The sequence below is a fragment of the Lycium barbarum genome, chromosome 11 (assembly GCF_019175385.1).
Source record: "Lycium barbarum isolate Lr01 chromosome 11, ASM1917538v2, whole genome shotgun sequence".
In the NCBI taxonomy this organism is placed as follows: domain Eukaryota; kingdom Viridiplantae; phylum Streptophyta; class Magnoliopsida; order Solanales; family Solanaceae; genus Lycium; species Lycium barbarum.
The window spans coordinates 121,977,612-122,089,570 of NC_083347.1; the positions used below are offsets into that span (position 1 = coordinate 121,977,612).

The following is a 111,959-nucleotide window of genomic DNA, read 5'->3' on the forward strand; positions in this document are numbered from 1 at the left end:
AAGTAGCTATAATATGTAAGAAAATTTCAAAATATGGTGGTTTATGTAAGTTTCCCTTTCATTGTTTTGTGCGGATTGTTCTTCTTTTGGGGTGGTCTTTAATTTTTGTCCCTCAAATTGGTGGTCTTTAATATTTGCCCTTTACTTAACACCCAGAAGACTTGGGTTTGAACTCAGGTTCAATTAAAAAAAAAAAAATCGCAAGTCATAAGTTGAGATTCGCAGGGCAAAGTTAGGCTTTAAGGCAGAAGTTTGCAAAATTCCAACAATTTTTTTTTCCTTAAGGCAGAGTATGAAACTTAAGGCTCATGCCCTGCGAATCCCAATTTATGCTTTGTAAATTTTTTTAAAATTTTTAACTGAGCGGGGATTGAAATCTGAAACCAAAAGACTTGTAGCAGAGGCCAAAAATTAAAGACCACCCGCAGCGAAGGACAGTCCCGCAAACTGCCCAATCCTTTTTACATAAGGGCCTTTCTTCAAATGATAACCCAACCCAGCGCTAACAGGGCAGTGGGTAGGATGGGTCAGCCCATTAATTAATTATTCTATTTCACAAATAACATTCTTTGAATAATTTTTGGTACGTTCAATCTGAACCTGGAAATTTTTGCATTTTGAAATAAAATTCTCTATCACATCATTCTTGCAAGAACTCATATTACAAAAATAAAATCAATTCAAGAATAAATATATATTACTACTATCTTTATTCACTGATCAAAGTCAAGTCCAAAAGATATTTAAGATAATATAATTTTTAAGACTAAAAAGTAAATTTTTAGTTTCTAATTTATTGCTTAGTAGTTAGTAAATCATTTTTCATTCATTTTTTGTCTTATGGTTTAATTTGCTTTTAAGTTTTTAAAATTAATTAATTTATAATTTTGTTTCCTGGCCTCGGTCCAACCTTTTAGGTTGGCGGACCAAGAGAGGCTAGGTTTGGCAGAAGAAATCATAGCCCAACCATATTTAAATAAGGGAAAAGGACACGGACAATTTGCAAGAATGGCCTTCGCTAGGGTGGTCTTTAATTTTTGTCTCTCAAATTGGTGGTCTTTAATTTATAGCCTTCGCTTAATACCTCGAGGTCCTGAGTTTGAACCCAGGCTCAATAAAAAAAAAAATCGCAAGGCATAAGTTTAAGGAAGAGGTTTACCTTAAGGCAAACTTTTACCAAATTAGGCCTTAAGACAGAGGTTTGCAAAATTCTAGCAAGGTAATTTTTTTTTCCGAACCTTAAGGTAGAGTTTGAACTCAACTTATGCCTTGTGATTTTTTTTTTAATTTTTGACTGAGCGAAGATTTGAACCCGGAACTAAGGGGCTTTCAGCAAAGAGAAAAAATTAAATACCACCAATTTGAGGGGGAAAAATTAAAGACCAGTCCTTTCGAAGGGCATTCTGCAAAAAAAAAAAAAAAAGATATAAATGGTCATCTGGCCCAAACTATTAACAACTGGATGACCCCAGAAGCTTAAAAGACATTTTTTTAGGGCAATTCGCAGTAACGCCCTTATTTTGGAGTGGTCTTTAATTTTTGTCCATCAAAATGAAAGTGTTTAGCTTTTGTCCTTCGCCTAAAACCTCAGGATTCCGGGTTCGAACCCCCTGCTCAGGCGAAATTTTTTTAAAAAAAATCGGTAGGCAAAGGTTGCCTACAAACACTGCATCGGGCATAGTTTACCTGCAAAACTCTACCTTAAGGCAGAGTTTGCAGGCAAATTACACCTGATGGGGCAGAGTTTGCAGGCAAACTATGCGTTAAGGTAGAATTTTGAAGGTAATAGTTTGCCTTAGCAAACTCTACCTTGGCTTTCTATTTTGCGAATCCAAACCTCTGTCTTGCGAATCCAAATCTCTGTCTTGCGAAATTCCTTCTTTCTTTTTTTATTTTTTTATTTTTTTACTGAGCTGGGGTTCGAACCCAGAATCTCGGGGTATTAGGCAAAAGGCAAAAATTAAAAACCACCAATTTGAGGGGGGAAATTAAAGACCACCCCAAAAGAAGGCCAATCTGAGCCAAAAAAAATGCATTTTTTAGCTTTCTTAAAATACTAGTTGCCGAAGGCCAGTGCTGAGGCCCTAATTCAAAATATAAAATAATGATAAGTTTTATAAGGTAAGTATAATTTGTGGCACTTTTTGGTACATAATTAATTTAATGTAATTGCAGGTTAATCATATTTTATTTATAAATTTTCACAATTATTAAAGTTTGTTCGTCATACAATTGGATAGTTCTTTTAAAAAACATATATATGAGGGTAGGAAAATTAGCAACTAACAGAAGAGAGCAAGTAATTTGATATTCTATAAACTATAACATGATAAAATATGATTACTACAACTCAGCCAAGATCATAAATTGAAAATTTATTTGTATTTTTATGAATTTGTGAGCAACCTATTTTTATTTATGGATAGAAATAAATTTCTTTTGATATTTATTAATTCTTCACTCGTTGTTCTATGTGTCAAGACTTTATGCTAGTCAAATGTGTTTTTTAACCTTAGTTTTAGATGAATTCGTCAATAACCTAAATTGATAAAATGAACTTCATGTATCAATTTAGTTCTTCATATGCGTTGTATGCTTTAAAATAACTGATTTTAACCGGAGATCTTGGTTGATAACTATTTCTCCCATGTCTGCATTATCATGAAAACTACAAGCACCCAATAACGCTCTCCAAATCACAGCATTAGACATAGTATTAGGTATCTCCAACGCTATCTTTTCTGCTTCTTCTAACCTACCTTCCCTCCCTAACATGTCTATCATCAAGCAGCCATAATGCTTAATGTCTGGTTGAATCCCAAACTCATCAACCATTCTTCTAAGAAACTCGAGCTCCTCATCCACTAAACCTCCGTGACTACAAGCATTGAGCACGCTCTAAAACTTTAAGCGATTCGGTTCAAGTGGGAAAATATCAAGTGCATAATGTCTAATTAAAGAGTTCCAAAGAGTTAAAATTATGGGTAATGAACTTGGGTTGTTTAAGGTGTTTACTGCAGTGGTAAATATTAGCTGAGTATGAATTTGTTTAACCGCTTTGCGGTAATTTTGGTGTTTTTTTAATGAGGTTAAGAAGGTGATTAACATCTCTGCTCATTAATAGTAGCAAAGTTTCATGATTTATTTAAGTCATGGTAAGTGCTAATTGTAATCTGTTCAAACAAATATAACAACAAATCCTTTTATGAAAAAACTAATTAAAAAAATGAAAATGCTTCTATAGGTCACTTAGCCAATGTTTTGAGGAAAATGACAAAAATGGTCCTTAGGTTTGAGAGTAGGTTCAAAATAATCAATAAATAAGTGTGTTGTTAACAGTTTTGATCATTTAAGTTTTTCAAAAGTTAACATTTTTAGTCTAACATAAAATATTTACCGAAATCTGCCTTTTATATTTGACGGAAATAGTGAAAAACAGAAGATTTAACTATAAACACCAAGAAAGTCCATCAAATCCTAAAATATGTAACATAAAAAACACGCTAGATGCTAATAAAGATATAGAAAAAATAGTCATAGCAAATATCAACCTTAAAAAGTTACACTACATTCTTGAAATCGGTTCAAACAAATATAACAACAAAATGCTTTTATGAAAAAACTTTAAAAAGAAAAAAAAAAAAGTTTTTGTAGGTCGCTAGCTGTGACTGCTGCATAGCTTAGTCAAGTTTGACAAAAATTGACAAATATGGTCCCTTAAGTTTGAGATTAGGTTTAAAATAATCACTTAAGAATGTAATTAACGGATTTGATCCTTTAGATTTGCTGAAAGTTAACCCTTTTAGTCTTCATAAGATATTTAGTGTCTCTATCCCAATTTATGTGATGTTTTCGCTTCCCGAAATTTAAACTGCATGAACTTTGACAAATATCGTAAGATGTATTTCTTTACCAAATTGATATGAAAGAAATTGCAAGTATAGTATTTTTCATGTTGTTTTCAAATATATAAATTTTAATCTTAAAATATTGAGTTAATCTGATCCAATTTAGCTTTAAAATTTAGTTAAATTAACTCTGAAAAAGCGAAAAGTATCACATAATAAGTAAAAGTGCTACTTGTAATTGGTTCAAACAAATATAACAACAAAATCCTTTTATGAAAAAACTATTTTTTTTTTTTAAAAAAAATGCTTCTATAGGTCGGTAGCTGCATAGATTGTTTAGTCAAGTTTGAGAAAAATTGACAAATATGGTCCTTTAAGTTTGAGATTAGGTTTAAAATAATCACTTAAGTATGTAATTAACGGATATGATCCTTTAGATTTGCTGAAAGTTAACTCTTTTAGTCTTCATAAGATATTTAGTCTTTCTATCCCAATTTATCTGATATTTTTCCCTTTCTGAAATTCAAATTGCGTGAACTTTGACAAATATCGTAAGATGTATTTCTTTACCAAATTGATATGAGAAAAATTGCAAGTATAGTACTTTTCATGTTGTTTTCAAATATATAAATTTTAATCTTAAAATATTGAGTTAATCTGATCCAATTTAGCTTTAAAATTTAATCAAATTAACTCTGAAAAAGCGAAAAGTATCACATAATAAGTCGTGAAAAGTGCTACTTGTAATCGGTTCAAACAAATATAACAACAAATTCCTTTTATGAAAAAACTATTTTTTTCCAAAAAATATGGTCCCTTATGTTTGAGATTAGGTTTAAAATAATCACTTAAGTATGTAATTAACGAATTTGATCCTTTAGATTTGCTGAAAGTTAACAGTTTTAGTCTTCATAAGATATTTAGTCTTTCTATTTCAATTTATGTGATACTTTTCGTTTCCCGAAATTCAAACTGCGTGAACTTTGACAAATATCGTAAGATGTATTTCTTTACCAAATTGATATGAGAAAAATTGTTAGTATAATACTTTTCATGTAGTTTTCAAATATATAAATTTTTAAAATCTTAAAATATTGAGTTAATTTGATCCAATTTAGCTTTTAAATTTAGTCAAATTTACTCTTAAAAAGCGAAAAGTATCGCATAAATTGGGACGGAAGGAGTACTAAGGTCTACCTATTAGATTTGACGGAAATAGAGGAAAAAGAAAGTCACATCAAATCTTAAAATCTGCAACACAAAAAACTATACTAGACACTAAAAAATTTTTTTTTTTTAAATAATGGTGTATCTGCATAGATCATTCTCTAGAAATAAATTAAAAACAACAAAAAATACAAAAATTGTACATTTGAATGTGACCAATTCTCGCTTCTGTGTCAAGGTGATTCAACATTTAATATATATATATTAGAAATTTTTTAACCCATGCTCGTATCTCGCAATTAAGCATTAATATTTTAAACTAAGGGTAAATTTGAACCCTTAGCATAGCTTTTCTCCTTAATTTTGATTTTTTTTTTCTTTCTTTTTGCTACTCTGCCAATCACCCTTCCTTACCTCCTTTAACCTCTATACGGTTAGTCCAAAAAAGTTAGTAAAATCTCAAACATGTTTTAATTGAGAATGATGTGTATAATTAAAGGAGGTGACATATTTCAAGTGGTTAAATTATCTAGATAATGAACATTTGAAATAACACACAAGAAAAAGTTGCAATATGCACCAAAGTGTCTAATATAAACACTTTATCATGTGTTTAGATACTTAATTGGGAACTAGTAGTTCGAGTGTCTAAATTTGCTAGCAAATTTGAGGAAAGTAAGCCTTAAAATATAAAATATTGCACAAACATTACCCTTGGGTGCCCCTCAAGTATAACATGTACTCTATTATTATCCTCTTTTCTTTTTATCTATCTATCTATCTATAAAGTCCATTTTGTAGCCTTTTTTCAATTAATTTCAGCATGTGTATAGAAATTGTATCATTGTTGTAGAAAATTTATCATATGTATAAAAATTGTGTCATTATTGTGTAGAATATGTATCATTAGTGTATAATTTATGTTTAATAAATGTATAATTAATGTATACTTGCTAATTATACACATATTATACATGTTTTGAATATTTTTTCATCGATCTTTAGTGGCGACTTTTTGATTTTTTGTGGCATAGTCCTTTTTTTTTTTTTTTGTAGTGAACTTTTTAGTGATGACTTTTCAATATTTTGTGTCGACTAGTGCATGGGCTGTTGGGCTAGCATTAAGCCCAACTGTGGGTCTAACAAATTTCTAGTGGCTATTGTGTCTCCTTTTTCCTTTGAAAAATAAAGGGTTGGATTGGGCCGGCCTCACGGGCCAAGCTTATTTTGATGGCTCTATCCATAAGAAGCATTCCAATTGTCCTTCCCAATCCCCATTCCCCTTCCTTAACAATAACACCCAAACCTCGACCGGCCCAACGCAACCACCCATGACCCCCATTTCCCTGCTACCCCATCTTTCTAGTGTTTTGCTAAATCACATATAGACCCTTTTAGATTTTTCTTCTTACTTATCAAACACTAAAAAATAAATAATAAATCATTATTTTTCAAGAAAATATATTCCTGAAAAAAATCATATCAAACGCCCCTAAATTGCATAATTATTTCGTATCCGAATATTACTAGCTCGATTAATTTAGATTTGCATGGTGTATAACCATTTTCTATTACTCTCTCACACACATTAAAACTAAGACATTATTTGTACCTACCTTGAATATATGTCGATATCAGCAGGTGGCCTGGCCGCTTGTAAGGTTACCACCATTAGCCTCATTACCCACATGATCAGCACATGGCACAACTACAATCTATCAACTTTGGCCTACTACCAGAGGCGTATGTAGCCTATAAGGTTGGGTATAAGGTTGGGGTTTAACTGAACCTCAAATTTTGGACGCGGAATCTAAATTTATGTGTAAACAATTATTAAAATTGTAATAAATAGTAGATATGAACCCCTAACTTTAAAAATATAATGAGTTCAATGCTAAAAATCTATAGATTGAACCCATAAAATTTAAATTCTGAATCCGCCTCTGCCTACTACACCTATTACCTTTACCTCTACCTATGTATCCTCCTTAATGTTGTACTATATAATAGTGAAAACTTTGACTTTTCATTAGATTTGCATAAGATAATAAGCCTCTATCACTATCTATAATAAGTTCAAGAAAATAACAGGCAATTCTTGAAAGGAAAACTGAAAGACTCCTGCAGATTAGCTTTGCACCAAAGTCTAGAATATCAGTTTTGTTGCAGAATATCAGTAGTTAACTATCACACAATCATATATATATACAAAATAAATATAAACGGCGAAATAATATAAGCATCTAAAGAGATTCGACCAAGATTACGCTCTAACCGCGCTAGCCTCAAACATCCCACCTTTTTCTCCAATTTTAGGTCGCACCGTGAGCTTTTCGAGATCAGATAACAAATCAAATCCATGAAAATTCAAGACATAAAATCAATAGATGTTTTTGCTACCTCATGGACATTGAAGGATACAAGGGAACTTGTAACAATTATTTTAGTGTTAATTTGTAAGGTTTTGGGAGCTCGTAGGTTTATTTTATTTTTATTTTGAAAAAAAGGTGGTTCAAGATGAGAATATTACTAGGATTTAAAACAAAAAAGAATCTTGAGGTGTAAGGATGTGATCTAATAGTGAGATTAGAGCCACAGAGTGGCATGTAAGTTCGAAGAGTACTAATGAGAAGTTAGTTCTTCCATTTTATATTCAGTAGATTGTATCCTTTCAATTAAAGCTCAACTAATTAAAACTTGCTTGAAGAATGATGTCCTTAAATTGATCAATTAAGGTAACATGCAGGCTTTCATTTTGTTCTTTTTAAATTATCATAGCATGGGTGAAGGTTTCACCAAAGATTGTGATGGAATGATACGTGTTCTATCCTTAGTTAAAAATCTCAGATTCGAACTTTGTGAATGAAGTTGCTTTTAGTAGATGGTTTTGTTCTCCAAATTAGTCAAGTTCCAAGACGGACCAGACACCAAATTGGAAAGAAAAAAAAATCTAGTGGAGGTGCTCACTTATTACTACAAGCTCCATTAATAGAATGGGGTCCAAAATCAAGAAGAAGAAAAAATGTGAGAAGAGCCAATAATGGATGAGTGTCAAGTGGTAGAGATTATTTCTTCCATAGAGGAACTTATTTATAGTGAATTTATCAAGTGTAGTTATTCTCTATAACTATTATTCCTAATGTAAGTGAATTTAATAAGAGAATAGACAACTTAATAGCTACCATGAATTGTAGTTCAAATAGAACCTATTAACAGATATGGTTTAATATAAATAGTAGGTGCGAATAAGTTTTTACGTGGTATAAAGTATATTGATATGATTTAATATAAAAAGTAGGTACGAATAAGTTCCTATTCTTGGTTCAGACTATAATCTTTTATTTATATTTTATTAAATTTTGTATCTCATCAAATACTGGTACCTAACAGAGGGAATAATAAAATTAACCATAGTAGCAAAGAAATTAGGAAAATACAATACTCCCACTATTCCAATTTATGTGAAGGTGTGTTATTGTTTAGGGATCCGTTTTTTTCTTCCTATTTAGAAGCATTAACTATGCTAACTTGTAATACATTTCATATAGTTTTCAAATATGTATTCCTCTGTCTCAATTTATGTGGCGTTTTTCATTTTTCGAGATCCAAACTGTATAAACTTTGAGGCACATTTCAAAATGTTTATTTTCGTCTTATTCACATGAGAAATTATGAGAGAGAAGGAAGAATGTGTTATTTTAGGACATGGGTCGGGGCGGGTAAAATAGGAGAATGAGTTATAAAATCGGGTTATTTGAATCAATTTGGAGATTTCCGTCAAATGAAGGGTATATTTATTAACTTTCATAACGGCAGGGGCATAAATAACCTAAACTTAGTTCGGATGATATTTTTAGCCATCAAAACAAAGTAGAGGGATACTTTTGACCCTTTTCCCTAGTTAAAAAATATGCAACATAAAATAGCTTGTGTTTGTCATCATTTATGAATCAATCCAATATTAACAAACAAAAAAAAAATCTAATTCAAAGGAACTAAGATGAAATTAGAAAGTGAAATCGTCAAAAACATGAAAAACAAGAGTACATAAAGCAAGAAAAATTAGAATTGATGAGAAAGCAGAAAAAACTATTTAATTTAATGAGGGAAAAATTTATTGTTATATACTCGTTCAACCATGCAACCTCGACTCAATTAAAAAATATCAAAATTTGAAATTTCTTATTAATAACAAATATATAAAATCATATATATAATAATATAGTAATTTTAATTTTTTGGGGCCCTTAATAATTGGGGGCCTAAGGCAAAAGCCTTAGTTTTTTGACCGAAGTAAGCCATTATAAAAATCAATTTACCAAAATAATACATTTTCTTGAAAAGTTACAGAACTAGAATAAACGTATTCCGTAGTAACGTATTAGTCATTATTTTATTTCAAAAATCTAATGGGCAAAAAAGTTAGTGGTTGACGGTGCTAAAGGATAATACGTACTTGTGAGTAACGTTTTATCCTTAATACGTAACTGAGAGTAACGACTCTAAGAATCCAGGCGCGAACAACTTTTGTACGAAATCTTACATTGATTGATTTTAAAGTCGTAACCCAGAGTAATGATATCAGGCTAAAACGTAACTGACAGTAACGTTTCTACAATGATCCAGTGAGCGAGTTTAATCATTTGGTTTCGAAAGAATGAGATAGATCACTTTTATTATAGCTATTTTAATTGCAGACCAATTAGTAAAACGAGCTGTCCATTTGATGATGAGTTCATAACGTCGAAATTTTAAATCATAGCTCCACCTATATTTAGAACATATTATGTATATGGTGTTTGAGAGTGTTCCTTTGTTTGGGAAGTTTATACACTTTAGAAAAAAAATTACAGTTAATTTGGTCTTAGCTATAGATATTTAAGAAAATTTGTCCAATCAATTATAGATGTAGACAAAAAACTCAAGTGTTTGCATAAGAATTTTTATTGATTTTATACGTATGATATCTAGCTTATATACGTCACAGAAAATTGCATGTACATTAACAGTACATATTTTATCATTAAATTTTAATTCACTTTAAAATTATGATGACAATTGATATGTCATGTTTAAGCCATGAAACACAGCTAATCTGTACTTATGAACATTATAATGTAGGTCTTTTAAGATTCACTCCGATTCAATTTATGTATTTTCTTTAAATTCACTTTTTATATTTAATACTATTTTTTTTATTTCAACATATAACATAATAGTATAAAGTTATATAAGATATATTATAATATATTTATAAAAACTACAAAATTTAAAGTTTTTTTATTTTCTTAAAATTTCGTATCTAAATAATACAAATAAAATAAAATTTGACGAATTTATCTTTTTTATAACTTTTAGCCTGCATTGTCATAAGTTCACTAGATGACAATGATCTATCTCATTCTTTTGAAATCAAAGTATTAAACTCAACTCACTGGATCATTGTAGAAACGTTACTGTCAGTTACGTTTTAGCCTGAATTCATAACCACGACTTTAGAATCAATTATTGTCAGATTTCACACAAAAGTTATTCGTGCATGAATTCTTAGAGTCGTAATTCTCAGTTACATATTAAGGGTAAAATGTTACACAAATACGCATTATCCTTTAACACCGTCAACCACTAACATTTTTGCCCGTTAAATTTTTTGAATAAAATATTACCTAATACGTTACTGCGGAATACGTTTATTCTAATTCTATAAATTTTCAAAAAAAAAAATTATTTTGGTGAATTGATTTAAATAATGGCTTACTTGGGTCATAAATTCCCTTACCTTAGAGCCGCCCCCGCCATTAGCCTCTTTACCCACATGATGAGCACATGTACAACTGCAATCGATCAACTTTGGCCTATTACACTATTTACCTCTATACCTAATTACCTATATATGTATCCTCCTTGATATTGTACTACTATATAAATATAATAATAGTGAAAACTTTTGACTTTTCATTAGATTTGGATAAGATATAAGCCCCCATCACCATCTATAATAATAAGTTGAAGAAAAAAGGCAATTCCACTGAAAGACTCCTACAGATTAGACCATGCATCGATTGCATGCGCTTTAACCGCGTTAGCCTCAAATTTCCACTTTTTCCTTCCAATTTTGGGTCGCACCACAAGCAACACTCAAATCCATTCGGATTCAAGACACAAATCAGGAAATCTTTCTGTGGGATTACGTATATTTTATACTTATACGTTACGGATATGTCAACTTTTGGTCATTGTCATGGAGATTCGTAGATCTTATTGCTACCTCTTGGACATTGAAGGATATAGGGGAACTTCTAACAATTATTTTACTGTTATTTTAAAGATTTTGGGAGCTAGTAGGCTTCAATTTTCTTTTCAAAGGTGGTCCACGATGAGAATATTAGTATTTATAGCCTGTTTGGCCAAACTTATTTTTCCCCTAAAAATACTTATTTTTTCAATAAGTGCTTATTTTAAAAAAAGTGAGGTGTTTGGTCAAGCTTTTGGGAGAAAATAAGTGCTTTTGAGGAGTAGCAGAAACAGTTTTTCAGAAGCTAAAAAAAATAGCTTTTGCCCAAAAACATTTTTTTGAAAAGTACTTTTGAGAAAAATACACATAGAAGTAATTTTTAAAAGCTTGGTCAAACACTAATTGCTGCTCAAAAGTACTTTTTAAATTAATTGACTAAATACAAACTGCTTTTAACCAAAAATACTTTTTTGAAAAGTACTTTTTAAAATAAGATATTTTTAGAAGCTTGGCCAATCAGGCCATTAAAACAAAAAATAATCTTGAGGTGAAGGATGTGATCCAATAGTGAGAGTAGGGCCAAAGAGTGGCATGTGAGTTTGAAGAGTAATGAGAAGTAGTGACTTGAGATGGCTTGCAATTGCAAACCGTGAGAGTTAGTTTTTCAATTTTATGTTTTGTAGATTTAATCCTTTCAATTGATTAAAAGTTGCTTGAAGAATAATGGTGTCCTTAAATTGATCAATTAATGTAGCATATATGCTTTCTTCGTCTTCTTGTTTAAAATTATCATAGCATGAGTGGAGGTTCCATCAAAGGTTGTGATGGAGTGATACATACCCTATCATCCTTGATTAAAGTTCTTACTTTGAAATCTAGTTATTCTCTAACTATTATTCCTAATGTAAGTGAATTTAATAAGAGAATAGACAACTTAATAGCTACCATGAGCTGTAGTTCAAATAGAACCTATTAACAAATATGCTTTAATATAAATAGTAGGTGCCAATAAGTTTTTACGTGGTATAAAGTATCTTGATATGATTTAATATAAATAGTAGGTACGAATAAGTTCCTATTCTTTCTTGGTTCAGACTATAATATATTATTTATTTTTTATTAAATTTTGTATCTTATCAAATACTGTTACCTAACAGAGGGAAAATTAACCATATAGTACCAAACAAAATAGGAAAATACAATACTCCCTCTATCCCAATTTTTGTGAAGGTGTGTTACTGTTTAGGGATCCAATCATTTTTTATTTTTTTTGGTCTATCTTGAAGTATTAACTAGGCTGACTTGTAGTACATTTCATATGGATTTCAAATATGTACTTCTCTGTTCCAATTTATATGATGTTTTTTATTTTTCGAAATTCAAATTATATAAAATTTGATGCACATTTCAAGATGTTTATTTTCTTCTTATTCACATGAGAAGAACGGCAATTTATAGTCTTTTCTATAGTTTTTGAATATTTTAATTTTAAAATATTGGATTAATCTAATTTAATTTAACTTCAAAGATTAGTTAAATTGACAAGTGTCACATAACTTAAGGACGAAGGGAGTAATTTAGTTTTTTTTTTTAAATGAAGAATAACACTCAAATTCATAGTCAAATTTAAATATTTTAGCTCTCGTCTTCTGAATCCCTTCACATAAATTGGGACGGAGGGTGTGTGTGGGTGGGGGGCTGGGGAGGCGTGCGTGGGGGGTGGTTTATTATTTCATCAGAATTCAATAATTAAAAAAAAGTCCAAAATCCAAATCATTGTACTCCCTCCGTTCACTTTTACTTGTTCACTGTGGACTTTACATACTCCTTGAGAAATAATAAATGAAGTGCATATTTTACTATGATACCCCTATTAATTGGTGTATAATTGTATTGAATTTGAAAAATGATTTAGAATGAGTAATAAATGCCGAGAATAAAACTGGAAAAATAAATTATTTTTCTTTTGAAATGCAAAAATAAATAAATAAAAGTAAAATTTTATTTCTAAAATAGTATCAAGCAACTATAAGTGGAAAGATAAGGACCTTCTTTAGAAACTATCCTTCAAATCCCAAAAGTGTCAAATAAGTATATTTTGAGTTGTAATCATTGTGGACTCTCTTCTTTTTTTCCTTCCACAAATATTCCTCCTTCTTCTCTCTACAAAAAATAAAAAAAGAACCTTCTATTTTCACCAAATTTCTAGTTTAAAAAAAAAAAATACATTTTGAAAAGTTTATTATGCAAATAAAGTGTATATATTGTGTATACCTATCTGTCACTGAGAGTGGTGAACACGCAAAACACTCCTCAAAAGAATCACTAACCAACTCAAAAATCCTATTTTGTTTTTCTCTCTTTATACATACAAAAATATATAAACTTTCACACACATAAATTTATTTAAATAATTCATTTTCAACCCTCAATTTGTGTCTTAATATAGTTTCTTGGTGATTCTTGAAAATGGGTTGTGCGGGATCCAAAGAAAATGGTACTTTTCTTGCTTTTATTTTTTGTTATGCTTGATGAAATTATTTGTTGTACTAATTTTTAGTTATACCCAAGTGGTTGTAAAGTTATATGGTGTGTTTTTTTTTTTTTTTTTGGTTCTGTTTGTTAAGGGATTTTGCATTTGTTGTAAAGTTGGTTGCTTTTCCTTTTTTGTTATTCTTGATGAAATTATTTATTTTACTAATTTTTAGTTATACCCAAGTGGTTATAGAGTTATTTGGTTTAAGCTTTATTGTTAATTCACATTTCGGATTAAGAACCATGAGGTCTCAGGTTCAAATCCGTTAGCTGAGTGATTGGGTATAAAGTTTAAGAATGAAAGAAAGTCTTTTGAAACTTGTAGTCTAAAATAAGTCAAATATGTTTGTGTGGCTAAAAAATCTCATTAAGGGTAAAATAGAAAGTTTAAAGTTAAAATGTTACTAAATATAGAAAGGTGTCATTTGTTTTGGGACTGACTAAAAAAGAAAGAGTCACATAAATTGGGACGGAGGGAGTAGGTGATTTTTTCCTATCTGTCCAAGTTTTGTGGACAATGTTACTCAGTACTTGTGCTCGTGGAGAAGATAATAGGTACCCTTTGGAATTAGTCGATTTTACTGTTATCTTGTCATACCACTATTTAAAAGACATTATGAAACAGGGAGCAGGATAGATATTAAGGATTCATATCCCAACTAGTCAGTGATGTTTGAGAACTAGCTTTTTGATGAATTAGGTGTTGGGAGGTATTAGTACTATTTAATTGATACTACCTCAATGGGTTAGCCATGTCACAAGTTCGAGAACGAATTAGGTCCAGTATTTAACTGGAGAAGCGGGGGGGGCTTGCAATTGTTCCCGAGTTTGTGGTTGGCCAAACGGATTTCTTGGTTATAAAAAAGTTTGTCATTAGTAAATAGTTTGACTATGTTATGTTGATAGGTTAGGTTATAGTTGTAGAGATGATAGTGGTGATTGGTTGCTTATTTAACTAAAGAATCAATAGATCAATTATGTCCCAGTCTAAAACTAGTTGGTTTTCAGCTCTATGAATCGTCCATATTCACTAAAGAAATGAGTATAAAATTTAATCTGGAAAAGCCATTGTGAGAAACAAAAGTCGGATTTGCCAGAGTTCAGACTGGTTTTTGAACCGTAATATGATTTCTGGAACCGTAGTTTGGTTCTGAATGTTCGATGGTACTTTTTAGAAATGTGATGAGAGAGCAGATCCAAATACTCAGTATCTTGTACTTGTTATCTGTTCGGGCAGGCTGTGGAAAGTACCAGTTTCTTATCACTGGCTTTTAACAACGGATTGTCTTGACATATGCTTTTTTCAGTTAATAGTTATGTCTGAAGTAAGTAGATATACAATATAAGTGGACTGTTATAGTTGATCAAATTATTTATTTTACCAATTTTTGGTTATACCCAATTGGTTATAGAGTTATATGGTGTAAGTTTTTCTGTTTGTTCACATTTTTGTTTATTAATGGATTTTGCATTTGTTGTAAAATTGGTTGCTTTTATTGTTTTTTCCTCTTTTATTTTGCTTTTCTAGGAATTTCCCTCCTTAGAGCTTTTAACCCTTAGGGTAACCACTAGGTCAGGTTCAAATCCGCCGGCGGAGACAAAAAGAGGTGATTTTATTCCTATATGTCCAAATTTTGTGGATAGAGTTACTCAGTACTTGTGCTGGTGGGAGGTAGCAAGTACCCCTTGGAATTAATCGATATGCGTGCAAGCTGGCCCGTAAAACCACAGTTATAAGACAATACCACTATTTAAAAGACATTATGAAACAGGCCCATATGGAGCGGGATGGATATTAAAGGATTCATATCCCAACTAGTCAGTGATGTTTGAGGACTAGCTTTTTGATGAATTAGGTGTTGGGAGGTCTTAGTAGTATTTCATTGAAATTTCCCCCACGGGTTAGCTCAATTGGCAAAGGTCGAGAGACTTGTGTCTTATGTCACAAGTTGGAGCCTTCGCCCCAAACAAATTAAGTCTAGTATCTAAGTTGAGAAGGGGGAGGGGGGTAATCATTCCCGAGTTTTGAAGGATGCCGTTGGCGAAAGAGTTGGCTTCAGACGGATTTTTCGGTTATAAAAAAAGTGAAATTTTGTCTTTAGTAAATAATGTGACTGTTTTATGCTGATGGGTTAGGTTTTAGTTGTAGAGATGATGGTGGGTTGCTTATTTGACTAAAGAATCAATAAATCAATGATGTCCCAATCCGAAGCTAGTTGGTGTCAGCTCTATGAATCCTGCCTATTAAAGAAATGAGTGTTAAAATTAAGCTGGAGAAACCATTGTAGGAAATAAAAGTTAGCTTTGCCAGACTTGTGCACGTTTTGATCCGTAATATGATTTCTAGCACTGTATTTTGGTTCTGAACGTTTGATGGTACTTCTTAAATGTGGGGAGAGAGCAGATATAAGCTTTTATCAACAGTTTGTCTTGTCATATCGCTTTTTCTTCAGTTTAGAGTTAAGTCTGAAGTAAGTAGATATAAGTGGACTGATATAAGAAGTAAAAACCAAATCCATGGATTGTGTTGACTGAAAGTCAAGAAATACCTAAAAGAAACAAGTTCAGGTGCTTCTCAGAATTGTTTGTAAAGATGCGGAAAAGGTGACAATGGTTATGCATAGAAAATAGGTTGACTAGGTGGCAGAATAGTTTGTAGTTTTACATAAATAGATGTATGTATCCTACATAATAGAATTTGGTTATGCTATGTACCTGAAAAGTTTAGGCAACTAAGAAGCAACACCTAAAACAAGAGTCAAACAATACAAAAAATGTTTTGAGTTTGGATACTGTTTTACTGACATTTGTCAACATAGGCTTTTGTCTTCTTAATCAGAGTCCATGAGAAAATGTAAAATATTTTTTTTAATTTTGGTTTTGTCAGGCATCATATTCAAGGTGCCAAATGATCCTCGTTATTAGATGAATGCTTGATTTCTCCGCTAAAAGCAATCTTGTCAAATAGGAGTGAAATTTCTCTTAATTTGTTCATAATAAAAATTCAAAGAAAAAGACATCGTCTCCAGTAGATCTTCTTGATGGTAGTCTGATAAAATGAATTGCTGGCGCCTGGCTGTCAGACTCGAGTTATCAGAGCAATTTGAGTGTATGAGTTCATATTATACTCCTCCAGTCTCATTTTATGTGGCACACTGTCCTTTTAGTTGTCCAATTATAAGTTTCTATACTGAGAAACGACTTAACTTCAAACTTCCCATTTTACCCTTAACAGGGGCGGAGCTAGAGTGTCCACTACAGGTTCGGCCGCACCCAGTAACTTTGGTTCAAACCTTATTTGTCTTAAAAATTCATTGAATATGTACAAATTATTAATTTAGAAGCCAGGAACTCAAAAAGATTAGAATTCATCTTCATCCAAAAAAAAGATTAGAATTCATAACCCATAAGCTTCAAGTCCTAGTTCCACCTTTGACCCTGATTTATAGCCAGACAAATGTCTAAAACTTGTTATAGACCATGACTTTCAAGTGTCATTGTTTTTCTCTTAAACTTGATGCCCAATTAAAGACCGTCATATAAAATAGGACAGAGGGAATAACTAGTTTGCCCTGGCCAGGGCGGTTTAATGGTCAGCTGGTTTCAGTCAGACATCCAGTTGCTAGTGCTTAATTTGTGAAACTTTCTAGCAAATCTTGCTTCCATTGCTTCATCAACCTATAATTCCAACTTCCTGCATTAACCTTTCTGTTATGGACTTATACAATGTCTCTATTTCCTTTTCATTTTGAGTAATAGTTGTTCCTTGTCTTTTTACAGTAGAAGCTCTTGGTATCCTATATGTTTTGTGGTTCCTAGACTTTCCTCTTGATTCTCTGTATTGTTCTGATGTTATTGTTATGATGAGTGGATCATTTCTTACAGTGACGATCTTCGCACTTCGTTTTGTAATGACTTTGAATTATTTTCATCTGAGTGAATGATCTAAACAACCTTCAATTACCCTGCTTGTTTGTTTTCCCTTAAAGATGATATTCTAATACCCAAGTGTGTGGCCTAGTGGTCAGGGTTGAGAACCATGATATCTCAGGTTCAAATCCCAGCAGAGACAAAACACTAGGTGATGTGTTCTCATATGTCCTAGCCTTGGTGGATAGAATTACCTGGTACCTGATGTTGGTGGGAGGTAGTAGGTATCCCGTGGAATTAGTCGAGGTGGGCACAAGCTGACCCCAACGCCATGGTTATTAAAAAAAAAAAAATGATACTTTATCTACTATCTAGCATATGTCATACATCTCTGCCATGTGTGATTACAGTTTACAGGTGAAGTGAGATTGCACTGTCTCTGTTTATTTTATTGCTAATAGTAATTTACTTATGTTTTTTAGCAAATTCATTGTTTTTGTTCTTATCAGCGGTATCTAGTATTGGATCTTTTACAGTGGCATTCTATTAAAGGTTATATTCTTAGGCAGATGAATATTTGATCTAATACTTAGGTCACTTATTCATGTCTGTATTATACCCGTCATACTCACCTGTTATAACAAGTTTATAGTCTGTATTTGTTCTTGTTAAGTCCCACAATGGTGGAGAGAATGGGTTGTGTTTTCCTTATATGGTTTTGGGGAATCCTCCCCTCATGAGCTAGCTTTTGAGGTTGAGTCAAACCCGAGGTCCATATTTATCAATTCCTCACATTATTGACTTATTTAAAAAACAAGGCTAAATGAACTACGGACTATGCACCCAAAGGCGTGGCATAGTAATCAACGAAGTGGGTTGAGAACCATGAGGTCTTAGGTTCAATTCTCAATGACAAAAGCACTAGGTGCTTTCTTCTTATCTACCCAAGCCTTGGTAGACAGAGTTACCCGATACCTGTACTAGTAGGATGTAAACTACCCCTGGAATTAGTCGAGGTGCGGTGCGGGCACCAATTAAAGAAAATATGGGCTATAGTGTGGTAAGGAATTCCTTTTAGAAGGAAATAGAGGTACTTTTAAGCTTTATTTCTAAAGTGAAGATTCTGGTACTAAAGGAGGATTGCCTGCTTAATTAATTATAAGCTGCTTAAACAATGAGAAAATGTTGAGCAGAAGTTCTCCCAACTCTTCCTAATATAATAAATTTCTGAGTGATTATCAGGTAGCATAAGAATCTTGACTCCGAACACCAAAAAAGAGTTCTATAATTACAAGAATCCTAGAATACATGGGGTGTGTGCAAAAGAAGGGTGACTTCGCACCCATGACCACTCAACCTGCTCCATTTCTACTATTTTGATCCTACTCTTAGTTCTATTAAAAGTAATTTGACACATTAAAACCAGTTGTGGTTTCATTCTTCACGAAATCTATCCCATAATGTTCACACAATGTTGTTACTTTCTTTAACTACTTGAGCTAAATGTTGTTGTGCCGTGCATTGCTTCTTTGAATGGAAACTTTAGGCCATTAAGACTGGAATTATTAGTTCTCTTTTTATTTACTTTTAGAACATTAGGGAAGCGTCACAATTTCCCGTAGTTCATCATTCAGTTGGTTGAGGATCCAATACGGATAGATCATGACCATTTCTTTTGACTTCTTATATGATATATTTGCTTTAATAGCACTCCCAAACATCACGGAATTCTGAGCTTGCTGTACTTGATTGCAGAAGCAGCTAAACAGATACGAAAACCAAAGACTTGGAAGCATTCAGAACCTATTACGAGGGCTCAGCTCGTACAGATGCGTGATGAATTCTGGGACACAGCACCGCATTATGGAGGTCGAAAAGGTAATCTCCATAGAATCCGAGAAGTTGTGCTGTATGTACTTGTTTCCTGTTTTCTGGAGAGCCAGAGCTTGGTTAAATTCATCAACTTTACAAATTGAAATATACTTTTGAATTTTGCATCTATGTAAGCCTAAAGATACATCGCTTGGACTCTCCAAAAATGTCGCCGCACCCGTGTCGGATCCTCCAAAAATGCACTACTTTTGGAGGATCCGGCACGCATCCATCAACATTTTTGAAGAGTCCGAGGTGCATTAGTCTGCCACTCTGCCTAACCATGGAGTTGACCCCTTCACAGTTATTGCTAATTCAACGCTAAAATCTGGAATGTATAGTTCATGATGTTTGACAATATCTTTTTTATAAATAGAAGGTGTCTGATGACATGTATAAAGTGTTTGGGTGGAATAGCATTGATCCAATATGGCAAGTAAAAAATGCTTTAGTACAAGTAAAAGGGATCTTCATTCATTGATTATATAGTGTCGTTTCCCAGCGGAACAAAAACACTAGGTGATTTCGTCCCATCTGCCTAAGCTTTGGAAAACAGAGTTACCGGGTACCTGTTCTGGTGGGAGGTAGTAGGTACCCTGTGATATTACTGAGTTGCTATTCACTTCAAGACAAGCTCATTAGCTTCTCATTTTACCAGTTGTAACTTCAAGAATTGCATTTAGTTTGTTCTCAGTCCATGCATTTGATATATTATTCACATTCTGCTCCTGCGTCTTTTCTGTTACACATCACTCTCTGATAATTCATGGGACATCAAATGTATGAGAACTGTTTCGCTTTGGCAATAGCTAGAATTTTTTAGTTAAAATGACGCTGTTGATTGTGAAGCCGGAAAACACAATATGTGTTCGTAACTCCAAATACCATATTCGTTACACTCCCCTGTGATACTCCAACCACCCAATGGATTGTTTATTCCTAAACAAGTCATGAAGGGTACTAGCCAACATACCTGTCTCCACATTGGATCAAGAACTGGATCAATATGATCAAAAACCGACATATACCTATGTGTACTTACAAGGTAAGTTAATTCATATAACAGCATAGCAGATCCAAATATCCTTACCAGTGGCTGATCTAGAGCACAACCTACAAGTTCATGGGAACCTAGTAGTTTTTGCCCAGACCCGATATATATTTAGAAATTCACTGAATATCTATAAATCTTTGACTGTGAACCTAGTTATTATTGTATATTAACTTGACTCGCTGGAGAAACTCATAAACCTCAAATCCCTAACTATAGTTTTTCCCTCTTCAGAGATTTGGGATGCACTCCGAGCTGCAGCAGAATCGGATATAAGCCTCGCACAAGCAATCGTGGACAGTGCCGGGGTAATTGTGCAAGCCCCTGATTTAACAGTATGCTATGATGAGAGAGGTTTGTACTAAGTAGTACTTTTAACCAAGCATTTTCGACTTCCTTTCTCTATAATCTCATCGTATCAACTATTGTTCTATCGTGCAGGCGCCAAGTATGAGTTGCCCAAGTACGTTCTAAGCGAGCCAACTAATTTGATTCGTGAAAACTGAAAATTGGAAAAGACAAGTCCTTCCCGTACCATGCTTCATTGAGACTTGTAAATTGTTGTAAATTACTGTCACAAGTTATTTCTTTCAACAATTGATATTGTTTTCTGCATGACGGTCCTACTTCAAGATATCGAAAAAGCCATTTCCCGGAAATAGAGCACCAGGTTATCATTTTGGACACAATGTAAAATTGGTGGTTGTAGCATAAGGTTCTATTTTTGCAGTACCTTTACTAAATTTGATCTCTTACTGAGCTCTCTCAACTCACTTGGCAAAGAAATGAGTCAAAGTTTTGCAGAAATCAAACGTTGTATTAGTTATGCAGAAGTTATATAATGACACAAAGCTTATGTTGCAAACTAAACGTTATATTAATTATGCGTAATTTTCTTTGAGATTAGTTTTGGTTATGCTCGAAACAGAACTACAATCAAAAGTTGCGGCAAGATAGCAAGTACTTCTTCATATCTCACTTAACTACTTAGTGGTAAGGCGGTTTTATATTCAATGATATATTTGCCTAACTGTTTTTAGCAATTGACAGAGTATATTAGCTTAATACTCCATTAATTTTATTTTGTGTCTTAGTTTTATTGAACACGAAATTTAAGAATGTTAAGAAGATTTCTGAATCTTGGTCTTAGTTAAAGGTGTGCATTGACATACCAAAGTACTCTTTGAATTTTATAGTCTTAAACAAGTCATGTCATTTCTATAAGGGAGTATCATTAAGGGTAAAATGATAATGGTGAAACTAAAAACACATAAAATATAGAAAAAGATGTTCTTTTGAACGAATTTAATTAAAAAGATAGTAAGATACACAAACTGAAACGGAGGGAGTAATATCTTTTAAACTAATATGAAAAAGCTATAATATAGTATGTTGAGTTACGAAGTCAAGCTTGATTTGGTACTTTATTGGTGGATAGTGGTTGATTTATATCTTTGAATTCTGTGGAATCTTTTAGATCATCTAACTAATAATTTAAAAATCAAATTTCTAGTACATTTGACTGCTTGATAGTTGTTATTGCCGACATCTCCCCAAATTCGCAACTTGTTAGTTGGTAGAGTGTTTGGTTCAACCACTTTCAAAAATTGTTCAAATCAATTATATTCAAACTCTTCAAAAATGTCGATAGATGCATATCAGATTCACCAAAATATTTTAAGCAATGCAATTTTTAAGGATTCGACGTGAGTATGACAATATTTTTGGAGAGTTCAAGCAACGTAACAAATCAGTAATTCAAATAACAAGTTTCAAGAAAGAAAATCCATGGGAAGCTTCTTCTATTTCTCAATTGCAAGTACACAACTTGGAACAATTTTTTTTTTATTTTTTAAAAAAACACCCATAGGGGAAAAATTATGGTCTTTCTTCAGACCACATAGAATCTTCCCAAAATTTGTAAAATAATCAGATGAAGAAGAAAAAAAACTTTTCTCTTTTCTACATCTACTACTTTTTCTTAGGTACAAAAATGTCAAAATCACTAACTGTCCACTCTGCCACTTGATTTGGGTCCTTATAAATCTCAGTTCCCAAGTCAATTGAAGTCCATTTCCTCCTTGCTGGTGCAGTCCCTGGATCCTGCAAGAAAACATGTTCCATCATTAATTTTCATTATTAAATATTATCCAATACAGATCAATTTGGCAACCTAACTATACCTAGGAAATGTTTTTCAAATGATTGACAAGAGTAGGTTTTGAAAGGATTTAAGTTATATACACTGATGGAGTACAGATTTTTGACATTATCGATGTACATTACGTAGTATAACATGCGATAGCAGATAAGTTACCGTTTTTCCTACCTTACCAATTAACACTTTTCAAAGAGATTTACCTACAATTACCTTACAAGCGACTTGAATGTGTACATTTTTTTTGTAGTGTTAATAAAAATCAAATGCTCTTTGTAGTAGTAGAAGCTGGGAAAAAACTTTGTTTTTCCCGTAATCAATTTTGAAATATTGACCAAGCACAAATTGTTGTTCTAATATCAACGAAAGTATTTTACAAATTGATTAGTCAAACACAAACTGATGACTCTACAAAAGTACTTTTTCGAAAAGCGATTCTGACAAACAACACTTTTCAAAATAAGTAGATCAAGTTCGATCGAACAGCCTGATAAACTCATTTTGAAATCCAAGAAAAGGGAAAAATTGATTCAAACCTGGTAAAAATAAAGTGAATGTGACAACCTCCCAACATCAAGCTCCCATGTTCTTGGATCACCAATCCAACCATCTCCTTTCCTAGTAGGATAACCATAATCCCCCCAAACAGGATGTGGCAAAATCTGCAAAATCTCCTGAGGCTGAGGATTACTATAAGGATCACAATGAACATTAGGCTTCTCAATAAACTTTCCATTTCCAGGTGCACAATACATATGATAAGCCTCGTAAGGGAAACGAGTCCTATCGTTTCGATGAATTTTCGTTCCATTTGGGAAAATGTGGTATGGTGGACATAGTTTTGGGCTGTCTGGTTTGCACCAGGATGGTGTTTCTTGATTCAGGATCATCTCGCTGTATCGTGTAACGTCGGTTGCGACATTGCCATCACATGGTTTGCCATTGTTCTTCCAGCAGCTTCCCATGTCCATTAAGTAAAATTGGCTGTTTCGACCTCCTCCTTTTATCACATTCAAGGTGAATCTCACCTTAAAATTTGGTGATTCTGGTATCTGCAGAACACAAAAGTAGCAAGTAGTTTCTCAAAATCCATAAAGGGTAATCACAAAACTAAAAGAAATCTTGATAAGTTCATATTTGGTGATTCTGGTATCTACAAATCACATTAGTATCAATAGTTTCTCAATGATTCATAACATGGAGACTTTAAAAAGAAGGAAAAGGTCCAATTTGTACATTTGCTTTAGAGCATATTTTATTGTTACCGTCCTTTATACTTTCCGGTCATTCATGTCCATATCATTACCAAACTGTCTCGTATTTCCCTTAATTTAACCGAGCTCCAACATGGATTTGGTGGTTCACGAAGCAAGATACTTCAACAAAAAGATGCAAATTTACCCCTTTACTTTTCACTATGGTCTAAAATTACCCTCTTTTATACTTCAAGTTGGAGCCCTGGTAGGGTAGGAGGATATACAAGACGATTTGCTAGTGTTAAAGGTATGAATGACGCTAAAGTTATAATGGAGGGTAGTATTAAGATAATATGTAGAGTAGAGATGTACTTTTGACCCTTTTCCCACATATGAAGAAAAGATTTAGAGCATTTAAGTATGTAGATACTCACAATTTTTAACATGCCCCTTGTTGGATAATGATATCCACCAGAAAGACCAAATGTGGCATCTGATCTGAGGTAAAGCATAAGCCAAGGATACTTAGTTGATGTCCTCAACACATGATGAAAAATCCAACTTCCTTTTCCCAATTCTTTCTTCCATTTCACAGAATAAAAAGAACTATTCTCTGTTCTTGTTTTACTCAATCTACTATTCAAATCCCATGTACCATAAAAACTCCCTTTAAGTGTATTCCTATTAACACCTTGTAAAGTAGTGTACTTGTGAAAAATCAATGGTTGGTTCATGCACCCTTTGCCGAAACATGGAAACCTGCTATCAGGTCCATACGGGCTTGATTTGTGCCCATTTTTCGGGCACTTAGCAGCGTAAGTATCCATGTTTCCGTTCTTCAGCATGATCATCCAGAATTGCCAAGGTCTTGGCTGGTCTTCAACTTGACATTTTGATCCCAAGTAGAGTTCTTTTTGTGCTGCATATTGATCAACATCAAGAATGGCCTTTTTGTTCAGTCCAAGAAATGATTTTCCAACCCCTAACTTGTTTTCTTCCTCTGTCACTTTGTGTACCAACGTGTATGGTATTGCATTGCAGATAGAACAATTGTTTTCCCCTGTAAAGCATAGCCATTAAATCTTTAAGACAACCTAGGAAAAAAAAACAATTACAATGCCTCAATCTCAAGTAAGTCACGTCAGCTAAATGAATCCTCACGGATCATGTCGCTCAGTTTAATTTAATTCTACAATTATGTAGTGTATCTGTTGAATCTTTAAGACAGCCTAGATAAGCAACAATAACAATGTCTCAATCTCAAGCACGGCAGGTTGACTATATGAATCCTTACTGACCTTATCATGTAACTCCATTTAAGCTATTTCTTCGGGAGATATGTTCTGTATTGTAAGGATTCATCATAACCCTCCCCCTTTATTCAGTTTTGTCACTAATAATGTGAGAAAGCTCACACAGGCACGGATAGGAAAAACCTAAAACAACAATGTCTCAATCCTAAGCGAATCACGTCAGTTATATGATTCCTCACTGACCATATCGCTCCATTATACATTTTGTATTATGAGGATTCATCATAACCATCCTAACATCTTCCTTTATTCAATTTTATGACCGACAAATGTGAGCAAGATCACACAAAGGCGTCGTAGAAATTTAAAGAGTAGAAAAGAAAAAGGCTTAAAACATGAAGTTCAACTGACCTTGTGACTGAGGAGAAGATTTTAAGACATCAAAGCAATCAGCAGCTCTTGGACTGCCCATTTTAGGCACTTCTTCTCCAACTTCATTGCATTGATTCCATGCTTCTATGGCTACTCTTAGCCCATCCCTTCTCATCCCTGAATCTCCAACCGCGGATATGTAGTTATTTCCATCAACATTTAAACAAGTAACACCAGAAAGGGATACTTTGATTGCAAGAAGAGAAAGAAAAATAAACCAAGAAGAAGTTTCATGTTGAGCCATTGTTAAGTTTTTTAGCCTATGTAACACTTGCTATATATGCTAAAACCATGGGGAAGGAATAACAAAAGGACATGATGATATTATAATGTGTAATGCTTTGCTAATAAAATTAGTAACGAATTTTTGTTGTTTAGCTATAAAATTTATGGTACCTAATTTCTTTTTTCTCTTTTGTTGTAGTGTTTTTCCTTTGTTTCACAATTACACGAAACCACGGAGAAGGACCAAGAACAGGGACATAGTGACTTTATGTAGTTGTGTGCTGTATTTTAGATTGTAATAAACATCCTAAGATATGTTTTTGTGAAAGTGACAACTACTCACTTTATTGCTTCATTTACTTTACTCAGCTAACTTCTTTGGACATTATTGTCCTTTCCCTAGGGAGTAAAAAAAAAAAAAAAAAGCAGCAACAACCACAGGAATAATTAGCTACAGCTTTTTTGCTATCTATCGGCAAATAGGCGGCAGCTAATTGAATTATCGGAAAAGGATTAAATATATCATCAATTATTGAAAATGACTCATTTATATCACTCATCAATAGTTTGGCTTATTTATGTCATCGTCGTTATAAAATGGCTCATCCATGCCATCGTTGTTATCAAAATAGCTCATTCATGACATTCTTCATTAACGTCGCTTTTACAATATCAGATATGATATGCTGCCTCCAATTAGGGGTCAACATTATTTAATTAAACCAACCCAATTTCTAATCCCAAATTAATTAAAAAATACAACACATACATGGAAAAACGGCATGGATGAGCCATTTTATAACGGCGATGGCATAAATGAGCCAAATTATTAACGAGTGACATAAATGAGTCATTTCCGATAATTCCATGACATATTTGACCCTTTTCCGTTAAATTATTGATAACTTGTCACTAAATAGAATTAGCGACAACTTTTGTTCAGCGATGGGATCAATTTGAAATTGACAACTATTCCCTTTATTGATTCATTAGCTTCACTCAGCTAGCTTCTTTATTCATATTTGTCCTTTCATCACCAAAGAAAAAAAAGGAGTTAGCTACAAATTTTTTTCTGCTGTATTGTTTGACACCTATACAAGTGATTGGTAAATTATGCCATGCAGCTGGTTTATTGTTGACACTTGCTCCTCTTTTCTCATGATTGATTAGGTTCCAACTTGATTTTGAAATCAATGGTCCAAAGGATTTTTTGACCAAAACCTCTGAAAAAGAGATGGCTATTTGTCAGCACTCAGCAACATCCACCTACCCGAAAAGTTTTATGATGAGTGACGCACAAGTATGACTTATCGTGTGAGGGTGATTTTTTATTGAAATAATAGTCTGTGGGTTTCATTTCTACTACCTCTTTCATACTTATTCGTTAGGTTTTTTTTTTTTTTTGTCATGAAAGATTATTGGTGCTATTTGTCGGCCCCTTCTCTACTTTTGCAAATGAACCGAAATGAAAAAAAAATAAAAAAAGAAAGAAACACTGCATAGTACTTCTTCCGTTTAGTACTTTTTCCGTTCACTTTTAACTTTTTACGTTGTTTAAAAAATAATAAATAAAGTGTGTATTTTATCATGATATTTTACTATAATATTCATATTAATTGGTATATAATGGTATTGATTTTGGAAAATGATTTGAAATAAGTAATTAATATTAAATGTAAACCAGGAAAAAAAATTACCTTATCTTGATATGTAAAAAATGACAAGTAAAAATGAAAATCTATTTTAAGAATAATGAATAAATAAAAGTGAACTGAGGGAGTACGTACAATAGAAATTGAGGGAACAAGATACCATTTTCCCTCCTTTTATTTGGGATCTTTACATATCACATCTAAGTAAAGTAAATTTCACTCAAAAAAAAAAAATACATCATTACTGATCAGTGCACTCTCAAAGAGATACCCAAAAGTCAAGTAAAGTTACAGGAAACTCTCTTCTAAATGTATAAATCTATGAACTTATTTATTCTCTTTTTTTCTCTTCAAATAATTGAGCTAGATTTAGACAAAAAAAAATCAAGATTTGGAACTAATTTTTTATTCTTTTTTTAGCATCAGATGTCGGCTTTTTATTTAGTATCAGCAAGGATGACAACCAAAATTGAACACCAATCTTCAAAGAAATTGCATGTTTAATTTACCATAGCTGGACATGTAGTTTTAATTTTTGAAAAAATTGGTTGGAACAAAATTTGTCATTGTTTATTTTTTTTTATTTTTTTTTTATTTGTCATTGTTTAGTTCAAAAGGAAGAAGATGGAACATTCAGATGAAGAAGAAAAGTCATTTACTTTTCTCTTTGGAATGAACCAGCGTTAAAGAGTATGTAGACCCCTCATTTTAATAATCCATCAGTCCCATAATATGTCACATCAGCAAAAAATATGTATATTAAAAAATTAATAATAAAATGTGAAATTTATTAAACTATCCTTATAAAAAACCAATAATGCAATTATTTTTCCCTCTTGATTAGACCATGCATGAGCAATACTTTTCAAATTAGAAATCCAACAATACCAAATTATAATACGTGGTTTTTTGTCTTGAATACATAAAGTTGTCACTTTTTGTCTAAGAATAGAGTTGAAAAAAATTAATCAATTTATATCTTTATTTCTTAGACACTTATTATGGGATAAAAAGTTTTTAGCTAAAGATGACATTTATTATGAGATGGAAAGAGTATATTTTTATTCCACACAATTTTGCTGGGACCATGTCACTTTTATACGGATTAATATTTTTTTGTCTTCTTGATTCTATTCTTAGCCTTCAAGTAGAGAAGAGGTCACAGTCCACTTGTCACTTAATGAGCCCTTCACACAAGTATTACATGACATATCTCACACATAATAAAACTTTTCCTACCTAACCAAGTTGTTCACTGCCTTATCTTTCTGTGAATTCATGTTCACTTAACTCTTTTGTGGACTTGGAATTTCATTGATCCAACTCAAAAGTAATACTCCTTCCGTCTCAAAAAAATTATCCTCCTTTAACTTGACAAAAAAACTAAAAAATAAAAAATATTTTTAAAATATGTGCTCCAAAATAAGCTTTAAATATTTATATGGATGTAAATTATCTCATAAAATTAAATTGTTTCTAAATATAGAAAGGTGATAATGTTTTTTGGGACAGACTAAAAAAAAAAGAAGGACAATCTTTTTGGGACAGAAGGAGTAACACTACTAGAAAAAAACTCAAATTATATGGAGATTTTCCTGAGTATTATTTACTAAAATTCGCAAGTAACTTACTTCCTACGGATTTTCCTGCAAAATATTCAATGAAAAAACTTTCATGAGTAATTATTACCTGCGGATTTTAAAATTCCCATATAACTTACATCCACATGTAAGTTGGTTCTCCATTCGTTTTTATCCCATTTGTCTGCTAACTTCTGATCTTGGAGTGCTAGGTGCAATGCATGACATTCAATATAAAGGACAAAACTGTTATCCTTTCTCCCCAATTTTTCCATCCACTAAATCAAAATGTGAACTTATTTATTTTCCATATTTTTTTTTTTTGGTTTGAAAATGATGCATGACATTAATTACTATCAATAAATTCTTGTATAATATTTTAATTTTTAACTTAGGTATTTACCTATCGTTTAAATAATTCTATATCTAACAGAGATTTTTATTTAAGTCCGTTAATTAACATTGTAAAATGAATCATGCTTTTATGAATTTGTTACAAAATCTAACGCTATTTTTTATGATTGTTATTTTGATATTACATGCACTAATTATGTATGTATATAGGTGTGTGTACATGTGTGTGTATTTAAGTTTCACTTCGCTCATATTCTCTATTGTCTATGCAGATATATAAACGAGTTCTGATTGTTACTAATGTACTATTTTCTAAATCATAATTTAAAATTAATTTACAATATAAATAGATAATAATTTTGGAATTTATTATAACACATACTTCTATTTTTATTAATTACGTTTTGTATTATCTGTATTGAAATGTTTTATAAAGTTATCACTCTTCATTAGTATTTTCACTTGTGTAAATAGATATTAGAGTTTTGATTAATTAATAAAATTCAATTTTCTTATTTTGCTAATTTGCTTAATTATAGAACATCCTTAACTTATATACTCCATTAATATTTCTCTCTTTTTTCCTTCTTGAGAATGATATTCTTTTAGAGGCAAACTTATTACATAGATTAAAATAATAAAAAAGCATGATTTAAAAAAATTAAAATAAAAGATAAAGATTGGTAATGTAAGAGTAAAATATGAATTAAAAATTAATTTGGCATATGAGGGAAAGAGTGTCCATTGCTCAAAGTCGAAGGGAGGGGTTTTGACTTTTAAAGCAAAGCAGAGTGTAAATAATTTTCACCCTAAATAGATTAACTAAATATAATTTTATTAAATATTATGTCAAATTGTTGCTTTAAATATTTTCGTTTTAAGATCTTATTAGAGTGATATTATTGCATAATAAAACTTTGTGCTCTATTTCACAGGTAGATTAAATGCATGTCTTTCTTTAATTAAAAAAAAACTTGCATATGTTTGAAAAAGTTTGAAGTCCTAACTACGTTGTTTGAACTCTTCAAGAATTTCATGGGGTGTGTCAGATCTTTCAGAATACTACATTTTTTAAGGATCTGATACGGGCGTGGCAATATTTTTTGTTTGCCTAAGCATGGATGTAGCTTTATAATTACGAGTTCAAAGGAACACATATTTTTCACACGAAACACGAATTAGGTGTAAAAACATGGACATACATGTGAGAAAGATGAAAATAGATTAACAAATACTCTCTCTGTTTCAATTTGTTTGAACCTATTTCCTTTTTAGTCCGTGTCAAAATAAATGACCTCTTTCCTAATTTAGAAACAAATTCACTTTATGAATGATTTACAACCACACAAATTTTCAAGACTTATTTTGAACTATAAGTTTTAAAAGTCTTCTCTCTTTCTTAAATGTCGTGTCCAGTCAAATGGATTCATATAAATTGAAACGGAGGGAGTATTATGTTTTGAACTCGTAATTGGGGGGGGGGGCGGGGGTGGGGGGGGGTATATGTGGAAGGGGAGAAAAAATAAAAACTTTGTGATAGAAAAATGGGGTATTCTTGAACTCAAAGCTATGCTTTTAATCATGTCTAAGGAAACAGAAAGTACAAGTATTGTGTTTTTTTGATGACTTAAGATGCAAATATTCTTTTTCAAGAAAACTACTAAACTTTTTAGAATTTCTGTTGTTTTTGTGAACTTTAATAGTACCAAACATATGACCCCCCAACAAGGAAGGTAGGGTAGATGGAGCACTAGTATTGGTCATAAATCAACTAGAGGAAGTTTTTAACAACTCCATTTTGCTATAGGCTACAAAAAGCTAACTTTGAGGGGTGAGGGAAAATGACTTTAGGAAAATATTTCTCATCAGAAAATCATTTTTTGATTTAATATTTGTTCTGACAAGTATTCGTTTTCGTGTAAAAGCAAAATTTCTAAATTTATGACTTACTTTTTCTTAAGTAATCTTATAACGAGTAGGAGTTTTTTCATTATAAATTCGTATGGAGCAATCAATAAACTTCAGAAGAGGAGAAGATCTACGTAACCAAATTTCTTGTTTGAAAAAAATCTTTTTGATTGATATGATGGAAGTCATTTTTCAAGAAAATATTTTTTATTGAGAGAAGGAAAATAACTTTTACAACTATTTAACTTTTAGTTTCATATTACTCATTTCAACATTATTATTGATCTATATTACTTCAAAGTTTCATCAAAACACTCTTTTACTAGTCAATATTATTATTAATCTTTAATAAGTATTTTTTTTGAAAAATATTTTCATGCACCAACCAAATATCGGAAAACATTCTTATGATAAATACTTTTCATGAAAAATGAATTTTGTCATACCAAACACCCCATAGATTTTAGGCACTTTTCGTAGACTAAATCACCATTTATTTATCCAGATTAGATTCTGAATTTTATTTGTAACTATTATTTATTAACATCAGATTTTGTGTAGACCAAATATGATAAATTTCTAGATGTGGCTGAACAGAATCCTAGTACTAAACTTCACTACTTTTATTGTTGCCGTTCAAATGTCAAATAACGCCGTATGAGTTGTACTTATATTTTGACAACCAATGACAATTTGCGACTAAAAAAAAAACTACTATTAAATAATCATGACGGTGGCCTTCTTCTTTTTAATCATTATTTAGTTAATAAAATATTACAGCAATAACAATTATCTCTCGGTCCCAAACCAATTGATTTGCTTATGTATCAATCTCTATTTAAGTTTTTTTTTTTTTTAAATTCCGGGAAAACCCGCAGCCGCAATTCTACGGGTGCGCACTGAGTAAACCCCCACCGTGAAATAGCCTGCAAACCTCACAGAGAATGTAAACCGTACTAGGCAAGCCTTGTGCGACAGGCTCGACTGAGAAAGCATTGGGGGGGGGGGAGAGTGGGGGAGGGGGGGGGGGGGTTTGAACCCGTGACCTCCCTTAGGGAGGCTTCCCCTCAAACCAACTCAGCCCCACCCCAAGGTGCCTCTATTTAAGTTTGTTTCATTAGAAAACTCAATAATTTATCATTTGACCCAAATATAAAGTTCCTTAAACCTTAATCAAAATTAGTCAAAATTCCTTTGAACGTTGCTTGAACATTAGTAAAATATGATTAGTCTCTTTTGTAGTCCATTGATTTGGTCGATCTTTTGTAATATATCCACATTAACCTTTTTCATCTTAGTTTTCTCTTTCTTGTTATACCATGGCGGTTGTCACTCTCTTTTTAAATTAATAATAACAATAATGATGGTATCGGAACCAAATTAAGCTCACCCTGTTATTTTATGGGGTACTCACTATCTCCTACATGCATAGGTTTTGCACAAACTTCAATTATTTCATCAGATATCTGCTATCTCATATCAGTATAGATCTCGCGCACACCTCAAATATTTTATCTGCTATCTCATAAACTTATACCGATGTAGATCTTAAACGCACCTACTATATTATCGGGTATCTGCTACCTTATATCAGCACATCACTTGCGCATACTTCTTGCTATCTCGCACCAGCACAAATATCGGGCAACTCTGCCATAACCAAATACAAAGACACCACCACCTAATGTTCCTTCCGTCAGCTGGAATTTGTACCTCCACTATCAACTATTGTTGCTTTATGCTAAATCAATTGACAACTATGCACAATTTTCTAGACAACTAGTAACAAATCAATCACTTTGTTTAGATGTTTTTTGGCCTTTTTTATTTCTCAAAGGCCAAAAGACATAAGAACTTTCACTGCTATTATTTCCTGTTGATAGGAAAGATAGTGATTTCAGTCAGACAAAGGCCACATACTTGGTAGGCGTTTGGCCACTAAAACCAAATATTTTTCACGTTACTTGGAATTTTAAAATTGGAGTTAGAAGACAAAATTGTGTGGTTATAATTTGTGCAAAGAATATATGATTTTTTGAATGAATTGAAAGTGAAAAAAAATAAAAATAAAATTTTAGGTGGTAACAAAACATTGATTTCTAAATAAAGTAAAATAATTTTTCGAAAAAAAATGAAAGATTCTCGTAGCCAAAAGGGTCCTAATAGTTTGAAGAGCCCACCTTTGAAGACTAGCAGCTCCCAACACATGGCCGTACCACATTCATTTGTCTTTGGGTATACAAACTTCTCCACTAGAAAAAAGTGATAAAGTAATGGATGAATGAATATAGCTGGTCTGATTTCCTATGTTGCTCGAATTCTTTAAAAAAATTCACCAGATGCATATCGAATGTTTGAATTCTTCAAACATGTTATATTTTTGGAGCATCCGATATGAGTGTGGCCACACTTTTGAAGAGTTCAAACTATATTGTTGATTTTAGTATCTAAAGGCACTCCCAAGATTTTGACATAGCAGATTCCTAAAAGTTTTATCAAGTGTTGTGATCAGGTCAACTTGATCGCACCTTGATTATGACACTGGGTACTCCCTATATCTTTCACCGCTACATGTACCTAGTAACTCTATCCACCAAGTGCCCTCCAAGTCTAAAGTATATGAGAGGACATCACCTAACACTATTTGTCTCTAATGGAATTTAGAACCTGGACTGTCATGGTTTTCAATATATAATATCAACTACAAGGAATTTGTGTCCCTAAACAACATATAAAATCCAATCGGGCACTGAGGTGTTAACTGGCTGAGCATCTAACAGCAACAAAAATAAAAAATTTACAACATATAAAATCCAAGGAACTTTTGTTATTTGCAGAAAACAAAAAAGAATCTGACAGCAAGATCAGAATAAGCTAATGTAAGTATCAAACATGTTACATAAGGAAAAAGTATTCAAGCAAATCAATGTAAACCTTTTTATTTAGATGACACATTTCGGCTAGCCACATACGCTGCTTGGATTCACCAAAAATGCTGCCATACACGTCTGATCATCCGGGAGGATCTGATACGCACTCGATGGCATCTTTGAAGAGTCCAAGCAACATGGCAGTAACCGCACTCATCAGTAGACAACATACTATATCAAGTATAAAAGAAAAAGCGAATGATATGTGAGAAACCAAAGAATAAAGATGTACCATATCAACTGTAAAAGAATAGATGGATCATGGGAAATCACAAGAACATATTGAGCACTGAAAGGTGAATCATAACAGCATAAGTAGTAGAGCAAAACTGTTGGTAGAAAATACCGAACCTAAGTAAACATCATCGGAAGCCTATGTTGCTCGAACTATTCAAAAAATGCCACCGAGTGCATACCAGATCCTCCAAGAGTAATGTATTTTTGAAGGACTGGAAACGAGCGCGGCAACATTTTTAGAGAGTCAGAGCAATATAGTCAAGCGTTTCATGAGCATCCTCAAACTATTTCAGAACTCAGAAGCAAGTCAAACTAGATGCATTTAACCTAAAGTTTCGCGGAAGCAGCTCTTCAGATAATTGTAACATAAGCCACTAAAATTCTCACCATAAGAGCCTAAATCCAGACCAACAATATGGTGCAACCACAATTCTATTTAGATCAACAAAATCTATACTTTTCAACTTTGATGACATAGAAGAGATTCCTGTGCATTGTTTCATAGGCTATTTCAGACCTAAGTTATATACTAGTCAAATGTGCAAAACTGGAAACAAGAATCGTCAACCAGAATGACGAAAGGGATTAACATTAGTGCACACTTTCCATCAATGCTGATTGCTATCGGCTGTCTAATGAAGAAAATGTTACACATATATAGGTGTGTGTAGTCAACAAACATTTTAACGAAGAAATGTGTGAGCTACTGAATACGTTGACCTTGAACTATTTCCTCGCAGCAATTAGTTTAAATGCCAAGCCATCGCCAAAATGCCAGAATTCATAAGCTCAGCATATGAATTCGTTCCAGTTAACTAAAGTTAACTAAATTGTTTTATGAATTCGTATTCGTTCCTGAATACGTTCTTCTCTCATTTAATAAAGTTAACTAAAACGAAGAAAAAAAATTGCATGCGCATTGTAAATCATACAAGTAAAATAACAATACATATCTAAATGTATATATCAACAATCAATATAGACAGAGTTACGCAGGTCGTGTTTTTCTACAAGAAGCATAAAACAACCCAACACCCTGATGTCAAGGGAATACCTAGAATATTACCTGGCAATATTTAATGTACAAATTTACTTACTATAAATGTATGTGAAGAGAAGAAAGAGGTCACCTATCATTCACTTTATCATGTCATGTCCATTAAGGTAAAAACAAAAATGGAGTTTAATATACCCAAATTCTATCTACTCGGACAAATCACTTTCTATATATTTACAACAAGCCAGAGGCAAAAAAACATTTACTATAAAAAATAGTACATAACCTGCCGCGCTACGTTCTCTCCGCTGGAGTAAGATGTCCCAACTGTTCTGTAAGGCTATTTACAGTCTTCACGTTCCACCAAAATTTCCCTTGCTCCACTGTCTTCGATTCACTTATTTTGCTATCCGTATCTTCCATTTCCGGCTTTACATCAGTAGAACCAGGGTTCTCAGTTAGGAATTGTTCCCAGAATACATCATTTACTCCTGTTGGCACATTATTAGCAATTGCTACTCGGTCTTCTGGTAGAGTAACATCAGGAGTAGCGTTTCCGGTAGGCTCAGAATTCATGTCAATACCTGAAATTAGGGGTGGAAAAATTAGCCCATGAAAACATGATCCACCCAACACGTTCAAAAATAACCCGCCCATTCATTAGCTCAGCCCATTTTAGCCCAATCCATTTCAGCCATCTAAAATTTGGGTTGATTTGTAGCCCAAATTAATCTATTGAAACCTTGTCAAAATATTTCAAAAAGACATTTTTTTATTTGATATATATTATGTATAACAATAATAAGGGAAAAAATAGTTGTATCAGGTACTGCCAAAATTGTAAAAAGAACAAATAAGGAAATTAAAACTTAGCAAGAATTCGGTGGGTTGGGTTATGACCCACTTTTTAGCCCATTTTGACCTCTGCCCATTTAACGCCAGTACCTGAAATCTTAGACCCAACATCATCATTTAGTTGTCGGTAAGATATAGCAGGGCTGTCGGCACAACTTATAGATTCATCCAAGTCCAATGAATAGCTCCGTCTCATTGCAGCTTGATCAATATCACACAGTATATACTCCCAAAAGGTCAAAGAGGATTCCAACTGATCTAGCAGTTCCTTGGTGACGGTCAAAAGATAAGTGGGGTCCACATTTTCCCTAGTCGAATCTTCAGAAGAACTCGCTTTCTTTCTCTTTCTTTCATTCATTTCCAGCTGCGGCATGAGACTCAAAGCTAATCCTGGTTTATTTATGGTTCGAGCTAAAGTAGATAACACGTTCTTTTGTCGGTTTTTCGTTTGTTGGACACATTCAGCAAAGACCTTCATTTGCATTTCAAGTCCTTGATGATCTTGTTTATGTCCTTGTAGTTCTAATTGAAGCAATTCATTCTCATGTTTCAACTTTTCAATATCTTCCTTATACCCTTGTCTTTCCGATTCGGTCAATGCAGATGACAGGTTTTGAATATTCTGTGCAGAATGACTGTGAACAGGTTTCCGTCTATATATATTCTTCAGAAGATGTGGCTGACCTCTAAGGAAATCCTCGTTTGCGAATTCCCATTGTTCAGGATCTATTTTCCTGAATCCCTGGTTTGACAAGAGAACAAAAGATAGAGAATAAGAATAAAAACACTAAGGGGTCATTTGATTGTTGGTTAGAGTTATGCAGGTTAGTTATGCGGAATTCTAAATTGCTAACCAAACACTGAATTTGGAGGGTTGAAGTTTATACATAGCAAAAAAAAAGTGCTACCAAACATGGTGCAAGTTATGCAGTATTTAATAAATGAATAAATCACCTCCTAACCAGTTATTTAGTTGTTGGTTAGAGTTATGCAGGGATTAGTTATTCCTTCTTTTACCTGCATAAAATAATATATAAATTCCTCATAAATTATACATGTATTAGTTATGCAGGATTGTAAACGGGTAACCAAAAACCATACTTGGTCTACTGAATTTTATACACAACAACTAAAATGCTGCCAAACATGGTACTAGTTATGCTGGTTTTAATACATGAATAATTCACTTCCTAACCAGCAACCAAACGCCCCTAAAAGATTGAAATTCAATTTAGAAACGATACCAATGCAAATAAATCAAGTGAAATGAATTTCTTACGTAAGTGTTTAGCTGCCGGATAAAACTGGAAAAATTATTGTGCTTGAAGTATCTAGGCAACAAATCTCTTGCAAAATCAGGAGGATTCCAAACAATGAAGCTTTTATTAGTTGAACTCCAAGAGACTATTGGATCTGTGGAGGGATCATCCACCATTTCATATGTCTTCACAATAAACGGAGGCAGCGCATTGCCGCTACAAGGAGCTTCATCCATAGTAAATTCCAAGTCCAAATCACAACCCCTTGAAATTAAAATCACAATCCGAAACTCCACTAGATGTTGACAAATCAAATTTCCAGCATGCGCGTGCAAGCATACGAAATTGTTATGACATTGATTTCTTTCGATAGATTCAACCAAAGCAACATGACCTGATCATAGAAATTCATTCCAAACATCACATTTCCATTCAATTCCAGCTCATACTTCACACTAATCCAAGATTCTTCACCGGTTTTTTACTTATTACTCAATGAAACTTCAATGACAGATCAAAAATCTCAATCTTTCCTACAACAACATACCTAGTGTGATCCTACAAGTGGGGTTTGAGGAGGATGGGGTGTACGCAGACCTTACCCCCACGTTTGGGAGGAGGTTAGATAGGCTGTTTCCAGTAGACTCTCGGCTCAAGAAAACCAGAAATATCCTAAAACTTCTTTCATTATCCGAAATTTTAACAAGTCAACTCAAAGGTAACTCTAAATCTCAAAACTCAAAGCCTTTCTAGAACAACAATAACAACAACACGTACTATGTCTCGATCCAAAAGCTAGTTGGGGTCAGTTCTATGAATCCTCCAAAACCACCCTTCTCCAATTGGACCCGTTTCATTCAGATACTCAATAACTTGTCTTAAAAAAAAACCAAGATTTGTGCTCAAACAAGTGCAATCTACTTGACTTCCAAAAACACAGCCTTTCTTCACACAATAACTCACAAATTTTGCAAATCCAATTTCCCCTGCATTTCCAGCCAAAATTAGAAAGCATAAGAAGATGAGAAAAGTTAATCCCTTTCAAGAATTACATCAAAGTCGTTAAAAACATTCATTATTACTTCCAAAGCTTCAAGCAATAGCTCAAACCACATATAAAATACAAAGACCCATAAAAGATATAGTCATATTCAGAAAGTGCAAGAAGATGAGAAAAGTTAATCACTTTACAGATTAAAACCCATTATATCAAAATCATTATTACTTACAAAACTTCAAGCAAAAGCTTTAATCACTCACAAATACAAAGACCCATAAAAGATATACCAAAAATATACAGTCATAATCAGAAAGTTCAAGAAGATGAGAAAAGTTTATCACTTATAAGAATACCTATTACATCAAAGTCATTAGAAACAATCATAAAACTTCAATTAAAAGCTCAAATCACATACAAAATACAAAGACCCATAAAAGATATACAACAGATATACAGTCATATTCAGAAAGCTCAAGAAGATAAGAAAAGTTAATCACTTTTACAGATTACCTAGTACATCAAAGTCAATAGAAACAATCATAAAACTTCAATTAAAAGCTCAAAATCACATACAAAATACAAAGACCCATAAAAGATATACAACACATATACGAAAGGTATACAGTCATATTCAGAAAGTTCAAGAAGATGAGAAAAGTTAATCACTTATACGAATACCTATTACATCAAAGTAGTTAAAAACAATCATAAAACTTCATTTTAAAAGCTCAAAATCACACATAAATACAAAGACAAGCAAAAAATATACAATCAGATATACAAAAGAAATTCCTTGTTAGAAAATTACCTGAAACAGAAAATCAAGAATCAGCTTTGAAAAGGCAAACAGAGAGAAAGAAAAACACAGTTTACAAAAGATATACAACAGATATACAATCATATTCAGAAAGTTCAAGAAGATGAGAAAAAGTTAATCACTTATAAAAATACCCATTACATCAAAATAGTTAAAAACAATCATAAAACTTCAATTAAAAGCTCAAATATCACACATAAATACAAAGACAAAAAAAAAATATACCATCAAATATACATAAGAAATTACTTGTTATAAAAAATAAAAATAAAAATAAAAATAAAAAGAAAGATTACCTTGTAATAGAAAATGAAGAATTGTATTGATGAAAGACAGACAAAGAGAAGAAAAAAGTTTACTTTGACTTTACTTCCTAGAAAGACTTGTTCGTTGGTACGTCCGCTTTTGCCGTTTTAGATGTTTAGTCAATTATGGTGGCTCTTTTTAAGTTGAGCTGCATTTTGGTGACTCAAAAGAAATTGAGTAATTAATATATATGTCTTAATGCATATGCACCCACTTAACTTATCCTTTTTTATTTATTTATTTATTTATTTATTTTGGCATCTTAACTAAATATTGTTCCTATTAAATCCCGGAGTTCATCTTCAAATGTATATATCAAACATAATCTTATTTACAGAGTATTTTATTTTCAATGTAGCAACATGCTAATATATATTTTAATTTAATTATACCATCTTTTAGCTAATATTAACAGCAATTGAGAAGGAAAAAAGAGTAAGCTCTTAATTAAGCTGGCAGTGGAAGAGCAGAACCAGTAGAAACCGACACATCCATGACCTAAAGAATAGCTTACCACATGTCTAAAATATTACTTCACCTTCATTATCACAATTTAACTTTTGCTTCTAATAAAAATTAGATTTAGAGGGTTTGATAGACACACTTGAGAACGGGTTCAGGGGTTCAATAGGATCAACACTTAGTTGAGGTGCCAATATGGAAAAAAAGGCCAAGTTTAGGGGGTTGCATGTGCATTAAGCCTTAATATATTATAAAAATTATTTCCCCGTTTCAATTAATGTGAACCGATTTATATTGGGGACTCTACAAGGTAGTACTTTGACCACGTTTTTCTTAAATTATTTTTAATATTTGAATTATAAATTATCATGACTTATGGTATTTTTTTATGTAATTTCTAAATATATGAAAATTGGTTTTACAAAATTGAAAAATCTATGTCAAAATTAAAAGTCAAAGTTATAAAGTTTAACCCTCGTATTCCAAAAATGTTCACATAAATTAAAACAAAGGGAGTATATTATAAAAATTATGAACTTAAAATGTTCATTTTTTAACTACACTTACTTTCAGTTCCTTGAACTGGCTACTACCGCGCAACGTGTCCTTGCTTGATGACTCGTTAATGAATCAATTTTCAAAGAAGGGATGAATTTCGACCTTGTTTTGAGTCGTCGGATTAGTAAAGCGCTACTTCTAAAACGATTAGTTAGATAGATGGGAGTAAACTAATGAGCTCAAATATTAATGAACTCGGTAGAAGAGTTATCTATCGGTAAGATCTTCTTATACTCTACCTCATACTCCATCTGTAAAATAACATTAGGTATGTTATTGTTATTGTTGTCGTTGTGCAATATTTAGCAATTGGTTGAAATATTATTAAGAAATAATTATTTTTAATACGAAAACAATTTAAATGCAGTCCAAACTCCTGGAAAAAAAATACTAGATTCCAAAATATTTTTCTCGAGTTTTGATTTTTACAAGTGAAACTTTAAATTTGTGTGCTAGCAATTCCAGAGTTGAAACAAGCATTGCTATAAAGATGCCTATCTTATAAAACTATGGAACAACTTCAGTACAAAGTGGTAGAATTTGAAACTTTGACAAGTGAAAACTCCCACACAATTGGAATTTAAAAAATTTCTCGAGTTTTAAATGTGCAGTTTAAATTTTCGAATTTACGGATTAAACGAATCCTATTCTTATGGGCTACTTTTATTATTTACACCCTTTATTCATTTAAGGCCAAAGTCATAGATGGACCCCTGAACTTGTCCTGATTTTCCATTTAGACCCTCCAACTGAAACGTTAACTATCTGAACCCCCGAACATAAAATAAACTGTGTCATTTGAACCCCTCGTGCCAGCTGGGCACACGCATGAAGCTCACTGCTTTAAATAGAGCGTGAGAGACCAAATTTTTTCTTTTTTTATTTTTTTTTATTTTTAATCATTAAAAATTAATTATTATTTTTTTGATGAAAAAACTAACAAAAACTCTATTTAAAAATCTATTTAAATAATTTAAAAAAATTGAAAAACCCAATCCATCCTCTCTGATATCTCACTTCATCGCCGACACTGCCGCCGCTGCCTCCGCCGCTTCCTTTTTTAAAATTTTTAATCATTAAAAATCAATTTTAACAAAAACTCTATTTAAATAATTGAAAAACCAAACCCATCCTCTCCGATAGCCCACTTTACCGCTGCCGTTGCCGCCGCTGCCTCCTCCACTTCCGCCGCCGCTTTCGTTTTTAAAATTTTTAATCATAAAAAATTAATTTTAACAAAAACTCTATTTTAAAATCTATTTAAATAATTAAAAAAAATTGAAAAACCCAATCCATCCTCTCCGATAGCCCACTTCACCGGCGCCACTGCCGCCGCTGCTCCACTTCAAAATCTATTTAAATAAATCTCCGAGAAAAAACGACATCATTTTTTTAATTATTTAAATAGATTTTGAAGCGGCGGCAGCGGGAGCAGCAACGGTAGTGGCGGCGGTGAAGTGAGCTATCAGAGAGGATGGGTTGGGTTTTTCAATTTTTTTAATTATTTAAATATATTTTAAAATAGAGTTTTTGTTAAAATTATTTTTTTTTGTTGACATGGCTTATTTTTTTTATAACAGGTAACATGACATGACTTATTTTTATTGGTCTATTTTTCCATGTCATAACAAGTGAGCTTCACGCGTGTGCCCAGCTGGCATGAGGGGTTCAAATGACACAGTTTATCTTATGTTCAAGAGTTCAGATGATCAACATTTCAGTTGAGGAGTCTAAATAAAAAATCAGGACAAGTTCAGGGTCCATCTATGACTTTTACCTTCATTTAATAGACCTGTAAAACTGTACTCATATCAATGTTTACATGAAGTCAGTAGATGCATGGTCAGTGTTTGCATACATAAATTTCTATCACATGATTATTATTTATTAAATATATATTTTCATCTCATTTAATCAATTAATCACAATAAGTTAATATAATTTAGTGTGAATATCGGGTATAACGAATATTTATCTTATACTTTACGAGTAAGAAGTTATTTGTATTTTATTTTAAAATGTTGTATTATATTCAATTTTTTGTTTTAATTATTTTACTTCAATTGAATTTATTTTTGCTAATTATTGATGCAACCCTAGTATTTCAAAACCAAGTACATATATAGATCTGCATATAATTGAAATCTTAACAATATTTAGAATTTTCATTATACGGAATTTAAGTGATGGTTTTGAAATGTAAGGTCATTTTTATATTGTATAGGATTTCATTATTATTGTGATTTTCTTGAATTGGATGAATAAAGCAAATATTTGTACATTTATGTATTTTTCTGCCGTATGGGTGACGCCACTGCTTGTGTAAGCTATGTAGAATAAAATATTATGGGAATCAAGTGAAGATTTTTTTTACTTTTACTTATAATCTTTTATCCTACAATTAACAATCTAGAAAGGTTTCTGCATGTGATAAAATGTCTTCCTTAATGAATAATGACCATTGAATCAGCTGAAATCACAGAATTTTGTCAAGAATATTTAAAATTTAATATATATTTGAGTTTTATATTACTAATACCCTAAAAAGATGTAAATATAAATACATACATACAAGTGGTGGAATCAAGAATATATGTAAATAAAAAGTTAAGAAATTATTAGAATCTAAAGCAATTCTAGAACTCCTTTTGCCACTATAATATGATAAATATTTTATTAAAAGAAATGTGGAAAAAATATCATGACGAAGACGTGTTAACAACTCAAGTATCCCATTTAGTCTAGGTAGATAATCAAGATTAGCTGTATCACGAATTACAAGTCAACCCAATAAGATTATTCTATTTTTATAAAATTTTCTTATTTTTATCAAATTGGTGCTGTCGACGTAAACTTTAAAAAAGGGGGAAAAATTGAATGGACCAAAAGAATTTGAGTTCTCTATGCATGCACGTCGAACTAGTTCTCTTTGATGTTTTTGTTTTTATTTTTTATGATTTTAGGAACAATTGTTACACTGTCATAGATGTACAATATGTCCATTTTTTTTATTTGTCGAAATGCTTTCACTATCTTATTAATTTCATAAAAGGCGGCCATTTTCTAGTTTTCTTCATCTTTTTTTTTTTTTTTTTTAACTAACATGATTTTATTAACCACCAAAGTAATCAGTACGTAGCCACAGCCCAGAAAAACACATCCAGCTGTCTTGAAATAAAAGATCAAATAAGACTCCTAAACCTGCATGTAGTGAAGGGATCTAGACACGCCACTTATGGGGGTTATAGAGTTCCTTCACAACAGGTAGTAAGCAAATAATACTAATACATCAGGTTCAACCTCAACTCAATAAGGCAGGCTCTGAACCACCTTCCTAATACCAGCTGAAGCTCTGATATTACAGATAAAAGCCACTTCCTTTGTAATTGTCTCCACTGTTCTATCTTTGTGCTAAAAAATTCTCTGATTCCTTTCTATCCAAATGGCATGAATTACTTCAGCATATACCAGCTTGAAAATAGAAGCAGCTTGGGATCTGCCTTTAGCCTGTTTGATTACCCACTCTAGATGTTGTTCCCAACTGGTTGCATAATAGGATTGTCTTTGGAGCCATCGCAACAATCTGTCCCATAAGCTTTTAGCGAATAGACAATACACAAATAGATGATCATTGGTCTCTAAGGGTGCATGACAAAACACACACTCGGCATCAACTTGAAAACCCCATTTCATCAATCGATCATTTGTAAGCAGTCTTCCCTGGAGGTGAAGCCACATGGTGACAACAGCTTTAGATCTAGCATCAGTTTTAAACATTAAGCATTTCCAAGGGACTCTCAAAGTGGGTTCAAGCAGCTGTAGATATACTTGTCTGATAAATCTCTTGTCAATTACAATAGGCTGTTGAGTATCCATTAAAGTTTTCCTAGCACCAAAGATCTTCTTCAGTAACTAGCTAGCCTGAGTAGGGATAGGAATTTGATCAATTGGCTGTCCCTTTATATAGTATATATGCACCCATTTAATCCATAGTTTGTCCTCCTTGTGGGCAAGATCCCAATAGGACTTAGTTAGTGTAGCTCTATTCCATATTTTCAGGTTGATTAAGTTTAGCCCACCAATACTTTTAGGAGAACATAGTTTATCCCACGAGACCAGTGCTTTTTTTGTTATGGAGTTTGTGCCAGACCAGATATAGCTTCTACAATGAGCTTCAATTAACTTCATTACTTTAGAAGGGATCTGGAAGAGTTGTGACTAGTAAGCTTGTATACCAAAGAGAACAGACTGGACTAGCTGTATTCTACCCGCATATGACTACTGCTTAGCTGTCCAAGAAGAGATCCTGGCTACCATTTTATCAATCAGGGGTTGCCACTGGATGGTGGACAGTTTCTTGGTGGCCAAAGGAACACCTAAATGTTTGAAAGACAACTCTCCTTGTCCATAACCCAACTGTTGTAACATCTCCTCTCTAGTCTCCAATGAAACCCTCTAAAATAGACTGAACTTTTCTCCATGTTAGCTTGCAGTCCAGAGGCATTAGAAAAATGAAGGAATCAGGTTTGAAGACAAGACAATGATATCCGATCACCTCTAGCAAACAATAGCAGATCATCCGCAAAGCTGAGGTGAGTTATGCCAAGTTTAGCACATTTAGGGTGATATTTGAACTCTTTCCTCTCTTTTAGAAAATTCAATCCCCTACTTAAGTATTTCATGGCCACTGCAAACAAGAAAGGAGAAATAAGATCTCTTTGTCTAAGATCTTTAGCTGCATCAAATGGCTCTGTTGGCTCACCATTAGCAATTACTGAATAGTTAACTGTTTTAACACAAGCCATGATCCAGTTGATGAACTTAGTTGGAAAACCAATACCCTCCATAACTTGTTCAAGAAACACCCACTCAACAGAATCATAAGCTTTTTGCAAATCCACTTTGATCATACATCTAGGAGAGATATGTTTTCTGGTGTAACCCTTGACTAATTCATGAGCCAATATCACATTGTCTGCTATCTTCCTACCAGGGATAAAACCAGCTTGAGTATCACAAATGATTGTAGGAATAACAGTTTGCAGCCTCACTGCCAGGATCTTGGATATAACCTTATATAAAACCGAACAGCAAGAAATAGGTCTGAACTCCCTAATGGTAGTAGGATTAGCAGTTTTCGGTATCAAAGTAATGGCTGTGCAGTTGACAGCTTTATATAGCTTGCCAGTGTGAAAGAAATCTTTGTCAGCCTTAATAATATCATTCTTGATGATGGGCCAAGCTTTCTTAAAGAAGCAGGAATTGTACCCATCGACCCAAGGAGCCTTATCCTCCCCTATAGCCCATAAACCATCCTTAATGTCTTGTTCTGTTATCTCAGCACACAGAGCCACTTTTTGATCATATGATAGTTGAGGTCCCTGTAACATTACCATTCTATTAACTACAGGGAGTGATATAGCAGCAGTACCCATCAGACCCTTATGAAACTTGATAATTTCATCTTTGATATCACTAGGATCTGTAAGCTTTCTACCATCAATAGCATTGACTTCTTGAATGAGTTTTTTGTGGCTTTTTTCCTTCATTACAGCTGTGAAATACTTGGTATTAGAGTCCCCTAATTTCATCTATTTCGCCCTGGATTTCTATTTCACAATACTCTCTTCAATGAGTGACCATCTCTCAAGTTGCATAATAGTACTCTTCTCCTGGTCTAGCAACTGATCAGAATATTAAGCTGATATAGTTTCTTGAATCACCTTAAGTTCATATCTAGCCTTTTCCATCTTCTGATTCACTCCTTTAAATTCTTCTGTATTCAATTTTTTAAACAGTGGCTTGAGCCCCTTTAGCTTAGCCCAAATAGATCTCATAGGACTATCCTCGTGCCTCTGCTTCCAAATAGACTCCACAAGAGGGGCAAAACTTTCATGCTCAGCCCATACATTGAAAAACCTACATAGGAGACCATCTAGATCTTTTAATCTTGAATAACATAGGGGAGTGATCAGATATAGCAAGAAGGTCATATTCAGTGCATACATGTCCCCATTGCAGCATCCACAAATCATTAGCAAAGGCCCTATCTAGTCTGCTACAGATCCTATCTATTCCATGTTGTCTGTCTAGGTATAGTAGTCACCCTTCCAAGCAAGTTCATTAAGTAGTAAAGTGCGGATACAATCAGCAAAAAGTCCTTAATATCACCAACAGTTAAGAGATTACCAAATAGCTTATCTTGAGGGTATAACATTGCATTAAAATCCCCAGAGACTAGCCAAGGTATGTTAGCATTCTGAGCTAGGACAGCCATATCATCCCATAGGGATTTTCTTTGAGCAACAGTGTTGTACCTATAGACTATAGTTAATAAGCATTCAAAGTTTTGGCCTATCTGCTGGACTTTAGCATGAATAAGTTAAGTGTTATACCTCGAAAAATTTCCCGTTGATGCACAGTGAATAGACTAACAAAGGGCACAAAGTATACGATGTTTCGATAAGTAAGAAATAACATTTGATGATCCTAATTGAGATTTCGAAGGCATTCAAGGTAATAGAAGAAAGTTTGCCAAGAAAGGCTAGGCATACGTTATGTATCGGAAAGGATTTATGAGTAACGAATTAATGATGACTTAATAATGTTTTGGATAAGATCTATAATGTCCCTTATATTGTTAATGAGGTGTTAAACAAGTGTTAAGAAGGTTCCATAAGGATTGGAGATCAAACGAGTCGACGAGAACGAAATCAGAATAGCTGGGCATTATACGGCCCAACATACTGGCCGTATAAATTATACTGGCCGTATGTTAGGCCGTATATTTAGCCCAGATTGGCAGCATTCACTGGACCAAATATACGGCCAGACATACGGTCAGTATAATTTATACGGACCGTATGTTGGTCCGTAGAAACAAGACGGGGCAGATTGTGTATTATTAATAAGGGGATCAAGTTCATTTCATTTCATTTCCCCTTCACTCCCCTTCTCTCTAGAACTCTCTAGAACATTTCTCCACACTTCACCTACAAGAATCGAAGAGAGAGTAAGGATCAACTTCATCAAATCAAGAAAATCAAGTGTAAGAAACTCATTAGAGTTCATCCAAGTCAAGAAATCCCATTGGAAGTGAACTAGGGTTTTGGCTCAAGTGAAGTATTTCCACTCAAGGCTCATTCCCACACTATCTAAGGTAAGTTTTATGATCATTCCATATTGTTTAAGGTATTGAAAGGTGGAAATACTTGTCACACCCCATTTTAACCTGGGTTAGAGCGGAGTACAACATATTGGAGATTCTTTGTTGCTTTTTTTTAAAGAGTCGCCACCTAATTGATTTTTACAGTGAATTAGGACACCTAATTATTAACTAAGATAAAGTTAAAACTAAACCTTTGTTAATGGTCTGCTTAACCAGTGTGATTCTAGGTAAGGGTTCTATATCATCCTAAAGGGAAGGGGTTAGGCATCCTTTAGAATCCGTTAAACACGGTTATCCGGCTAAACTTAGGTTAATCATTCAATGTTGGATATAGTATTTAAATTTTAAGAAAAAATAGCTTGTGCAGATGAGACTTGTAGAATATAACAATTTATGTCATCTTATAAAAAGGACTTCAAATAATAAGGTTGTTTAAAATGGAACTAGTAATTTGCACAAGAAGGGATTTTAGAATGCTATTTGAAATAAAAGTTTATAAATGTCGTTAAAGTTCTTAAAATAAAATACTAATAAAACCTATAGGAAAGAATATAATTTGTATAAAGGGAGACTTCGAATGCCATAAAATTTATAAATATTATTAAGCTTTAAATGGAAAGTGTTATTTAGAATGAAATTTGTAGAAAATATAATAATTCGCATAAAAAAATGTGAATGACATTTAAAAATAAACTTATAACTATTGCAAAGATTTTTAAATAATGATGCTATTTAAAATAAAATTCGCATGAAATGTGTAAGCAAAAGAAAACGCGAATTTGCGTTAAAACAAACTAAACGATGATGTATTGATTGACTTTTGCGTTTTGGAAGTTCAAAATGTTCTTTAATTTCTGTTTGCGTGTTAATGATGTTTCGAAATTCTCAAGATAAGAATATGTGAATCCTTTAATTTAGAACATATATATGGCCATGTCATTTATTTTGCAAATTGATCATTTTAAATAAAAAAAACGTAAAGAGAAGGAAATGGTTTGTGAAATTAATTGTTAGTTCTTTCTTAAGTTAACTACCCATAGCTAAGATCAATCCGCTAATTCGTTTAAAGTTTATCTAAATCAGCAAGGATAAAATAAAACGTTGGTCACATAATACACAATCGAACGATAATGACAATAAAAAGAATGAATCAAATAGGCCCAGCCATTTTGAGGCTGTTGGGCCTTGTTCACTGTTGGGCATCGGCCCAGCAGCCCTATTTCCGCTGGGCCGCTGCTGCTGCTGCTGCTGCTCTGGGTCACTGCTGGGCTTCAGCCCAGCAGCCTCCCCTTTTTTTTTTAACTGCTGTTGGGCTAACACGGAGAGGATATTTACGTCGGGCCTTAGCCCAAACCGAATGCGGAGTAGAACGAGTCCTCCGGACTCGTATGCGAGGTTCATGCGGAAAGAATGAAAGAAGGATTAGTATACGATCAATGGGTTAAACATAAAAAATATGAATTCAAACAACTTCATAAATTATGTATATATCGCATATACTTAAGGATAACCCATGCCTACACAGATTAGCCACCACACACATACAAATAGGCAATCCTCAAACATGGACAGAAACTCAAACAGCTGCACATCGTGTGTTTTAATCAACGTAAGGACAACTGCCAGTTTATATCTCAGTTTCGCTACTTACATAGGCAAACAAACAGAACTCACAGCATTTTATGTCATAAATAGGAAGATAGCAGGCAGTGATAGATAGTCCAGTCCAAACATTCATAATATAATTCAACGTATAGTCTAGCAAACATGTTATTTAGGCAGGTATTTCAAAGAATTAGTCTAGGACATATATACTTAAGATGGGCATTAATAGATTTGATAATTTCAAGTCGCAAAGGGCCAACAATCTCAGCAGAACTGAGCAGAATCACAGCTATGCATATAACAACAAGAAGTTAATGGCAAAGCGACAAATGGTCAGGATAAATTCAGAATCATCTTTTGGAATCTTTGCATATATTAGATATAGGCAGGACCATGTTCAGGAATGATATGAAGGTAGTAAGTATGTTAGCTTACATGAGGGTCACAATAGAATGGATCTGGACTAAATCATGTTTATCAAAAAAAGATCCACAATTTGAGTTTCAGGCAAAGCAACAATCACAATATGGTGGAACAACACCTAAACTTCTTATTAGTAATATTATTAGTTCATAAGTTGCATCACTTAATGATTCATACACATTGATTTAGAAAGCACCAGTTAAACAGTTCCAGTTTTAGTTTCAGGAAAATGAACATTCACACAAAACTCAGACCAAACATTGCCACTGTAATCACATACTTACCATCTATCCAGAGAAGTGAATTTCTAAACACTGTTACCACATCAACAACTATCCCCATAGACAAGATTCAAACCCCTTAGAGATTTGAGAGAGACTAGAGGATATGCAAATGATATAAGGGAATTGAATTAGCATGTGAATAGGCATGGGGAATACTGGTTTCACAAAGAAGGCAAACTATAGACTAGCAATGATAGTATAAAGGCATATAAGATTCCTGTTTAATTTAGGCAAGGACAAATACTCAAATCACAGGTATGGGTAAACCAGAAGGATACAGGAAATGTCATCACATATGGTCTTATTCAATGTATTTTGGATCTGTTTCATGCAAAGTGTCAAAGGAAGAAAATATTTCAGTTTTAGAGGGGACCTACTATCACCTGCAATTCCTCATGCAAATTCAAACAAAACAGATTTAATTTTCACATAAGGAAAAGGGACAGGGTCAACTGTGGACTCCCAAGTTCACCCACACAGATTAACACAAGTAAGAGAGGGGAGAAACATAATTAATTATTTCCAATTTACTTTAACACATGGAGGATCTGGAGATCAGATGAGACTGGTATCCTAATCCATTGGACTCTGGTTAATAAATGAACCAACAGGAGACTGATCTCTTACACTTAGAGTATGCTTTGCATTGACAGAAGACATTCAACAGGAAAAGTTCGAAGCTAGGCAAAGATTAAGGCTCAAGTACTTATGTAACCAGTTAAACTTCAGTTTAAATCCTTAACATGATCATGCTGAACTATTTAATGATGACAGAGACAAACTAAAACATAACAGGGGTGTTGCCAAGTCCAGAACAGCCTAAAGCTTGGCACTAACCTGATCATGCATTTTGGCAGCAAAGAAGGACTTAACAGATTACAGAATGACCTATACCACTAACTAATTATAGAGGAATTAGTCTCAAACAATATGTGTAGCAAGTATGCATACTGTTTCAGGATTAGACAGACACAATTCTTAAGATGAAATGGAAGTTCAAAGCCCAAGCATTCATGTAATCACCCCCAACATGTGATAACTCTTATACATCAGTAAAGCAGGTGTTTGGACATTTTAGACAATCAGATCCTCAAGAAAATAGATAGACATGGCTATATTCAGACACCAAGGACATACCAGGCCAACTCTGACTCTACTCAGTGTTCTGTGGAGACAAAAGGCATATAAGGGTAAGCCAGACGACTCTGCAGAACCCTTTTATATGACCTAGACTAGCATTAATACATTCATGAATCACATAGAGACATCAAACTGAAACAACATTCAATGTTATATTGAACCACTGAGATCTCCAAATAAGCATACATGCTTGTATCAACAGGATTTATATGAAATTAATATGGGGTATAGTCATAAACCTAACCAGCATATGATATCACATAAAGACGTAGTCCAGCAAAACCACAGGTTAACTTAAGCAATTCAACTATTCTGTGATCAATCATCATTTGAGCAGACAAACCATGCTTAAGCTGCCATAAGCTAAATAACCTATGGCTAACCAAAAACAAGACATGAAATGAGCCACTGCAGCACAACTAAAAAGGGCAAGCACATACACATAATTAGCAGACTACAAACTAAAATATAGAACCAATCAAATTAGCAGACTACAAACTAAATATATACCATTTTACTAGATCGAATTCTCAGCGTGCAAACCAATGACATTCAGACTAAGCCGAATATCTTAAACTAAATAACAACAGCAACATCCGACAAGATTTCAACTAAGCCAAAACACAATAACGACTCATTTAATCACAATAACTAAGCTAACATCAAACCCAACCATATCAGCACACAAACATATCAAACTGAAATACGAGGAAGCAAATGGGATTTAACTGACCTTTTGCAGGTGCAGCGAAATGGGATTTTGAATCTTCGATCTACGCTCGAATTCGCAAGATACTAGGATCCCTTTTGAGTGCGATTTTCGTCTATAATGAAGTCGAACCTTTGTTTCTAAGGCTACGGCTCACTCAAACAGAAATGAAAACGGAACAGAGAAATTAAGATCCAAAAAAAAGATGGATTCGATAGAAGTTCTATGGCTGAAAACTTCTTAGTTTTGGGGTTTCGATGTTTGAAAACTTCTTCTATCTAATTTTGGCTATCAAACAAAAGAAAAAAGCTCCCCTTCAACTTCTGATTCCTCTTCCTCTTTATAGGTTTTTATTTTCGTCGTTTTGTACTGAAAAAAGGGGGAAGGAGGAGCGGGAGAGAGATAAAAGTGGGGGACAAGGGTGAGTGGGGAGCGGAGAAGAAGGAGGGAACAATGGAGAGTGGGAGCGGCGCGAGAGAGAAAAGAGAAAGGGGAAAAGGAAAGAGATGAAGCGGCGGAAGAAAAAATGTGAAGGGAAACCCTAAGGGTTTCCCTTATTTTGCTGAGGAATGAATTGGACCCGGTCTATTTGTGGACCGGGTCAAATTTTAGACTGCGTATTTAAAGAATGGGCTATTAAATTAAACCTGGACTGATCTAAAATTGAGATAAAAAACATGGTCTAGTCTGAAAATATTAGGAGCCAATTGGACTTTGATTTGGGGTCCGGTAAGTGAAAATACGAACTGAGTGCAAGAAATAGTTTGACTTCTAAATTTGAAATAAGAGACACATTTTGATTAATGATGTACTAAGGGTGCCAAAATATCACCTAATACGGAAATATGTAATTATAAAAAGACCCCGGGTAAAAATTATATGATGTCGCAAGTGACCGTGCTATAATATTTAATAACAAAATGCTATCATCAGAAATGTGCGAAATAAATGCGATGCGTGTGCTGAAGTTGGTAGAACCTCGAGAAATGCAAGTTTCAATAATACTAAATAATAGCAATAAATAAATAGCGGTAGTGATACTGTTAATAACAATAATGATAATGGTAATGGTGACAAAAACAATAATAGATATAATAATAATAATAGTAAATAACAAATGTTGATAGCTAAAAATGATAATAATTAATAAAGCTAATAAAGATGATAGTAATTAACAATAAATAACAATTATTGAAAAATAATAAAATGATAATAAATTAATAATAATAACGATAATAGGGGTAATAATAAAATAATAATGATGATAATAATAAGAGAAATAATGATTTTAATAATAATAATAAATAAAAATTATTGATAAAAATAATGATAATAATTAATAATGAAAATAACGATGATAAAGATGATTAATAAATTGATAACAAATAACGTTGATAATAATGATTAGTAATAATAATAATAATAATAATAATAATGAAAATTGAAATAACAAGAATAATAATAATTAATGACAATTAGTAATAATGGTAATTTAATAATAATAATAATAATAATAATGATAATAATAATAGTTGTAACAGAATAATGAAACGCCGTTATTGATAGGGACTAATAACTATAGTAAACATAATATATATTATTATTTATTTTTTATTTTATTTTATTTTATTTTATTAAAATATTAGAAGCGCAAATATATATTTTGGAGGAGAGGCGGGACAAAATTGGGTGTCAACAATACTTAGATTATGAAAGAAGATAGAAAATGGGTTACAAAGATGAGAATAATGAGATTTTGGGTAGTAGCTTGGGATGAGTCATGATTCTTCATATGTTGTGATTATAATTATGTTATAAATGATATCAAGGACATGGGATAAGCATTATACGTGAGTAAATGTAATAGTGGACCATGACCATGATTATGGAGGGATTGAAGTGAAATTGTGAAATGTGGATAATGTAGAGTGAATGAAGATTGTTGCTTATGATGTTGTGAATGTTATTGTAGATGCTTGGGAGTTGATATATGATATGAGGAAAGTTGTATAAACAAAGAAAATGCTACCCAATTTTCCCTAGCTTTAGTTAAGCATGTTCATGTGGTCGATTAGCTAATGTTAATGCGAACTCTCTTGAAGGTAACAACGTGAGCGTTGAAGGAGAACAAGCAAGCGATAGAATAGCTAAACGAAAAGGTATGTGAGGCTAGTCCTTTCCTTCTAAGGCATGACTCGTATGGCATGAATCTTCCTATTTTTCATGACTTTCCTATGTAACGGAAATTATGAGTCCATGACTATAAAGAGCTATATATGTATAAGATAAAGTAAAAAATATGATATGAGCATGATAATGATGATGATGAGTTTAAGTCTAAAGAATCCTAAAGTAAGATATGATGCCCGTGAAGTTAATGATTCTAAGTATGGTTCCATTGACGCTTTTTCTTGTGTACACTCACCTTAAAATGTTAGTCCGTTCAAGGTGAGATATGATGATTATGATCACTCCATAATGTAATCAGGGGTCCACGACCTCATGTCACCCCGACATCGCCATAGTTTCCTTCAAGTTCTAATGTATGCTTTAATGATAAATGTATGATGATGTTGATTTCATTTATGTATTTTTATGTATATATATGTATGTATGCATAGCACTCCCACTGATCAGTTGGGGATCGCATCGAGTCCCGCAAGGGCCGAGTACGGATAGCATCGAGTCCCGAAAGGGCCGAGTACGGATAGCATCGAGTCCCGCAAGGGCCGAGTTCGGATGATATCGAGTCCCGGAAGGGCCGAGTACGGATACTATCGAGCCTCGAAAGGGCCGGGTACGGATAATACCGAGCCTATATGGCCGGGTACGGGGCTGTACTGCATTGTAAGTTATTGCATATGTAAGCATGGGGATGCAACAAGTGTATCTCTAGAAAAATAAAGGGGTAAGTACGTATGACGAATGCTTAAAAATGTATTATGAGAAATGAACGGTTCTTTTATCTTATGCTATTCCTCATGCTCTTATCATGTTATTATCCACGCCTTACATACTCAGTACAATGTTCGTACTGACGTCCGTTTTCTTTGGACGCTATGTTCATGCCCACAGGTAAACAGGGAGGAGATCCAGACTCGCAGGAGCTGTTAGCAGGTCTTGAGAGCACTCCATTATTCCGGAGGTGCCATTGCTTATTGTTTTGTGTATATGTATTTTGGGCACGGAGGGGTCCTGTCCCGTACCTATGTCTAGCACTCTAGTAGAGGCTCGTAGATACATATGTGTGGGTAGTATGGTCTCACGATGTCCTTATTGTGTGTATATTATTTTTGATAGCCGAAGGGCTTATGTATATAAAGGTAATTATGTTCAAAGTGAAAAATGGTTTTCCTATGATTTGAGTACAAGATTAATGAATGAACTCTTGATGTGTACGATGGGTAATGGTACGAGCGGTGCTCAGTGGTTAGCCCCGGGTACCTGTCAGGGCCCCTAGTCGGGTCGTGACATTAAGCTTCAACTTGAATTACATCAATATTAAGTGCATCCGGATCCCACATCAACCATATTCTTCCATTGTGAGCCTTCTGATAGTTACAATTCTTGTCCCACTTTGGACAATCAACTTCATCACACTTCTAGCTTTAACCTCTTTAACTCTTGTTTCAACGAGGCCAACTAGTTTAATATGCCTCTGTTGTATATACTTTTTCAACTCCTTTTGTTTGTATCGCTTGTTGACCCCTCTAATATTCCACACTAACCAAGTCATCAAGTTTGGGAAACTGGCATCCCTTTAGCTAGTGGAGAAGGGACAGGTGGTCTTTGTGGTCTCAAATTCATTGGAATACTCTTCTGCTTACCAGGTCCAGCACCCAGTTTTGGAAACTCAACTAGACAGTGCAAATTAGGGCTCTGAGCGAAAGTATTACAACTGGCTTCAGAAGGCCTAGGCTGTGCACCAATCTGACCCTTCATTGTAGCCTGTTGGGAGCCCAAAGTACTAGTCTCAGTACCTTTCTCTGGGGAAATGGTTTGAGGGATCACCGCTGGCAAAGTATTGGTAAGAGGCAATGACACAGTACCATGCGACTTCTCTGGTTGTTTAGCAGGTTCATCCTCCTTAGATTTCCATACTTGAGGAAATCTATTCTAGGTCTGAACTGGCTTTGGCAAGGCCTGTTGAGTACCATTAGGAGCCCGGTTGGCTCTCCTCCTTCTTCTAGGTTGTTTAAAGTGTTGCTCAGTTTCAACAGGTTGCTTTTTACATATGTGTCCAATTCTCTGGAAAGTGTCACAGAACTCTGGTTTCCAGTCATAAGTAACATTTTGTTCAAAAAGTTCTACCATTAGGAGCACACTTTGATCTTTGAGGGCAATGGTTTTGTGACATTAGCTTGAATTAGCATTCTAGCATAGGATATCCTTGTCTGTTTTGTTGTACATCCATCAGCATACAATGGGGTACCAATAGCACTTCCAATCCTACCCAAGGCATTGCTAGTCCAGCAACTCACAGGTAGCTTGGGAAAAGTGACCCATAAAGGTATTTTAGACAAGAATTCAGTGTCCAGCTCAAAAAAAGGGATCCAGGGCTTCAAAATCAAGGGTCTATTATTGATAGAATAGGGACCAGCAAACAAAATTTTGTTCATGTCATCTTTGTCTTGGAATTTGACCACATAATACCCCTCATTGTGATAAAATATAGCAGGATCAGCAATAGAGGACCACATTTGAGAGACAAATCGACGCATATAGTTATACCCTGGTGTTTCGCCCACTACATAGATGATTAACGCACTACTCCATTTTTTAGTTTCCCTTTCATACTCATCCTTTTCTAATTGCACAGTTACCGTTCCATTGATAATTTCAGGTGGGATATATTCAAGTGTCATACCATTTGCTGCACTACGATTCCCAGCAAAGAGTTTAGCCCAGGGTTCAGTTTCATTTACCTTCGTCTCTGCCGTTGGATCTGGAATATTAGCATTCTCTTGTACCATAGTATGCCTTGCTGTTACATTCGCTGAGGTACTCACAAGAGTTGATAATGGAGTTACCCCATGTTGGAGTGTTCGCACAACATCAGCGGCGCTAGAAGATTTCTCTGCCTCGTTCAATTTCACCTTCGACCCACTTGTTGAACCCACTTCCACATAGTGCAGTTGTTGCATCAAATGGAGGTGGGGTTTCTACTACTTTCGACTTCCTTAGCATCACCTCTTTAGTTGGATCTGAGCTACCCACTGCAGGATCCTCCTTCCTCGGGCGTCCTCGCACTCTTTTTTACCCCTTGGCCATCGCCAGTCACGGTGGCGTAGGTTAGACTAACATACGCCGTGGGAGAGAGAAGAGAGAGGTTCTTGCACAAGGGCAAAGTTTTCTTCATCTTATTACTATATGTAATAAGGGAGAACCCAAAATTTTTGTAGTCCTCACAATATCTTTGATGCTATGAGGCTGCTCCACGTGTCCAAACTTTTTCCCTACATAATTGCTTTTTTGCACTCAATTCATTTTCTTACTGTCATTTGCATTTGGGCCTTGTAAATGGGCTATATTGACATTACTTTACTACTATATATGAGGGAGAATCTCATTTTTTATAGTCCTCATATGAATTTTTTTTATCCCTTTTTATCCTTAAAATTTTTTATGACTTTATAAATTATCACACATTTTAGTAAATTTTAAGAACTTTTAGGGCTTTTTTATGCTACTAAAAAAGACGATGTCATGGAAAATGTTATAGTGGACCCCACCACAAAGCATACTCATAAAATTTATCAAAAATGTAACTAATAGCCCTTCCGTTTCAATCGAAAAATGAAATCCGAAGTATGGTAGTTAATTAATTGAATTTTACGTGCGCGCACTTTTAACATAAAATTATCTAATAAATTACTATATTAAAAGAGGAACTATATTATGTTTATACATATTCTAAAAATGTTTGAAAAACATTGTATTTAAAGAAATATAATTTCGATTCAATAATAATACTAGACAATTGCAAAAAGTATAATTTTTTACTATTAAAATATTTTGTAAAAAACTTGATAATATATTTTATATAATTTAGGAGTAAGAATTTTTTTCATGTTAAAATAAACTATTTTGTCCTAAATTATATAACATATTAATTATCCTGTATTTTGCAAAATATTTATGTTAAAAAATAAGTTAGCCAATATGAGTTCAATTCAAAGAACTCAAATGAAATTAATTTAACATATGAAAAGCTCAATTTGGATCATCGGGGACTTAATCTCAAAAAATTAAATTAAAAGAGCTTTCAATTATTGATTTTTTTTCTAAAAAAACTAATATATAAACTAAGAAAAATGTTTTCCGTTAACATGCGTTTTTATACTTTAATATTTTAGAAGTCTTTCGAAAACGTCAAACTGATGTTACAATAATAAAGAACCAAGAGTAGATTTTTTTTTAAAAAAAATATCTACAAATTGAATTTTTAATGTTAGTTTGGGAGCACGGGCCAATGGACACTAGTCTTATATAAATAAAACAACTACTTAAACTAAACATTATCTCCATTAGAATTAAGAAACTTATTCACCCTCGGTTATTACACTAAATTATATTATTTTCTTGTAATTAAATGATAATTTAGATGACCAACATACCCAACATAATCTCATCGGGTGGGGTCTGAGAAGGGTAGAGTGTACTTAGACTTTACTCGTACCTTATGAAAGTAGGAAGGCTGTCCCGATAATTTAGATGACCAAATATATAAAACATATAAAAATGATAAAAGTTCAACCAGACTTCATTTTGGATCTTTTGGAGAGTGGTTTTGGTGCATTAAATTTCACATTAAATCAACTAGAAAACTATTTCAAGTAAATTATTCAAAAAAAAAAAAAAAAGGCGGCAGACAACTGACTTAACTGGAAAGCCTAAATGGCATTGAGGGTGAGTTCACCTGTTGATAAACGACATCTGTTATACGGGTGCTTACCATGCCAATAATTTCCTTTAGCCTATTTTGAGACTAGTTGAGGATGCTTTGGTGCCTAATGTCACCAACAGCGAGTTGGTAGGAAGGCCTGAGATCTTGAGAATGGATCAAGGAAATCCTGGTGCTCCGCCGCCAGCCAGTCTTTTGCAACCCTTTTAGAGAGATGAATTACTACATTCAATTCTTTTAGAGAGCTTGACTGGAACTTAAGATTTGACGAAAAGGACACGAAGTGCCGTATTATTCATTCTACATTAAAACTCTCGTTCAAACTTCATATACGAGAATTCTAAACAAGAACTCGAAACTTGAAATGAATCCAAGTGGAGGTTCTTTTTCAGGGATTAACGAATTGCACGCAAAAGACAACCCGGAAAAAAAATCAAGGATAAAGATGAGATGATTTTCTTTCACAGTACCACTCCAACAATGGGAATAGTAGAGCAATCGACAAGCTTTAGATTGTCCTCTATTATTGAAAATAGTTTAACTAGTATATCCGTAGACAATGTAACAAAATTTTATATTATTAGGTTATTTTTACCTGTTGTAGTAGACAATTGGATACTTTTTAAGATTACAAATTCAATTCTAGAGAAAGTCACTTGAAGACGAGTATCTTTTTATGATATGATAATATAAAAAATTGTTTTCCATACATAGAAGTTAAACTCTTCATGGTTCGCCTAGTTCGAAGTGTTGAGTTATTTCACTATAAGAATTCAGATAAATCTATCCTTTAAGGGCATTAGCTAAAATTAGAATAAATTCTACCATAATTACAAGAATATTTATCTCATTTAAGACGTGAGATAGATAATCCTAATTTCCTTGAGGTGCAGTCCTTCGAATTTTGGCAAAACAGAATGCTTTGTTCACTGGGCTAATGATTATAATCCTAGAATAGTTTTTTTTGGTTTCCCACTCGGTGTCCGGTATTCACATTGGAGCCCGACTATATTCGAATTCGCTCCATGTAGGGCCTCATTCTAGGGGAAGCGCTTCCTGCCAAGAAATTTTTCATACCTATGACTCGAATCCAAGGGCAGATTTAGAGGGTGGGGAGGGTGTTCGGTAAAAAATTACATTATATATATGGGGTAGATTTTTTGTGTACATATGTTAACTTTTGAATATCCTGAATAAATGCAAAAAGTTAGCTCAATCGGTTCAGGGTATTCAAAATTATTTCGAGCGTCCTAGACTTGATTCCTAAGGACAACATTATTTTTTATATTTAGTTTTTGTTATTTTTTTTGAACCCCCTAAGTAAAATTTTTAAATCCGTTATTGCTCAAACTCAAGACATCTGATTTAGAGAGGAGCAGCTCCATCTGCAGCACCACGTCCTTTTATGCTAATCCGAGAATTAACTTGATTTTAAATCAAACTACTCGTCTCTCTGAATAAAACAAAAGAAGATGTGCCACGTGGTCCCGCCAAAAGTAGAACGGCGTCGTAAGGAATAATCAGGCACAATGATAGTCACTTTCCATGCAGCTACCCACCCCTCTTTTAAAAGACTAAACACGTGCACTTCCCACATTTCCAGGACACATAAACTAATTTATTAATATATATATATATATAGGCATTGTCGTAAAATTTAATCATTTAATGGCAATATTCAAGCCACCGTTCACATATTTGAGAAAACTGACAAAAATGATCCCTTAAATTTGAGAGTAGGTTTAAAATAATCCCTTAAGTATGTAATTAAGTGTAACACTTTTTTTTCTCCATAAAATATTTACTCAATTTTGTCGTTAGATTTGACGATAAAATAGTGGTAAGCAAAAAATTTAACTATAAAGCCAAAAAAGTCTAATCAAATCCTAAAATATGCAACATAAAAACTACACTAAACACTGAAAAGATATAAAAAGTAGCATAAATCACACATAAAACAGTTGTATCACACTCTAGAAACAAACAAAAAATACGAACTAAATCTGAGTTCCGACTAATTTTTGGTAAATATTCGCTCGATGATCCAAAATAATTATCATTTAAAAAAAATAAGATATAATTAACTATTAATTTCCACCTTTATCCTACTTAATAAATGTAGAAAGATATTAATGTAGTGAAAAAAAAAGAGTAGCGCTAATTAAGATTAAAGAATAAATAAAAATAATTTAATCAAATTATCCTTTTAATTAATATTTTCTTAAGTGAATTGCAAAAAAAAAAAAAAATCGCAAGTAAAATGGACCGGAAGGAGTACTTAACAGAGACTAAAGACCAAAACTGTTAAGTACATACTTAGGGATCGTTTGGTACATGATATAAGCTGGAATATCCCAGCACTAATTTTGGTATTAATTTTGTATCATATTTGGTAAAATGTATAAATTTATTTATACCTTCTACCAAACAGAGTATAAAATGAAGCACAATCTTAAGGATGGAATATCCACCTTATCCCATTAACCTTGAGATTATTTTATCTCATCTCCCAGATGAATAAATTAGTCTCGGGATTATAATTCCGAGATAATTTATTCCGCATACCAAACGATCCCTTTGGTATGCGAACAAGTTATCTCGGTATTATAGTTATATGCTTATATTTTTTAGATTAATTTATCCCATCTAAAAAGTGAGATAAAATAATATCAAATTTGATGAAATAATATGAGTTATCCATGATTAAATTTGGAATAAAAATTTACCTCAAAGTTAAATGCGGGATATGGCACCTTATTCTGCGTATCAAACGAACTTATAAGGTTGTACTTTGAACTTATCCTCAAATACAAAGGACTATTTTTGTCATTTTCACTCCACATTATATTAAATCATCATTTACTTCTCTCCCCCCTCTTCTTCTTCCCAAGATTATTATTTCCAACTTCCAGTTTCCGATCCAAAAAGCCCGTTTACATTAACGGCGTTATATAATGACTTCAGGGACGAGATTACCAACATGGAAAGAAAGAGAGAACAATAAACGGAGAGAAAGACGTCGTAGAGCAATCGCAGCTAAGATCTTTGCTGGACTTAGAATGTATGGTAATTATAAGTTACCTAAACACTGTGATAATAATGAAGTTTTGAAAGCTTTGTGTAAAGAAGCTGGGTGGATCGTTGAAGAAGATGGTACCACTTACAAAAAGGTAAATAAATAAATACTCTTGACAATTTTTTGTTTTTTTTTCGTTTGTCTGGGGCGACTCAATAAAATTAATGGCCTAAAACCAAATCTTTTCTAAGAGGGGTTAAGTTTATCTGATAAAATTTTATAGACGTTTTTTTTTTTCTAATTCTATCTTCTTCTTTTTTCATTTATGTGGGGCGACTCAATAAAATTAATGGCCTAAAACCAAACCTTTTCTAAGAGGGGTTAAGTTTATCTGATAAAATTTTATAAACGTTTTTTTTTTCTAATTCTATCTTCTTTTTTTCCTGTGAGGCGACTCAATAAAATTAATGGCCTAATATCAAACCTTTTCTAAGAGGGGTTAAGTTTATCTGATAAAATTTTATAGACGGTTTTTTTTTCTAATTCTATCTTCTTGTTTTTTCGTTTATGTGGGGCGACTCAATAAAATTAATGGCCTAAAATTAAACTTTTTCTAGGAGGGGTTAAGTTTATCTGATAAAATTTTATAAACGTTTTTTTTTTTTTTTTTTTCTAATTCCATCTTTTTTTTTTCCTGTGGGCGACTCAATAAAATTAATGGCCTAAAACTAAGGTTAAGTTTATCTGATAAAATTTTATAGACGGTTTTTTTTTTCTTCTAATTCTATTTTCTTCTTTTTTTGGTTTCCGCGGGTGACTCAATAAAATTAATGGCCTAAAACCAAACCTTTTCTAAGAGGGATTAAGTTTATCTGATAAAATTTTATAAACGGTTTTTTTGTAATTCTTTTTTTTTTTTTTTACTTTGTTTAGGCAATTTGAGATTTTGCAATTTTTTTTTTTTTTTGCACTCTCGATTAGAATAGGAGCGGCTTAAAATAATTAGTGACTTAAAAGTCAAAGTTGAATGAGAGGTTTAAACTTTTTTTCTTCATTTCTGGGTGGCTCAATAAAATTAGTGGCCTAAAATCACGCCTTTATAAGAGGCTTTAAATTTATCTGATAAAATTTTATAAACGGTTTTTTGTAATTCTTTCTTCTTCTTTTTTATTTTGATTAGGCAATTTGAGATTTTGCAACGTTTGTTTTTTCTCTGGATTAGAACAAGAGCGGCTCAATAAAATTAGTGACTTAAAGTCAAAAAGTTGAAATGAGAGGTTTAAACTTTTTTTCTTCGTTTCTGGATAGCTCAATAAAATTAGTAACCTAAAACCAAACCTTTACAAGAGGCCTTAAGTTTATCTAATAAAATTTTATAAACAGGTTTTGATTTTGCAACTTTTTTTTTTTTATCTCAATTAGAACAAGACCTAAATTCAAAATTAAATGAGAGTTTTAAACTTTTTTGCGAAGTCTATTCTTCTAGATTTTTGAGATGTAAAGTTGTTAATAAGTTTTTTATACTGATCTCAAATGATTGAACGATTCAGATTTTGCACTTTTTTGTTTTTTCTAGTGATTAGAACAGGGGCATGGCTCAATAAAATTAGTGACATCCAAAATTAAATTGAAGACTTCAACTTTTATTTTTTTTAATTTTTAAATTAGCATATTTTTTATGTCAAGTCGATTGTTCTAGCTTTTTGAGATGTAAAGTTGTTAGTAAGTTTTTATATTGATTTTCTATTCAACTAGCGAAGCTGAAATAATTAAGGCGATTCAGATTTTGCAGATTTTTTTTTTTTCTCTTGATCAAAACTGGGGCGGCTCAATAAAATTAATGACCTAAAGCCAAAATTAAATGAAGGCTTAAACTCTTTTTTTTTTTTTCCTTCAAAAAAAGGAATTTTATGTGAAGTCTATGAGTCTTGAGATGCAAAGTTGTTAATAAGTTTTTTATAATGGATTTTTTTTAGTAATTCTTTTTCAATTGATAATATAGCTAATCCAAGAAAATTTCTTTCCTTTTTTATATGAAAAGTTTAATTTTTCTGCAAATAGTACTCAATAAATAGGAAAAGAAAAATATGTTTTTCAACTAGCTGCTCATTTTGGACGAGATTACCCTTGAGGAACACTTGTATTTGCTCATTACTATGGAGGACTTAGATTAGGGTAGAAGGCTAGTAGGTAGTCCCACGTATCCCGTCGTACTAGTAGGCGCAATTTTGATCTTCATTTTCTTGTCCTTTGATTCTTGCAACTATATGTTGTTTCTTGTACCACAATTATCGTATTTATCTGTGTTAGCTACTGTTTCTTTTTCTCGCTTTATCATGGCTTTTGTCGCTTTCGTTAGTTTCATTTTTCGTATTGCTTTGAACTGATTGTGCTTATATAACCTTTTCTCGTCATGTTTTCTCTTGAGTCGAGGATCTTTCGGAAACTGCCTCTCTATCTTCCGAGATGGGGGTAAGGTCTCCATACACTTTGCCCTTCCCAGATCCCACAATTTGGGATTTCACTGGGTATGTTGTTGTTGTATCCTATTCTATTGTCTTTACTCCCTTAAGGGTATTTTGGGAATTTTAAAAGTTCAATACTCGACCCACAAAGTACAACCTCTTGATGCATCATTGTCTCTGCATTGGCATCCCACATAACACAATATAAGCTAATTACATGTAAATTTTCATAATAAATGTTCATTAGATAGCTTTGGAGTAGTAATATAGTAAATAGTAACTTGTTACTCCCCTTGTTTCAATTTATGTGGCAAAGTTTCAATATAGACCGAGTTTAAAAAAATGAGAACCATGGAAACTTCTGGTCATAAATATGACGTAACATTTGCTGCTATAAGACTTTTAAAATTTGTGATCTTAAACATTTAATAACATTTTTGTGGCTATAAAAACCCCTCCTTATGGATAAAATAGTTTAAGTTGAACTGTTTCCAAATTTAGAAAGCTGATCAGGAGTAGCGTTTAGTATACAGGTTCGGCAGAACGCTAACAGTTTTGACCCAAATCCTGTATATGTATCAAGAAATACATTAAATATGTAAAAAAAAAAAAAATTAAATTTAGAATTCAATTACTAGCACTTAGGGGTCGTTTGGTGCACGGTGTAAGATGGGATATCCCATCACTAATTTTGTACCATGTTTCTGGATTAATTTATACCTTCTACCAAACAAAGTATAAAATGATGTCCAAACTTAATGGTGAGATATCCCACCATTATTTTATCCACCTCCTAGATGGATTATAATCCCGGGATAATTCAGTCCGCGTACCAAACGACTCCGCCGTCCTAGAATCCAGAACCCATAACGTTCAAATGTTGAGTTTTGAGTCTGTGTTGATATTACTTACTAATCTGTATGAAATTTGATTATCGTCTTTTACTGGGATTCCCGGGTAATATACATTGCTTACCTAAGTCAAGCATGGGATTCAATAGTTTCTTTGCGGTGGTGTGGATTGGGTTGTCACATTTGTGGGCCTTAGATGTTCTTGAATGTGGGTGTCATTTATTATACTTTATGTTGCAGTTTGTTATAAAGTTGATAATGTATGATTATAATATGAGGAAAGTAGATATCGAAACTTTGGATTCTGTTTCACAAAAAAGAGAAAGAAAACAATTAATTGGTGAGGCTGTAAAGCGTGTGGGGAAATTAATTTTGGATTTGATGCAAGAAGAACTGTTGAGGGGTTGAGTATACATTTATAATCATGGTGTTGACATTATTGACAGTGCCATCATTCTTTGCCCCTTTAGGGTGTGGGTGTGGGTTATGTTCCAATTTTTTTTGGATATGTTGGTACTTTTATATCATGAATATGTAGAATTTGTCTGCCATTATACTAGAGTCTTTGGTCAATGGTAGGAAGGGGGGGACCAATAATTCATAATTGTTGTGGATGAAAATTTTAAGTGGCTATTTGATGACAAAAGGATTTCAGATTTTTGTGATGCATTTAGATCCTAAATCTAAAATTTGAAAGGGGGATAACAGTTGCCAGTGGAGTGCTAAAGATAACTACTAGTTTTTATATGACGTGGTGTCTAGGCCACCTTGAGTAATTCCACCTGTAAGTACTACCTTCCACCAGCACAGATACCGGGTGATGACTCTCAGTAATATCTTGTGAATTCATGCGTAATGAGTATAAATGGAGTGGATTAGGAACTTTTGTGTTATGAACTGAGTTAAAATACTGGGGACTACTAAACAATCTTCAAAATATCATAGTAATGTTAGTTAAAAATATTCATGTCAAGCAGAAAATAGCTTCACTATCTGAATAAGGAATTGGTTCAACTTGCATACTGTTGTCTTGCAAAGGAAGTATTGCTAAAACAAACAGGATGGTAGGATCGATGCGTTCAGATAATTCTAAAGAAAGACTGTTAATAGTAGCTAGAGATTTTTTTTTTCCCCTCTTTAAAACATAATGAAACGCGGGCAGGGTAGATCTTGACTGAGGGTTCGAGAATAGGGTAGGATCCCGTCCTTAGGATTTGGATAAGAAAAGAGTTCCAAACATTTATGCATGCTCTTTCATACAATTGCTGCATACAAGTTCTGGCCAGGATAATTGAGAAATATTCAACCAATTTGAACCGCAATTAGAAGGACCATATGATTAAGTGCTTTAACCATGCTCATCAATTTTTTGGGTAGTTTACTTGAAAACAATCTTCTCAGCTGGAAAGAGCTGGCAAAAAAGAGAAAAACAAAAAAGAGAAAAAGGAAGAACACAACCCTCAGGGGTTGGCCTGGTGGTAATTGGCTTGAGCCTTGGGGTGCTCCCTTTCAAGGTCTCAAGTTCGAAACTCACTGGGTGCAAACAATTTTTGAGGGCCATCGGACTGGGGTAAAACCCTGAATTACCCGTGGTGCACTTGCGGGAAACTCCTTGCCGAGGGCCTGTGCACCCCCGGGATTAGTCGGGGCTCAAAGAGACCCGGACACCCGGTGCTTAATCAAAAGAAAAGGAAGAACACCTATTCCCGAGCCCAGATTCATTCTTATAAAACTTAAGGTGGTTTTACTTGAAAGACACTGAATGAATTTCAGATTTCATTTTTACATATAGTTGAATGAAGAGGTTATAGATTAAAGATATGAGGTCCTACCAGTGACCGGTGCTTGAGTCAGGATTCTCACTAAGCGGGTTCAAAATATGTAAAAGTGAACACCTGAAGAAGTCAAAGGGGGTTTAACATCTACTAAATATTCATAAATAATAATTTTAACCAGGTATAATTAGTGTAATTTTTCGCCAAAAGGGGTTTGGATGGACCCCCTCGGCTATACATGGCTCCGCCCCTGCCAGTGACTATTTGGTCATTATATTTTTGGTTAATCCATGCAAATGATTTTTCAATTCATTAGGTTTGGTCTCCCTTCATTTCCTATGCTGTAAGTTTTGTACTGTGATGTGATCCACCAATACTATCAGTAACTAGATAAGTAAAAAAATGGTCTCAGAAGAGCTAAGTTTAGTTGGTCAATCTGTTGCAGAAGTTGGCTTCTAACGACGAAGTAGATTGCTAACCTCGTAAGAACAGAATATAGGTCGCTCCAGATTCATAATAGTACTATTTTTTAAAGTGGCTTCTCTGCTTCTGGGGGACAGATATATTATCTTATGGAGATGAGCAGTCAAGGGTACAAGTTGTGTGCAAATTAGTACTCTTACTCGGTGGCTTGGTTTAGTTGGCCAATCTGCCTGATTGCTTGGCTCTAAGTAATAACTCGTATATGCTGCATTTGGAACCTTAAATGCTTGGCATCGTTGAAGGAGGGGTGAATAACTTAAAAATTAATGAGCTTGGCTCATTGTTTATCAGCTATTAATCAATGTGCAACACCTTACGAATATCACATTCTGTTCTGCCATAATTGCATAATTCTGCTGGCAGATTTATTGTTGATTCTTTTTTGTGATTATCCAATTTCCTATATGCTTATTGATTCTTCTATTTTCCAGGGATGCAAGCCAGTACAACGCATGGATATCATAGGTTATTCAGCATCTGTTAGCCCCTGTTCATCGTCTTACCAACGGAGTCCAGGTGCTTCATATAATCCAAGCCCTCCTTCATCATCTTTCCCTAGCCCAGTCTCATCCCATTACGTTACGACTGCCCAAAATGATCATGATCCTAATACACTAATTCCCTGGCTTAAGAATCTCTCATCTGGATCATCGTCTTCTTCATCCAAATTTCCCCACCATTTGTATATTCCCGGGAGCTCTATTAGTGCGCCTGTTACTCCACCTTTGAGCTCTCCTACAGCTCGTACTCCTAGGATGAGCGACGATCCCATGGCAACTTCAATGTGGGCACAACAACATTATCCCTTCTTACCATCCTCTACCCCAGTTAGTCCTGGTCGTCAAACACCACCAGATTCAGGTTGGCTTTCTGGGGTTCAAACTCCGCAAGACGGGCCTTCGTCTCCCACGTTTAGCCTCGTCTCACCAAATCCATTCGGATTCAAGGAGCCAATATCAAATGGAGGGCCTCGGATGTGGACACCAGGGCAAAGCGGGACATGTTCTCCAGCTATCGGGTCAGGTATCGACCAAACAGCTGATATACCAATGTCGGATGCTATTTCAGCAGAGTTTGCATTTGGCTGCAATATGAAGGGATTAGTGAAGCCATGGGAAGGCGAAAGAATTCATGAAGAGTGTGTGACAGATGATCTCGAGCTTACACTTGGGAACTCAAGCACTAGGTAACCTTTTCTTATTACCAACTTTTGTTGAAAATATGTTTACGACAAATTTATGCCATCCGAAAGGCAAAGTAGGTTTATGATAGTGCTGCCCGGGTCAGTTTGCGCGCACCTCAACTAATTCACTTACCTGTTACTTTCCATCAGCACATGTAGCGGTAAATTTGTATGCTAAGGCTTGGGCAGATGGGGAGAAATCACCTTGTGTTTTTTATCTTTGCTGGAATTTGAACCCGAGACCGATCGTTCTACTCTCGCTTCATTGATCACTAAGCCACATTCTTGGGTCTGATTATTATTTCGTTTTCTTGTTTTGCAGGTAGAGAAGTACAAGAGAAATCTATTTATTCATTGATGTGATCATAGACATACCTTCAAATTTGCAGATTTGCAGTTAACTTATTATGTTGATCACTTCTGAATGTGAAGATGTTCTGTTAGTAAAAACCAACTTAAGATGCACAGTAGAAACAAATGTTACATTTTCTTGTAGATTGAAGTATTAAAACCTCATGCGGATTTACTACCCCAATTTTTTACATTCTTTTTGATTCTACCCCGTTCAAGATTGCCTTTTTTTTTGTTTTTTGGTTTTTTGCTTTCTAGTTGTAATTGTTCACATGATACAGTAGCAGGACTGAAATTAGACGAAGTGTTGTGATCTTCATGAGGGAAATAGTGTTTTTCTCCATCTTATTGGTTATTTATGATCCTTTGTTAAATCAAAATATTTCTTTTTAGTATAGTCAGGATTTAGTGAATTCCTTAAGGGTCGTTTAGTTTACCTACTCCCTCCATCTCAATTTATGTGATACATTAGGCCACGAAGTTTAAGATTTTTTTTTTTTTTGAATCTTGTGGTCTAAAACAAATCAAAGATATTTGTGTGGTTATAGATCATCACGTTGAGTGTAAAAAATAAAGTTTAAAGTTAAATTGTTTTCAAATAAGAGAATGTAGGAAAGAGTATCACATAAATTGGGAGAGAGAGTATTAGATATGGGAGTATAATGCGGGGTTATTTATGTGGGATGAATAATAAATGAATGGTAATAAATTGATTAATAATGAGGAGATTATTACACATGAATTACTTTTAGTCTCTAAATAGTTTTGCGCATTGCTAGTCCACATATCTTTATTACTTCCTTCTATCTCGCATAAATAATAAATAGATTACTGAATAATTTATTCCTGTATAATTTAATATTTTTAATCTTGCTAACCAAAAACTGCATTAATAAGACAATTAATTTTCATCTTTTTTCTTTTCCAAAGCAAAGGTCCTTTACCAAAATAACTCTAGTTAGGTCACATGAGTTTTCTATTTGTTCGTCTGAACTCTGAAGGCTAATTTAGTCAAAATTTTATGATTGTTGTTGAAAACTTAATAGCTAAATTCGTTGTCGATATTTTTTTTTAAAATAACATATGTTCCGAACGAAGTAATTGCACTTTAAATGAATTGGTCTTTACTTTTTGTTCCTCAAATTGTTGGTGTTTAAGTTTTGGCCTTTGCTTAAAAACCCATGGGTTCGAATCCCCGTTCAGTCAAAAATAAAAAATAAAAAAAATCGCAAGATAGAGTTTTGGATTCAAATTCTACCTTAAGGCATGGGCGGAGCCACCTTAGGCGAAGGGTGGTCAGGAGCACACCCTTCGTCGGAAAATTACGTGGTGAACATAGGTTAAATGTTAGCTATTATGAGTATATATTTAATTTTGTACACCCTTAACACGAGTGAGAAGAAAATTTGCACACCCTTCGTCAAATTCCTGGCTCCGCCACTGCCTTAAGGCAAGCTTTGGGTTATAAGGTAGCAAACTCTGTCTTAAGTTAAAGTTTTGCAGGCAAATTTTGCCTTGCGAATCCAAACACTGCCTTGCGATTTTTTTTAAAAAAATTTTTTGACTGAGCGGGGGGTCGAATTCGGAACCCATTAATTTTTAAGCGAAAGATAAAAATTAAAGATCAGCAATTTGTGGAACAAAAATTAAAGACCACTCCCGAATAAGGACAATCATGCAAATTGCCCGTACTTAATTCGTTTTGGGTTTGGGCTTCAGCATACAACAAATGTTTAGCCTAGGGACTTGGACAACCACCATTACTAATCATTAGGTGTGTCAAATGGCGGGTTGGGCTAAAATTAACTCAATCAAAATAGGCTGATATAATAAATGAGTTGATCTAATATTGACCAAAAGTTACTTGAGTTGAAATGAGCTGAAAATGTGTTGGGTCATGACTCACCCAACTTGACCCAATTTTTTTGAAGGGTCTATTTTCTAGAAAAATATTTTTCATAGAATTTTTTTCTAGAAAATCATTTTTCACCAAAAATATTTTTCCTAAAAAATATTTTCACGGATTTTTTGGGGTAAATATTTTTGAGGAAAACATTTTCGATAAAAATATTTTCCTTTATAACAAACACACCACAAACTTATAAGATACATGATACAAGAAAAGTGAATATATATATATATATATATATATATAAAAAAAAAATAAAGTAAATCTCAAGTAATAAACCCAAATTTAAGTAAATCTTCAAAATGGACTAGAATTGAGCTAGTATTGGGCTAAGTTTGACTGGTTGAGATCACTTTGAAATAAGTTATATGTTGGATTGGGCTAAAATCAGCCCAAGATGAAAATATCTTGAGCCCAAGCCATAAATTTTTTGAGCGGATCGGACGGGCCATTAAGTTTTGGATCATATTTGACACTCATACTAATCATCATATATAAAGCACAACTATCGTCACCATCACCTTCACCACTAGCCATCACACAACTATATGGCACCATTACCATACAATAACCACCGTCAACTACCTTCACCAAGCACTACCACCACTAATTACCACCTCACAACCATCACCATCGCACCACGATGACTACCATCGCTGATTACCATCGTTGCTAGCTTTTTAGAGGAATCTTCATTAAAAAACAACTTTTACAACACAATGTAAATTGAGATTTTCCCTAATATTTTGTTGGTAAAATATTTAATTATTATGTTATAAAAGTTCTATATATCTTAGTAGTTTTTTGATAAAGATAAATAATATACATTCAGATACTAAGAAAACAAACAATCTCAATTATTCAGTGTTCAAATTTAAAAACATCATCTTAATAATTGAATATAGTATATTATTCGGATCCAAATATTTTAATCTTAAGGTGGTCTTAGACCCTAGTGAGTAGTGACGCACGTTAAAGTCGTATGGATCTAAGTCTAAAGCGGACAATATAACTAGTGAATCAGGTTGTTAATACCTGCATATAGTGTCAGAGTCACTCCGTCTACAATCTTAGGAAATGGTGTGACAAACATCGGGGTTAAATATAATAGTGAGTTTAAGCAAATCTCACATAATTAAGTTAGATGGCGTAAGCAAATCTCACATACTTAAGTTAGATGGCGTGGATCAAGCCTCCATTGAATATAGGTGAAACCCGTATCCTTAGGATGATGATGGACAAATGTCATCGAGGATGTTAAGTCCTTAAGGAGAGTGTATGTAGCACACAGATAAATCTCACACATCAACATAACATGAGAGAAATGTTATGTATGTAAGGAAGCAAATCTTGGACTTAACAACGCGTTTAATTAAAAGTCATGGGGCCTAGATCCAAGGCAAAATATATTCCACATGGAGTAGTAGGCCAAATGTCTTTTGAAATACCAATATAAACAAGACTAATAATTTCCTTGTGATGAGAAGTAAGAAAAGTGAAGTATGTCACAAGGGTCATTGCCTGCCATTTCAAAAAAGATAAATCAACTAACCAAATTCCATGAATCATGGGCAAAGGACTGAAGACCTATCTTTTGGCCCTAGTTACAATAGTTTATTACTACTTTTCCTAATTCATTCACAAGAAGTCTGTGTGAACATTCATCAAAGTAAGATTCCAAAGATAAAAGGTGTGGTATCAAAATTGGAATTGGTTATTTGAGATAAAGTTGCACAGTTGAAAATTTGAAATATCATGGGTTAGTTAAGATAACAACACAAATTGTGGTGGGATAGATATGATCCTTCCACCTTTAATCAGAGGTCTCGGGTTCAAGCCTTAACTTTTGAGAATGGAAAAAAATCATGTTAGGGAGCGCTTCCACCTAAATGGGCCTTAAGCGCTATGAATCCGAATTGTCGGGGCTCCAATGCGGGTATCAGACATCAAGCGGAGCCAAAATAAATGTGTTAGTTTAGATGAAATCTTGATTTGTTGACACAACAAGTCAATATAAGAGCAATTTGGAGACTTTTAATTTGAAGTGGTGAATAGTGGGAAGTAAGTGGGGTTAATGCATGCGAGTTAAAAAGTTGTTCTTGCATGGCACTGATTAATCATGCCAAGTTTTGTGGGTTGTTGAACTTTTCGCTTATAGTGTGTATGTAGCTTTGTATTAATAGTCCTGCAAAAGTCATATATTCTACAAATCCTGTAGCTAATCAATGCTCTTAGATGAAGAAACTTCTGTTTCATTTTCCTTATATGTGGAATAGTATTTCTAGTTGAAGCATGTAATAATCTAACCAACTATTGGTGTATCGTCTGTTTTAGGCTTAGGGTCGCACAACTTTAAAGTGCATCACCATGGTTTAAGTCTTGCATCCCTTATATACTCAATATCTTTATCGTGATTTGACGATTCTAAAATTTTGCATACACTCCTTTTGGGGGTTCAACATACTTACTGAGGTTAATTTGTTCTACGACCATCACCTCAGAGATGTAAAATTCACCTAAACTCAGTTTAGATTGGCGCAGCTATTGCATGCCCAAGATTGAAAGCGTTGATACAATATGAACAACTCGATCAATCCTCTAATGATTGTCTGTAATGTGTTGGGGTTTGCACAATTTTAAAACGCGTTATCATGATTGTATCAATATTTTCTTTTATTTTATCGATGTGAGATTTGTCCAAGGTGTTACAAAATGGTACTCAAATATTATACTCTTATGGGCTTACCTTATGATGCAAACCATGACAAGATTATGAGATCATATTTAATCCTAGAAAGATGTGAACAGTTCTGTTTCAACACAAAATTTCCAAGATTATATATGAAGCTTCTTTGAATAGACAAGTTAACTCAAAAGCTTCTGCCTTGATCTCTACATACTATTAGTTTATAGATTGGTCTTTTGACGTCTTCAACTATCAAAAGTGACCTTGACTATTGGTGTGGCTCGTGAAAACACTTATCAAAATTAGAGGCAGAGTCAAAATATTAAATTTATGAGTTTTTAATTCTAAAAAATATAGCTTGTTAGATTTTTTATAAATTATTTCTACATATTAAGTAAATTTCGTAATACAAATATAAAATTTCGATAGCTATTTAATTCTTCCTAACCCGTAGCTTACTTGCTAGCTCTACACCTGTTCGAAACCTTCAACTAAGATGTAACTTATGTTTGGTTGGTTCTAGCGACGCCACTCGCAGAAATAAAATTAGGTACCATTAACTAGGTAAATTATAAACGTTTTAGGTTTATCATTCATTCGTTGTATTGCCGATTATACATAATTAAGTAAATAGCTGTATGATGCTCGGCTTAAGCTTTTAAGTGAGATTGTCACACGGGTTGATGTGGTATCAGAACTTGTAGAGATCCTTGGTTAGATTCTCACCACCTCACATTATAAGAATTTTTTTCACGTGCTTGGCTCACCTTAAAAAAAAAAAAAAATCAGACCCGCAAGTGAGGAGACGTGTCGTGTGAAGCATACTACATGAATGAAACTTTTAGAAGAGATGGTTACACACTTTAACATTAAAATAAACGAAATAAATAACGTGTTACATCAAATTAAAATATATTAATAATTTGAAATTCCACACTGTTACTTTATATAATTAGATCCATGATCCAACTGTTTATAGTATTTGGTCTCTATTGTGAAGAGCTTAGTAAGGAATAAAATTCGCAAATAACTATTTTTTAACCATCGTAGTTGAAAATAGCTATGTAAGGGGCTTCAAATTTCACTTATGAAGTTTCAGGATATTTTCATGAATATGTCCCATGCTAAAATTTTAAACTTTATAATAGCTATTTTTCAAATATAAGATCGAAAATGATCAATAAACTTTAATACTGCTTAGAATAAAATATAAAGTACCTAAATCCAATGTAGTGGTTGCCGATTGGCCTGCTTCCTCGTTGAACTTTTCAAAAAGAGCCATAAAAAGAAAAGCAAAAAGAAAAAATGTGTCGCATCCTTGATATAACCTTACTAATTATGCCTATATCTGAAAACTAGACATAATTTTAGATTGACTTTTACAAGGTTTCAACAACTATAAAAACCATCTTGTGGCGTTTTATCGATCACATATTTGAGTTCTTATAAGACTAACAGAACCAAAAATCAATTTGAGCTCAAGGACAATTGTTTGTTGAGTACGTAGTTATATATTCATTATTAAAGAATGTGTTGAAAATATAATTAAATAAATAAATGAGTGTGTTGTTTAGTAAATTAAGTTTTTAGATAAAATAATCACGTATTCAAACCTAACACGTTAAATGTGGAGGAATCTCACCTCGATGATGAGTAATTAGACATGTAGATATATGTGGATTATTGTTGCATCACTGCTTCAATATTTTCTCCTTGGATGATTTTGACAGGTTATTGTTCTAGGATTCTAGTATATTTCCTATGCATAAATATCTTTTATTCTATGGAAACGTAGAATCTATCTAGCCAAATGTCTCTTTTTGTTTTTCACCTAGTGTTCGGTATTTATATCAGGATCTGATTAATTCGGGTGTAAGATTCATTGAAAATGGAAGCACTCTCTATCAAGATTTTTTAAAACCCAAAAATTGAACCCGAGACCTCTTGACGAGGGTGCAGATATTGAGGCCTCGACTAATCCTGATTCACGTCATGTATAGAAAATGCTTCATACCATAATTTTGTCATACCCAAACCTTAAACTCAAGACCTCTAATTAAAGCTGGAGGGATTTATCCATCCCACCACAAACCTTTGGTAATACGTAATGTCTAACCATGGTAATCTGTTATAACCTTTTTCATAGGTCACCCTCAACCACCCTATATTCTCTGGGAAAGAAAAATGACAAGTTAAAAAGGTAAATCATTGAAATAATATCAAAAAGGTTAGATGAGAACAGAACAATTACCAACCATCAAATAACGTTTATACCCAAGAACATATATATACTTAGTACTAGTAATATATGCAGTTGTTTCCGAGTGTCAGCATTAGCAATTTATATTCCAATTTTAGGATAAAAGTGAAAAAGAACTTTCCATTTGTCTAGTGGATAGTAGTGCAATTAGTTAATGATTTGTGACAACTATATCCACCCACTGAAAAACATATCTTCATGATTTCCAAGTTTCCATTTTATTCTTATTTACGCTTATTTATAGTATATATAATTTTGCACAGTCAAATTATTTTACCTATTATAATAGGTAGCCTGCATTATTTACATAGTAGTCCTTTAAAAAATAAACGATTTCTTATATTGGGATTGGGGTAAGTATAAAATAGTCCTTTAAATAACTCTTGAACGGTTTTGATCCATTAAATTTGTTGGAAGAGAAAGTTTTTGCTTTCATAAAATGTTTAACAACTTCTGTCTACTATTATATTTGAGGGAAACTGTACAAAAGAAAAAAAAAAAAGGACTTAGCATAAACTCATAATTGTAGGTGTAGTTTTTGTAGTTTCTCCTATTATTAGTTTGTTTTTCATAGTTGCTTTTTTGGGTGCAATTTCTGCTATTTTTAATTTACTTTTAGTATCTAGTGCGTGTTTTTATATTACAAGCTCTCGGATTTGATGAGACTTTCCTAGTGTTTCTAATTTAAAAAAAAATCAATTCCCCCCAAAATCTTACCGAAATCTCACTTTTGATAAATTTACAGGACCAAAATTGCTCAACAATAAATATTTATAACATTATTTGAATCTATCCTCAAATATAAGGGACTAATAATTTTGTCATTTTCTCATCTCCTTCTCAAAGCATAGATCTCCGAAAGAAACAAAAAAAGAAACAGAAAAAGAATAAAGTTGTCCCTTCTTTCTTTTAACTTTTTCAAAATAATTTTTGTATAAATAGAAGCCCTTGTACTCCACAACTACCTAGCTCCTTAGTATTCCATCTTCTTGAACAATTAAAGCTTAAATTAAGGCTAATATATTAATTATCTATGGCTGATCATCAGGCAGCTAATGGGAATACTCATGGTGTAACTTTGAATATTAAAGAAGATGATTTGAATAATCACCAGGATTCTTCTTCAACCTGCACCTTTCTTACTGTTCCTTTTATTCAAAAGGTAAACTCCTCATCTTTCTTCTTCTTGTTAATTACAGTAGTAATATTTTGTCTGTGAAAAAAAACAAGAAAAATAGGGTTCCTAAATTTATTTATTTTTCAAAATGAGTTTGTCACTCTTTTTCACGTATACCCCAAAAAAAGGTACTTATAGCAAGTCCCTCCCTGGTTGGAGAGCCTGCAGGAGGCCGCAACCAGGGATTATGAGTCTGTTGGCTGTTAGAGTATATAGCCTCTATCGAAATTAGCGATAAGAGAGTATATATGGACAAGCATGCATAAATTCTTTTAGATAAGAAAATGGTGAAACTTGAACTCCGAATTTCAGTCTGCTTTAATAAAGTTTGTGATCATCACATCTAAAAAGCTTGTTGAATTATATGATAACCTCATCCAAAAACTCTTGTTAAAGAAGGTACGGGCCGAGGTGGGAAAAATATTCTCTTATTCTTAAAATTTAAATATACAAAACATCTAGCCAATTTTTAATTTTATTTTTCCACTCGATGTCTAGTATCTGCTTCAGGCCACGATTAATCCGGTTTGCATCGTGTATAGCCCAAAGGAGTAGCACTCCATATCTGGATATTTTTATTTTGGGAAGTCAAATCCGAGACCTTTGATTAAGGATGAAGAGAGCGTATACATTCCAACTACAACCCTCAGTATTTCTTGGCGAGAATATCTACTATATAGCTATGCTAGTAGTTTCCAAGAAAATTCGGCTTCCGAGAGCCAAAAAATATCCAAAACATATCCAAAACCCACAACTAATAAGTTTATGCACTTTTGTAATTACTGGATAATGATGTATATTTTTGGTGTTGATTAATTACGATATTATGATTTTATTACCTGAATTGATTTTATTAATTAATGGTATAAAACAGGTAATAGCAGAAATGGTAGGAACATACTTCTTGATATTTGCTGGCTGTGGGTCAGTGGTTGTGAATGCAGAAAAAGGAATAATAACATTTCCAGGAATAGCCATAACTTGGGGGCTAGTTGTGATGGTCATGGTTTACTCAGTTGGCCATATTTCTGGTGCTCATTTTAATCCTTCTGTAACTATTGCCTTTGCCACTTGCAAAAGGTTCCCTTGGAAGCAGGTATTTCTTCTGTTTCAATTTATATGATGTCATTTGATTGAATCCAAAATTTTAAAAAGGCTTAATGCATATGCGGCTCTCTAAACTTGCACACATCCTCCCCCCACCTCCGCGCCCCCACCCCCACCTCATATTTTTTTCCCATTTTAGCACCTCAACTAAGTATTGTTTCTATTGAACCTCTGAACCCGTCCTCAAGTATGTCTATCAAACCCTCTAAATCTGATTTTATATTAGAAGCATAAATTAAATTAGAGAAATGAATGTGAAGCAATATTTTAGACATGTAGTAAGCTATTCTTTAGGTTATGAATGTGTCGGTTTCTGGTGGTTCTACTCCTCCACTACGAGCCTAATTAAGAGCTACTCTTTTTTTTCCTCTCAATTGCTGCTAATCTTAGCTAAAAGATGGCATAATTAAATTAGAATATATATATTAGCATGTTGCTACATTGAAGATGGAATACTATGTAAGTCGGATTGTATTTGATAAACACTTGAGGATAAGTTTAGGAATTCAATAGGAACAAGTTTACGGGGTCGCACAGCATTAAGCCTTTAAAAAAAAAAAAAAAAACTCTCTCCGGTCCATAATAAGTGTTGTTTTGCATTACGTAGAATCCCAAGTAGTTACAAGCTGTATTGTCAGTTTATTTAGTTGGAATATTAAAGAAGATTATGTTGTGCACAGCTCTCTAAACTATTATTTCATCACTAGCTTTTTCTTTCAATCATGCCCTATGTGGATTTAAAAAAATTGTAGACCTTGTGATCAGTACATATGATCATAGATAATTGCTTATAATTATACTGTCACATCATAGTATTTAAATTCATAAATATAGTATAATATTTTTTCTTTTTTCTTCAGGTACCAGCTTATGTTGCAGCTCAAGTTCTTGGAGCAACACTAGCAAGTGGAACTTTACGTCTAATATTTACCGGAAAACACGATCACTTTGCCGGAACCCTACCTTCCGGCTCCGATTTTCAATCTTTTGTCATCGAATTTATAATTACTTTTTATCTCATGTTTGTCATCTCCGGCGTTGCAACTGACAATCGAGCTGTAAGTACCCTCTCGATATACTTTCTCTGTCCTAATTTATGTGACGGTATTTATCTGGACACGAAGTTTTAAAAAGAACGAAAGTTTTTTGAAACTTATTGTCTAAAATAAGTCATATATATTTGTGTGGTTATAAAGTTCTCATTGTAAGGGTAAAATTAATAGTTTAAAGTTAAAAGTATTCCCAAATAATGATGTATGATATTCCCTTTGAGAGGGACTAAGATGGAAAATATGTTCTAAAATAGAACGAAAGATTAGATTTTAAGAAAAAAGGGTCAAATTTGGCACTCTCAAGCATATTTGGTCTAATATTACTCTCGTTTTTGCATTTAACTCCTATGGAACTCTGATATGAGGGCAATTATAAACTATAGGGAAATTGAGTGGTAAATTTAAACACGTGTAATTCACTCATTTCATGCTGGAGTTATGTTAAGGACAATGACAAATATGAGTCGATTTACTAACAACAACGGTATGGATGAACTAAAACTGAAATTGGGCATATTAAACAATTTCGAATTGTACAAGAACAAATTTGAACCTCCCCTATTAGATTTTATGTTTCATCTTAACAAGAGGATGAATCGATTAAAAATAATATTTTCAGCTCTAATCCCATTTAAAACAAAATTTGGAATATAGCTAATCCAGCTAGTTCGTAATCAATAGACTTGTGAACTCGATTACATCTAAGTTTTCAATTATCACAAATGTGTTAACTATATTTAATTTCCATTTGCAGCATCGACGTACAGTAAGTATAGCTGTCAAATTCTCATATCATTAAATTAATCACAAGATGGTGACTTTAATTAATGAACTCTTTTTTTTTTTTTGGAAGTAATTTAGTTGAATAAACAAAACTACATAGGGATTCTTGAAAATCATATTTATTCGATAATTTTATCATTTTGTTATATTTATGATATGCAGATTGGAGAACTTGCTGGTCTTGCAGTGGGGGCAACCATTTTGCTTAATGTGATGTTTAGCGGGTAATTACTCTTTCTTGAATTGCTTTATTTCAGATAAATTTTTTTATATTAAAAAAAAAAAAAACAGTTTCTTTTGTGTGCATGGATCTTCAAAGAACTTAGAAATGAGGTGAAGTTCACAAATAGTCACTTTTCAAGTTCTGTGTTTGAAATAAATATTGTCAAAAAATTTCAAATTTCAAATTAAAATTCTAAATTTACAAATTTAAAACTCCATGACAATAACTATTTTTTGTGATATTATTTTCTAAAGTCACGGCCAAAAATGACTAATAAACGTTATTTCTAATAATTGCTATTTCTACAAAGTGCAATACATCTATTTTTGTCCAAATTGGAAGTGGAGTAGGGCGGCTTCTTTGTAAAAATTTATTTGCAAGCAGGTGTTTATAGTTAATCAGACCAACTTAACATGATTAGGTGATCCAAAGAAGTGAGTTATATATTAATTAACCACGATGGAGTAAACAAAATCTATGTATAGACAGATGGCATACATCTATCGAATTGGTGCAAACAGTAATGTGGATACGTGTTTACCCTCCTCGATCCTCTTTATCTATAGATGAACCACAAGTAAATTACGTAAAATTCTCTTAAAAATTAAAATATCACTCAGTTTTAGATGCACTATCTGTATTTCTACTTTTAACACTTCACAGTCATATACAATGAAAATCCTACGCACTCTTATTTCCTTCATATACAATAGTTTCTAAGACAGTCAAACCTCTACATAACAGGGTCGCTTGTTTCAATATTATTTTGGATGCTATAGCGAAATGCTGTTATAGAAAACATAAACATATCATGGAAGATAGGTTCCACAAAAAACATGATTGTTATAGAGAATGACTGTTATACAGAGATCTGATTGTAGTTAATATATGACCAGCTTTTTAAGTACCAGTTTTTTTTTTTGAAGTAATACTAATGAGTTGTGGTGGACAGGCCAATATCAGGTGCATCAATGAATCCAGCAAGGAGTTTGGGCCCAGCAATAGTGTCAAGCCGTTACAGAGGCCTATGGATTTATTTGGTCAGCCCAACACTTGGGGCCATAGCTGGTGCTTGGATTTACAACATTATCAGATTTACTGATAAGCCTTTACGTGAGATAACCAAAAGTGGATCTTTCCTCAAGTCTAAAAATTCTGGCACTTAAAAAGTACACACTTGCAAAACTAGTAATAATGGAAGGAGAGAGTGTTACTTCTGTATACATAAAGGGAAATACTATGTAATTTGTATAATAAATGAAGTGAATCTATGGTTTTAGAAAATGATCTTGTGTCAAACGAACAAACCTTTTACGTATTTTATCTGTCCCATTTTATATGAAGATACCCCACCACACATAAGGGCTGTTTATGTAAGGGTCTTCCATTGTCTTATCATTTACGAGAAGTTGGATACCGAGTGTATACACGATGCACGGCGCCTCCTAGGAGACACTGGAATCGACATTTTATCATCTTTTACTCACCGAACAATGTGTGTCCTCACTCTTCCTGTACATGGTTAAGCTTAATCACTAGCAAACAGTTAACCTCTTATTAACAAAGTATGATGCGGGGATCGAATTAGGCTCTTGACCCCTCGATTCACCATTAACCTGCTTATTTATAAGCTCAACTCATTTTTATTTGTTAAATCAATATATTTAAAAATAATTTAACTTAACATTTCTCCTTTACCCTTGATGAAATGATTTCTAGCCACACAAATATCTATGACTTGTTTTAGATCACAAGTTTCAAAAGTCTTATTTCTTTCTTAAACTCTGTGCCTAGTCAAAATATATCACATAAATTGAGACGGAGGGAGTATTAGTTTGATATGTATCCCAAATTATATCTTTCTATGGATTTTCTTGGACAGCCCAGCACTTGGGGCCATTGCTGATTTGCTGGTGCTTGGGTTAAAATGCTCCATTTTTCAATGGTGTAGTGTACTACTGAAATTGTCATGGAAAGAACCTCAATAAAGGGATAGCATAAAATTCACATGAGTATTCTTTATCCAACACATGGATGGTGTATGGGTCATAATTACAAAGAATTTTAAGACAGTACAAATCTCAGCGAGATAGCTATTAAAATGATAAAAGCATTTGATAAAAACAAAGAAACACTTCACCATCTGAATTAATGTTTTTAGAAAAAAAGAAAATTTTCAATCATGCATCTAGGAAAACTTTGTGCTTCAATGAGAAAGAAGCATATTTTATTTGCTAATTATGATTAATCCTTTTATTCTTGGCTAGGAGACCCATCATTCCATCTTTGTTGATAGTTACTGTAGGAAATCAATCCGTGATCTGTATTGATGTATGAAAGTCATTATATACAAAGTAGGTATCTCACTAGCAGCATAATACTAGTGCAATTTTGAGAAGGGAAATTGAGTTTCCTCAAAGATGACATGCCTTGATATGATGATTTTGTTGGTGGATAAATCATAACATTTATATCCTCTATGATTCAACGGATAGCCCAAAAATGCACACGGGGTGGATCTTGCTTGCAACTTATGAATAGTTGTAGATGGGAAAAGTGGATAGCATAGACACCCAAAAACCCGGAGATGAGAATAGGAGGGGGTTCGTTGATAGAGAACTTGTGTTGGTGATTTATACCCAAGGACTTTGGTGGGAAGGACATTGAGGTATGTGGCCATTTGGAGAGCATGATGCCAAAATGAGGGGGGCATGGAGGAGTGGACAAGAAGAGTGCGCACTATGTTGTTAATGGATTTAATTTTTCTTTCCGCTTTGCCGTTTTGAGGAGAGGTATGGGGGCAACAAAATCGGAAATATAAACCATTGAAGGCGCAAAAAGATTGAAAATGCCTATTGGCGAACTCCCGCCCATTGTCACATTGAATGTTTTTAATGTCTCTTTCGAATTGAGTCCGTATTAATGCCTTTAAAGATAGAAAAGTGGAATAAACTTGGGACTTGTTAGAAATTGAAAAAGTCCAAAGAAAATTACTATAATCATCAAGAAAGAAAACATAATAGCGGTGCCCATTAGAACTTAAAACAGGAGATGTCCATAAATCACTATGAATGATATCAAATGGCATAGTAGTAGATGACAATGAATCATAAAATGGCAATTTAACATGTTTCCCCAAAGGACAAGAGGTACAAAAAGAAGTTCGGGCCCTATTACATTCAATTAAGGCATTACTACGAAGAGAACTAAGGATAGTATTTCCCGGATGGCCGAGTCGGAAATGCCACAAACTAGGTGATGCGGCAATGAAGGTGGATGGTGGAGTGGTCCGTTTTGTGGCAGTGATAGGATACAATTCCCCGGTGCTCTCACATCTCATTAGGCGGCTCCCCGTCGGTAAATCCTTCACAGAAAACCCAAGAGGATCAAACTCAACAGAAACATTATTGTCCTTAGTGAATTTACGTACGGAAATAAGGTTTTTAATGAGTTTTAGAGCATGCAAGACATGTTGGAGACGTAATTGGGGATTAGGTGGGGGTAGAGATGTATGACCATAGCCACGAATTGGAATAGTGCTACCATTACCAATAATGATTCCAGAATTATTGCTTAAATTAAAATAAGATGTGAGAGTACCTGAGTTGGCAGTCATGTGGGAAGTCACTCCGGTGTCCATGTACCAATTATCATCCGGTTGATGCATGGACAGAGTGTGCATGGCTGCCTCCACGTCTGTTGGAGTGTACGCAGAATACGTCGGACCATGCATGAAATAGGCCTGCTGAGGCCATGGACCAGCACCGAGAATGCCGCTGCCGGGCCGCGGTGTGGTGGGACGTTGCTGCCACGGTCTGGTCGGATACGGGCAGGGGCAGTGGCCATTGCTGGGGCGGCCAGGCTGGCCAATAGTAGCCCCCTATCGGTGGCTGTCCCGTCGACCACTGACCGTGGCTGGTCTGTCTGCCGCCGCCGGATTTCCCGCGGTTGGTGTTGTTGTTGTTCCCCTTTCCCTTGTTCCTGTTGGAATTCCTGCCACGATTATTATCACGACGGTTAGTTGAATTAGTGTTTCCGCCAGGTGGCGGGGAGGGAGTATCATCATCAACAAGCAGAGCCGCGGGACTAGAATCGCGGGCACATTCCTTGGCTGCGGCGTCTTCGAGCTTGAGTCTGGAGCACACTTCAGAGAAAGAGGGCAGCACATCCTTCTGTTGGATGGTGGTGACAAAGTGTGCATATGTCTCCGGTAAGCCTGCAAGGAGGCGCAAGACCAGACGTTGGTCGGACACCGGCGACCCCACGTTGGCAAGCTGATCCGCGAGAGACTTGAGCCTACTATAATAGGCCATAACTGAGCCGAAGTCGGCCATTTTTGTGGTGGTGAATGTCACACCCCATTTTAACCGGGTTGATTTGGGAGTATGACATATTGGTGATTCCTGTTTATTTTATTTAAGGAGTCGCCACCTAATTAATTTAACGGTGAATTAGGACACCTAAATGTTAACTAAGGCAAAGTTAAAACTAAACCTCAATTAATAGTCTGCTTAACCAGTGTAATTCTAGGTAAGGGCTCTATATTATCCTAAAGGGAAGGGGTTAGGCATCCTTTAGAATCCGTTAACTTACGGTTATCCGACCAAACTTAGGTTAATTAATTAAAATTAAAGATGTAAATGTGGCATTTGGATTTTAAGAAATTGGTTTGCAATAGGGCTAACGTTTTAAAAGGAAAATATAAGCTGTTAAAAATAAGGTTTGTAAATATTTCTAAAGCTTTAAATGATAAGGTTATTTGAAATAAACTTACGTATGTTACTAATGCTTTTAAAAATATGATAATGCTATTTAAAAGAAATAATCTTATAAATATTGCTATGGCTTTAAAAAGTGTTATTTAAAATAAATTTGCCAAAATATAATAATTTGCACATAAACAGAAGAAAATGCAGGTTGCGACGTTTTAATACTTGAAACGAATTGATTTTGCAGTTTAGACAAGATGGAGTTTTCTTTCTCTTTTCCATTACCCTTTATTAACTATGCTTAATTTAAAAAATATATGGTTGATTCCAAACTTGAAGAGCTATTTATAACATATACTAGAGTTCATGTTTGCATATTAGTGACATTTCTCAAAGCGATATTCTACAGTAGCCAAACATGATTCCTTTTACTCCGAGTATGCTATAAAAAAAAATCAAGTATTCTAACAAAATGAAATATTAACTACCCGTCCCATTCAACTAACCCACTAATTCTGCTAAGGTTTATCTAAATTAACAGAACAAGCAAAGAGTTAGTTGCATAATACAAATTAAAATGCAAAAAGATAGAATAGAGGGGTAAATAAGTTAAATGGGCTCAGCCCATTTTTAAGACTGCTATAATCTGGGCTGCTGATGGGAGTGGGCTCAGCCCATTTTTTAAACATGCTGTGGGCTGTTCACGTCTATTGGGCTTGGCCTAGAATTCATTTTTTCACTGCGGATAGGGGGCTGGACAGAGAGAGATCATGCTGGGCTTTTGGCCCAACGCCCAATGTGGAAGGAGACGAGTCCGAGCGAACTCGTACGCGATAGTCATGCATAAAAAAAAAACGAAAGAAAAGGATTAATACATGATCAATAAGTAAGTTAACCATGTAAAACGCAAACTTGAAACAAATCAGTAAATTATGTATACATACTATGTATGCCTATGATGTGAAAGCGTATGAAATTTCGAACAAGTATAGAAGACACAACGTACTTCCGTTATATCTAGCGATGAAATCAGAATCACGACATTTGCTAATCGAAGAAACTTGTACCCTTTGTTAAAAGATCATATGATAAAAATCTGTTTTAAACTTGGAGGTACATTTTAAAACCTTTTATGTAAGAGGGATGTTCTTTTAATTTAGATAATACACTGCTGAAGAATATCAAAATGGGTCAGCAACTTTGTCTTTTAATAACACACAACTGGAATGCAATTTCCTCACGAATGCTTACAAAATAGATTCGGAAAAAACACAAAAATACCAACAAACAGATTCAGGGAAAAAAAAAGACTATAAGCATGCTTATTTAGAGTCGCTATCCAGTTCGAGCTAATTAGGAACCACATCCAACAACAATCTAAATTAAATGATGTGTCCAGATGACAATAAAAGAGAAATTAGGACTAAGAAGACCAAATCATACCGAGAAAATCAAACAACAAGAACATTATTGAACTTAACCCTTTTCCTAGTCTCATCCTTTATTTTGAAACTCATTTTTTACAGGAGTTAATCAAACGTAATGCAAACAAGTTAACTGAACATAGGGCAATCCAAACAGTTTCAAAGAACCATGTTGACCCTTTTTGAAAAGAAGAGAATCCATTATTTAGCCATCTACTAGTGAAATCTTATTCAACAAACTATCACAAAATGATTCGAAGTCCTAGTTCAGACAGGTCCTAAACAAACCTGTATATATTTTAACTTTAAAGTCTATTAATGGTGAGATGCAAGCAGTTTTAATTCATGTAAAGCAGTAGACATGTATCATGCGCAATAAAAAAATACTCTCAATCGCATACAAGATACATGGATTAATGAGTTCCCCTTTGTAATGGTTTAAACTCAAACAAGGGTCGAGCAAGAGAGAACCTCATAGCGAACTGATCTTTAAGCATGCTATTGTACCAAACAGGGTATACGAAACTATCAGCTAATAAACATACTAACAAACATGTAGTATAACAAGTGACAACAGTTAAATGTACAGGCAAACTTAGGCTCAAAACTAGTAGGCATGTGAGGAAATTATCATTTAAGCATGACCTGATCACATGAGAATACATGACTAAAATGGATTAAACATGAGCATCATTCAAATAAGGTACTAGACAGCATCCATAAACACATGGTTTAGTGATATCCAAACTCACATAAGAGCTAACAACATATTTAAAGACAAATCATAACGACCAAAATTAACACCAGACTGAAAACTGGACTACATTAAGATAATAATTCAATAGCAGCTAAACTGACATATAAGCAAACGACACTATATTAAACTAAACAGAACAGACTTATAATGCTAAAGCTGCTAACAATGCTAAACTAGCCATTAATTTTAACAATCAATCACAAACATTAACAAATACATAATAAACAGGAAAAATAAAATCAGTACACAAGACAAATTAAGACGAGTTCCTCTAAAACGCCAAACAGAGCACACACATATGTAGACCAGACTATGAGCAAAATGGTTTAAAGAGAAAAGGTTACCTTCTTCGGGCGCAGCGAAGTGGGTGCGAGTCTTCGATTTACACTCGAACACTTCAAATTTGATGCCGCGAGACTCGAATTCGCGACAAACGCAGAGTAGACGAAAAAATTGTTTAAATATTTTTGATTCGATATTTTTGCGATATTGTGACAACTAAACAAAATATTTCGCAGAGGATTTCTTGAACTGAAAGAAAATCGGCTATTTGGGAATTTTTTGCTGAATCCAAAAAAATCCCCCCTCTTTATCGATGAATCAACCCCATTTTATAGGGTTTTGGGTTCAAGACAAAAATGGCGAAAGGAACAGAGGGAGAAGTAACGTGGTGATGTCAGAGCACGTGGGGGTATGGGTGTGGTGGAGATGATGGTCACGTGGTGTCAGAGGTATGGGTGCGGGATGGGGGTCACGTGGTGAGGATGGAGTGGAACAGAGGAGCGACACGATGAAGTGGAATGGCAGTGAGGAGTGGAGATGTCGGGCGTGAGTGGAGATGATGGATATGGGTGTGATGATGTCGGAAAAGTAGTGGGGGTAACGTGGGGGAGATGGGAGACGAAGGGAGCAGAGGGAAGTGGGGTGTCAGGGGTGTTTGGCTGGATGAGGAGGCGGCGATGGAAGAGCGGTGGAGAGGGGAAGCGGCGGTGATGAGGTGGGAAAGAAATGAGAGAGGGAGGCGGAGGAAAGGTGGGGTGCGGCGAAGGCGAAGAGGAGAAATGAAGGGGAACCCTTTTTAGGGTTCCCTTATTTTCTTGAAAATGGGTCGGACCAGTCCGTAAATGGAATGGGTCAATTTTTAGACTGGGTATTAAAAGAATAGACTAATAAATTCAAACACGAATTATTCCAAAAATTGAGATAAGAGATATGGACTAGTCCAAAAAATATTAGGGGTTAATCGGACTTTGATTTGGGGTCCGGTAAGTAAAAATACGGACTGAGTGCAAAGAATAGTTTGGCTTCTAAATTTAAATAAAATATTTGTTTAAATAACTTGTGTTAAATATTTCTCAATACAAAATATGCAATCTTCAACGCTTGGATAAGAAAAAATGGCGTTGTACTAGCCGTGCAATAATATTCCGAAAATCCACAGTAAGATAAATACTATTATTTAATTATACAAAGATAAATGCGACGTGTGTGCGTAAGCTGGTAAAAATACTGAAATGATAAAAATTGTGAATAATAATAATAATAATAATAATAATAATAATAAAAATACGGTAAATAATAATAATTGATAGAATGATACAATAGCGGTATTGATAAGAGGCTAATAATTATAGTAAACGTAATATATATTTTTTTATTTTTTCCAAAAAATATTAGAAGCTTAAAAATAGGTATTTTGGCAGAGAGACGGGACAAAATTGGGTGTCAACAACTTGTCCCTCTTTGCCCGGTAATGATGAAAAGAGTTGTCGGGCAAAGACGTTGACTCAATAGCCTATTTTGTCCCGGCTAAAGGAAATCTGAGAGGATTATGACCGAACTCCGGTCTCTGAGTTGCCTACATATCTCGGGCTGTACGAGAATCAGGTCGAGTGTAGTTCTGGGATACTTACGACACTTGAACCCCGATTGGCGCGAAGCTTGCAAAATATTGTCCAGTGTTGAATTGTGACAAACTGGGTATTATGATAGAAACTTGAGAATTCTGAACATTGAATTGCTGGAACGCAAGAGAATGCTTGTAATTAGAGACGAGTGTTCGAGGTAGATCTTTGACCCGTGTTGGGAAGTCTGATTATCCTTCCCGACAAATTGCCCCAGTTCGCTGCCGAAGAAATAGTTCCACGATTTGATGTGTGATGCCAACTTTGATATTGTCAAAAGCCATCAGCTAAAAACAAGTGTTAGCAATAAAGAAATATATGTAAATAAGGCAGGGTTGGAGAAGTTACACTTGCAGCCCCTGTTTCGAAAGTTGAATCCATATTCGGAGGTGGGTGCCTGAATGAAATGTAAGATATCCGCATTCGGAGGTGGATGCTTGAACTGAAATATAAGATACCCGCATTCGGAGGTGGGTGCCTGAACTTGAAATATAAGATACCCGCATTCGGAGGTGGGCGCCTGAACTTGAAATATAAGATACCCGCATTCGGAGGTGGGTGCCTGAACTTGAAATATAAGATACCCGCATTCGGAGGTGGGTGCCTGAACTTGAAATATAAGATACCCGCATTCGGAGGCGGGTGCCTGAACTTGAAATATAAGATACCCGCATTCGGAGGTGGCGCCTGAACTGAAATATAAGATACCCGCATTCGGAGGTGGGTGCCTGAACTTGAAATATAAGATACCCGCATTCGGAGGTGGGCGCCTGAACTGAAATATAAGATACCCGCATTCGGAGGTGGGTGCCTGAACTTGAAATATAAGATACCCGCATTCGGAGGTGGGCGCCTGAACTGAAATATAAGATACCCGCATTCGGAGGTGGGTGCCTGAACTTGAAATATAAGATACCCGCATTCGGAGGTGGGCGCCTGAACTTGAAATATAAGATACCCGCATTCGGAGGTGGGTGCCTGAACTTGAAATATAAGATACCCGCATTCGGAGGTGGGCGCCTGAACTGAAATATAAGATACCCGCATTCGGAGGTGGGTGCCTGAACTTGAAATATAAGATACCCGCATTCGGAGGTGGGCGCCTGAACTTGAAATATAAGATACCCGCATTCGGAGGTGGGTGCCTGAACTTGAAATATAAGATACCCGCATTCGGAGGTGGGCGCCTGAACTGAAATATAAGATACCCGCATTCGGAGGTGGGCGCCTGAACTGAAATATAAGATACCCGCATTCGGAGGTGGGTGCCTGAACTTGAAATATAAGATACCCGCATTCGGAGGTGGGCGCCTGAACTGAAATATAAGATACCCGCATTCGGAGGTGGGTGCCTGAACTTGAAATATAAGATACCCGCATTCGGAGGTGGGTGCCTGAACTGAACATTGAAATACCCGCATTCTAAGGTGGGTGCCTAAATTGAAAATTGACATACCCGCATTCTAAGGTGGGTGCCTAAATTGAAAATTGACATACCCGCATTCTAAGGTGGGTGCCTAATTTGAACATTGAAATACCCGCATTCTAAGGTGGGTGCCTGAATTGAACATTGAAATACCCGCATTCTAAGGTGGGTGCCTAATTTGAACATTGAAATACCCGCATTCTAAGGTGGGTGCCTGAATTGAACATTGAAATACCCGCATTCTAAGGTGGGTGCCTGGATTGAAATTGACATACCTGCATTCTAAGGTGGGTGCCTAAATTGAACATTGACATACCCGCATTCTAAGGTGGGTGCCTAATTTGAATTTTGAAATACCCGCATTTTAAGGTGGGTGTCTATATCATGTCCACTTCCCATGGTGCAAAAATGTAAATCCACATCCACTTTCAGGGTGCAGAAAAATAAATCCAAGTCCACTTTCACAGTTCAAAATATAAATCTACGTCCGCATTTCACGGTACAAAATATAAATCCACGTCGACTTTGACGTCCGTATTATACGGTACAACAGTAAATTTACATCTACTTTCACGTCTGCATTATACGGCGCAAAAATAAATTCACTTTTACTTTCGAAACATAAATCTGTATCCACTTTCTACAATTATATGTATATTTTTGTAATATAATTCTACTCCCACTCCCATACTCGTATCCACAATATAAATGTAAATCCACGTCCACTTTAGAGATAATATTGTAAAAAGATATCCACATCTTACTCGATGTCCCATTGTGACGGGGGTTAAATCTATAATTAACCCCACAATTTGATATACGATGCAATATTTCGATCTTGTTATCTTATTAACATACTTCATTCTAAAAGAATTTGATAATGATTTGAACATGTATGAAGTGATGACGAAATTGAGGAATTCTAACCAATAACAGGTGATCAAGGTCAGTGTCCATGATTATATGTATTCGATCCATCGATGAATGTCACGAGCTAAAACAACTGTTAGTGATAAGAATCAATAGCTGGGTCTAAAAGAATTATACTTACAGCCCTTGGTTGAGAAGATGAACTTGTGTCCACTGTTGCAATTGAAATTTCGTGATGAGTGGAACGACGCCCACCGTTCGGCATAAGCTACCTTTGCATCCACGCTGAAGAGTGTTTGCATTTTGAAGAAAGTTAACTTTTTGATCACGCCCATAATTTAATACATGCACCGTGTTCATGTTAATTGGACCTGTCTCAACAAAGAAAAATTGTGAGTTTAAAAGAAAATTGGTTGACTTGTGCATGTCGGGGAACTTGGCCCTTGAATTGAATTTTGTCTCGGTCGCGTCCACGTTCTTCGATGTCTCACCACATATCTTGCTTTGCCGGGGAGCTTCAGTTATAAAAAAAAAATGTATTTTGAAAATAAAAGTAATGAGATTTGGATGACTTTGAAAGGAAATACTTAGTGGCTCTAATATGTAAAATGTCTTGATTTTTGAATTTATTTGTATTTTAGAAATATGGATAGATTCTTATTAAAAAAAATGGTTAAATATTTAAGACCACTTTATGCTATTTCTAAAATTTGTCCCAGTTTCAAGATACTAAGACACATGAATTTAAATGGTGGGAAGACCAAAATCTTGTTAAAAATCCTTATGTATTTTATACGAACCAAAAATGTTTGGCCAAACCGAAGATAAAAATTTCAAAATAGAAGGGCCGAACCCGCCTCGGGTTGCCTACGTATCCCAAAGGAATCAGGCCAGACGTAGTTCGTTATGAACATAAAGATTTTTGAGTTTGTTTTGTTTTTTAATAAAGGGGCCGAACCCTATGTGGGTTGCCTACGTATCCAAAAGGAAATCAGGCCATACGTAGTTCCACCCATACAACAAAGATACTGAAATGATTTGAAAAAGTGGCCGAACCCGATGTGGGCTGCCTACGTATCCAACAGGAAGTCAGGCCAAACGTAGTTCGTTACAAACAAAATGACAGAATCTTAATTTAAAAAGGCCGTAACAAAACATAGAGGCAACATGACAAAAGGAACTAAATGTTCTAGTTGATGCCTCCGGCCTACTACAAAAGGAAATTTAAACTTAAAATACTGAAACTCCCGGCGAACCGAGGCTAAGATAGAAGTCCAATTTTGCAACTCAGGTCCCGGCTCACCAGCCTATAAAGTCAATATTTCAGCAAAGTCTTTGATTATCATAGCATGATCATCTTCATCTTCCACGAACAGGTTCTTGACTCCTTCCACGATATCATCATAGGCAACTTCAACAATAAGATCTGAAGGTTTTAAGAAAGTTTGATCAATGGTAGGAATGGGTTTTGGCAATGCAATCTCCTTCCTTTTATTCTTTCGTGCTTTCTTCACTTCTTCCTCAGTTGGCTCATATCCCAAACCGAATGTAAACTGTTGCGTAGGGAGAACGACTGGCTCAACCCGCCCATTTAGTGTTTTCCCTAGCCCAAATCCAGGTTGGTACCCATTTCTCGCCATTTCTTTTGCAACCATAATTGCGGCACATGATCTTTTGAACTCTTGAGTTTGACATACTTCACTCTCCTTAGTGACATTCACAACCTCCCAAGCGTGGTAAGCTGCTCCGTCGAACCCTCCTTCTGCCTCGATGAATGGGGTGGATTGCTCTAGATAGAAAGACGTGTCCCCTTCTCCGTGTATACATATTTGTTGCTGATCCCACTCGAATTTGACAGTTTGGTGCAAAGTAGATGGTACGGCCCCTGCCAAATGGATCCACGGTCTACCTAACAACATATTGTATGTCGTGGAAATATCAAGTACTTGAAAATCCATAATGAATTCAACAGGGCCAATCAACACTTTCAACTCTATTTCCCCAATAGGGCGCCTTTGAGCCCCATCAAATGCTCGAATATTCATATCACTGGTCTTGAGCTCACTAACATTATATCCGATCTTCTTCAGACTTGCTAATGGACAGATGTTGAGTCCAGAACCCCCATCAATCAATACTTTAGCCACAAACATGTTACGACACTTGACAGTTATATAGAGCGCTTTGTTATGCATACATCCTTCTGGCGGCAGTTCTTCATTATCGAAGCTGATTCGATGGCTGTCAAGTACGCGCTCAATCATCCCAGCTAACGCCTCACTAGTTGTTTCGCTTGGGACATATGCTTCATTCAAGATCTTCAACAGTGTATTCCTGTGCATATCTGAACTCAAAAGCAAAGAGAGAATAGGAATTTGAGCATTGGTCTTTTTCAACTGATCCACAACTGAGTACTCACTAGCCTTGATCTTCCTCAAAAATTCTTCTGCTTCGGTTTCTGTCACGACCCTTTTGGGAGGCGCATTGGTTTCTTTATCTTGCCCCAATCTAACTAGCTCTTCTGGAGAATAGCATCTTCCAGACCTTGTCATTCCTGATGTCTTAACCTTGTCAGTGATCGTGTCCTTTCCTCGACATTCCATCACAGTTTGTTGATAATTCCATGGTACGGCTTTTGTATCGAGCACTGGCAACTGATTTGGTGCTCGAACTACTTCCACAGGTATTGATGAAGCTCCTAATATCTCGACAGGCACACAACCCTTTATCACTACAGCCGGAGAAGCAACGGCTACAAAATCATGTTCCTCCACACGATCCACAGGCACTATAAATTCTGCTGGGTCGTCAACATTTTCATCTATTCCAATCATATTTATCGTGGCCCCATCATGGGTCGGGAGTGGATTGTTAACCACATTTGGTGTTGGTGGTTTGACCGTGATCTGTTTTGCTTCAATAAGATCCTCAACCTTATGCTTCAATGCGTAACAACGATCAGTGGAATGGCCTTTTACCCCCGAATGATATGCACATGTTTTAGTGGGATCAAAGCTTCTGGGTAATGGATCTGGAATTCTACCTTCCACAGGATATACTAAGCCTGAAGCTTGCAGTCTTTCGAAAACAATGCTCAGTGGTTCTCCCAATGGTGTGAAATTGCGAAACGGTTTATTTGGGCGAGGTGCGGATGCATTGTTTGGATGATGAGGTTGTGATGGTGGAGCTGGATATGTTGGTGGTCGTGGAGCTCGATATGCTGGTTGTGTGTTGTAAACAGGGTAGGATATTTGTGGTGATTGAGGTTGGTAAGATGACAAAGCTTGGTCGTAGGGATGTGGAGAATATTGGAAATATTGTGAGTGGTGAGCGTTAGGCTGGTATCGCGGGGGTCGTTGATGGCGGTACGAGGTGTTTCCCAAAGCCATTACCGAGGCTGCTTCCTTTTTTTTTTCTTTCCGTTTCCGAGAGTACCTGTTTGTATAGCCCTACTAGTAGACTGCAAAGCCGCAAGACTTGTTATTTTCCCTGTCTTAATGCCATCTTCGATCATGTCCCCAGCTTTGATCACTTCTGCAAAAGTTTTTCCACCCATTGTCACCAAACGTTCATAGTATTCCGGTTCTAGTGCTTGAATGAAGAAAATAACCATTTCGGTCTCCTCCATGGGTGGGTGTACCCTAGATGCTTCTTCTCTCCACCGTATAGCATATTCTTGAAATGATTCGATCGACTTTTTCTGCAACTTTGTAATTGAGATTCTATCAGGAGCGATCTCAACATGAAACTTGTAGTGATCCACAAAAGCATTTGCCAAATCATCCCAAGTACGCCATTTGGTTGTATCTTGCTTGGAATACCATTCCAAGGCTTTTCCACTCAAACTTTGATTGAATAGTTTGACTCTTATCCCTTCATTCTTTCCTACGCCAATCAACTTTTCACAATAAACTTTCAAATGAAAGAAAGGGTTTCCCGACCCATCAAACTTCTCAAATTTTGGGATCTTGTAACCTGGTGGCAATTCTACCTCAGGAAATGCACATAATTCTTCATATCTCACGCTTTGATTACTACCCAGTCCACGCAAACTTCTCATGGCATCTTCCAAACTTTTGAGCTTTCTATTTATCATTTCATCATTAACTGACCGTGCCTCATTTTCAACTTCGACATAATGATCAACATCTGTGCGACATTGTCCTTGAATCTGTGTCATGGGTGGAGCTGTGGTATAAGTATACACTGGCGGAACTTGATGTGTGTCATGTGCTGGCGGTATGAGTTGAGCTTTTGAAGAGGTGGCTGTAAATAAAAAAGGAGCATTTTGAGTGAGGTGTTCGGAACGAACTGGCTGAGAAGTGGTGAAATAATTTTCTTGGTTAAATTCGTCCAAATTTGGGAATGGAGGTGGCACAGGCAAAGTCTGACGAACTCCCTGGGACGGAGTCATATGTGGCGGTGTTTGAGAAAATGACCGGTTATGAAGTACCATATGACTTAGTTCGGCAACTCGTCGCTCCAGACGAGCAATGGTCTCCAAATGTGTTTCTGGTTCATTAGAGGATGTGGGATCACTCGTGATTGGTAAACTAAGAGATGGCTCAGATGAAGTGGTTGCATTGATTAAACTTTGCTCCATTTTAGAACGAGTCCTTTTAGTTAACCAGACGATTAGTGATGAGTCAGAGTCTGATTTCTTGGCTCTAGACCGTGTGAAATATGGATGCTCCGCCAGTTCCCCTTTAGCACAAGTCAACCTTTTTTGTTTTGAAAATAAGTTTAAAAAGAAAAAAGATAAAAACAAGAAAAAGAAAAGGAAAATGAGTCAGTATACGGTAAGGATAATATTATTGCATATAAACACATTATTGCACATAATACATCGCGTTTTATAATGCAAGGGACCTCTTTATGCCAGAGGTAGGCCTAACGAACATTGAAGGACAAACATGTCTTTTATGTATCATTCCATAACTCTTCTTACAACTAATTTACAAGAAAATAAAATTTATTACATGCCAATAAATAATACATCTCAAAGTTAAACTAAGATATCTAATACTTCAACTCCACTAATTTCTTTTGGTTGTCTTCAACCTCCAGCATTAATTTAGATGCTCCACGTCAACCTGCAACAAAAGGTCAGTTTTTCTTGAAATACTTATCTATAGAGTACTAGGTCTACATATTCCACATATTTGTCCTTCAAATAATGCACATAGATAGTGAGTAGTGTCACTTAGAGTCATAGACTCTTTTGGACATTTGGTAAGGTTGACTAATGAACTTAATACACCAAGGGTATTAAGCCTCCTAGGTTTAAAATGATGCATGTCCTTACAAGGTTTTGGCTTCGCTCTACCCTAAGTAGACTAAGAATGGGTTTACTAGACGCAAGGTTCCCAAGCGGACTGCTCGAGTGAGAAGGCTACGCGGTCCCCGTTACTCGGGCACCCCGCGCATACGCCAACTCTCCTAAAATTTGGATTCTACGAAAGAAATTTGCGGGTGCGCAAAACACACCTCGCGTGTACGTGTGATAGTGTGAGTTTCCAGAAGTGGAAGAAATATGAACGGAATGACAGTTTAAGGAAAGCAGTAATGTACATATTACATAGAAAAAATGCACATAAGGAATGAAATACAACATTTAAAAGCATATAAAGCAACAATATAGGGAAAATAAAGCAAAACAAACAAAATGTCCCACAGATTATTTATTAACCTAAGTTGTTATGGTTAGAGCCTAAGTCCCCAGCGGAGTCGCCAAGCTGTCACACCCCATTTTAACCGGGTTGATTTGGGAGTATGACATATTGGTGATTCCTGTTTATTTTATTTAAGGAGTCGCCACCTAATTAATTTAACGGTGAATTAGGACACCTAAATGTTAACTAAGGCAAAGTTAAAACTAAACCTCAATTAATAGTCTGCTTAACCAGTGTAATTCTAGGTAAGGGCTCTATATTATCCTAAAGGGAAGGGGTTAGGCATCCTTTAGAATCCGTTAACTTACGGTTATCCGACCAAACTTAGGTTAATTAATTAAAATTAAAGATGTAAATGTGGCATTTGGATTTTAAGAAATTGGTTTGCAATAGGGCTAACGTTTTAAAAGGAAAATATAAGTTGTTAAAAATAAGGTTTGTAAATATTTCTAAAGCTTTAAATGATAAGGTTATTTGAAATAAACTTACGTATGTTACTAATGCTTTTAAAAATATGATAATGCTATTTAAAAGAAATAATCTTATAAATATTGCTATGGCTTTAAAAAGTGTTATTTAAAATAAATTTGCCAAAATATAATAATTTGCACATAAACAGAAGAAAATGCAGGTTGCGACGTTTTAATACTTGAAACGAATTGATTTTGCAGTTTAGACAAGATGGAGTTTTCTTTCTCTTTTCCATTACCCTTTATTAACTATGCTTAATTTAAAAAATATATGGTTGATTCCAAACTTGAAGAGCTATTTATAACATATACTAGAGTTCATGTTTGCATATTAGTGACATTTCTCAAAGCGATATTCTACAGTAGCCAAACATGATTCCTTTTACTCCGAGTATGCTATAAAAAAAAATCAAGTATTCTAACAAAATGAAATATTAACTACCCGTCCCATTCAACTAACCCACTAATTCTGCTAAGGTTTAGCTAAATTAACAGAACAAGCAAAGAGTTAGTTGCATAATACAAATTAAAATGCAAAAAGATAGAATAGAGGGGTAAACAAGTTAAATGGGCTCAGCCCATTTTTAAGACTGCTGTAATCTGGGCTGCTGATGGGAGTGGGCTCAGCCCATTTTTTAAACATGCTGTGGGCTGTTCACGTCTATTGGGCTTGGCCTAGAATTCATTTTTTCACTGCGGATAGGGGGCTGGACAGAGAGAGATCATGCTGGGCTTTTGGCCCAACGCCCAATGTGGAAGGAGACGAGTCCGAGCGAACTCGTACGCGATAGTCATGCATAAAAACAAAACGAAAGAAAAGGATTAATACATGATCAATAAGTAAGTTAACCATGTAAAACGCAAACTTGAAACAAATCAGTAAATTATGTATACATACTATGTATGCCTATGATGTGAAAGCGTATGAAATTTCGAACAAGTATAGAAGACACAACGTACTTCCGTTATATCTAGCGATGAAATCAGAATCACGACATTTGCTAATCGAAGAAACTTGTACCCTTTGTTAAAAGATCATATGATAAAAATCTGTTTTAAACTTGGAGGTACATTTTAAAACCTTTTATGTAAGAGGGATGTTCTTTTAATTTAGATAATACACTGCTGAAGAATATCAAAATGGGTCAGCAACTTTGTCTTTTAATAACACACAACTGGAATGCAATTTCCTCACGAATGCTTACAAAATAGATTCGGAAAAAACACAAAAATACCAACAAACAGATTCAGGGAAAAAAAAAGACTATAAGCATGCTTATTTAGAGTCGCTATCCAGTTCGAGCTAATTAGGAACCACATCCAACAACAATCTAAATTAAATGATGTGTCCAGATGACAATAAAAGAGAAATTAGGACTAAGAAGACCAAATCATACCGAGAAAATCAAACAACAAGAACATTATTGAACTTAACCCTTTTCCTAGTCTCATCCTTTATTTTGAAACTCATTTTTTACAGGAGTTAATCAAACGTAATGCAAACAAGTTAACTGAACATAGGGCAATCCAAACAGTTTCAAAGAACCATGTTGACCCTTTTTGAAAAGAAGAGAATCCATTATTTAGCCATCTACTAGTGAAATCTTATTCAACAAACTATCACAAAATGATTCGAAGTCCTAGTTCAGACAGGTCCTAAACAAACCTGTATATATTTTAACTTTAAAGTCTATTAATGGTGAGATGCAAGCAGTTTTAATTCATGTAAAAGCAGTAGACATGTATCATGCGCAATAAAAAAATACTCTCAATCGCATACAAGATACATGGATTAATGAGTTCCCCTTTGTAATGGTTTAAACTCAAACAAGGGTCGAGCAAGAGAGAACCTCATAGCGAACTGATCTTTAAGCATGCTATTGTACCAAACAGGGTATACGAAACTATCAGCTAATAAACATACTAACAAACATGTAGTATAACAAGTGACAACAGTTAAATGTACAGGCAAACTTAGGCTCAAAACTAGTAGGCATGTGAGGAAATTATCATTTAAGCATGACCTGATCACATGAGAATACATGACTAAAATGGATTAAACATGAGCATCATTCAAATAAGGTACTAGACAGCATCCATAAACACATGGTTTAGTGATATCCAAACTCACATAAGAGCTAACAACATATTTAAAGACAAATCATAACGACCAAAATTAACACCAGACTGAAAACTGGACTACATTAAGATAATAATTCAATAGCAGCTAAACTGACATATAAGCAAACGACACTATATTAAACTAAACAGAACAGACTTATAATGCTAAAGCTGCTAACAATGCTAAACTAGCCATTAATTTTAACAATCAATCACAAACATTAACAAATACATAATAAACAGGAAAAATAAAATCAGTACACAAGACAAATTAAGACGAGTTCCTCTAAAACGCCAAACAGAGCACACACATATGTAGACCAGACTATGAGCAAAATGGTTTAAAGAGAAAAGGTTACCTTCTTCGGGCGCAGCGAAGTGGGTGCGAGTCTTCGATTTACACTCGAACACTTCAAATTTGATGCCGCGAGACTCGAATTCGCGACAAACGCAGAGTAGACGAAAAAATTGTTTAAATATTTTTGATTCGATATTTTTGCGATATTGTGACAACTAAACAAAATATTTCGCAGAGGATTTCTTGAACTGAAAGAAAATCGGCTATTTGGGAATTTTTTGCTGAATCCAAAAAAATCCCCCCTCTTTATCGATGAATCAACCCCATTTTATAGGGTTTTGGGTTCAAGACAAAAATGGCGAAAGGAACAGAGGGAGAAGTAACGTGGTGATGTCAGAGCACGTGGGGGTATGGGTGTGGTGGAGATGATGGTCACGTGGTGTCAGAGGTATGGGTGCGGGATGGGGGTCACGTGGTGAGGATGGAGTGGAACAGAGGAGCGACACGATGAAGTGGAATGGCAGTGAGGAGTGGAGATGTCGGGCGTGAGTGGAGATGATGGATATGGGTGTGATGATGTCGGAAAAGTAGTGGGGGTAACGTGGGGGAGATGGGAGACGAAGGGAGCAGAGGGAAGTGGGGTGTCAGGGGTGTTTGGCTGGATGAGGAGGCGGCGATGGAAGAGCGGTGGAGAGGGGAAGCGGCGGTGATGAGGTGGGAAAGAAATGAGAGAGGGAGGCGGAGGAAAGGTGGGGTGCGGCGAAGGCGAAGAGGAGAAATGAAGGGGAACCCTTTTTAGGGTTCCCTTATTTTCTTGAAAATGGGTCGGACCAGTCCGTAAATGGAATGGGTCAATTTTTAGACTGGGTATTAAAAGAATAGACTAATAAATTCAAACACGAATTATTCCAAAAATTGAGATAAGAGATATGGACTAGTCCAAAAAATATTAGGGGTTAATCGGACTTTGATTTGGGGTCCGGTAAGTAAAAATACGGACTGAGTGCAAAGAATAGTTTGGCTTCTAAATTTAAATAAAATATTTGTTTAAATAACTTGTGTTAAATATTTCTCAATACAAAATATGCAATCTTCAACGCTTGGATAAGAAAAAATGGCGTTGTACTAGCCGTGCAATAATATTCCGAAAATCCACAGTAAGATAAATACTATTATTTAATTATACAAAGATAAATGCGACGTGTGTGCGTAAGCTGGTAAAAATACTGAAATGATAAAAATTGTGAATAATAATAATAAAAATACGGTAAATAATAATAATTGATAGAATGATACAATAGCGGTATTGATAAGAGGCTAATAATTATAGTAAACGTAATATATATTTTTTTATTTTTTCCAAAAAATATTAGAAGCTTAAAAATAGGTATTTTGGCAGAGAGACGGGACAAAATTGGGTGTCAACAGTGAACTCGGTTTCAAGGTACGCTGCCCTTGAGTGCTTGTTGTCTTGGAAAAGTTGAGCAACTCGATTTCAAGCCTTATCCGCAACATCATCCGCCACGAGAATAGAGGTAAGAATATCACGGGATACGGTGGCGTATATCCATTGAAGGACCACCGTATCTAGCCGTTTCCAGAGCGGAAGATTAGCTGCCTTCGTTGCGTTGAACGCGGTGAGTTCAGTGGTGTCAGTTGGTGGTATGATGTGCTCAAGTACAGAGTAGACACGGGCTAGAACTTTGAATAGTGTCGCCCATTCGTGATAATGGCCGGTTTCCATATCTAGAGTGATTGAGATTAAAGATTTCACATTCGTGACGGTTAAAGCAGAATGAAATTTTTTGTTGTCAGCCATTGAAGAGAGAAGAGGGAGGAGAAATGAGGGGGGGGGGGGGGCTGCGGCTGCGGCTAGGGTTAGGAGAGAGGGAAGTGGACGGCTAGGGTTTTGGATGCTAGGGTTTTTAGGAGAAACCTGGTCTGATACCATGTAGGAAATCAATCCGTGATCTGTATTGATGTATAAAAGTCATTATATACAAAGTAGGTATCTCACTAGCAGCATAATACTAGGCTAAATTATAGGACCTAATTACTATACATAAGGAAAAGAATATTTACAATATTTACGTAGACTTATTACATAGTCTATCAGTTTCCTTAGTTTACAGGATGTGTATATATGTTAAAAAATATGTGTTCCTTCATATGTCGACAATTACATATAGAGTTTGAAGGTATGAAGTTCGACGATGTCAAACAGGCCATCACTATCAAAAATCTTAGGGCTGAAAGAGTAGTTCATGAATAAATACTACGTCACATTTCTTGTATTTTGGATATCAACCTGAACACAAACCTCCCAATGTTAGAATTATCCATGGAAGAGGTTGAAAGTTACACTATGCTACGTCCATAAAATAATTTAGAACAGAAATTCTGTCAAACCTTTTTATCTTCCCTTCTTAATAAATTAAAAAAAAAAAAAGACATTCACCTTGAAGATACAAATGAGCTCTCAAAATTTGCTGCAAAAGGTGGCAGACAATATCCAGTTGATGAGGATATATCACGAACCCTAGCGTCGAGATTTTTGAAGTGACTTCTTTCACCATTCTCACAAATCGAATCCGCCGATAGAGTTGTGAAAAAAAAAAATCAAGAAATGCCAATGATCAAATCTATTCTATGCTAAGATGCATCTAGATTTAGTTTAACCGTTAGAATCTCCATCTCCGTATAAATCACATGTACAACATAAACAAAATTAAGAATATCAATTAGATGTATACGAATGTTTAGAAGCACAAAATGCAACACACCAAGGAATATATATGGTAAACATCAAGCTAGACAATAGTTCCAAACTGGATAAAAAATGTAGGAATTATCAGAGAAGATGATGATGATAAGAGAGAAGACGATGATGATAAACGATGATGAAGATATCGATGATATCGATGATGAACACCCGTATTCAACCGGGTTCAAAGCTAATGGGCTGTTGTATGGGCTCTTACAATTATTAGTCCTAATGGGATGCTGCAGTGATTTAATGATATGGGCCAATATCAGCAGAACAAAGATATGGCCCAAATGCCCAATGCCTTGATAGATAATATTACCCATGTGATCAATTAATTGAACAAGGACAAGTCACTATCAGATTTACATAGAAAGGAATAAAGTTAGTTAAAGAATAGCCAATAGGAATTAGACAAAATTGTATAGGAATTAAACATTATTCTTTTATTTTATTTAGGATACATGTACAAATAGGTGCACCTTCCATTTGAGAAAGATACACAGAAATTCCAAAATCATCTTCCATTACATTTTGTACATGGTATCAGAGCAGTGCTCGATCCTATCCAAATATCAACATAAATCATACTTTTGTGTCTCTTCTTCAGTGAAGTCAAATGGCTCAATCACCACCAACTGCTGCTGAAATAAGCAGCACTGAAAAAACAGTAACATATGAAGTCAATCACCCCTATCATCTCAACAATTCAGATTCACCAGGAATGACACTAGTTAATAGTGTGTTTGATGGTAGAGGATATCCGGGATGGAGGAGATCCATTCTCTTATCTCTCTCAACCAAGAAGAAGCTTGGTTTCATCAATGAACCTGCAAATCTCCAGATCTGAACTCTGCAGATTATGAACAATGGTCATGTGTCAATGATATGGTCATTACTTGGATCACAAATGCATTGACAAAAGACATTGCTGACAGTGTTATACACTCTAAGACAGCCCAGGAATTGTGGGAAAGTCTAGAGCAAAGGCTTGGGAGGTCAAATGGTGCCAAACTCTATCACTTACAAAAAGAAATAACAAGTCTGGTTCAAGGTAATGATGATGTTGCTAAATATTTCACAAAACTCAAGAAACTATGGGATAAATTAGATGCTATTCATGTCATTGTATGCTGCTCATGTCCTTGTGTATGTGAAGGTAAAGCAAAACTAACAAAATCTCTACAAGATCAAAGACTAATTCAGTTTTTGATGGGATTAAATGACATTTATACACAGGCAAGAGGGAATATTCTAATGATGAATCCCTTGCCTAGTATGGACCTTGCATACTCACTACTTTTGCAAGATGAGAACCAGAGAGAAGTGTATGCAAATGCACACTCAACATCTGATTCTGCATCTTTTATGGCTGCTGGATTAAGTCAACAACCCCATGCTCAGTTGCTTAATGAGTTTGCAGCTTTCATGGCATCAGGGAATGGGAAACAGATTTAGAAATTTAAGAACCATTCATTCAAAGGAGGAAACACACCACAGAGGTTTAACAATTCTGCTCAGAGGTTTGTTAAGCCACAACAAAGGTTTAAAGGAAAGAAAAAGTATAACCAAAATGTTAACTGCACCTATTGTGGGAAAACAGGACACACACAGGATGATTATTACAGGCTGCATGGATTCCCACCTGATTTTGAGTTCACTAACTCTAAAGAATATCAAGGGACAATTAAGGGAAATGCAGCAGTAACACATGAGGAGGAAGAAAGCATGGGTGGATACAACAATGATATCAACAACAATCTGGCACAGCAATACACCAAGGAAGAAATTAAGGAAATGATGCATTTATACAAACAAGCAAAACTGGGACAATCAGGAAATCCAAGCATAAATGCTAATGCTGTGGCTGGTACTATTCTTAAATACTCTAATTCAGTTTTTAGCAGTCTCAAGTCAAGCACCTGGATAATTGATTCAGGGGCATCAGAACACATGTGTTCTAATCCTAGTTCATTCATGTTTCTCATTCCTCTTCCTGTACCTTTGAACATTAATTTACCTAACTCTTTCAAGGTAAATGTTACTCATACAGGAAGCATCCCTATTCTGCCAGGTCTTATTTTGGAAAATGTTCTCCATGTTCCAGAATTTCAGTATAACTTATTATCTGTGCATAAGTTATGTGTTCAAATCAAGTGTGATGCAATATTTACATGTAGTAAGTGTCTCTTGCAGGACCATTCAATGAGGAGTCCTCAAGTTTTTGGTGAAGTGAGAGAAGGACTATATCTACTGGAACCTACTGATTCTAAGTCTAGGTATTTATTTAATGCAAATGTTCTTTCAATTCCAAAAGGAAGAAATTCCAATTCAGAATCTGTTGCTATTTCTGCACATGTTAAAGCTACTTCTAATGTAAAATTTTGGCATGTAAGATTGGGGCATCTCCCATTTTCAGCAATGAAACATTTACATTTCCTTCATTGTGATTCTATTTCTGATTTCATCTGTGATGTGTGTCCTAAAGCTAAACAAGCTAAGCTTCCATTTCCTGTGAGTAGTATCAAAACAAAAGGAATATTTGAACTCATTCACATTGATACTTGGGGACCATACAAATCAACTACTTACAATGGGTTTAGATATTTCCTAACTATTGTGGATGATTTTAGTAGAGGAACTTGGACATTTTTGTTAAGCACCAAGAGTAATGCTTTTCCCATTCTCAAAAATTTTCTTTCTATGGTTGAAAGGCAGTTTCATGTGAAGGTGAAGATGATAAGATCTGATAATGCCCTAGAATTAGGAAAAGGAACACAAGAGGCAACTTATTTTGCTTCAGAGGGGATCATTCATCAAATGTCTTGTGTAGGGACCCCTCAACAGAATGGCATTGTTGAAAGGAAACACAGACATCTCCTAGAAATTGCAAGAGGTCTGATGTTTCAGTCCAACATGCCTGTTACTTACTGGAGGGAGTGTATTCTAACAGCTACATACATTATTAACAGATTGCCTTCTAGTGTCCTCAAAGGGAAAACTCCTTATGAAGTCATTTTCAAACAATTGTCAGATTACTCTCACCTAAGGAATTTTGGGTGTTTGTGTTATGCGTCTACTTTAACTCAGGGAAGGAGTAAGTTTGATCACAGGGAAAAGGCTTGTGTGTTGCTAGGATATCCTTTGACCCAAAAAGGATACAAATTATTAGAATTAGATACCAAGAAAGTTGTGGTGTCTAGGGATGTCAAATTTCATGAGAATCATTACCCTTTTGCTGTTTCTACTGCATCTAAGCTACCTATTTTTTCAGATCATTCATCTCATATTTTTTTGGACACCACTTCTTCACCATTTGATATGACTAATCCTGATGCAACACATGATCAGTCTCCTTCTAGTTCTTCCAGTTCCTTGACAAATACACCTAATTCTTCCCTATCTTCTCATTCCCCTTCTGATCATTCTGATCCCACTACATGTCCTATCTCTCCTCCTATCTCTACTGATTTAACCCATGCTATTAACTCTCAACTTGAACCACAACCCAGAGGTCAGCTAAATCAAACAAAGGAACTCTTCCTTCCCACCTTAATGAATATTTTTGTAACACTATTTTTCTTAGTAATGTTACATAGTCCTGTTTTGCTACTCCTACTACACCCACCATTCTATCTTTCAATGCCCTCTCTAAGCCAAATCAACTCATTTTAAAATCTGTTGCTACAATTGAAGAACCTACCAGTTTTAATCAGGCTTGTCATCATCCTGGATGGCTGAAGGCCATGAAAGATGAACTAGAGGCACTACAATCAAATCAAACTTGGGATTTAGTTTCTTTACCCCAGGAAGAAAAGCTCTTCTTTGCAAATGGGTATATAAAGTCAAACAACATGCAGATGGTACTATAGAGAGGTTAAAGGCTCGACTAGTCATAAGAGGGGATATACAGACTGAAGGTGTTGATTTCAATGAGACTTTCTCCCCAGTAGTTAAAATGACTACAATCAGATGTTTGCTAGCTATTGAAGTAAAGAAAGGTTGGGATGTGTCACAATTTGATGTGAATAATGCCTTCTTGTAAGGTGATTTACAAGAAGAAGTCTACATGAAATTTCCTTCTAGTTTAGATCCCCCCTACTCCTGGTTTGGTGTGCAGACTTAGAAAGTCTCTATATGGTTTAAAACAAGCCTCCAGGCAGTAGTATGTCAAGCTTGCTGGTGCATTAACATTTAAAGGATACACAGCCTCACTCAATGATTACTCTCTTTTCTTTAAACATACAGGATCTTTGGTCTCTATTGTTGCAGTATATGTTGATGACATACTTATTACTGGCAACAATCATCAGGAAATTAAGACTCTTAAGATGTTTCTTCATTCAGAATTCAAGATTAAGGATCTTGGTCTCATCCACTATTTCTTGGGAATGGAAATTTTAAGGGAAGATCATGGTATGATTATCAGTCAGAAAAAGTATACCTTGGACCTCCTCGATGAATTTGATGTTTCCCACCTTGCCTCTGTTTCTTCTCCAATGGATCCATCAGCAAAGTTATCTGCAACAACAGGAGAAATATTATCAGATTCCACCATTTATAGACATCTTGTTGGAAAATTGAATTATTTAACTCATACTCGGCCAGATTTATCTTTTGCTGTGTTGACACTGAGTCAATTTATGCAAACGCCTACTATAGATCATTTTAATGCGGGATTGCGAGTGTTACGTTACCTTAAGAAATACCCCTGTCATGGGATTCTTCTCAATGCTTCACCAACCTTTTCTTTATCTGCCTTATGTGACGCCGATTGGGCGACTTGCTGTGACACTTGTCGTTCTGTAAGTGGGTTCTTTATTAGCTTGGGTGGATCACCTATTTCTTGGAAGACCAAGAAACAAGCTTCCGTCTCTTTATCCTCCGCCGAGGCTGAATACCGCTCCATGCGGCGATTGGTTGCGGAATTAACCTGGATGACTCGTTTGCTCTCAGATCTGTCGATTTCTTCTCCGATTCCGGTGCCTATACATTCTGACAGCAAGGCGGCTATCGACATAGCTCGGAATCCCGTGTTTCATGAAAGAACGAAACACGTTGAGCTAGATTGCCATTTTGTCCGGCAACAGTATCTCTCCGGATTGATTTGACTTTCTTTTGTGCCATCAAAGGACCAACTTGCCGATATTTTTACGAAATCTCTAGCTGGTCGGTCGCATCATCATCTTCTTCGCAAGTTGGGAGTCACTACGATCCCCTCCAACTTGAAGGGGGGGGGGGTGTAGGAATTATCAGAGAAGATGATGATGATAAGAGAGAAGACGATGATAATAAACGATGATGAAGATATCGATGATATCGATGATGAACACCCGTATTCAACCGGGTTCAAAGCTAATGGGCTGCTGTATAGGCTCTTACAATTATTAGTCCTAATGGGCTGCTGCAGTGATTTAATGATATGGGCCAATATTAGCAGAACAAAGATATGGCCCAAATGCCCAATGCCTTGATAGATAATATTACCCATGTGATCAATTAATTGAACAAGGACAAGTCACTATCATATTTACATAGAAAAGAATAAAGTTAGTTAGAGAATAGCCAATAGGAATTAGACAAAATTGTATAGGAAATAAACATTATTCTTTTATTTTATTTAGGATACATGTACAAATAGGTGCACCTTCCCTTTGAGAAAGATACACAGAAATTCCAAAATCATCTTCCATTACATTTTGTACAAAAAAACACAAACTAATTATATGCAAGCCATTTGATGCATACTTGCATTAACTTTTTTTCAAGTTACAATAAGAGAGAAAAACTTGCTAACGGGATATGGAAAGAGAGATCTGCAGTCATTTATATGTCATTAATCTCGTCTAATTTCTATCAATATTAAATGACGTTTAATTTCTTAGATTTACTAATCACGCTAATCTGGAGTGATTATACTGGATATGTTGTTCTCCTCTGCTAGAGATATAATAATGAAATCTTTACAAAGAAAATGATATATAATCATAGAATTCGTTCCTCTTTAACAGATTTTCAAGAGTTTTGGAAATTAAAAAAGAAGTCTAGAGCAATTGAAATTACTGCTATCTCACACACACACACACTCACACACGCGCGCGCGCACATATATATATATATATATTAATCTTTATCTACTCTAATCACACGCCTACATTTTGCACATAACAAAGCCTTCCCCTTTTATTTTGTCATCTATTTTTTTCTATTTAGTCACTTAAATGTTTCAATCTTTTCATGCCCCTATGTCGAGTGACGACCACATGGAAAGCAGAATGATTAACAATCACGAAATTGGGAATCTGAAGAGAACCCAAAAAGGAAAGGAGTGAAAAGAAGATGAAGGAAATTGAAAAAAAAAAAAATTGAAAGATTTGCAGACCTGAAGTAAAAGAGCAAAATGACTCTTTTGCCCTTGGTCGTCCTCAACTTGGCTCTTCTATATAGTAGAAAAGAAAAATAATATGTTAATAAACAAATTGAAGGCCAAGATCGATACTAGAGGGAAGAATATTGCTTAACTAATATTTTGCCAATGAAAAAGGTAACGTGGAAACAAGTAATAGGAGCTAGCGCGAAAAAAACCTTCTTGTAAAAGTTAATTTTGGCTTGTAATTACACAATGCAATTGCATTTTCATCAATTTTGATCTTTCTGTAAAATGCGACTTTAAATTTCTACAGGTCTCAAAAGCTATTTAGTAGGAGCAGTTGATCCAATTAATAGTTCTAAATATAAATAGAAGAATCCTCGTGGAAAAGATATAGTGAAGCTAGCATGAAAAAAAGAAGTTATTTATTGTATATAATTACGCAATATAACTACCTTTAATTCTCATTTCTTCCTAAAGAATTTTAATTACTCATCCTGAATTACGTCTATGTTGATCAACTAATTACTTTGCCGCGAACTATATTAACCCACTAAATTGTGTATTCACACTTAACACTTAATTATATAAATGAAATTGAAAACGTATTTATGATATCTCCATGTGACCAAAAATAGAAAAAAATTGCCTTTATATTATTAAAAATTGCTTAATTTTGCTTTTAACCTTTATCAAACTCTTGCCTAGCAAATTATTTTGTATTTGTCTTGGTAATTAACGAGACACTAATACGAAATGGTGAATTGCATGTGTCTAAATTCTTCAAAAAGTTGGAACTCTATAACTACACACTTCTTCAATAAGTTATTTTCAAAGAATTTCAATTTTGGCACAAATGACAAAGTGATTTTCAAAGAGTACAAAAATTGAAATTCTTGGTTTCAATGGGAAGGTGATTAAAAATGCTGGAAATATTATGTTTTGAACGAAAGGTAGAGATTTGAGTAAATAGAAGAACACAACTAAATTTTGTAGACATCAGCTACCTTCAATGACAGAGAAAAAAAAGCAGCACTCTAAAGAGATTGGGTTAGAGTGTATTCTGATGATTAAGGCTAAATCAACAGTGATGGAAAGCTAATAGCTTAGGTCAAAGTTTTTTTTTTATATCTTTTATTTTTTTTATTTTTATAACTAAGTTTACTGAAGTGGCTAAAATTTCTAAGGCTGCTTATGGTGAAAAAAGTTTTAAGGTTAGGCGGTGTTATCAAAAGTAGTGAGCGGCTAGCTTTGTTGTTTTTAGAATAATTAACTCAATCAACATCACTTATTAATTACAAACACAAAGTAAATCTATTTTATTTTTATAAACCATTTTAATCAATTTCCACACCTTTTCAACCGGTTCTAGCTAGATATAATTAGTAAGTGTTTATAATTGTTAGGAGAAATTATAGGGGTATTGATTTTGGATTACATAATTTTAGGGATTATATAAAAATACCCCGTTTAAAATAGGTTTCTTTGTTTCCGCATCTGTACCCATCTAAAAGTTTTTTTTTTTTCTAGCTCTCCTCAACAAGGGAGGATGGCAGTAAGCACTTGGCTGGAGATTTTTTCCGATGGCCCTTCATCTACTTTTTTTTCCTTCTTTATCATAAATCCCTCTTAAATTTTTTAACACACACCTTTCATCAACTAAATGAGTAAAAAAAATTGTACAAAGTTAAGCATTTGAGGATTTGTCCACCCATTTTAAAAAAAAAAAGGTCTCATGGGTATGTGAGGGGTGTTATTTGATTCATAATTAATGTGTATCCTGAGTTATGCATAGTTTTTTTTTACTGCTTCTCTATGTTGGTTAGTTGCCTCCTTTTTATATTTTTTACTAGTGAATTTGGCCGCGCTTCGCGCGGTGATAAAAATATCAACAAATTTATATATATATTAATTACATGTGTTCTATAAAAAAGTAAAATATACAAAAGTTTGTATTGTCACATATCTTTAAAACCTCCAATTTCTGAGGTCGGAGGTGGTACTCCTTAACCAACTATATTTTTAGTATATTCTTCTATCATCACTGTCAGATACGCTTTGAAAATTTTATTTTCTCAAGGTCTATCGTTATTTTTCTTATATATAAACCTCATTTTTTTTTTAAATTTTAATGTGTAATATGAAACGTAAAACCTTCCAAATCCTTCGATACACCTATATGGAAGTAATGTACTTGTTATGCTTCTCAGAAAACATGTGCATCTAAAATTGCTCATTAAACATTTTATCCAACTTCATACATCTTGCTACACATTTGTAAGTATCATTGATTTGTTCTAATTTCATTCTCAGACCATTTATCTATCAACTACTTCTGGCTTTAATTTAGCTCATATATATACCTACACTGAACTAATTAATTTTCTTTTCAAGAATACCTATGTAAAAATTAGCCAACACCAATTTTAGTCCAATTAGGTGGAAAACAGAAGTAGCTAAATGATTCTTTCAGCATTCTATATAAGATTATTTGACCGACACGTAAAAAATATTTCAATTTAAAAATAAAACTACACATTTAAGTTTGTGTCAAAATTTGAAAACGAAAAGATAAAAAAAATAATAAGGAAACAAATTAAATATAAAAGTCCATACATACAACTACAATCACCTAAGGATGAAATATTGAGTGCAAACTCATATGATAAATACAACCATTGCCTCAATGGACATATAATTGTCATGTATTCGTAAACCATACAACCTTTAGGATGTATATGATCTTGTCATAAATTCTTTTGGGACAAAAGAATTACAATTTTCATGTATATATGTACAATTATTTGCTAACTCCAAAACTCATTTCACCAATTAACATTTTATTCTCACAGTTAACTAATTT

The 111,959-nt window shown here is 34.5% G+C and overlaps 7 protein-coding genes across 13 annotated transcripts; 3 read left to right on the forward strand and 4 right to left on the reverse strand.

Annotated features, from left to right (window-relative positions):
- Positions 1–13,450: 13,450 nt before the first annotated feature.
- On the forward strand, positions 13,451–21,347 carry LOC132618115 (uncharacterized). 2 transcript variants are annotated; one of them, XM_060333176.1, is made up of 4 exons: positions 13,451–13,747; positions 19,417–19,533; positions 20,813–20,932; positions 21,020–21,347. In XM_060333176.1, the coding sequence occupies exons 1-4, from the start codon at positions 13,720–13,722 to the stop codon at positions 21,082–21,084; spliced, it is 330 nt and encodes a 109-aa protein (XP_060189159.1). In that variant the 5' UTR covers positions 13,451–13,719; the 3' UTR covers positions 21,085–21,347. The 2 variants fall into 2 exon arrangements, with proteins under 2 accessions (XP_060189159.1, XP_060189158.1); XM_060333175.1 differs by having other exon boundaries at positions 13,482–13,747; positions 19,411–19,533.
- A 1,001-nt stretch (positions 21,348–22,348) lies between these two features.
- LOC132618380 (uncharacterized) lies at positions 22,349–26,091 on the reverse strand. The gene is made up of 4 exons (XM_060333438.1): positions 25,597–26,091; positions 24,367–24,992; positions 23,273–23,788; positions 22,349–22,681 (listed from the first exon to the last, which is right to left on the reverse strand). Exons 1-4 carry the CDS (start codon positions 25,859–25,861, stop codon positions 22,550–22,552), a joined length of 1,539 nt encoding a protein of 512 aa, XP_060189421.1. The 5' UTR covers positions 25,862–26,091; the 3' UTR covers positions 22,349–22,549.
- Positions 26,092–34,194: 8,103 nt separating this feature from the next.
- Positions 34,195–39,890, reverse strand: LOC132616628 (heat stress transcription factor A-4a-like). 5 transcript variants are annotated; one of them, XM_060331176.1, is made up of 5 exons: positions 39,728–39,884; positions 37,635–38,600; positions 36,446–37,097; positions 35,787–36,084; positions 34,195–34,437 (listed from the first exon to the last, which is right to left on the reverse strand). In XM_060331176.1, exons 2-4 carry the CDS (start codon positions 37,848–37,850, stop codon positions 35,795–35,797), a joined length of 1,158 nt encoding a protein of 385 aa, XP_060187159.1. In that variant the 5' UTR covers positions 37,851–38,600; positions 39,728–39,884; the 3' UTR covers positions 34,195–34,437; positions 35,787–35,794. The 5 variants fall into 5 exon arrangements, with proteins under 5 accessions (XP_060187159.1, XP_060187158.1, XP_060187155.1 ...); XM_060331175.1 differs by lacking the exon at positions 34,195–34,437 and having other exon boundaries at positions 35,575–36,084; positions 39,791–39,890; XM_060331172.1 differs by lacking the exon at positions 34,195–34,437 and having other exon boundaries at positions 35,575–36,084.
- Positions 39,891–44,168: 4,278 nt separating this feature from the next.
- On the reverse strand, positions 44,169–44,633 carry LOC132620252 (uncharacterized). The gene has a single exon (XM_060334930.1). The coding sequence runs from the start codon at positions 44,631–44,633 to the stop codon at positions 44,169–44,171; it is 465 nt and encodes a 154-aa protein (XP_060190913.1).
- Positions 44,634–56,399: 11,766 nt separating this feature from the next.
- LOC132620253 (uncharacterized) lies at positions 56,400–57,230 on the reverse strand. Its single transcript, XM_060334931.1, has one exon. The coding sequence runs from the start codon at positions 57,228–57,230 to the stop codon at positions 56,400–56,402; it is 831 nt and encodes a 276-aa protein (XP_060190914.1).
- A 4,592-nt stretch (positions 57,231–61,822) lies between these two features.
- Positions 61,823–69,509, forward strand: LOC132617570 (BES1/BZR1 homolog protein 4-like). Of its 2 annotated transcripts, XM_060332611.1 has the most exons (3): positions 61,826–62,160; positions 68,012–68,766; positions 69,086–69,509. In XM_060332611.1, exons 1-3 carry the CDS (start codon positions 61,945–61,947, stop codon positions 69,087–69,089), a joined length of 975 nt encoding a protein of 324 aa, XP_060188594.1. In that variant the 5' UTR covers positions 61,826–61,944; the 3' UTR covers positions 69,090–69,509. The 2 variants fall into 2 exon arrangements, with proteins under 2 accessions (XP_060188595.1, XP_060188594.1); XM_060332612.1 differs by lacking the exon at positions 69,086–69,509 and having other exon boundaries at positions 61,823–62,160; positions 68,012–68,770.
- Positions 69,510–76,925: 7,416 nt separating this feature from the next.
- On the forward strand, positions 76,926–81,691 carry LOC132619077 (aquaporin NIP1-1-like). The gene is made up of 5 exons (XM_060334047.1): positions 76,926–77,131; positions 78,021–78,242; positions 79,114–79,311; positions 80,251–80,312; positions 81,264–81,691. Exons 1-5 carry the CDS (start codon positions 77,003–77,005, stop codon positions 81,475–81,477), a joined length of 825 nt encoding a protein of 274 aa, XP_060190030.1. The 5' UTR covers positions 76,926–77,002; the 3' UTR covers positions 81,478–81,691.
- The last annotated feature ends 30,268 nt before the right edge of the window (positions 81,692–111,959 follow it).

Bases quoted from the DNA above. Each gene is read 5' to 3' on its own strand.
- LOC132618115 (XM_060333175.1), top strand. From the start codon at position 13,720: ATGGGTTGTGCGGGATCCAAAGAAAATG. The intron at 19,534-20,812 runs GTAATCTCCATA...TTCCCTCTTCAG, and splicing joins GCATTATGGAGGTCGAAAAG to AGATTTGGGATGCACTCCGA. The intron at 20,933-21,019 runs GTTTGTACTAAG...TCTATCGTGCAG, and splicing joins AGTATGCTATGATGAGAGAG to GCGCCAAGTATGAGTTGCCC.
- LOC132618380 (XM_060333438.1), bottom strand. From the start codon at position 25,861: ATGGCTCAACATGAAACTTCTTCTTGGTTTATTTTTCTTTCTCTTCTT. The intron at 23,789-24,366 runs GTGAGTATCTAC...TGTGTTCTGCAG, and splicing joins CAAGGGGCATGTTAAAAATT to ATACCAGAATCACCAAATTT. The intron at 22,682-23,272 runs GTTTGAATCAAT...GTTTTCTTGCAG, and splicing joins ATTCACTTTATTTTTACCAG to GATCCAGGGACTGCACCAGC.
- LOC132616628 (XM_060331176.1), bottom strand. From the start codon at position 37,850: ATGGATGAAGCTCCTTGTAGCGGCAATGCGCTGCCTCCGTTTATTGTG. The intron at 37,098-37,634 runs GTAAGAAATTCA...TTGTCAAACCAG, and splicing joins TCCGGCAGCTAAACACTTAC to GGATTCAGGAAAATAGATCC. The intron at 36,085-36,445 runs GTACTGGCGTTA...CCCTAATTTCAG, and splicing joins TGTTGGGTCTAAGATTTCAG to GTATTGACATGAATTCTGAG.
- LOC132620252 (XM_060334930.1), bottom strand. From the start codon at position 44,633: ATGGATACTCAACAGCCTATTGTAATTGACAAGAGATTTATCAGACAA.
- LOC132620253 (XM_060334931.1), bottom strand. From the start codon at position 57,230: ATGCAACAACTGCACTATGTGGAAGTGGGTTCAACAAGTGGGTCGAAG.
- LOC132617570 (XM_060332612.1), top strand. From the start codon at position 61,945: ATGACTTCAGGGACGAGATTACCAACATGGAAAGAAAGAGAGAACAAT. The intron at 62,161-68,011 runs GTAAATAAATAA...TCTATTTTCCAG, and splicing joins ATGGTACCACTTACAAAAAG to GGATGCAAGCCAGTACAACG.
- LOC132619077 (XM_060334047.1), top strand. From the start codon at position 77,003: ATGGCTGATCATCAGGCAGCTAATGGGAATACTCATGGTGTAACTTTG. The intron at 77,132-78,020 runs GTAAACTCCTCA...GGTATAAAACAG, and splicing joins CTGTTCCTTTTATTCAAAAG to GTAATAGCAGAAATGGTAGG. The intron at 78,243-79,113 runs GTATTTCTTCTG...TTTTTTCTTCAG, and splicing joins AAAGGTTCCCTTGGAAGCAG to GTACCAGCTTATGTTGCAGC.